Raw genomic sequence first — 135,155 nt, 5'->3', positions numbered from 1 at the left:
CATAACCACTCGGCCACGACAACTGTGCTTAATGTGAAATGCAAATAGATAAAATGGCACTTTTCTCGAATCACTAGATAGATTCCACCATGTCGGTGTTTCCGGAATCTTCTCCTGACTTTCAAATCTGACAAGATGAAAATGTAGCTAGCGTAGTCTAGATAAAAATCTAGCTAGGGTAGTCTAGATGAAAATCAAGCTAGCGTAGTCTAGATGAAAATCAAGCTAGCAAAGTCTTGATGAAAATCAAGCAAGCGTAGTCTAGATGAAAATCAAGCTAGCGTAGTCTAGATGAAAATCAAGCTGATTTCGAGACCTAGCTACGCCTACGTCTCTGTAGTGTATTAACTATAAGCTAGTTTCAACTAAATTTTAAGTACTAAAGTAAACTTCTGTTATTTGCTTAAGGGTTCATGTCCCAATTCAAAGAGATAGGCTTTTCAATGCAAAGTACATTAAATCAAGAAGCTACCAACGCAAAACTACATCATAAACCTACCCTGAATTTTGGCTTGCAACAAGACCTAGGTTATGTCTGTCTACCGTTTTAATTTGGACAAAATCCATGTACTCAGTTTTCTATAACAATTGCCTAAACTTTACAACAAGTTTTTAGCTTAACATTTTATGACAAATACTCCAAAAAAACAAAAATTCAAACCCACACAAAATTTACAACTTAGCCTAGACCTGGAACCAGCTGTCGTCAAAGCAACGACGAACTACTCCACATCGACGTCACATGCGCATTGGACCGGAAAATTTTTACTTTTTTTAATATGACGCATTGAGTGCGACACGGTCACAATCACTGTGTTGCTCAGCACAAAACTGTCGTTTTATTCGGAAGTGACCCCTTAAACGTGAAGAAATTCATAAATTTTAGTTTTACTCATGACTATATCTATATATAGATATCTATATATATTATATAAGGTAAGTGATTAGGATTAGGATTAGGTGATTAGTAGGGCAAGTTTTTGCAACTTTTGCAATATTTTTTACAGCTTCCGGCAGCTTCCGGCAGCTTCCGGCAGCTTCCGGCAGCTTCCTAAATACTCAGAATTTACGTGACGTGACGTGAGTCTGGCCTAGACGTGACGTGACCTGGTGGCCTAGACGTGATTTCTAGTCTGTCGCCTTAATTTCAGATTTCTAGTTTCAGATTTCAGATTTCAGATTTCTAGTCTGTCGCCTTAACCACTCGGCCACGACAACTTTGCTTAATGCATAGATAAAATTGTTAAAATGGCACTTTTCCGAATATCCATATGAATAGCTGGTGGCCTAGACGTGATTCTGGCCAGCTGGTGGCCTAGACGTGAGTGAGATTTCAGATTTCTAGTCTGTCGCCTTAACCACTCGGCCACGACAACTTTGCTTAATGCATAGATGAAATTGTTAAAATGGCACTTTTCCAAATATCCATATGAATAGCTGGTGGCCTAGACGTGAGTCTGGCCGGCTGGTGGCCTAGACGTGAGTCTGGCCGGCTGGTGGCCTAGACGTGAGTCTTGCCGGCTGGTGGCCTAGACGTGAGTCTGGCCGGCTGGTGGCCTAGACGTGAGTCTGGCCGGCTGGTGGCCTAGACGTGAGTCTGGCCGGCTGGTGGCCTAGACGTGAGTCTGGCCGGCTGGTGGCCTAGACGTGAGTCTGGCCGGCTGGTGGCCTAGACGTGAGTCTGGCCAGCTGGTGGCCTATACAGTCAAATGGTCATCAAACGGTTGTTGGCTCGTCGCTCTGCGGCTCGCTGGTTTGAACCTGCATCTTGTTGGTCGACGTTCTCGTGTTTTACCACTGTTCTATGGGTTCCCCCCACCCACCCTATGCTTTCTGCGCATCTTGACTTTATTCTTACAATCTCGCAAGAAAAGCAGGAGGTGGGTGGACAAGGTTTTGAACCTTCTTCTGTAACCAAACTTTCTTTGACCAGGAATCTTCCCGCTTAACGGCTAGTCAATTAGCTCTGTCTTCTTTATTCACATTTAATGGCATATCTCTTAGGTAAAAACATACGTCCTTCTGTTATCTCACCCAAACGTTACTGAACCAACACCTTATACCAGAGCGAAACACCACACCAAAACAAATTCCACACAATCATAGAATCAGCGTGGGACGCTAAACACAGTACTGATTGGGCCCTCGGGGTAACGTCACTAGAGATAGAATAAAAACATGTGGACTCATGAACAAGTAAAACACAGCAGCACGTGAACATGTACAAAGAGACAATACAACGCGGATAAATCGACGTATAAAACGTGACGGTGACAATGCGAACAACGTGATGATGTGAATAAAAACGAATAAAACGTGACGGATATAAAAACGGTGTATACAAATACTTCTCGTGACATCGCCCCCCCGTTCAGTTCTTTTTCGTCCCCGGAAAAGTTATTCAATATCCGGGTAAAAACGTGTTTGTCTTCGAGCTCGCCGTGGCGGTAGGTTTCTTTCCGTCATGGCCGAAGTGGTCTCGCTGGGAATGGGGCCGTTCTCTTCGAGGGCAGGTTGGCTTGTCTCCATTGTCTCGTTATTGCCCTCCTCTGTGATCCTGAGTTGCCCAACTGCCGAGTCTTCTGGTCCTTGCCTACTGGATAATCGCTCAGTCGCGCTCGTGTTGATTGATGTAGCCTCGGGTTCTCCGGCGGCGGTATCCGTTGAATTTAGTGGTATGAACACCAAACCTTCAAAAGGAGAATAGTGGTTAATGCAATTATCCGGAACATGATCGTACGGGTGTTGATTGTCACGCTTGTCATCACTATGAACCCTTAATTTCATTCTGTTAAAATGGACCGTTTGCTCTTTGCTGGCTTTATCTTTGATAGTATAAGTGGGATGTCGCGCGTTCACTACCGTGAAGGGGCCCTTGTAAGGAAGATGAAATTTGCGATATTCTCCCTGTGGGACCACTGGGTCTTTCAGCCATACTTCTTCCCCCACTTCAATTGGTAGCCCCCTTTGTCGTTGGTCGTAGAGGTCGGCCATCTTCGTTCGTTGTTTCCGTAGCGTTTCCCGCACCGTTTTTTCTGCAATCTTTAACCGCGTTTGTAAATCCTGAATAACCGACGTTTTCAGCACTCCACCGGTCGGTGTGCCCAATAAATCCGCAGGTAAACGAAGTGTACGACCAGTTAATAAGAAATGCGGCGATACACCTGTGCTGTCGTGGACGCTCGCGTTATAGGCCGCCACGACGGCTGACAAAGCTTGATCCCAACTACGTTGATCCTCCTGTACGTAGTTTCGTAACATGGTGATGATAGTCTTGTTGTTTCTCTCAACTCCCCCGTTCCCTTGTGGATGATAACTTGTGGTCCTTGTTTTTGAACAACCCATCAATCGTAACAGTTCTTTGAAGACCTCGCTCTCAAAGTTCCCACCCCGGTCGCTGTGGATAACATCTGGTACACCATGAACTGTGAACCATCGGTGGAACAAGATGTCCGCTGTGGTTTTTGCTGTTTGATTGCGCATGGGCCAGGCCCTTACGTACTTGGTAAATAAATCGCACGTCACCAAGATGTATTGGAAACTTGATGATGTCATAAGTAGGGGTCCCACGACGTCTATTTCTACTCTCTGCATCGCCCTATCTTCCGTGGACGGAACCAACCTCGCCCTTGGCTCGGCCGGCGGTTTCTTGTTCCTTTGACATAAATCGCAGTTTCGGCAATATTTTTCGGTGTCCTGTCTCCAACCAGGCCAATAAAATTTTTCTTCTACTTTGTGGCAAGTTTTCGTCAACCCTAAATGAGCCCCGCCGAGAACGCAATCGTGTAGTGACTGCAAAACAGACAAACGCATAGGTTCCGGGGTTATAAGTCGATAACAGTGTGTTCCCGGTAAACTGCGATTACTATTTGTCCAATAAACTGGGCCGTCAAAAGTGTGTAAATTTCCAAATTGGGCCCATAGATGCTTAGTCATTCTTGACAGGTTTTTAACCTGTTTGTACGGAGGTCTTTTCCCCGACTGTAGCCATCTCAAAGCGGGGGCAATCTCTGCGTCCTCTTCCTGTAGATTCAGTACTTCATTCGGAAGAAACCCGATGTTGCCTCTAAGATCTATGTTGTTGACTGTTTGCTTGGAATCTTCGAGGCTTGTTGCAACTTGTTGGTCATGCCATTTGTAGGGGAGGTTCACCTGTGTACTTTCGTTAGGGCGTCGACTCAACGCGTCAGCGTTTTTGTGTTTTTGTCCTGGTCGATGGAGTAGCTCAAAATTGTACTCGGCAAGGTGTTCTATCCATCGAGCGCATTGTCCATACAACTCCTTTGACTGCCATAACCAACGCAACGATGCATGGTCCGTCCTCAGCAAAAACTTTTGACCTAGTAGGTGACACCTATTCAATTTTGTTGCCCAGACGACCGCCAGAAGCTCTTTTCGAGTCGTGGAGTAGTTCTTTTCTGCTTTCCCTAGAGATCGGCTACAATACGAGATCACACGCTCTCTGTCATCTATGACTTGTGACAGAACAGCGCCAATTGCGTTATCGGATGCATCGGTGTCGAGAATAAACGGCTTGTCGTAGTTTGGGTATGCCAGCACTGGTGCGGTACACAGCAAACGCTTCAAAGTAGCAAAGGCGTCCTGATGCTCTTCGGTCCACTGAAACTTCTTGTTCTTCTCGGTGAGTTTGTGCAACGGTGAGGCAATTTTGGCATAATTTGGAATAAACTTCCTATAATATGATGTCAGACCCACAAACTGTCGAACGTGTTTCACGGTGCGAGGTATCGGCCAATTCGCGACTGCCTCTACTTTCTCGGCGTCACACATCACGCCTTCCTTAGAAATTTTATGCCCTAAAAATTTCACCGATTCTTGAAAAAGAGAGCATTTGGACGGTTTCAGTGTTAAACCGGCTTCTTCCAGTCGACTTAGAACAATGCTTAAACGAGACATGTGCTCCCCGAATGTGCGACCATACACTATTACATCGTCTAAATATGCTAAAGCGCCGCGCCACTCCAATCCATTTAGAACGATGTGCATCAATCGTTGAAATGTAGCTGCCGAATTGCTGAGACCCATCGGCATAACGTTCCATTCATATAACCCCATGTGGGTGGTAAAAGCAGTAACCTCGCGGGACCTGTGATTCATGGGTATTTGCCAATACCCTGAACGCAGATCCAGGGTAGAAAAATAAATGTTACTCGACAATTCGTCCAGGCTCTCGTCGACACGTGGGATTGGGAAACTGTTCTTTTTCATCAGGTCATTCACGCGCCTGTAATCAACACAAAACCTCAACTCGCCCGATTTTTTTCGTACAAGAACAATGGCGCTGGACCAAGGGGATGTGGATGTGCGAATCAAGCCTTGCTTCTCCATTTCCGTGAGGATTTCTTCCACCTGGCGCTTGTCTCGAGGGGGTATTCGACGATGCGGTTGTCTCACAGGGGCGCTAGTCCCAATGTCGACATGGTGTTCTATCAAGTCGGTTTTACCTAGATCGAATTGACTGGTCGAAAAACACTTCCAATGCTTCGATAATAAATTGAGTACTTCGCGACGTTCACTCTTAGACAGCTTCGTCCCTAAATCTACGCCTTCTTCAATAGCTTGCAAGTGATCACGCTGGGGTTTAAAACGATGTTCTTCTACCGACGCCACGAAGCATCTTTGGTCGGAGTTCACAATGCATCGGTTATTATTGCAGTTACACGTGGAATTTAATCTCGAAACTAAAGCGCACGTGCCGGGCTGGTAAACATCACCTCCGCCGAATACAGAGACTGGATGTAGGGTGGCGACCCTGGTTCCGTTGACTAATCTGACTTCGTCATCACTGAAATTAGCCAATCGAATGGGGACCTTTCCGTTATGAACTTGTGTGAGGTAGTTACCCGCTAGTACCCCATATTTATCATTCAATCGGAGATTACCTTCAACTAGTGCCGGAAACTCAACGTCGGGCATCTTAAGCATCGGATCCATACAAAATATGCCGAAAGTACACACCTCAGTGGAAGCGGGGACGATCAGGTCTTCTACGATATAAACCTCGTTTCGCTGTAAGGTCACTTTCCCATCGAGCAGGGGTGTCGAAGACGATCCTGCTTCTAGAATTTTGTCTTTGTAGCAGATCCGGCATTGGTGATGCTGGACAAAATCTAACCCAATGATGAAATCTTCTGTGAGTCGATAAACGACGTAGATTTCGCACTCTGTGATCAAACCGGCCACTTGCACTGATAGAGTGACAAGGCCTAACACCTGTAGGGCCGTCCCGCTAGCCGTTGTTAACTGTGTATCTAATGTGGGGCCTAGTGTAGTACCCGGATTTTCTGACGAAACTTTATCGAACAAAGTTTTAGACATGAGTGATACGCTGGCTCCCGTGTCTACCAGAGCACAAATGGGCATAGAACACAACATCACATTGACATACTTGCATAACCTTTTCCGGTATTGTTGTTGAGCGGGTGTTGCGTTGGCTGGAGCAGTCGGACGGGATCGATTCCAACTTAACTTTGATCTGTTTACATCAAATGCGTTAGTCTGAGGGTTGTGATTCGTAGCTAGGCTTTGACGGTTTGGACGATTTCGCCTAAATGAATCATATTTAGACGGATTTGTATTTGAACGTGGGTCGTTTCGGACCCCACGTGTTTTATCGGAAGGGGACTTACGGTTTCGGTATCGTTGATTTCTTCCTTCAGACGGACCCGGTGCGCGTGGTTTCCAATGGAGGCGATCCACGTCTCGTTGTAAAGTGTTCATTTGCGTTTTCACTGAAGACACAGTTTCGTCAATACTGGAAATCCGGCCTTGAATATTGTCATTAAACAACTTTATCTCGCCACTTATCTTAGCAAGTTCATTCTTCATCAAGACAGTCGCTTCGTCTTGGCGGCTTTCGTGTCCATGTGAAAGTCGAGCGACAGTGAACACGTCTGAACACGGAGTCTTTTCCGAGACGTCCAGGGCAATGGCTCGGGCGCTGGTAGTGAAGAAGTCTCTGCCGATCTCTAAGTCTGCGACTAAGGTTTCCGATATCTTGCGGTTTCTCAAACCCCGGATCAATGCCAAGTAGAGTACCTCATTTTTTACAGGTGCTTGATCTGCACTGGCATATGCCATGTCACCCTGCTTCCGCAAAGCGTAGACGAATGATCGTGTAGATTCGTCCGGTTCTTGTACCCTATCCAAAAGGCTGTTTTTCAATCTGCTGATTTCCGCCTTTGATCGCCCTGCTCCTGAGGCCCTTTCCACCAACTCGTCGAATTCTAAGTCGTAGATGGAGGTATCTTTCCCTTGAATTTCCCAGACAAAGTCCTTATCGAAACTTTCAATGAGGAGGTGTTTCTTAAAATCTTGATTTGCCCTAATGCTGGCGCAGTAAGAGTTAAAAACTTTGAGAAAGTCTTGAAAGTCTTCATTGGACTTATATCTCGGTGGAGGCAACGTCACATTAAAAGCCATACTGTTGAACAATACCTTGATACCTTTTTGACTGCGGGATCCTGGCGCGCTCGCCAATTGTAACCAAACTTTCTTTGACCAGGAATCTTCCCGCTTAACGGCTAGTCAATTAGCTCTGTCTTCTTTATTCACATTTAATGGCATATCTCTTAGGTAAAAACATACGTCCTTCTGTTATCTCACCCAAACGTTACTGAACCAACACCTTATACCAGAGCGAAACACCACACCAAAACAAATTCCACACAATCATAGAATCAGCGTGGGACGCTAAACACAGTACTGATTGGGCCCTCGGGGTAACGTCACTAGAGATAGAATAAAAACATGTGGACTCATGAACAAGTAAAACACAGCAGCACGTGAACATGTACAAAGAGACAATACAACGCGGATAAATCGACGTATAAAACGTGACGGTGACAATGCGAACAACGTGATGATGTGAATAAAAACGAATAAAACGTGACGGATATAAAAACGGTGTATACAAATACTTCTCGTGACATCAATTGTAACCAAACTTTCTTTGACCAGGAATCTTCCCGCTCTAACGGCTAGTCACTTAGCCGGTTTTGCCTTGTTAACTTTTAATGGCATTTTACCTAATAAAAACGATCATCTCTCACTGAAACCGAAACGTAACTGCCCACAACCGTCGCCCAGCCGCGCACAGTACTACACCAAACAAATTCCACGCGATGAAGGAATCAACGTGGAACGTAAAACACGATACTAATTTAGCCTTTGGGGTAACTACGTGAGACGTCACAAGAGATTTGATAAAAACAGGTGTACAAGAACAAGTAAAAGAACATAAACAAGTAAAATACGGCAGACCGTGAACATGCATAAAAACAACACAATGCAAAGAAAAGACGGTGTATAATGTGGTGTCTACAAAACAGGTGCATAAAATAATCTCGTGACATCGCCCCCCCGTTCAGTTCTTTTTCGTCCCCGGAAAAGTTATTTAATATCCGGGTAAACGACCATCGTTCGTAGCTCTAATCGTTTGGCGCTCCGTTGTTGATGAGCACCCCGCAACCCAAACCGACCGTCCAGCTTGGTGAACATCCGTCCCCTGGTGTCGCTGACGACTCCACTGCACAAAAATCACTCGATTGGCTCACTTCGTGATCGTACCGAGACAAACTTACGCCCCTAATGAGCTGCTTGCTGGCTGGAGCAGACTCAGCGGCCTGCTCTACGGGAGCGGGAGTTTCAACAGCTTGTTGTGCTGAAGCTGACTCAGCGGCCTGCTCTTCGGGAGCGGGAGTCTCGGCAGCTTCTTCGGCTGGAGCGGACTCAGCGGCCTGCTCTTCGGGAGCGGGAGTTTCGATAGCTTCTTCAGCTGGAGCAGACTCAGCAGCCTGCTCTTCGGGAGCGGGAGTTTCAATAGCTTCTACCGCACATATACGTTTTCGGACAGCGAAAGCCAATGAAGATATTGCTCTGTCGGCATCGAATTGAGTCCCCTTTAATACTCGACATTTGTTACTTTCCGTAGAACAAATGGGCGGCCTCGCTTCGGTACCTCTTTTCACCAACTCATCGTACTCCAAGTCGAAAAGCGACAAGTCTCTGCCTCGTACATCCCAGCTTAAATCTTCATCCAAGCTGTTAATTAAAAGATGTTTCCTTAAAGCGGGATTCGCTTCAATCATCGTACAAAAAGCGTCGAAGCGGTTGAAGAAGCTTAGGAAATCTTCGTTGGGCTCATATTTTGGCGGCGGAATAGCAAAGTAGATGCTGGACATCGTGAAACTTCCAAACGTTTATGGGAATAGTTTCGTTGACTGCGGGATCCTGGCGCGCTCGCCAATTGTAACCAAACTTTCTTTGACCAGGAATCTTCCCGCTCTAACGGCTAGTCACTTAGCCGGTTTTGCCTTGTTAACTTTTAATGGCATTTTACCTAATAAAAACGATCATCTCTCACTGAAACCGAAACGTAACTGCCCACAACCGTCGCCCAGCCGCGCACAGTACTACACCAAACAAATTCCACGCGATGAAGGAATCAACGTGGAACGTAAAACACGATACTAATTTAGCCTTTGGGGTAACTACGTGAGACGTCACAAGAGATTTGATAAAAACAGGTGTACAAGAACAAGTAAAAGAACATAAACAAGTAAAATACGGCAGACCGTGAACATGCATAAAAACAACACAATGCAAAGAAAAGACGGTGTATAATGTGGTGTCTACAAAACAAGTGCATAAAATAATCTCGTGACACTTCTTCTTCTTCTGGACGTGAGATTCGAACCTAAGTGGGCAGAGCCCAGCAGATTTCTAGTCTGTCGCCTTAACCACTCGGCCACGACAACTGTGCTTAATGCATAGATGAAATTGTTAAAATCGCACATTTCCGAATATCCATATGAAATTGCAAAAGTAATATCTGCGTTGTCGGCGGGATTCGAACCTACGCGGGCAGGGCCCAACAGATTTCGAGTCTGTCGCCTTAACCACTCGGCCACGACAACTGTGCTTAATGCATAGATGAAATTGTTAAAATCGCACATTTCCGAATATCCATATGAAATTGCAATAGTAATATCTGCGTTGTCGGCGGGATTCGAACCTACGCGGGCAGGGCCCAACAGATTTCGAGTCTGTCGCCTTAACCACTCGGCCACGACAACTGTGCTTAATGCATAGATGAAATAGTTAAAATCGCACATTTCCGAATATCCATATGAAATTGCAAAAGTAATATCTGCGTTGTCGGCGGGATTCGAACCTACGCGGGCAGGGCCCAACAGAATTCGAGTCTGTCGCCTTAACCACTCGGCCACGACAACTGTGCTTAATACATAGATGAAATAGATAAAATCGCACTTTTCCGAATATCCATATGAAATTGCAAAAGTAATATCGGCGTTGTCGGCAGGATTCGAACCTACGCGGGCATAGCCCAACAGATTTCAAGTCTGTCGCCTTAACCACTCGGCCACGACAACTGTGCTTAATGTGAAATGCAAATAGATAAAATGGCACTTTTCTCGAATCACTAGATAGATTCCACCATGTCGGTGTTTCCGGAATCTTCTCCTGACTTTCAAATCTGACAAGATAAAAATCTAGCTAGCGTAGTCTAGATAAAAATCTAGCTAGGGTAGTCTAGATGAAAATCAAGCTAGCGTAGTCTAGATGAAAATCAAGCAAGCGTAGTCTAGATGAAAATCAAGCTAGCGTAGTCTAGATGAAAATCAAGCTGATTTCGAGACCTAGCTACGCCTACGTCTCTGTAGTGTATTAACTATAAGCTAGTTTCAACTAAATTTTAAGTACTAAAGTAAACTTCTGTTATTTGCTTAAGGGTTCATGTCCCAATTCAAAGAGATAGGCTTTTCAATGCAAAGTACATTAAATCAAGAAGCTACCAACGCAAAACTACATCATAAACCTACCCTGAATTTTGGCTTGCAACAAGACCTAGGTTATGTCTGTCTACAGTCTTAATTTGGACAAAATCCATGTACTCAGTTTTCTATAACAATTGCCTAAACTTTACAACAAGTTTTTAGCTTAACATTTTATGACAAATACTCCAAAAAAACAAAAATTCAAACCCACACAAAATTTACAACTTAGCCTAGACCTGGAACCAGCTGTCGTCAAAGCAACGACGAACTACTCCACATCGACGTCACATGCGCATTGGACCGGAAAATTTTTACTTTTTTTAATATGACGCATTGAGTGCGACACGGTCACAATCACTGTGTTGCTCAGCACAAAATTGTCGTTTTATTCGGAAGTGACCCCTTAAACGTGAAGAAATTCATAAATTTTAGTTTTACTCATGACTATATCTATATATAGATATCTATATATATTATATAAGGTAAGTGATTAGGATTAGGATTAGGATTAGGTGATTAGTAGGGCAAGTTTTTGCAACTTTTGCAATATTTTTTACAGCTTCCGGCAGCTTCCTAAATACTCAGAATTTACGTGACGTGACGTGAGTCTGGCCTAGACGTGACGTGACCTGGTGGCCTAGACGTGAGTCTGGCCAGCTGGTGGCCTAGACGTGATTTCTAGTCTGTCGCCTTAATTTCAGATTTCTAGTTTCAGATTTCAGATTTCAGATTTCAGAGATTTCAGATTTCTAGTCTGTCGCCTTAACCACTCGGCCACGACAACTGTGCTTAATGCATAGATGAAATTGTTAAAATCGCACATTTCCGAATATCCATATGAAATTGCAAAAGTAATATCGGCGTTGTCGGCGGGATTCGAACCTACGCGGGCAGGGCCCAACAGATTTCGAGTCTGTCGCCTTAACCACTCGGCCACGACAACTGTGCTTAATGCATAGATGAAATAGTTAAAATCGCACATCTCCGAATATCCATATGAAATTGCAAAAGTAATATCTGCGTTGTCGGCGGGATTCGAACCTACGCGGGCAGGGCCCAACAGAATTCGAGTCTGTCGCCTTAACCACTCGGCCACGACAACTGTGCTTAATACATAGATGAAATAGATAAAATCGCACTTTTCCGAATATCCATATGAAATTGCAAAAGTAATATCGGCGTTGTCGGCAGGATTCGAACCTACGCGGGCATCGCCCAACAGATTTCAAGTCTGTCGCCTTAACCACTCGGCCACGACAACTGTGCTTAATGTGAAATGCAAATAGATAAAATGGCACTTTTCTCGAATCACTAGATAGATTCCACCATGTCGGTGTTTCCGGAATCTTCTCCTGACTTTCAAATCTGACAAGATGAAAATGTAGCTAGCGTAGTCTAGATAAAAATCTAGCTAGGGTAGTCTAGATGAAAATCAAGCTAGCGTAGTCTAGATGAAAATCAAGCTAGCGTAGTCTAGATGAAAATCAAGCTGATTTCGAGACCTAGCTACGCCTACGTCTCTGTAGTGTATTAACTATAAGCTAGTTTCAACTAAATTTTAAGTACTAAAGTAAACTTCTGTTATTTGCTTAAGGGTTCATGTCCCAATTCAAAGAGATAGGCTTTTCAATGCAAAGTACATTAAATCAAGAAGCCACCAACGCAAAACTACATCATAAACCTACCCTGAATTTTGGCTTGCAACAAGACCTAGGTTATGTCTGTCTACAGTCTTAATTTGGACAAAATCCATGTACTCAGTTTTCTATAACAATTGCCTAAACTTTACAACAAGTTTTTAGCTTAACATTTTATGACAAATACTCCAAAAAAACAAAAATTCAAACCCACACAAAATTTACAACTTAGCCTAGACCTGGAACCAGCTGTCGTCAAAGCAACGACGAACTACTCCACATCGACGTCACATGCGCATTGGACCGGAAAATTTTTACTTTTTTTAATATGACGCATTGAGTGCGACACGGTCACAATCACTGTGTTGCTCAGCACAAAATTGTCGTTTTATTCGGAAGTGACCCCTTAAACGTGAAGAAATTCATAAATTTTAGTTTTACTCATGACTATATCTATATATAGATATCTATATATATTATATAAGGTAAGTGATTAGGATTAGGATTAGGATTAGGTGATTAGTAGGGCAAGTTTTTGCAACTTTTGCAATATTTTTTACAGCTTCCGGCAGCTTCCTAAATACTCAGAATTTACGTGACGTGACGTGAGTCTGGCCTAGACGTGACGTGACCTGGTGGCCTAGACGTGAGTCTGGCCAGCTGGTGGCCTAGACGTGAGTCTGGCCAGCTGGTGGCCTAGACGTGATTTCTAGTCTGTCGCCTTAATTTCAGATTTCTAGTTTCAGATTTCAGATTTCAGATTTCAGAGATTTCAGATTTCTAGTCTGTCGCCTTAACCACTCGGCCACGACAACTGTGCTTAATGCATAGATAAAATTGTTAAAATGGCACTTTTCCGAATATCTATATGAACAGCTAGTGGCCTAGACGTGAGTCTGGCCAGCTGGTGGCCCTAGACGTGAGTCTGGCCAGCTGGTGGCCCTAGACGTGAGTCTGGCCAGCTGGTGGCCCTAGACGTGAGTCTGGCCAGCTGGTGGCCCTAGACGTGAGTCTGGCCAGCTGGTGGCCCTAGACGTGAGTCTGGCCAGCTGGTGGCCCTAGACGTGAGTCTGGCCAGCTGGTGGCCCTAGACGTGAGTCTGGCCAGCTGGTGGCCCTAGACGTGAGTCTGGCCAGCTGGTGGCCCTAGACGTGAGTCTGGCCAGCTGGTGGCCCTAGACGTGAGTCTGGCCAGCTGGTGGCCTATACAGTCAAATGGTCATCAAACGGTTGTTGGCTCGTCGCTCTGCGGCTCGCTGGTTTGAACCTGCAGCTTGTTTGTCGACGTTCTCCGGTTTTTCCACTGTGCAATGGATTCCCCCCACCCACCCTATGCTTACTGCGCATCTTGACTTTATTCTTACAATCTCGCAAGAAAAGCAGGAGGTGGGTGGACAAGGTTTTGAACTTTCTTCTTCTTCTGGACGTGAGATTCGAACCTAAGTGGGCAGAGCCCAGCAGATTTCTAGTCTGTCGCCTTAACCACTCGGCCACGACAACTTTGCTTAATGCATAGATGAAATTGTTAAAATGGCACATTTCCGAATATCCATATGAAATTGCAAAAGTAATATCTGCGTTGTCGGCGGGATTCGAACCTACGCGGGCAGGGCCCAACAGATTTCGAGTCTGTCGCCTTAACCACTCGGCCACGACAACTGTGCTTAATGCATAGATGAAATTGTTAAAATCGCACATTTCCGAATATCCATATGAACCGGCAAAAGTAATATCTGCGTTGTCGGCGGGATTCGAACCTACGCGGGCAGGGCCCAACAGATTTCGAGTCTGTCGCCTTTACCACTCGGCCACGACAACTGTGCTTAATGCATAGATGAAATAGTTAAAATCGCACATTTCCGAATATCCATATGAAATTGCAAAAGTAATATCTGCGTTGTCGGCGGGATTCGAACCTACGCGGGCAGGGCCCAACAGATTTCGAGTCTGTCGCCTTAACCACTCGGCCACGACAACTGTGCTTAATGCATAGATGAAATTGTTAAAATCGCACATTTCCGAATATCCATATGAAATTGCAAAAGTAATATCTGCGTTGTCGGCGGGATTCGAACCTACGCGGGCAGGGCCCAACAGATTTCGAGTCTGTCGCCTTAACCACTCGGCCACGACAACTGTGCTTAATGCATAGATGAAATAGTTAAAATCGCACATTTCCGAATATCCATATGAAATTGCAAAAGTAATATCTGCGTTGTCGGCGGGATTCGAACCTACGCGGGCAGGGCCCAACAGAATTCGAGTCTGTCGCCTTAACCACTCGGCCACGACAACTGTGCTTAATACATAGATGAAATAGATAAAATCGCACTTTTCCGAATATCCATATGAAATTGCAAAAGTAATATCGGCGTTGTCGGCAGGATTCGAACCTACGCGGGCATCGCCCAACAGATTTCAAGTCTGTCGCCTTAACCACTCGGCCACGACAACTGTGCTTAATGTGAAATGCAAATAGATAAAATGGCACTTTTCTCGAATCACTAGATAGATTCCACCATGTCGGTGTTTCCGGAATCTTCTCCTGACTTTCAAATCTGACAAGATGAAAATGTAGCTAGCGTAGTCTAGATAAAAATCTAGCTAGGGTAGTCTAGATGAAAATCAAGCTAGCGTAGTCTAGATGAAAATCAAGCTAGCGTAGTCTAGATGAAAATCAAGCAAGCGTAGTCTAGATGAAAATCAAGCTAGCGTAGTCTAGATGAAAATCAAGCTGATTTCGAGACCTAGCTACGCCTACGTCTCTGTAGTGTATTAACTATAAGCTAGTTTCAACTAAATTTTAAGTACTAAAGTAAACTTCTGTTATTTGCTTAAGGGTTCATGTCCCAATTCAAAGAGATAGGCTTTTCAATGCAAAGTACATTAAATCAAGAAGCTACCAACGCAAAACTACATCATAAACCTACCCTGAATTTTGGCTTGCAACAAGACCTAGGTTATGTCTGTCTACCGTTTTAATTTGGACAAAATCCATGTACTCAGTTTTCTATAACAATTGCCTAAACTTTACAACAAGTTTTTAGCTTAACATTTTATGACAAATACTCCAAAAAAACAAAAATTCAAACCCACACAAAATTTACAACTTAGCCTAGACCTGGAACCAGCTGTCGTCAAAGCAACGACGAACTACTCCACATCGACGTCACATGCGCATTGGACCGGAAAATTTTTACTTTTTTTAGAATGACGCATTGAGTGCGACACGGTCACAATCACTGTGTTGCTCAGCACAAAATTGTCGTTTTATTCGGAAGTGACCCCTTAAACGTGAAAAAAATTCATAAATTTTAGTTTTACTCATGACTATATCTATATATAGATATCTATATATATTATATAAGGTAAGTGATTAGGATTAGGATTAGGTGATTAGTAGGGCAAGTTTTTGCAACTTTTGCAATATTTTTTACAGCTTCCGGCAGCTTCCTAAATACTCAGAATTTACGTGACGTGACGTGAGTCTGGACTAGACGTGACGTGACCTGGTGGCCTAGACGTGAGTCTGGCCAGCTGGTGGCCTAGACGTGATTTCTAGTCTGTCGCCTTAATTTCAGATTTCTAGTTTCAGATTTCAGATTTTAGATTTCTAGTCTGTCGCCTTAACCACTCGGCCACGACAACTTTGCTTAATGCATAGATAAAATTGTTAAAATGGCACTTTTCCGAAAATCCATATGAATAGCTGGTGGCCTAGACGTGGGTCTGGCCGGCTGGTGGCCTAGACGTGGGTCTGGCCGGCTGGTGGCCTAGACGTGGGTCTGGCCGGCTGGTGGCCTAGACGTGGGTCTGGCCGGCTGGTGGCCTAGACGTGGGTCTGGCCGGCTGGTGGCCTAGACGTGGGTCTGGCCGGCTGGTGGCCTAGACGTGGGTCTGGCCGGCTGGTGGCCTAGACGTGGGTCTGGCCGGCTGGTGGCCTAGACGTGGGTCTGGCCGGCTGGTGGCCTAGACGTGGGTCTGGCCGGCTGGTGGCCTAGACGTGGGTCTGGCCGGCTGGTGGCCTAGACGTGGGTCTGGCCGGCTGGTGGCCTAGACGTGGGTCTGGCCGGCTGGTGGCCTAGACGTGGGTCTGGCCGGCTGGTGGCCTAGACGTGGGTCTGGCCGGCTGGTGGCCTAGACGTGGGTCTGGCCGGCTGGTGGCCTAGACGTGGGTCTGGCCGGCTGGTGGCCTAGACGTGGGTCTGGCCGGCTGGTGGCCTAGACGTGGGTCTGGCCGGCTGGTGGCCTAGACGTGGGTCTGGCCGGCTGGTGGCCTAGACGTGGGTCTGGCCGGCTGGTGGCCTAGACGTGGGTCTGGCCGGCTGGTGGCCTAGACGTGGGTCTGGCCGGCTGGTGGCCTAGACGTGGGTCTGGCCGGCTGGTGGCCTAGACGTGGGTCTGGCCGGCTGGTGGCCTAGACGTGGGTCTGGCCGGCTGGTGGCCTAGACGTGGGTCTGGCCGGCTGGTGGCCTAGACGTGGGTCTGGCCGGCTGGTGGCCTAGACGTGGGTCTGGCCGGCTGGTGGCCTAGACGTGGGTCTGGCCGGCTGGTGGCCTAGACGTGGGTCTGGCCGGCTGGTGGCCTAGACGTGGGTCTGGCCGGCTGGTGGCCTAGACGTGGGTCTGGCCGGCTGGTGGCCTAGACGTGGGTCTGGCCGGCTGGTGGCCTAGACGTGGGTCTGGCCGGCTGGTGGCCTAGACGTGGGTCTGGCCGGCTGGTGGCCTAGACGTGGGTCTGGCCGGCTGGTGGCCTAGACGTGGGTCTGGCCGGCTGGTGGCCTAGACGTGGGTCTGGCCGGCTGGTGGCCTAGACGTGGGTCTGGCCGGCTGGTGGCCTAGACGTGGGTCTGGCCGGCTGGTGGCCTAGACGTGGGTCTGGCCGGCTGGTGGCCTATACAGTCAAATGGTCATCAAACGGTTGTTGGCTCGTCGCTCTGCGGCTCGCTGGTTTGAACCTGCAGCTTTTTTGTCGACGTTCTCCGGTTTTTCCACTGTGCTATTTGTTCCCCCCACCCGCCCTATGATTTCTGCGCATCTTGACTTTATTCTTACAATCTCGCAAGAAAAGCACTAGGTGGGTGGACAAGGTTTTGAACCTTCTTCTTCTTCTGGACGTGAGATTCGAACCTAAGTGGGCAGAGCCCAGCAGATTTCTAGTCTGTCGCCTTAACCACTCGGCCACGACAACTTTGCTTAATGCATAGATGAAATTGTTAAAATGGCACATTTCCGAATATCCATATGAAATTGCAAAAGTAATATCTGCGTTGTCGGCGGGATTCGAACCTACGCGGGCAGGGCCCAACAGATTTCGAGTCTGTCGCCTTAACCACTCGGCCACGACAACTGTGCTTAATGCATAGATGAAATTGTTAAAATCGCACATTTCCGAATATCCATATGAAATTGCAAAAGTAATATCTGCGTTGTCGGCGGGATTCGAACCTACGCGGGCAGGGCCCAACAGATTTCGAGTCTGTCGCCTTAACCACTCGGCCACGACAACTGTGCTTAATGCATAGATGAAATAGTTAAAATCGCACATTTCCGCATATCCATATGAAATTGCAAAAGTAATATCTGCGTTGTCGGCGGGATTCGAACCTACGCGGGCAGGGCCCAACAGAATTCGAGTCTGTCGCCTTAACCACTCGGCCACGACAACTGTGCTTAATACATAGATGAAATAGATAAAATCGCACTTTTCCGAATATCCATATGAAATTGCAAAAGTAATATCGGCGTTGTCGGCAGGATTCGAACCTACGCGGGCATAGCCCAACAGATTTCAAGTCTGTCGCCTTAACCACTCGGCCACGACAACTGTGCTTAATGTGAAATGCAAATAGATAAAATGGCACTTTTCTCGAATCACTAGATAGATTCCACCATGTCGGTGTTTCCGGAATCTTCTCCTGACTTTCAAATCTGACAAGATGAAAATGTAGCTAGCGTAGTCTAGATAAAAATCTAGCTAGGGTAGTCTAGATGAAAATCAAGCTAGCGTAGTCTAGATGAAAATCAAGCTAGCGTAGTCTAGATGAAAATCAAGCAAGCGTAGTCTAGATGAAAATCAAGCTAGCGTAGTCTAGATGAAAATCAAGCTGATTTCGAGACCTAGCTACGCCTACGTCTCTGTAGTGTATTAACTATAAGCTAGTTTCAACTAAATTTTAAGTACTAAAGTAAACTTCTGTTATTTGCTTAAGGGTTCATGTCCCAATTCAAAGAGATAGGCTTTTCAATGCAAAGTACATTAAATCAAGAAGCTACCAACGCAAAACTACATCATAAACCTACCCTGAATTTTGGCTTGCAACAAGACCTAGGTTATGTCTGTCTACAGTCTTAATTTGGACAAAATCCATGTACTCAGTTTTCTATAACAATTGCCTAAACTTTACAACAAGTTTTTAGCTTAACATTTTATGACAAATACTCCAAAAAAACAAAAATTCAAACCCACACAAAATTTACAACTTAGCCTAGACCTGGAACCAGCTGTCGTCAATACAACGACGAACTACTCCACATCGACGTCACATGCGCATTGGACCGGAAAATTTTTACTTTTTTTAATATGACGCATTGAGTGCGACACGGTCACAATCACTGTGTTGCCAGCACAAAATTGTCGTTTTATTGGGAAGTGACCCCTTTATAGGCTTCACCAAAACATACAGTAAAGTACAAAACAACGCGCTAGGATATATAGAGAATAAACAAACAAAAAATCATTACTGAATGTCCAAATACCGATGAAGTATTTTTACCGAACTGTCCCGTATCGTGGATGTTTCAGTTTGCTCTGTTCGTCGGTCATCGTTGCATTCATAGTTGACTGAATTCAACGAGTCTTCGTTTAGCACTTGCATACAATGTAGATAAGACATATCTTCGAAACTTGTAGTCTGAGATCACTAGACTTCTCTCAACCTCAAATTTAACTGTTCATAGATTCCTCGATAAAAGAAAAGCGTAGTTCTCACCGAGCTCGTTGGCACCATAAACGTTGTAATGAAATGGTGGTTTATCGTTCCTTAGCCTGTAAGGACGATCACTTCAATTACAATGTTTGTCTGTAGAATTGCTTAATGTCCTCGAAGTGAAATGAGTCTCAGGTCGTTGTTTCGCTTCTCTTAATCTTAGAATCAATTGTACACCATGACAACTGTAAAAACTGGTTATATTGTTTCTTGTTTAAACGATTACATTAAATAAGACATTGTGACAGCTATACAATAAAGTCGACCACTTTCTATGGTTAACTTCGTAGACTGTAACGCATTGAACAACTATGACTAACAACACACGCAAAGCAGGCATGCACGACATTTTTGTCACGACTTAATACGATAAGCAGAGAGGAATCGATTACGTAACGCAATGCTTTGCTTTGCCGATTTCCATAAACAAGTATTCTATGCAGCATTCGATTTGCAAGCAATTTTATAATATCATCACAAATCATTTTATTTTTCGTCATTGACGCGGTGGGGACGAAAAAACAGTGCTAGTTGCTGAAAATATGCGATAATGCACGTGAACAAGTGACAGAGCCTAGAAGGCTTAAAACATGCAGGAAAATAATGGTGGGGTCAAGGTGCTGATGGCAACTAGCACGGCCACTAAACTCAATAACACAGAAAATGAAGCTAAAACTTCCATATTTAAAGCTAGGTTATCCAGGCTATAGCAGACGAACAGGTGGTGTGTTCAAACCAAAGATTGTTGATTCTTTACAACTTCAATGCTGTACTTCAGTGGATGGGAAAATAAAACCCACCGTAAAAGAAACCCCATCCCAAGCCGAAGCCTGGTTTCTTGTGGCCTTATATGGTAATAATATTGGGCGTTGATGTCGAGCCCTAGATTGTTCAGAACAATTGCACGGATGATAATCTTTGAATAAATGTGATGACGTTGCTGCTCGTTGCATGATTAAATTTTCTTTGGCATCTGTCGCTGAAACATTGACAATGACGTACCAGCAAGACATGTCATCATGTTGTCGTTAGGTGGTGTTGTTGACAGGGAAAACCTTTATGTGGAGCATGCGGATGGAACGATGTTGGTGGATCATTTTTCAGCAGAGAAACCGGATCCGGAATTAGTGCAACGACCATGATCTAATAAAATATATAAAAACACCAGTAATTACCAAAATAAATTTATTCCGAGTCTGTTTAAATTTCGCTTTTTAGAAAACGTGATCATAGCAATAAATCTCTAAATGCTAGTCAGCAAAGTAATCATACACATACTGGATGCTTAGAGGTTTATGGTTAAACTTCGACAACTACAATACAAACACAAGAAGCGAAATTAAATGGTAACTAGTAGCTACTAACTTGTACATACTTGATCATTTGTCACTAGATGGATTGCATCCCTGAGTGTGTTCCAACATCAGAAGATTGGAATGCTGTCTCCGATTCCACTGCAACCACGGTCTGCTGCTTCCTTCATGTTCAAGGCAATAAGACAGAATTCGGGTCTGTGCAGACTGGTCGGTTTCACTTGCTGTCCACTTCTTGGGCGAAGGTTCGAAAACTTTTCTGAGAATTCAACTGAAGACCATTTAGTAGGAGTCGATGCATAGTTTAGGATTAGGGGTGTACACTTTAAATGAACTTGAATGCTTTAGAACCAAATCATAATCTATTCAAGTTCAGTTTTCCTTTTTCCGATTTATGAAACCGGTTTTCCTTCAAACTTAAACGCATTCATTGCAACGCGCAGCCGAAATATTTGTTCAATTTGACTTGACATCGCGATACTAAGCAATACACGTGTCGCCATGAATTTGACTGCGTTTTGCCATTTGTCACCAAATTCTAACCACAACTAACTATGCAGAGCTATTATAAAGCGTTTTATGGGCTTCAATTTTGTAAATTTCGAACGGTTGTATAATAAATTTCGAAACTTTGGAGAGTATTTTGGTCTGTACACCCCTAAAATAATTTAATAGTTAATATGTAACTATCAAATAAGATTATTCAATAAACTAACTTTGATCTATTCAATTCAGCTGTTATAAGAGTAAGTTATACGCCATTTGATCGGCATTCATATATCAATTGAGGGAGAGATTAAAGTCTCTAGAATTGGGATGATGCGACACCTGGCGGCACTAATTAATTCAATAATTATGTGGATATACAGCGCAAAGAGATTGAAAAGTAACTCCCTATCTTTAAACACAGAGCCTGTAATTTAAATAAACTTTAAAATGTGTACAGCGTGGAGTTTAAGTTAAAATTTGATAAAGCAATCATCATTCGCCACCCGCTTCTCAAACCGCCATTACGCTTTTCGTTAAAGTAGGAACGTCCACTTTTCTAAGAGATTGGTGAGTTGTCGTTGTCCGCATGAGTGAATATCCAGAAGTGATGACGTGGCACCGTTCGATGTTATTCTTTGGGGTTGGCAAAAGGAGTAATTCTACTCTACGAAGCCTACTTGAACTTGAAAAGCGAGTATCTGACGAGTTACTTCTTCCATGCGACAGGAATTTGTCATCATATCGGTTGAGGGGGTTCTCAGGCGGCATAGGAAGCTGGTGGCAAATTCTGATGGCCAAAATGTCAGATTTTAAATCAAATTTCTTGTTATACACGTTTTCTTAAATTATTTTTATCAAAATTGTAGTTTTGAAATAAATTACAAGTATTTTAAAGATAGGAAGTTACTTTTCAGTATTGTTCTAGAATTGGAAACGATACCGTACCGTACCATACCATACCATACTATACCAATCATATAAAATATTTCTTCGCTTAAAATAGTAAACTACACAGTCTACTGTAAAAAGCATTTTGACTCAGCAGCTCTTCCAAGTCAGCCTCGTGGAGAAACACGTTGTTTGATGACTCGCATTTCTATATTCTCCTGCGTGTTTATCTTGCGATTGGTTCTCTCACGTGTTGGAGAACGATAAATGGGATTGGTCGGTTTTTCTCTCTTCTGTTTTCTCCTTATTGCGTCACGATTAACGTAAGAGCGAGGCCTCACTTCATGAAAAAATAAATCATAAAACGCGTTCAAAGCGCTCACTAAATCATAGTTTTGATAAGAACCTGATGGTGGCAAAGGAGGAACCCAATCGCGAAGATCGTGCCTCGGATTGTTTAGCACTGAGAAGTAAGCGATCACGACCACTTTCAAAGATTCAAGAATTACGACGGTTTCGATGAAAGCGCTCACGAACGAAACCAACCTGAAATTTGATCAAGTGTTAGCAGGTGTGACGTAATCTTAACTGTTTATTATTTGGTAACAATTGCTCACCAATCTCTGCAGGTTTCAAGTCCATACGTCATGCCGTACAGTACACAAATCACAGTCGACGTGACCATAACTGCTATGATATAAAACCAGGCGACGTAGATGGAAAAGTGGACAATGGCGAGAGGATCCAACGTGTTTGGGTCTATTTCCAGGATTGAGAATTCCTGCTGCGCTTCAGCAGCAGACAATGGCGGCCTGGATATAAACAATTTTATTTCACGAACAAACTGATTTCAACAAAAGCAACCAGCACTATACCTTGCCGATGGTTTGACTACTGATGACGTCAATGCTTTTGCGGGCGATGACGTTGTGGCCGCATTTTTTACAACGCGCGAAGACTTCGACATTTTCTTTTGTGAAGACGTCATAGCTTTCACCGGCGATGACGTAATGGTCGCACTTTTTTCAACGCGCGAAGACTTCGACTTTTTCTTTTGTGAAGACGTCATGACTTTCACCGGCGATGACGTAATGGCCACATTTCTTTCAACGCGCGAAGACTTCGACTTTTTCTTTTGTGAAGACGTCATGACTTTCACCGGCGATGACGTAATGGCCACATTTCTTGCAACGCGCGAAGACTTCGACTTTTTCTTTTGTGAAGACGTCATGACTTTCACCGGCGATGACGTAATGGCCACATTTCTTGCAACGCGCGAAGACTTCGACTTTTTCTTTTGTGAAGACGTCATGACTTTCACCGGCGATGACGTAATGGTCGCATTTTTTTCAACGCGCGAAGACTTCGACTTTTTCTTTTGTGAAGACGTCACAGCTTTCACCGGCGATGACGTAATGGTCGTATTTTTTTCAACGCGCGAAGACTTCGACTTTTTCTTTTGTGAAGACGTCATGACTTTCACCGCCGATGACGTAATGGCCACATTTCTTGCAACGCGCGAAGACTTCGACTTTTTCTTTTGTGACGACTTCATACCTTTTACCGGTGATGACGATGTGGCCGCATTTTCTTCAACGCGTGAAGATTTTGACTTTTTCTTTTGTGACGATGTCATACCTTTTACCGGCGATGACGTAGTGGCCACATTTTTTTCAACGCGCAAACGTTTTGACTTTTCCTTTAATGACGACGTCATACTTTTCACTGGCGGTGACAAAGCAGCCGCATTCCTTTCCACTCTCGACGGAATGTACTTTGTCCTTTTTGATGACGTCACACTTTTAGCTGGCAATGACTTACTGGGCACAACTTGTTCGACGCGCGACGAGGTAGGTTTTTTAGTCATCGACAAATCTCTTAATTTTCGGGGATTTTTCTCTCGCCTTGTCTTTTCATTTATAATTTCAAATTTTCCCGCGAAAATTGGCGGCTGTTTCATGACGAAGTTTGAGACTTCTTTTGATGTCGATGGACGATTTTTATCGTCTGGAATATGTTGACCAGCGTTTTTTCTTTCTTGGTCAACTTCCGCAGTGTTTACTTGTGACATATTTCTAGTGTTTTCTTTCATCGTGGTGCCAGTTGTTTGGACGTCATGACTACGCACAAATGATGTTTCTGCTTTATGCTGCCCTCTGGTGGGTTTTGTGGATTGTAAGTTCTTGTCAGGGTTCAGTTTTTCGTTTCCTTTTCGTCGTTGGGCGTGACGAAACAATAGGCTAATAAGAAACGGCCCGGGAAAGCACATCAAAGCGCTCTCAATACCTTTATGACAGAAAACAACGAAACTGTTAAGACTTGAGCAACCTGATTAGTTGAAAGACATAAACATCTGGTATTTTAGTGACTTTTGACTGAACTTACCGACGACAACGTGAGACCACTTGAAATAGTAGTGCCCAAATGTCAGCACATTTCCATCCACTGCATAACTGTGGCCATGAAACATCATAGATGTTAACATGACCATGAAAATGAAAAGAAAGCACGTTGCCACTCTTTCCACCCTCGTCATGACGTATTGCTGCCATGGCCTCATACCATATATGGAATACCAGAGGTGTCTGAAAATGAGAAGATTACGAGATGATTATCTGGCAAAGCGTGGTGAAATCAATAAGCAACATACCTGTCTTTAAAGTGGTTTTCACACTTTAAGAGGAACAATTTATTAGATATTTGCAGTTCCTCTAACGTGGAGGCCCGGAATGTATATTCCAGGACGTCGGTGAACCTGGTACCGCACAGAAAGAACCAACACTCGTTTGTTTCCAAATCTCGTACAATCATACGTTCCAGGTACCTGACGTATAACTTGCAATAAATAACTAATTCATGCAAGAATTTTAAGTCGGGCCAAAGCTTTCACTACACACTATACAGGCACTTTCATTACACGAATTTGCTTGCGCGTAAAGTGCCAAAATCCTCCTGCAGAACACAACTTAAAAATGAACAGTCTTAGATTAGCATTAAAAGATGAATTTGGTACATTTAATAAACTTAACTTTATGGCCTAGTTTGAGATTCATTTAACTTTTCGGGTTAAAAATACCAGGACCGTTTTCAACTCTAATTTATACAACTGCAGTTAACTTGTCACTAATTCATACCACTCAGGATTGCTCCCTCCGTCATTGCGCCACATCCTGACTGCTTTGATGTCGCCCAAGCTACGTGGTGTAGTAATAAGGAACGATTGCACGCTGCCCACGGATAAGATGTTGTCGTTTTCTCGCTAAACAAACAATCAGACATTATGACGTCGGAACCAACTATCATACATCATGGCAGACGTCATCTTTTTACTTGTATGACGTGGGCATTGCTTCTTTGCCTTTTGCCCAGCAGTCTCATGCTGACAGCCGCGGTGGTACCGGCGTTTGGACGACTACCGGTATAAATTGTAACATAATACCGGTATTGGTCGTTTGGTGAGTTGTCAGCAACTTCAATGAAGAGTCCCTTCAATATTTTTAAGATTAAAATTTGATAAATCATTTCATAAAGTTGACAATAGTTTGACAACTTTGTACTTTTTTCTCCGCATTTTTATCTTTATTTCTCGCCCATATAAGGAGAAGAGCGTAGATGACGTAAAGAGCAGATAAAACGATGATGATCACTGGATTTTGTTGGAATTGCTCCCAAAGATTCCAGGAGAGCTAAAAAAATTCAATAATTGACAATTTAAATTAAAAACGTCTACTATGTCATAAACATCTTTACTTGGTCATAATTGATCTTGTTGGGAAACACAAGAAGATGGGAAGCGTATATAATCTGAGGAATCGCCTCCTCTCCGCTCCTCCTAAACCTGTTTGTTGTGACCTGGTCTACGTCACATTCACAATTAACTGTCCCAGCGTTTTGATGGACCTGATGATAATAAAATCACTTTGCTCATAATGCTTGGAATGATTAAAAACATAAAAGTTAAATTAAGAATTAATTTAAACTCTGCAGCAAAATTCTTTCATGATACAAACATCGACATCAAATATACGACCTTGCAAGAGCCCTCGCCCCAGTCGCGCATTCGATCTTCCCAGTGCAAGCAGTTCAGTATGAATGACGTGAATGTCACGTTGATCAAACTTCCAATGCGGTAAAATCCCGCACCCATATCAACAAACACTGTGACGTTCAGTTCGACTTGTCTGTGCGGAAGCGAATTTTCGGAAATCGACCAGGTGTACAAAGACTCTGAGAATAAACGCGACAAAAAGTTGCAAAAGTGCAAAAAAATAATTAGAAAAGTGCTGATCTTTAGAAACATAAAAACCGTGACTCTTATTTTCTGTAAACAAACCCTTTTCGTGAAACTCTTTCTTTATTTTGAAAGAGCTTTGGTCCGTAGTTTCCAGGCTCATTGTACAATTTTCAATTTTCTGATCCATGTTTTCGACATGAATTGTAAGAAAGAGGTCGTTTCCATCTCGTTTGTAGAGCATCCAATCAAACAAAGCCCAACCTGCGGCTTTGCTGTGACAACCAGCCACGTCGCATTCACTCTCAACCCTCATTGTTATGTTTCCTTTACCAGGCTGTGCTGGCAAGGGGAAGCCAATTGTTTGATTCTTGGCCTCGTTGCGACTGATCGGGATCTCGTTTTGCCATCCCGTTGTCATGGAGACGGACGTGACTTGATCGACTTTGTGGGTCCTCGTGTTAAAGTTGATGGACGAATCGTAGGTGAAAACCTGGAAATCATAAAATCGTCTCATTATCACGTTAAATCGCGCAAAATAAAGCAAATTAAATATATTATGCCTCGACATTGATGACTTCATTGCTCAGTGCGTGTATATTTGGAAGTCGAAGTGAAGAGTCATTGAGTGGATCTAAAAAGTTTTTTTTCGTTATTCTACGTTTCGCTCGAATTAAGCCACTAATTAACGTCAAAGAGTTAAAATCGTTGCAAAACGCGGCCTACTGAGGAAAATAAACGACAAATAATGAAGCGAAATTGCCTAAATATTGCGAAGCCGATTCCACAAAATTTATCCTACACCAAAAACTTGCGAAATATAATTAGTTGTGTATTGTTTGAAGATTAAATAAGACAAAACATAAAAACGATAAAATTAATTAAATGATGATTATCGTCGTTATCGGGCTTTTAACGTCACGACAAAAGACAAAAATCAACCTTCTAGTTTCTTACTGTAATTTATTTTCGTTAAAAAAATAACTTTTCTAGGCATCGTCTTACAGCTTAACGCTTGTTAGAAGCGAGTCTTGCCAATAATTGCATTAGCAACTGCGTTTAAAATTCTTTTTTTAAGCCGCAGAATCGGCGTCTAAACGCAAAAACCTAAAGCGCATGTAGAGTAATAAAATTGAACGCAGCCAACGATTTCAGAAAAGATCATGAAACAAAACTCGTCGGGTGTCGCACTTGAGCTCAAAGTGGACATCGAGTTCGACATTCCTGCTCAATAAAACTTACTTATGACGTCATTGTTTAACTTGAGGAATCGTCCTTGAACGGATTTTGTTTCAAACGTCATCGTATCCTCTCCTGGTACCAATGACGTCATAAGCAGCTTGCCCAGCCGGGTCATTCGCGAATTTTCTTTGATCTTTGCAATAATTGTCATTGAAGAATTGAAGTGTTACGTCAGTATTATTATACAAGTTGTTACCTTGAAACGAATTTCGTCGGAAAATTCCATCAAATGTGACGTAACGACAACGCATGAAGCCGCAATTGACCTTATGACATCATCATCGCCCTCGCTAGAATGTTTACGAACGATGAGCTCTATTCGGTTCAAAGTTCTCACCAATTGGTACTGAAATTATAAAAAACCAATTAAGTTAGCTGTGTTTAGTTTTTAAATCTATCACATTAACTTTTCTATTTCTGCTCTTACCACGTGATGCTCATTTGCGACGCCAAAACTTTCCGTAAGGTGGCGTAGTACATCAGCTACTTGCTTGGCCGACGTCAGCGTATTTAGCGGATAATCCGCGGTCCGATCTAATATCTTCGTTATCTGTTAAACGAAAGAACAATGAAGGCACTTGAAGTGGTCCATCCATAAATAGATACTATGACGTCATAAATCTACCAGAAACGGTTTGAGAATCTTTGCTGAAGACAATGGCGGTATAACCTGCGCCGTCTTCTGCAGATTGTGGCTCGAAATCGCGTAAAATACGTCACTAGTCAGGTGTTTGTTGACGTCGGGAGTTTTCCTCAAAGTCACGGTCAAGTTTTTCTCAGTGCACGACTGACGAAGGCCGCATATTGCGATCGAAATCGTGACGTCAGAAACGAAGTCCTCTGACGGTAGTGTGAGGTCATAGAGGTTCGGATCGCAACTACTTTGCAGAAGATTATCGTGGCCTGAAAATATTTCTATATTAGATTTTAATCTATTCATAACTTCCACTCTACAAACACCGCATGAAGTGTTGTAAGTGTAAGAGTCATGTTCGTTAAAAGTTTTGCCAACCCGATGTAGCCACAGACAGTTGTATTCTTAAAAGTAAATATTAAAAATTATTATTAAATAATCGTATTATTAAGTATTGCGGTTACTAACGCGAAAACAAATCGCCATTTTTGCTTAAGCACGAAAAAAGCGCAAATTAATAAACCAGGGAAATATTTTCTCATTGTAGTCTAATACGTCACGTGCGTTATTTGATTTAAAGCGTTTTAAATCGTAAATTAGCGTTTTTTTATTAAAATCAAAGTTGTAAGCTATTTGATATTTCATATTTAATTTTATAAACTATATTGAAAAAAATTAAAAAATATGTCTAGTAAAAAAATGTCTCAAAAGATATTTTTCACTTCAAAAACTTTCTTGTTGTCGATTTCCAGGTTTTAGAGCCCGTGGAAAGTTAAGTAATAAACAAAAATATTCATATCCTTAATTACCTGAGTTTAGGTTCAGCTTACCATAGGTTAATAATTACGACATAATTTTAATCTTAGCACTTCTGCACTTGCTACAACATGAGGTTTTACCTTTTTCCTTGACAGAGAACTTGAACTTCAAAGATGCTTGGCCTTGTGCGTAGCCAGAACAGGTGACGTTAAATTTTGTGACAAAGGCGATTCCACTTCTGGGTGAAACCCTGCAACTACCTCCACTAGGTGGTGACAACGGGTTAAGGATTAGGGTTGCCGATGCCATGTCACCGTCAACATTGTATCCTGGATGTCAAGTTCAAAGTTCAATTTCATGATGGTCTACTTTTAATTTATTGATGACGTCAAATTTATATAATGGGAATTCACCTATTCCTGTGACGTTTGATGACGTGCTAATTATGTTGAGTATCGAATTATTAAGTTTACAGAATCGTCGGTTCTGGCACAAACTTAATTGTTGTCCGGATTTCACTGACAATACCCAACTGTGACGTGAACAATCGTCACAATCTAATTGAAGAATCATTGGCTTGTGTGGAGAAAACAATTTCTCGCAATTTGACCTGCACCTGAAGTTCAAAGAAAAACGTTAAATTTAAATAGAACTTGATTAAAAGAATTTCTAGGTTAAAGAATATAAATTTTAAGCTCATGGAAGTAGGAAGAAAAAAATTCTGCAAGCTCGCCTTAAAGTAACATTCGGGATTGAAGTTGATTTCATAACAATTGTCTGGTCGGCGAACGTTTCGTCATAATGCGGACCCGATACGATTAGCCTGACGTAATAACGGTCGCTTTGCACCAGTTTGTCCATGGAAATTTCCATGACGTCATCGCCAGTAACATAAAGAGTTTGCCAACCAAAGCAGGAACCTTGGAAGAAAAAAACAAAAATTCCATTTTTGACCAAAAAAATCTAAAATGAGAAAATCTTTTCAAACCTTTTCTTTGTAATTTTCCAATCTCTTTTGTCATTGGTAGATCTTCTTGTGTGACGGCACAAAACCAGTCTCGTTTGATATTTTCCTCGTGTTTGTTAAAGTCGATTGAAGACTCAAATTTTAAAATATTTGTGTTCATTCCTGTGTATAGAGATTACGCATTTCAGGATAATATTTCTTGTAACGGGAAACAGCACAACTTAAACATAGAAATCTAATATTATCGACTCACCAGCCTCGACCACATCTCCTCCCTTGATCAGAAAATTTAATTTTCTCTTGGGAATTTCTACCAAGGTGTAGTCATCGCCCTTTTCTATTACATTTAATCTTTCGTCAGAGGTGACGTTGACGTTGACCTTTATGACGTACAACCCAGGTAGCAACTTATCGGCTTTTATCACAAGTTCTGGTTCAACTGAGCTCGTGTTAAGTTGAACTTCATCGCCTATTTTTGGGATGTCTATTTTAGACGTCACTCGATACGCTCGCCATTTGTAATCAACGGTGAATAGCTCTCTAACGCATCTGAAGTTAAGGTCCACGCTTAAGACCAACTCTTCAACCACTTTCAAAGGTTCGTCGAGTCCACCGCCAATTTTCCCGTCGCGAATTCTCACGCTCTCCAAGCATGACAACGGTAAAGCTTTCGGGACATATCCAACGAAACGAAACGATTGTTTTTCGTTTCTGATAAGCACGACGACCTGCCGAGCTTCCTCGAAAAGGCTTTCGTTTTTAATTAACATGTAATGTTCGGCATCAAACGGTAGATTTGGCAAACCCACATGTTTATATTTCGTCTTTGAAATCGTCAAAGTCAAATTCTTCGCTGCATTTTCTCCGATTGTTAAATTCATTTCGTATTTTCCCACGTCACCTCTGATGAGTATAAATACCTCTCTACGAGTTTCGTATTCAAATCCCCGTGACGTAATATATACGTCGTGGATCTGTGGCAGCGCTTCAAAAGATGCGGATGACGTCAATTTAGAAATGTTATTTCTAGCTGTTGCCACAGCTTCGTAAATATCTGCTTGAGGCAATGTTGCCTCTATCGCCATCGTGTGGCAATCACGTGGGCAGAATTTAGAGCTTCTGAAGACCGACAGCATGGTTCGATTCGATATGATGTCGATTGCAAGATTTACCGGAGCTCCTGAACTAACTGTTACGCTTATGACGAAAACATTGGGTCGAAGACCGACGTATTGTTCCGTCATAACTGTAAGATTTTTAATCTTTTCGGAGAATATGACTGGTTTGGAATACGTCACAGAAGAAACATGATTCTGCAACAATAATACCACGTCATGTTTTCCCGGTCCAACCAATCGTTGCATGGTTGAGTTCAGTCCGAACTTGACCGTTTCGTTCGACAAAATTTTCTTCTTATCAAACGTTTGTGACGTCTGAAGCTCGGTTATGATGACGTCATCCAACATGAGAGCGTAGGAGATGGGAAAGTAATATTTGTGGTGGAAGATGAGTTCAGTTGAGGCTGGATATGTTTGGAAGTCGTTTTGTTGGAGAGATATTTGTAATTTTGATGCCGATAAAAAGTCTTCCACGTAAACAAACAGTTTTTGAGTTGCAAAAGGTGGTAAATTGCCCCTTCCACCGATAAGGCACTTCGCAACAACCGAGTAATTTCCCGGATACACGAATGACCGCTCAGCTGTGAGAGTTTTAGTTGAAAAATCAGTTTCGTTCTTTTCATTGTACGAAATGTCACAGTCGAGCTTCAGACCCTCTGCTCCGGTCAGTGTGGCAACGAACTGGACTTTCTGTCCGGTTTGAACGTGTGTGCTGGCGGTCATTAATCGGAAACCTTTAAAGTACATTTAAAAGGTAACTGACTTAAATTGCACCACATTAATAGAATTGATGGAGTAATCCAGGCGATGTTCTAAAAAACCTTCAAGTTAATCAAAACTTTGTTTCACAAAGTAAAACTTTTTGACGCTGAGCAGAAACGTTTCCGCTATATTTACCTTGGGTTAGCGTTAAGACTAAGTAATAATAATAATAATAATTATAACAAATAATAAATAAATAATAACGTTAGGTTGTGTAACGTTAATCGACATTGTAGATTTTACACAATGATTTTACATCTGAGTCAATTGAGCTGTTATATAATGAAATGTGAATACAATGAGATTAAATGAATCACATAAAAATTTACATTTGTATACCGAATTTTCGCCGAAGGCAAAACAAAGAAAAAATATCTGTCATTTTATTTTATTTAGATACTACGTCTGCAACTCTACTACTCTGTTTGCATGTGTAAACTTCTATGGAGCCTTTCAGCTACAAAAATCCACTACAACAAATAAACAACAATAAACGCAAAAGTCAAAACACAGAAGTCGGATAACGTTTAAGTAAAGGCCGTTTTTTCTTTGACGTAAGACATTTGTCAGAATGTGAAAATGAGGATTTATAACTTTATACGACTGGTATAAATATCCTATATGTGAAAATAGTGCTAAAAATAGTGAAGAGCTTATACGCAAAAAGGAATATACACGATAAATAACAAGATAACATCCTAAAACAGGTTTTGAACGAACTCTTGGTATTGTATTTGACATTTGTATAAAGATTAATAAAATGCACGCTAAAACCAAGTTTCACCGCGCAAACGTGAGCGTATCCACGCAGAGAGACCACCTCTTATACTTCTTACACATTTTTACTCACCAATGCGGTTGTAAACGAAAGAAATATTTGCCTCGCTGCATTTCGTTGTGATTCTTTCCATAGTAATCGTGACATTGTTTTGAAAGTAAAAGTTGGGGTAACCAGATGGTTTTTCAGTTTTGCAAATAAAATTCACCTTTCCATTTGCATTGGGTAGCTTCAATTTTGCTTTTACACAACTGCATGAAAAAAAATAAAACGAAAACTAATTTATTAACTTTACATGAACTTTTAGTTCATCATCCAAAGCAAAATGACTAAACATATATTTATAATAATGAAATTGATAACTAGATACAATGAAAACTTGTTCCATGACAATCACCGACATAATTTTGTGTGCAAACTAATGTAACATTTTTGGATGAGTCCTCAACCCTCACCTGAACAAAACTTCATCAAACTGCAAATATGCAACTTCTCCCTTTTTCAGTTGAATTTCCCACGACTTGGCACCAGCCGACAGGACGTCATTAACACACTCCTTTGTGGTTGGGAACTCAATCTTTCCACTCGCATTTGTTAAGATTACGCTGCATTCTGTAACATTAAGATATCAACTCTAAAAAGTGGTAGAATTAGTAGCGTTGATTTTTAGGAGAAAGAGATAAACAATCATGTTGGATCAGAAACAAAGTTTTATCAAAAGAGTCTTTCTACATTTGTTCTTCCTATTGTTGACGTTTGATTGGTGGCATTGTGATGCAGCGAATGACAAAGCCAGCAGATTATTGCATCAAGTTCACAAAGTTAGTGAAAGTTTAAGTCAGGAAAAGGTAAAAAGATGGAACCTACGTAATTTCCAAAATTGCAACTACAAACAACAGATGTACGCAAATGCCATAGATAGCGCAAAAACCGCTCAAGGGTTCCAAAAATGGGACAATTTTTTTAAAGGACAAACAGAACAAATATTTGGTGAGAAAATACTTTGCAAGGGATTGAAAAGAATTTCCTATGAATTTGATTTAAAATTTATCATATTTTTCGTAAACACATTTTTGCATTTTTGTTGATTTCTTGTAAACTTGTAGCAGTTTAAAAGAAATAAACATATTAAATTAATCGATATATAACATAGGAAATGTTATTCAAAAATTTGTCCACAATTTCCCTTCAGAATGCACGAGCATCTACGCAAGTGGTTCAACATCAAGTGGTATCTACCCGATATGGCTCAAGGAACGATTCCAGTTCACCTACGTCTACTGTGATATGGAGCTCGTTTCAACTAAGAAGGGCTGGACAACAATACAAAAAAGAATGAACGGGGAGGTCAACTTTAATAGGGGTTGGGATGATTACGTCAGAGGGTTCGGGAATCCCCGGGGTGAATATTGGCTCGGGTTGGAAAATATCTATCGGTTGTCGAGGCAGGTTATCTCACCTTCATCAATATTTCATTTACCAAAAGCACCGGAAGTTGGGTTCGACCTTGAAGACTGGGATGGCGTCAAAGCATTTGCTGAATATAATATACATTGGTTCGAACCAAAAGAATTTAAGTATCATTTATTTATTGTCGCACCAGCTAATGCTTCCAGTTGTTTCCGTGACTCTCCAATTTATTTCGGCGATTTCAGCACACCAGACGTTGACAACAATAAAGACGACAACCGCCATTGTGCCCAAGAATTCAAGTCGGGTTGGTGGTATTCCAGCAGATGGTGCGAAAATACAAACCTAAACCAACCATATCCAAAGTACAAGCAAGACATGACCTATTACAACATGTTCTGGGAAGGCTGGTATTGCTTTAGTGGAACAGATACCGCTTTGCGTTTTGTGTCTATGCATTTGTATCATTACCACAACGAAATAAATTAACAGGACTTTTGCTCATGCAAATTACTAAAATATTCTTGCAGCAAATCATTCTTTTTCACCGTCGCTCATATATTGTAGCTTTGCAACTTATACAACTTGTATAACAACAACTGAAATATTCGGCGTTTTTCATTCACGTCTTACTTTGTGTAAAAGCTTTGCAAGACTCAGTTTCAGGAAAATAATAAAGATTCTCGACTAACTTGTCTGACATTTTAAGTCGCGTTCAGCTCGGTAAATACAAGTCACACTCAGCATAAGTCGCATCTTCATCTTAAGTTAAATAGAAGTAGAAGCGGTAAAAGCTCGCGAACTGTTTAGTGAGATTCTATCTTCCTAGAGCTGCTGCCTCCACAACTCCTCTGTATGGAAGAAGTGGGTTTTGAAGAAAGAGAGAGAGAGAGTTATATCTTATACTTAGGCCTATAATATGTGATCATCACTGATGCTCCTTTGTCTGCTGTGAAACGCTGCGACGGTTTTTGACGAGTGAACCGTCACTTGGAAAAAGTTCATTAAAATGCAAATGAGCAACTTTGTTCTCTTTCAGTTGAATTTTCAACGGCATATTACGAGGCAATATTACGTCACTATTACACTCCTTTTCGGTTGGGAACTCAATCGTTCCACTCGCATTTCTTAAGACTACGTTGCACTTTATAACATACAGTAGCCAATGCAAATAGTGGAGGCATAAGATTTTTGAGAAAGCATTTTGACCACTATGCTCCATTATAAACGAAGTTTCATCAGTTTTTGCGTCTGACATTTGATGACGACCGAGAGAACGACCTAGCTGGGTAAGAACTGCATTGATTGCAACCCACGCATTACGTAATTTTGAAACAAACTCCTGAAAACCACTTTTGTACCCGGATATTTTTTTCAAAACAATACCTTTTTCTGCCTGTCTGTCAATCAAACTATGCTAACATTAATCCACCGAATACTTCATAGCGCTGTCAATATACAATGTTAATACATAGAAAATGTATTGGCACAAAATACCATAGAAGCTGCGCTTGAAAATTTAAGTTAATTAGTTGTAAAACATGGTGTATACAGCGGTTGCAAATTTCAGCAAATTAATTCATTAACGATAAAAATAAATTGACGCATTCTACGCCATTTTTTGAAAATTCCTTATGAATATGAAAGTAGTTTAGGCAAGCTTACCATCCAACCTCTTTATGATGTTGGTTACTACGTCATTTTCATCTACACGTGTAACCGGAATAGAACTTTCCCTAATTTCAGTGAAGTTCTGCGCCACAGTGACGTTGAATCGCGACACCAAGTCAACTTTCAATCAAGATCAATCATACTTTTGTCTTATCACCGTAACACGCCAGCACAACCCAATTAAAAACCGAACCCTCAGAGCAAACGACAAAACTCTTGCATAAAAGCGAGGTGCAGACAAGCCTACATGAAACTGCACGACCAAGCAATTAAAGATAAAACACAAACATGTAAAATGCCTAAGGTAGTGACGTAAGAACGATAAAAATGTTATGTGTTAAACAGGTGTTGAATAAATCAAAGTGACTAAATATTGTCACCAACTAATTTACGTCACCAGTGGATTTCTGTCACCTTTTTGTTTTGCATTAGACATTTAAAATGGCGTATAAACTGTAGGTCAACATATAGGTTTTAGAGAAAGGCACAACGTTGGAAAAATCTGATAACGTTAAAATATACACAGAAACCTTAAAGTACAGACTTTAGATATAGAGCTAGATCAGGGGCGGGCAACATACGGCCCGCGGACAATTTCCGGTCTCACATGATAATGTTGCCTGCGGCCACATTCTGCCGCAATCCCTGTATTGCGTCACTAAATAAGTCCAAGTTTGCCAACCTGAGAAAGATGGCCATGAATCTACTTGTTCTGTTCGGGTCTACATACATTTGTGAGCAAACATTTTCGACCATAAACATTAATAAGACAAAGCTGCGTTCCAATCTATTCAGGAATCCGGCCCGCCAAGTACTTCATTTTCTCATATCAGGCCCGCCGACCGAAGAAGTTGCCCGCCCCTGAGCTAGATAGTAGTAATAGTAGTGGCAACTATGAATTATATTATGTCTATTATACCTACTACTGTATCAATAATAACCATCCAATACTATACAGCACATACTGTAATTATAGCTTAATATACTAACTATACTTGACATAGGCCAACATAAATTGTGTGTCATTTGTACAAAAGATGAAAAAAATGTGATCAGTGATTCGCTTGTCGCTACAAACAGTCAATCTACATCATTTCCATATCGACCTTTATACTGCAAAGCTTGCTAAGCCTGCTCAAGGTGTAAGTCGGCCTGTTTGGTTTTATTTATAACCTCTTTGCTTTTGAAAAAATTGGACCAAACCTGGGCAGAATCACTACTTCAGCTTAAAGCAAACAATCGGTAGAACCTGGGACGCAAGTGTGAATTCTACAGCACCCTTGCTGTAGTCTGGATACTTTGTGATTATGTTTTGACTTTGGTGGCAAAGGCTAAGTTTTTAGTAAACTGTCAATGGCCGCCTGAAGCAGAAGAATGACAGCAGCTATAACGCTGTTGAATCGGTAAAAGAAATCAACTCCAATTATGTACGTTGATATTTTGTGTCTATTCTTATCGCTACGATTGCAAAATCGATTGTTTTGCAGTTTGCTGCTGATCGTCCTGGGTATTTGACTGTTCTTGGTATAAAGACATCAGGGTTGGGGCTCATTGGGGAGGGGGGGAGGCAGCTACTACACAAACATGACCCACCGTCGGCAGCTTACGTGTATATTGTCTATGATTGTCTATTTTTATCACTACGATTGCAAACAATATCATGGGGCTTTACAAGTCGGTAACAATTGCAACTGCCGACCATTATTGTGGCTTGTGAAACCTGCACCTGTAATTTTAAACCGCTCCCTGCTCCTGGAAGCCAACTTAATGCATCGATTTTACTTGCTGCGACCACAACCAACAGCTGCAGAACCATTATTGTGGCTTGTGAAACCTGCACCTGTAATATTTAACCGCTCCCTGCTCCTGGAAGCCAACTCCATGCAGCGATTTCACAGCGAAGAGCTGCAGAACCATTACTAGTCAGGCATATTAAGTAAGGTACATAGCACAAGCTATCTACGGTAATATATCTAGCTAGTTTTTGAAAATGATATCAGCTTTAAATGCATTTTTGTGAAGCGTTGGTTTAGTAAATGCTTACAAATGCTTTGTTAATATGAAGTAATAATTGTCTATTGTGAATAGTGATAAACCTGATTAAAAACTGATATTAATGTCATAATTCCTAAATTGTTAGCAAACAATATCGTTGTCTGAGCTAACAATCGTTGATGTATGATGTCAATTTCCGGCTTTATCTGTGTGCTGGAAATAATTGTTTCATATACCTTGCAATCGGTACCGTACCGTATCAGTATGTCATTAAACACCTTAAAATCAGTTATCTTTTGCACTTTATTGTTATGAACGCGTATATATTATAACGTCAAGTTTTACTGCGATTCATGCAAATATTTGTGGCCCAAAGAAAATGACTTGGCAGGCGATAAGTGGCCGGCGAACCAGCAGCTTGACGACACTACTATGGTTAACCAAGTCGCAATTTTCTTAATTCATAACAACAATTGATATCTACAAAGCATACCTGCGCATCCAACCATGAATGTAACAGCCAAGCTAACTTGTAAAAACCTCATGAACCACATTTTCAATTCCTGATATTTCGTTTCCGGTTGAGCCTACCGGTATTTAAATATAACAATTTAACTCTAATCTCGAGTTATATGACGTATACAACATATCAGCAATATAGGCTACTAACAAAATATTACCTGGTGATTGTATGATGTCACGTTAGACTAACCAAATATTTCTTCAGTAAAATTGCCGATAAATTTTGAATACAGCTGTAAAGTCTGTAAATTGAATATGCAAAATGGTTTACCTCATTATTTTAAGGCCATATTTAGGGTTTGACAAAAGGAGTGTATAATCGGTTGTGACGTCAAAATCGTACTTTTATTACAACATAATTATGCAACAAAGACATTATTACCGAAGATACTTGTGTGGGCCTGTAGGGAAAAGGCTATAGTCATTGGTTGTTTAATAACTCATGTTATTTCATCACACCAGTCCGGTAGGTTACCAAGATTTATGTTATTTTCTTGGCTTGTCTCAAGATTTTAATTTTTGTTCAACAGTTCTCTAATTTCTTCAAAAATAAATGGGTTATTGGTACTTCTGCACATCAGTTGCACCGATAAATGCAGTTCCTGTGGTTAGTGTGGTTTTTATGATATTTTCATACCATTGCACGAATTTAAAGCTATCCGCTATGTCCACTGAACATAAGTAAGTGTCGTTCATACCTTGCCCTTGTAAACTCTGTACCATAGTACGTAAGAGATTAAATAGTTCTTTCAAGTTTCAAGTTGCCTTTCGAATATGAACTCATCCCAAAATTTTAACACACAACATAGGATTATGTATTTATCAATGAACTACAACTACAATAACATTAACAGGAGTAGGCTATATATATCAGGGGTTAGCAACCTTTTTGAACCCGAGAGCCGCTTTGGTTGTTAAAATTTTACTGAAGAGCCAAGTCATAAGAACTTATGACGTCATATTTAGTTTATGTCGTTTAATTGTTCCATGTCTGCATTACTCAATCGAAAAATATCCCTAAATTTGGATAAATTACAACTTATCAATTATCATCAATGATGGCCTAAATAAGAAAAAGAAAAAGAGAGAAATGTTCATAAACGGTACTCTTGGTAGCCTTTACAATTTTTTTGAAATTTTACGATTCGACTAGAAGAGTCACAAAAAACATGCCGGAGATCCGCAGTTTGACCACCCCTGCCCATATATCAACCACACTGCTTCGCTACAGTTACTGGAAATTTCATAGTTCGTTTGTTGTAACAGCATAGTTACGTCATAGTGACTTCATCGGTTGACAGGATCATCGAAATAACGAGGTATCAATAATCGAGAAATCTGGCAATGAAAGTCCCACTGCACAATATAATCCAGTTGACCACTCGGTGTTGATAGAGCGCGATTGAGATGGAATTCTACACTCATGAATTAGATCTCGCCACGTCGCGATTGGAGGAGTTCGTCATGACAACGATGCATAAAGCAGACAACCATTTTTTAAGAGCTTCGTTGTCACAACCTTGGTTGATATGATGTCTATTGTAGGGTTGCCATACCGTCCGGAAAATTCCGGACATGTCCGGAATGTAGGGTTAAATTTTGCGTCCGGGAGGAATTTTAAAAAATGCTCAAATGTCCGGAATTTTATGATGGGCGTTTTGGGGGAATTAGAATTGCGGGAATAATCCTGTAAATCAGGGGTGTCCAACACGTGGCACGCGACGTGTCTGACCTAGACCCTAGCCTAGAGATCACCATAGCCTAACCCTAGCCTAGAGATCACCAGAGGTCAAATCAGAAATAGCCCAATAGCCTAGTGAATTCACGACACTATATTCAAAAATCCACTCCGGTATACAATGGATAGGCAAAGCATTGCTAGTGTGACGTCATATTGACAGACAATGTGTTCATACCTTATTTTTAAAAAACCGCTAGTGGGCACTGAAGAGTGACGTAATATTTCACTTGTTGTGACGTAATATTTTCGCCTTTTTCGCATGCGTTCAGTTTATCGAAAATAAGTTTGTTAGCGTATGGCTATACGAATTAACTAGTCTGGGAATAATCAGCAATCAGCAATTTAATGCAGTTGAATATAGCTAAGCCAAAATGCTATTACATTGACTGTTAAATGAAGTACTGTTGATGTGCCAATGTTCTGTCAATTTGTAATCGTACAACGAAGAATCAATATAACCAGTTTATACAATCAACAATTTGTGCAAACTATTGAACAGTAAAATTTAAGACAAGCTCAGTGTCAGGTCGGACAACTCTGCTTGTTGGCTTTACAAGACAATCAGCTTTTAGCTGAACAGACGAGTCTAGGATTGATTAAGCAAACAACGGCCTTGAGACTCATTATATCGAAGACAATAAACATTCAGACAATCAAAGATTGTATTGGAGTGACTGGTACAGTCAAGTTCAACAACAATAACCAATCATTCCATTACAACGTGGTGCCCCGCGAATCGGTGGAAACTTCGCTTTTCAATCCTGGAATCTCGGAATCTTGGAACGCCTTCTCATCCTCGAAGGACATCTACAAATTAGAAAACAATTGGAACGTTCTCAACGTCCCGGGACTTCAACGGACTTAAAGACATCCTCTTTCAGACAATCGGTACATGGATTTTTTATTTTTAATGTGTTGTGTACTTTCTTTCCTTTATGAATTCTAAGTATAATCTTCTTAATTCTCTTTCTGGTCCCTATCGTAAATTTCTTGGTCGAAGACGTAATTTACCGCCTTCGAATTTAAGCACAATTAGGCGTGATTTGTTTGATTCAGGATATCCTGAACATAGTGATCTTAATATGGCTGATAGCTCTAACATAAATGCTGGTAATTTGGATTTTGATACTGAAATTGAAATGGATAATTTTTCACGTCAGCGATCAATGGCTGACACTAGTGGAGGCTCTGTGCGGTTTACAAATGATAAAACCACTGCTAGTGATAACAATCCTTTTTCGATTGACATCCCTAGTTCTTCTAAACGTACTTCTAAACGTACTTCTGATAGAATCTTCTCTGCCCCTACCTTACCGCCGTTCTCAGCGCAAAATGCGAAACTGTGGTTTGGCATTGCAGAGAGTATTTTTAGACAACATCAAATAACTTCAGAATTAGAAAAATTTGATCTAGCCATCACTAGTCTTGGCCCACGTCACTTAGAGAGTGTTGAATATGTCATTTTTAATCGTCCTGAGCATAGACCTTACTCATTTCTTAAAAATGCATTGTTAAGCGAACATGAGGTTAGCGAACACGATCGCTTGAATCGTTTATTGCACCATACAACTTTAGGTGACCAGAAACCGTCTGAAATGCTTCGGGATATGAGGAAATTTATGGGCACTCAGAACAGATCTATTCCCCAAGTTGAATCACTTTTACGTAATTTGTTTCTTGACAAAATGCCTTCTGATATACGTAAAATCTTGGTTGGGTATTTAGAGGATGACTTGGACAATTTGGCTTTACGGGCGGACGAAATCATGTCCCAGTCGCGTAGACCAGAATTCAATGATCACTCCAACTTTGCTCATAACGATCGACAGGCTGTCGTCAATAGACTTTTGGAAAGTCAAATTTGCTCCCTGACTGATAAATTTAATAAGCTAGCTTCTGATGACACTGCATATGATAATAGAAACCCGAGGTCTGGATATCAATCTGCAAATTTTTCACGTCCAGAAAGCCGTGAGACTTTTAATCGGCAATTTTCAGGTCCCACAAACCGTTTTAGTCGGTCTGATTTTAGACCAAGGATACCAGAACAACGTCGACCCGCGTTCAACCATGGCTTTGACGACCGCAGACCCCGTCGCTTTGAAAGAGCCATACCAAATCGTACACAGGGCAATTATTCCAGAAGGGAAAATCATTTTGACAGTCGCCCAAGATTTTGCTATTTTCATCAGAAATTTGGTCGTGACGCCTATAAATGTGTTCCACCTTGTGCGTGGACAGGGCCACGTCCAAAAAACGCCTAGAACCAACAGTTCGTTCTAGGTTGCGAACTGTTGGTGGACTTCTATCATCACACCTATTTTTTATTACTGATAAATTGACTGGGATTAAATTCTTGGTAGACACAGGGTCCCCAGTCAGTATGATAAAAGTACGTAGTGATTACTTTTTGCATGGTTTTAAGCAAAAATTTTATAATGCTATCAATGGCTCACGTATTGTAATCAAGGGCAATGAGCCTTTGAAGGTTTCATTAAACCTCAAAAGGACATTTTTGTGGCATTTTGAAATGAGTAGTGACATAGCTTATTCTATCATTGGTTCTGATTTCTTGATACATTTTGGTCTGAATATTGATCTCACTGCTAAGCGTTTGACACTGCCACGTGCCAAAAATGACGTCACAGATTTTACCACACCCAAACGGCCTTTTTCTGCAAGGTGTTGTCCGGAAATTAAGCCTTCTTCTATTTCGCAGGCTGCAGAAGCTGACATGACGTCAGGTGGATTGCTTGCAGATTTGACTAAAACTTATCCCAATGTTTTTGATGTTTCAGCTTATTCCGAGCGGCCAATAAACAATGCTGTTCATCACATTATAACCACAGGTGAACCAATACGTTGCAGACCTTATCGGATGTCTCCTGAAAAAGAAAAGATACTCAAACAAGAGCTCAACAAATTACTTGAACTTGGTGTCATCGAAAGAAGCAACTCGCCGTTTTCGTCGCCGGTAATGTTAATACAGAAAAAAGATGCTGGTCAATATCGGATTGTTAACAACTATAAAATTTTGAACCAACAAACACAATTTGATACTTACAACCTGCCGTTAATTAGTAATTTCCCAAATGCCATGGCCGGTTCTAAAATTTATTCAGCTTTGGATTTGCTCAAAGGTTTTCACCAAATTAGAATTGCAGATCAAGACATTCCAAAAACAGCTTTTACCACCTCAAGTGGCACTTACCAATATGTCAGACTTCCCATGGGATTGTGCAACAGTTCACAAACTTTTCAACGTTGCATAGATAATGTTTTACGAGGACTGTCAGATTACACTTTTAATTATATTGATGATGTCATTGTATTTAGTTCCACACCTGAAGAACACAAGAAGCATCTTGAAACTGTTTTGCAACGCTTTCAGGAACACAACATCATTGTTAACAAGAGAAAATGTGTGTTTAATGCTACAGAAGTGAAATTTCTTGGCTTTACTGTAAATAAAGATGGAGCCAGTCCAATCAAATCCAAAGTTGACGCTGTTGAAAAATACCCACTACCTGTGACAATCAAGGAGCTTCGTCGCTTTTTAGGTATGGTGAATTTTTATAGACGGTTCTTGCCCAATGCTGCAGGAATCCAAGATCCGCTTAACAAGCTTTTAGGCACTGGTTCGGGCAGAAGACGCGTCATATGGACTCCGATTGCCAGGCAAGCATTTCAGGAAACAAAGCAGGCGCTATGCGAAGCCACACAATTGGCATTTCCGGTGCACGACGCGGAAGTCAGACTTTCTGTTGATGCTTCAGACGTCAGCTGTGCTGGAGTGTTAGAACAAGTAATAGATGGCTGTCCGCAGCCACTTGCATTTTTTTCAAAATCTTTTACCAAAGCACAACGTAAATATAGTGTGTATGATCGCGAATTACTTGGTTTATACCTTAGCATCAAATATTTTCGATATTTTTTGGATGGTCGACAATTTCGTCTGTTCACTGACCATAAAGCATTGGTCACGGGCATTCATTCTAAATTAGACAATGCCACAGCACAGCAGTTCAGATATTTGTCGTATATTGCACAGTTTTGTCCAGTAATTGAACACATTTCAGGTGAATCCAATGTAGTTTCTGATGCCCTTTCACGAATAACAGTGGCTGGTATAAATTATGACTTGCCTTCCATAGATTATTTGCAGATGGCCAGTCATCAACATACTGATCGCACGTTGGATGCAATACTCCATGGAGAAAGCTCGCTGCAATTGAAACGGGTGACGTTACCGGATCATGGCGTTAGCATTTTATGCGACATGTCAACTAAGCAAGCACGACCAGTTGTGCCAGCTTCCTTCAGAAAACAAATCTTTGACACGATTCATTCGTTAAGTCACGCAGGAATAAAGGTAACTCAAAAACTCATAGCAGAACGTTTTGTTTGGCCTAAAATGATGGTTGAAATTAGGGACATGTGCAAAACTTGCATTCCTTGTCAACAAACAAAGGTGCGTAGACATATTGTTGCACCATTGAAAACATTTAAGAAACCAGATGAGAGATTTTCGCATGTCCACGTTGACATTGTTGGACCACTTACTGTATCTAATGGTTATTCTTATCTGTTGACAGTGATTGATAGATACACAAGATATCCAGTTGCAATTCCACTAAAAGACATTACTGCAAAGACATGTGCCGACGCCTTTATATTGAATTGGGTAGCAAACTTTGGCGTCCCAAAGATCATAACTTCTGACAGAGGTCGACAGTTTACCTCTCAGCTATGGCACGAAATGGCAAAGTTCATGGGCACTAAGTTGATACACACAACATCGCATCATCCGCAAAGCGATGGAATGCTAGAACGAGCTCACAGGACCCTCAAGACAGCCTTGAAAGCTTACTCATGTAGCCACGATTGGTATTCTCATTTAGGTTGGGTCATGCTAGGCATTCGTGCAAGCGTAAAGGAGGACATTGAATGCGCCCCAAGTCAATTAGTTTTTGGTACTTCAATAAGGTTGCCCGGGGAATTTTTTGAAACACCGAACTTGGACATAATCCCACAGTCAAAATATGTAGAACAGCTGACTCAATTCATGGCCACTCTAAGATATGTTCCACCGCATGAACCGTAACCAATCAAAACATTTGTTGATCCAGAACTCAAAACTTGTTCACATGTCTTTATTAGGCATGACGGAGTTCGCACAGGTATGCAGCGACCCTATAGTGGACCATATACTGTTATTGACCGTCAAGAAAAATTTTTCACAATTGATTTGAATAGTAGAATCGATAATATCAGCATTAACCGCTTGAAAGCTGGACATATATCTGTGCCAAGTTCTGCTGAAAGTTTTTTGCCAAACACAGGCAGTCAAAATATTTCATGTAACGATGATGAAAACTTAATTTTGCAATCTGACTTACCATTTTCTGTTGCAGAAGAGGAAATTGACTCACATCCTGTGTCACAAAACATAAACGCTGACGAAGAACCTGTTCCTCAGTACACCACGAGAACTGGACGTGTCATCACAAAGCCTGCACGTTTTCGATAGAATGCGTTCTTCAAACATCTCATTGTGTATTGTAAGCATTTTTGTTTTTTCCTGCATAAGCGGAACACGGCTGCATTTAAGGCTGTGTCATGATAATATTCATACTGGAGAATATCTGATTCCCAAACCTCATAAGTGTGTGAGACAGAATGCAACACTAATTCAGAAATGCGGAGTGTCGATCTATGATCCTGTTCCAAAGAGGAAAACCATACCCATATTCAAATGTTCAGTTATTTCTACGACTCTTAAGACTACTTATTTCTTTTTTGGGGCCAAAACGTGTGATGAGAAATCACTCATTAATCCTGCACCAAGCGTGGAAGCTTGTGCAGATTGGGTCAGAACTAAACATGCCTCGGGCTATGGTCCGTTACTAAGCTCTAATGATTTCACATGGAGTACTCATAATTCTAATTCCGTCAAGTATGTCTGGCCACATGGCTATACACATACAGCTTATAACGCCATTCTGATTAAATCTACTGCACTTTATGATCATGCTACAGACCAGTTATCAAGTGCAATTGGAGCCATGACGAACTGCAAGCTTATCCAGGGAAGCTGCACTCTGTCGACGAATACCTTTGTGTGGCAGGTTTCGAAAATAAAAGCCAAGTGTCCTTACAAACGTGTAGGTCAAAAGCACGAAGAACTTTTAATGCATTATAACAAGAACCACAAGCTCATTCGTCTGGAGATAAAATCTCTAGGCATCAGCATTCATCAACGAAGTCGCTGTCCAGGTCCCGTACAAAAATGCTATGGGTCAGACGCCATTTGTACACCAGGGGGTTTGATTTTAAGACCCTACAGCTGCAATGGTTTTGATGGTATAAAATTGGGCAAAATAGCAGAGGACAATGATATACCTTTTCCTTCCTTTTCTTTCCATACCGCTGAAACATATTTTTTGAATGAAGTCAATGACATAACAAGCGATTCATTTCACTTTTTGACGTCTGATATCCATTTTCTTGAATGTCAAATACAAGAGTATCTGACAAATATGTATTTTTTAGTGGGACGATTGTTCCCAAGTGAAGTCCTAACACAACTTTTGGGTCGTCCTGCCACTGGCGTGGCATTAGGCGATTTACTGATTGAGATAGCATGCCAAAATATCTCAGCTACTCTACTGCATAATTTGAAACATGGGGAGTTTTTTGCCTCTCGACCTCTCGTAGAATTTAGTGACAATAATGGGACGAAATATATTGGCCAGGTTGGCACGAATGATGTTGTTTATAAGGGAGTTCAGTATGTAGAGAAATATACTCCTGGCAAAATCATGACTTTTCTTATTAATGATGCTTATTATGTGTTTGATAATTATACACTCTCTATGCGCCATGAGAACGTCCAGAAACTTTTACCTGCTCTAATTACTGTACAAGCACCCTACTCTGAAATAGATTTTTCTAACTTTGTTCATTTGTTTCCTAGCAGTGGTAACGACTTTGACGACTTATCAGGTATTTTACAAGCTGTCAGTCGCGCACGTTTGATGCATGATCAATTATACCATTTTATTGGAAGTAGAACGAATCCAGAAAATACAGCAGATATGTTATATGTACAGAAAAATATTGATAACACCTTAACTAATGTGTTTTTACAGATGATTTCTAGCATAACATCGCCGATACTTAGTGGCTTTTGTTTTATTCTGTTGATTTTGAGCTATATTTGGAGCATTGTTTTCACTTTCTGGTTTTTCAAGTTAACCTTGCCTATGTTGGTTTCCGTTATTCGTCATAAAATATATGCTTATCGTAATCATTCTGTCATAGTTCATGCTAGCCGATCTGACTTAAACAATGATAATCAAAATATCTCTGAAGATAGTGACTCAGCAGAAAGTGACGCTCGTTAACAATTAACCTCTGACCTTTCATAAATATCATAATTGGTTTGAATTGTTGCGCTAACTTTGCACAATGACTTAAAAGCATACATGTGAACGCCTTATTACTGATATATAACCAATATGAACTGTATTATACTTGTGTTTTAACATTTGTTGTGATTTGCTTTGTGTTAACCGCACTATATGGATTTTGTTATTATTACTTTGTGTTAATTATGGCTTATCGGGACTTGATTTCTATTTTGTTTCGAAATTGCTTTAAAATTTCATTTTAAAACAATTTCTAGGGGGGGGTTATGTGATAATATTGTGATTATAACCAAAACTAATATACAGATTATGTGAGATTTCAATTCTAGTACTTGTGTGTCGTTTTAGCTAAGAGTAACACGAGCCACAATCACTTCCTGTACCATTGTTGTGACGTAATATTTTCGCCTTTTTCGCATGCGTTCAGTTTATCGAAAATAAGTTTGTTAGCGTATGGCTATACGAATTAACTAGTCTGGGAATAATCAGCAATCAGCAATTTAATGCAGTTGAATATAGCTAAGCCAAAATGCTATTACATTGACTGTTAAATGAAGTACTGTTGATGTGCCAATGTTCTGTCAATTTGTAATCGTACAACGAAGAATCAATATAACCAGTTTATACAATCAACAATTTGTGCAAACTATTGAACAGTAAAATTTAAGACAAGCTCAGTGTCAGGTCGGACAACTCTGCTTGTTGGCTTTACAAGACAATCAGCTTTTAGCTGAACAGACGAGTCTAGGATTGATTAAGCAAACAACGGCCTTGAGACTCATTATATCGAAGACAATAAACATTCAGACAATCAAAGATTGTATTGGAGTGACTGGTACAGTCAAGTTCAACAACAATAACCAATCATTCCATTACAACTTCGTCTATAGTGACACTTCGCTTATAGTGACACTTTTTCCGCGGTCCCTTCAGGTTTCACTATAGGCGAATTCTACTGTAATTTTCACCACCAAATAATAACCAGTTGTGTTGCGCTACCTATAAATATGACAGTGTTTCCTGATTTATACCTAAATTTATATTTATATCTAAAATAAATAAATACTGTATTTAGTAGTATATAGCATCATGTTGATGAATGGTATTCTTGTGAGGTGGAAATCTATCAAGTCTTACATGAGCAAGTGACGATTGCAGACACAGCAAGGTAGCTACGTGCGAGCGGGTGCTGCAAAGCCTCAATTGTTTACCCACTTAATGTTCAGCAGCAGCCAAACATAGTGAATTTATGAGCGTCCGTGCAGCAATCCTGTCAGCCGGTGGCACTTGCAGATTGTCACGAGATTTTCCAATAAATCGTTGACTCAATCAATCGAACTCCATGTAAGTAAGTTACATGTCACAACACAGACTGCTTGTTATGTTCACAGTAGGCAGACACGGTAATTTTTTGCCAAATGACATTTAAGCGCACTCCTGGAAACTTTAGTAATAGAAGTGCGTTATATTAATTTCATACGGTTGTAGCATCATGAATGTGCTTCGACAACATTAACATTCGGTTGTTGTCATACGGTACAAAACTTTGCATTGTTAATTATCACTGTAGTTTTGAACCCAAAGGGATTGACGATTGTTTCGTCATATTTGGAAAGTTTCATTTTAATAACGATATGACATTACAATGCGTACGAAGCTTAATGAATAGAGGTCTGCCTATAAAATAGTTATATTTGTTCGATTTCTTGACTTGTTTCGGCGTTTTGATTCTTGCTGTTTTTCGTCGTTCAACACCATACGAATATATTTATTTTGGTTGCTAGTTTTTACTAACTTTTGACATTGGCCTAATTACTGGTTTCTTGCACAGAAAAAGGCAGAACTCTTTGCTTTGTACCAGCAGCTTGTGATAAACGACCTCGACACAAGCACTAGACGCTATAAATAAACAAGATTCGTCATATTTTGTTATACTTAGCCTGCTTTTCACGTTGCGTCCTAATGACTGATTTCCAGCGAACTGAAATGCGTCCGTCGACTGAGACAAGTTTGCCGGGTCTGGTATACAAGTGCACAACCACAGGATACCTTTGTATACTAGACCGCAATTACCGGTACTCAAACTGTAACGTCGTCTGGTTGTGCAGTTGTGTATTAGATCCAATTTCCCACCCCTTCTGGACAAAGCAATTGTGTGAGGTGGTTAGAGGCTAGCCAAGTCTAATACCAGGCTACAACACTGCAGTGCAACTCACTATTGCTTTATTTTTACACGTATAGCTCAATAATGGTTCTTTCACGTATCGTCACCGAAACTGCCGTGTCGCCAACGCGGCTGGCTTACTACGAAGTTAACACAAAGCCGGTAAAATGGACAAACGTAATCAGATAGATTATTTCACCGTAAGTAGGTCACGTAGCTCATAGCTAAAGATCGACGGGTAAGTTAGGAGAATGTGCACATACAAAGAATTGATTGACGCTACTTGGGGTTGAATTGAAGTTACATTTAGGTTACTAAGTTATAATATTGAAGTTATATTAACAAGAATCCATGAAAAACAGCTTTGAACGCGCGATATTTCCCGGTGATATAGTGACAGGCAGTGGTACATTACTGCACTAACGCGCCGATGGTGGTATCTGAGCACAAGAGCGATATAGTGCCTCAAATGCCACCATTTTTCAGAGTACTACTCAGAGGAAAAGTTGTTTTTGAAACGTTGATGTGAACAAGCTTATTGTAATCGTTAAAAGTTCGAAATCGTTCAGGCTATTTTGGTATTTTTTTGCCTTCTCGTTTATCCGGTACTGCTGGGACGATGAATTTTTACTTTAGATCGGTTAAGCAAAAATAACGGATATTTGTATCCAAGGACATGGAAGACGCTGTTTCCATTATCTTCCAAGTTTTGTCGTTATAATTATATTTTGCTATTTACCGCGCTATTACATAATGTCATACTTGCCATAAGTTCAATCTCAGTTCACGGTATAACTGCGAACTTATCGAAGAATAGTTGATTGACAACCAGTTCCGTAAACATGCTATCTACCTTGCACTTTTGAACTTTTTAGTACTAAGATATCACGATACTTGTCATCCTATTTTGTTAACATGTTATTTACATTGCATTATGAACTTGCCGAATTCGAAATAACCCCTATGTGATTGACAACTTAATTGGTAAAAATGTTTATCTGCACGATTGACCTCGTATTAACAGCATTGTTAACATAAAAATAGACAATTTTGATTGACATTTGTTTCCTTTCATTGAAAACTTCTAAATTGAAATTATCACCTGACTTGTAAAACTTCGAGTCTAAAAGTCCAAATCATTTCCTGTCATTGATAAACGCATTGCGCCTCAAGTTGGAATTCTGTTTCTTTATTATCTCCTTCAGTGTATAAATGTATCGTTGCATGCTACGATTTAGATCAGTTTTTCAGTATTCAGTTAGAGTTTTAAAGTTCAAGGAATGAGAAGATATAGATCGTAATAACTCTGTGAACAATTCCTTAATCAATGTGAAATGTAGAGTGATGCGCTTTGATTGCTAATTAATTCTTAAAATCCTTCTTATATAATAATAATATTATTGTAATTTTTAGTGTTCGTTTGAAGTAATAATGAAGAATATTAAAACCGATATTAATCAGATTCTCAGTGTTTAAAATTATATAAACTATTCAACTGAAGTTTAGGAGTTTCTAGACAGAATTCGCAACTGTCTAATTGTTCGTAAGAGTCGAATTGCAATATATTAATTTTCCATAGTTTGGTAGTTACTGTATAAAAAAATAGTAACCGCCACTACACAGACAGCACCGACCACGTAACAAAACGAGAAAACGCACAAAGTAGCCGAGACTGGAACATCGCAAAACATTACGGACAAACCAAAGGCAGAATTAGCTGAACAACGCAACGCTTCACTGCAAAGATTGCAAGGCAAATTGTGCAGAGCGACAAGTTGATGTAAGTTGCCTCAGCTAGCTTGAACTACAAACTACAAGTTTCCAGTATTTTGGCAACCTGGGGAATGTCGAAACTTATTCGGAAGCCAACTATCGTGCGATTTCGCGGCAACCGAAACTTGTATCTGGATTTTTTGCGAATCACTTGCAAAGTACCTGGTAAGCCGCTATGCGTGACTGTTGCACCTGTGTGGGCTGTGATTTTACTTCGAACTTCCTGAACAGATTCCAAACTAAATATAGTCAGATAGTTTTTAAGCTGCATCCCGCAGCAACTGGCAACGAATCACTTTTTATAGGAAACTAAGCCACAACGTTTTAATACCCAGACATGACCAATGTCCCCACGAATAATGATGTCGATGGCTTTGCTTTATATTTGTTGAAATTCAAGAAATGAAATTACATGAAACTTATACAGCAAAGCGAATCAATTTCCTTTAAATTCAACCGTGTAAGTGCACCTAAATGTTCAATGATAAGAGCTTTGTTATATGTCATATATCGATCTCGAGACTTATTTAAACTTGACAGGTACAAGTGCCGTGACGTAGCGTTTCCTGCAAAGGGATGAAATGGCAACTGAGACGCCAATGTTTTAGTGGCTAATCTTACATGTCTTAAATTGTTTTAAGACATTGCTGTAGCTTTCGTAGCAGTCAACGTTGCCATGGTTACAGCGGACAAGGAATCGCAAAATAAAAAAGGTGAAGACAAAAAGAAATGAAGATGAAAAACTTATGGTCCTCAAAAATCCCGATGATCACGGAATATTTCTTTAAATAAAAAGCTGTTCATAATTTCGGGTGACAACATATTCCCCATCCTCACCCTTGTTACCCCTCACTGGAAGGAAACTCCCTCAGGTTAAGAACCACTGTTTTAAACCATAAAGAAAGCAGATGTGTGCAGAGCGGCAATCCGCTATTAATAGCTTCAGTTATTTTGCAACCACGTAAACACAACTCTGCAACATTCAGGCAATGGCGAGAATTTTAAGACTTATTTGGACCTCGAAGGCAACCATCAGTGACGTATTACTTGTTTTATCTGCATTTTTCTATACATTTTAGAAGTACTGCGTGAATTCCTGACCATATAAAGCCACATATCTTGCTCGTCTACAGTTAGTGACGTATAAACTCTTTGTGATGCATTTTTTCACATTTGAAAGTTGGTTGGTAAATTCCTGACCAATTATAGGCACAAAATTTTGCTAAACCCGGTGTATAAATTCAGATTGTTTGAATTGATTTTCGCAAAATAACCAAACTAGTACAGTTTGATCAGTGATAACTACTGGTTATTGTAGTTTGTTTTTAAAGCAGTCAAGTCTTTATAGAAACCATACACATAAATTAGATGTCAAAAAACTTTATTTATAGAACAAAAAGTGCTTTTGACAGATAATCGTTTGAGCTGTTTTCATTGAGTGCTTATACGCTGTTTTCGTAATACACAGTAACTTGTATGAGGATAATACGTATTAGTGGGGCTTATAAGTTGATAAATAATCTATTTAATATGCAAAATAAAGTTTTCATTTTTGTACATTGGTGTAAAATTAACTTTATATTTCTTAGATTCAAGAAATTGTTTAAGTGGGAAATGTTTGTAAAATTTCTTTCCTCTTTATTCTTTCTGGTTTTCGTCACTTCCGTTCAAGGTCAAGGTGAACAAATTTGTTTGAACTTGCAACGTGAACCCCTGGAGCGTTCCTTGCCTGTCATCCACCAAGGACCTCCAGGCCGACGTGGACCCCAAGGTGCTATTGGACCGCAAGGAACTAGGGGAAATCCCGGTTCTCCAGGACAGTGTGTTTGTGATTTGACCGATGACGAGCAAAGACGTGTGAAACTTCTCATCAACAATCTTAACAGAGGTATGGAAACTGGTCTATGCTTGTCCATTAATTAAGGCAAAAAAACATCACAAACAACTTTATGTGTCTCTTTTTAGTTAAAGTCTGTCCACTTGGTATTAAAAGTGGAAAAGTTCAGGATGCTGATATGACGTCATCGTCTATGTGGTCGTCATCTTACGCAGCTCATCGAGGAAGATTGGATAGATCTGGAATCTGGCATGTTTCCTCTCAAAATAGTAAAAACATTTAAAATTTTTCTAAATTATTGGCAAAAAATCTCTTTTACTGCTTTTAAAGTTTCACAGACAAACGGGATTTGACGTCATGTGGTGACAAGATAAAAAATAATTTTTAATTTCGCATTTTTTTCACAGACAAACGAGGAGCCTGGATCCAGGTTGACATGAAAGTTAACACAACTCTGACTGGTGTCGTCACTCAAGGAAGACCCAGTACCAACCAATGGGTGACCAGATACAAGATATCATTCGGCAATTTCCCTGATGACTTGGAGTTTATTCAGGATGATGACGGAAATGATATGGTGAGTATTATGACGGCATTGTGTGAAGTTTATCTGATAGGATTTCCAATCAGTTTTCATATCACTTTAATTGTTTTACAGATTTTTGAAGGAAATACTGATCGAAACAGCCACGTGCTTAATTTGTTTCCCAAACCAATCACAGCAAGATACGTCAGACTTGTAGTGTGGAATTTTAGCGATTATATCACGATGCGTATAGAATACGTCACTTGTTGATCGAATTGTCCTATGACGTTTCCATTTCTCAAAGCTGAATATTGATGTACTTTTCCACTTCATTGACTTGCTGTGTATTAGCTTATTCATTGTTAGACTGCTTATAAATTCATGTTTTAATCAAAATACTTCCTTTATAAAGACGCTCAAAAATTTAAAAGTAAACGTTTGTGGAATATCGCACCCAGTGTGTAGTTTTTATTTAACCTTTCTTGGTGCAGCGCGACATCAGCCGCACAATGATTTGCGAACCTGTCACTTGTTAATAAACACTTTTCATGGCTGCACTGTAGAAGAAGCAATCTTTCAAAAAAACTCGGACAAATTTTTATATTGATATACAGATAGAGCAAAGGCAAAAATTTTGATTCACAAGTTAAATTACAAAGTTTTGTGGATATAAAACTCTTCAAGATTGTCTTCTTATCATAAGTTAGTTGTGCATTTGTATTTAAGGAAAAAGAAATGAACAAAAGCAAAGCAACTTCACAATGCGAGAAAGTGACAAAAGCACACTAGTGCACTCACTAAACAGCCTCACTAGTGACAAAACTGATGGCAAAATTCGTAACAAAAAGTGGCCTGTACTTGAGGTAGAAGCGCGGCTGTTTTTAGGCAAGTAATAATATCATAGAATATTCTGTAAAATGTACAGACTCGCTGCCAACAGCCTGGAGCAACTTAAAACCATAATTAGTCAACATTCTTTTGGTCGGAAAAGTGATTGTTAATGACGTAGGAACTGATTTCTTCTAAATTTACAAGTAGTTGGAGCAATATCGGAATAAATTTGTGCGAGTCGACAATCAGCAGCAAACAATTTCATTCAATTGCTGTGAAAATAAAATCCTTTAAAAAATGTCCAGTTTTATCGCAATTTATGACAAGATCACTACATAGTGTATCATATTTTTAGCTTCATACTTATTAAATAAAAAAATGGTTTAATATTTTTCCTAAAATGTCTTAGAAATCATTTTTAAATTCAAGCAGAATAACAAATCTGCATCAGGTTAATTTTAAGACGACAAACAACAACTCTTTGATATTCGAGAAATTTCAGAAACTTCGACTTATTCGGACTTAAAAAGCGTTTGTCAATGACGTAACAGTTATGTAAGCTGCATTTTTTCTAATCTTAAAACTCTTTCAGCAAACGCATGACCAAATTTAAACGCATACTTTGCTAAGTAGTGTCTTTATAACCAGGTGGTTTAAAAGAAATTGTTCAGATCAAAGAGAGATTACAGCTGGGCTGACCATTTTAAAGAAATCCTAAAACGATATTGAAGCAAAAATCTAGGCTAAGTTTTAAAAAGCTGCTGTTTCTAGCAAAGAGACTATTTCTAACAGATTGGCCGCATTGAGTTGTTGTTTTCATAATCGTTTATATTTTCCCTTATAATATAAAAACTTTATTGTCATAAAGGTGATATTTAGAATTTGTACATATCAGCATAGCTTTTTGTTTAGTAATTCAACTTTATAAATAGCTTAGTTAATTTGCAAAACAGACCTTTAATACAGTTGTATTTCAAAAAAAATTAACTTGATATTTTTCATGTTTAGCAAGATGGCGCTTTTTATCCGAGTTCAATCTTTTTTTATCTTTCTGGTTTTCGTCACTTCCGTTCAAGGTCAAGGTGAACAAATTTGTTTGAACTTGCAACGTGAACCCTTGGAACGTCCCTTGCCTGTCACCCACCAAGGACCTCCAGGTCGACGGGGACCGCAAGGTGCTATTGGACCGCAAGGAACTCGGGGAAATCCCGGCCCTCCAGGACAATGTGTTTGTGATCTGAGCGAAGTTGAGCAACTTCGCGAAAGGCTTAATGACGTTTCCGGTAAGTGACGTCATAATATACCACTTTCCGCTCAACAAGGGTGTGGTTTCCGTTTTCTTTTTTTCAACAATGTTGGTTCAACAAAGTTTTAATTTTAATTACTTTATAAGGTCGGTATGAAAGAGTTGAACATATAATAAGGAATGTCATGGACCATATCGGCAGAGGTAAACAACAAGTTGAATTGAGTTTTTCAGATTTAAAATTTATGAATATACCATATCATTAAGTTTATAAGATTATATAACAAACAATAAATTTAACGTCTTTGTTTGTTGAAGTTGAAGCTTGTCCTCTTGGAATCAAAAGTGGAAGAGTTCAGGATGCTGACATGACGTCATCGTCTATGTGGTCGTCTCATGCAGCTCATCGAGGACGATTGGATGGATCTGGATATTGGATTGCTTCTAATCGAAACCGTAAGAAAATCTCGAGGAAAACTTCTAATTTAAAAACAAAAACTTGGAAATTGATTATGTCGTGTCTTCACAGACAAACGAGGAGCCTGGATCCAGGTTGACATGAAAGTTACCACAACTCTGACTGGTGTCGTCACTCAAGGAAGATCCGATGCCAACCATTGGGTGACCAGATACAAGATATCATTCGGGAATTTCGCTGATGACTTGGAGTTTATTCAGGATGATGACGGAAATGATATGGTGAGTATTATGACGTCATTATGTAAAGTAGATCTGGTAGGATTTCCAATCAGTTTTCATATCACTTTTATTGTTTTACAGATTTTTGAAGGAAATACAGATAGCAATAGTCACGTGCTCAACATATTTCCTCAACCAATCACAGCAAGATACGTCAGATTTGTGGTGTGGAATTTTAGCACACTTATTTCCATGCGTATAGAATACGTTACTTGTTAAAAAGTGTGACGTGAAAATTTGAAACTATTTCTATCTGAAACGTGTGGTTACTAATCGCTTTATTTCCTGGCTGTATATTTGTTGCTAAACAAGAAAACTGGGTAAAATTACATTTATGACGAGTATTTGAAACTTACCAGCAATTGTAAACAAAAATTAATAAACTACAGCTTACATGGTGTTTTATTTGCGGAGGCAAACGCAAGATTTCAATTTAATTTACATTAAATTCTTGTGTCAATATAACTCGAAGTCTTATAAGAGTAGTCGGCAGATGGCAGGTGTCCATTTAAAAAATACAGTGCTGGAATTTAAACATCATCATAAAGGATAGATATGGGTATTCTAGTGAATATTTTCAACTAATTTCGAACTTGGACGCTTATTTTGCAATCTGAATCTCTAAATTTCTAAAACCATGTGGTTAACCAAACCATAAGTTCTGTTCAGATTATGGGAAGAGTAATCGACAATATTATTTAGTTGGTCCAATTATCGATTGTCAAGATCACGTTTAATACGCTGAGTTACTTTGTGACGTATAAATGTTTGGTTTATTAAACGAAAGTTGCGTATTTGTAAAATAAAGAACAAACAAAGATCAAAGCAACTTTACAACGTTAAAATAAAATCAGCTGGTTACTACACAGACCGTGTAACGAACAAAGTAAACGCACAAAGTAGCCGAGACAGGAACATCGCAAGACGTTACCGCAAACCAAAGGCAGAATTAGCTGACAAACGCGACGCTTCACACACATTTATGACGAGTATTTGAAACTTACCAGCAATTGTAAACAAAAATTAATCAACTACAACATACATGGTGTTTTATTTGCGGAGGCAAACGCAAGATTTCAATTTAATTTACATTAAATTCTTGTGTCAATATATCTCGAAGCCGTATAAGAGCAGTCGGCAGACGGCAGGTGTCAATTACAACAAATACAGTGCTGGAAATTAGACGCAATCATAATGAATAGATAAAGATTTTTCTGTGAACAATCTAAACTAACATCGAACTTGGACGCATACTGCCGGTATACAGCTTGGCCGGTAATAGGCCTACCTACTGTTGTTGCAGCTTTTTCCACAGTTAAGTCTTTACGGAAAGTCTATCCTTATACGAGCTGCGTAACTGGTTGCTCAAATTTATGGCGGTAGAGAACCTTACAGACAGGCTACTATAGCACAAGTATGGCAAAAATTAAACAACTCCTTCGCCACATCTTTAATTTTCCACTCTGGCGTATCTGGCAAACTTTCATAATGTACAGGCCACAAGTCCACTTGTATTTAAGTTGTGTTCGTGTAACCAGACTTTTGCTGTAGGCTACCAGACGTCCACATTCAATCAATCATTTTATTTTTCGTCATTGACGCGGTGGGGACGAAAAAACAGTGCTAGTTGCTCATAACATGCGATAATGCACGTGAACAAGTGACAGAGCCTAGATGGCTTAAAACATGCAGGAAAATAATGGTGGTGTCAAGGTGCTGATGACAACTAGCACGACAACTAAACTCAATAACACAGTAAAAAGAAGCTAAAACTTCCATATTTAAAGCCAGGTTATCCAGATTATGGCAGAAGAGCAGGTGATGTGTTCAAGCAAAAGATTGTTGATTCTTTACAACTTCAATGCTGTACATCAGTGGATGGGAAAAGAAAACCCACCGTAAAAGAAACCCCATCTCAGGCGGACGCCCGGTTTCTTGTGGCCATATATGGTAATAATATTGGGCGTTGGTGTCGAGCCCTGGATTGTTCAGAACAATTTCACACCGAGGATGATCTTTGAATAAATCTGATAACGTTGCTGCTCGGTGCATGATGAAATTTTTTTTGGCATCTGTCGTTGAGACATCGACAATGACGTACCAGCAAGACATGTCATCATGTTGCTGTTAGGTGGTGTTGTTGACAGGGAAAACCTTTATGTAGAGCAGATGGATCGAACGATGTTGGTGGATCATTTTTCAGCCGAGAAACCGGATCCGGAATTAGTGCAACGACCACGATCTAATAAAATATATAAAAACACCAGAATTATCACAATAAATTTATTCGGAGTCTGTTTTAATTTCACTTTTTAGAAAACGTGATCACAGCAATCAGTCTCTAAATGCTAATCAGGCAAAGTAATCCTGCACATGCTGGATGCTTAGAGGTTTATGGTTAAACTTCGACAACTGCAATACAAACACAAGAAACGAAGTTTAATGGTAACTAGTTGCTACTAACTTGTACATACTTGGTCATTCGTCACTAGATGGATTGCATCCCTGAGTGTGTTCCAACATCAGAAGATTGGGATGCTGCCTCCGATTCCACTGCAGCCACGATCGGCTGCTTCCTTCATGTTCGAGGCAATAAGACAGAATTTGGGTCCTCGCAGACTGGTCGGTTTCACTTGCTGTCCACTTCTTGAAAGAAGGTTTGAAAACTTTTCTGAGAATTCAACTGAAGACCATTTAGTAGGAGTCGATACGTAGTTTAGGATTAGGGGTGTACACTTTAAATGAACTTGAATGCTTTAGAACCAAGTCTTAATCCATTCAAGTTCAGTTTTTCTTTTTCCGATTTATAAAATCGGTTTTCCTTCAAACTTAAACGCATTTATTGCAACGCGCAGCCGAAATATTTGTTGAATTTGACTTCACATCGCGATACCAAGCACTACACGTGTCGCCATGAATTTGACTGCGTTTTGACATTTGTCGCTAAATTCTAACCACAAATAACTTTGCAGAGCTATTATAAAGCGTTTTATGAGCTTCAATTTTGAATTTCAACTTTAATTTTGTAAATTTTAAACCGTTTTGAAAATAAATTTCGAAACTTTGGATCCGAAATAAATTAATTTAGCGAATAATAGTAGAGTATTTTGGTCTATACACCCCTAAAATAATAGTTAGTATGTAACCATCTAAAAAGATTATTCAATTGAATAACTTTGATCTATTCAATTAAGTTATTATAAGAGTAAGTTATACGCCATTTGATCGGCATTTATATATCAATTGAGAGAGATTAAAGTCTCCAGAATTGGGATGATGCGACACTTGGCGGCACTAATTAATTCAATAATTATGTGGATATACAGCGCAAAGAGATTGAAAAGTAACTCCCTATCTTTAAACACAGAGCCTGTAATTTAAATAAACTTTAAAATGTGTACAGGGTGGAGTTTAAGTTAAAATTTGATAAAGCAATCATCATTCGCCACCCGCTTCTCAAACCACCATTTCGCTTTTCGTTAAAGTTGGAACGTCCACTTCCCTGAGAGATTGGTGAGTCGTCCGTGTCCGCATGAGTGACCAGCCAGAAGTGATGACGTGGCACAGAGGGATGTTATTCTTTGGGGTTGGCAAATGGATTAATTCTACTCTACCAAGTCTACTTGAACTTGAAAAGCGAGTATCTGACGAGTTACGTCTTCCGTGCAACGGGAATTCCTCATCATATCGGTTAAGGGGTTTCCAGGCGGCTTAGGAAGCTGGTGGCAAATGCTGATGGTCAGAATAATAGATTTTAAATCAAATTTCTTGTTATACACGTTTCCTTAAAATTATTTTTATCAAAATTGTAGCTTTGAAATAAATTACAAGTATTTTAAAGATAGGAAGTTATTTTTCAGTATTGTTGTAGAATTGGAAACGATACCGTACCGTACCATACCATACTATACCAATCATATAAAATATTTCTTCGCTTAAAATAGTAAACTACACAGTCTACTGTAAAAAGCATTTTGACTCGGCAGCTCTTCAAGTCAGCCTCATGGAGAAACACGTTGTTTGATGAGTCGCATTTCTATATTCTCCTGCGTGTTTATCTTGCGATTGGTTCTCTCACGTGTTGGAGAACGATAAATGGGATTGGTCAGTTTTTCTCTCTTCTGTTTTCTCCTTATTGCGTCACGATTAACGTAAGAGCGAGGCCTCACTTCAGGAAGAAATAAATCATAAAAACGCGTTCAAAGCGCTCACTAAATCATAGTTTTGATAAGAACCTGATGGTGGCAAAGGAGGAACCCAATCTCGAAGATCGTGTCTCGGATTGTTTAGTACTGAGAAGTAAGCAATCATGACCACTTTCAAAGATTCAAGAATTACGACTGTTTCGATGAAAGCGCTCACGAACGAAACCAACCTGAAAGTTGATCAAGTGTTAGCAGGTGTGACGTAATCTTAACGGTTCATTATTTGGTAACAATTGCTCACCAATCTCTGCAGGTTTCAAGTCCATACGTCATGCCGTACAGTACACAAATCACAGTCGACGTGACCATAACTGCTATGATATAAAACCAGGCGACGTAGATGGAAAAGTGGACAATGGCAAGAGGATCTATCGTGTTTGGATCAATTTCCAGGATTGTAAATTCTTGCTGCGCTTCAGCAGCAGACAATGGCGGCCTGGATATAAACAATTTTATTTCACGAACAAACTGATTTCAACAAAAACAACCAGCGCTATACCTCGCCGATGGCTTGACTACTGATGACGTCAGTGCTTTTGATGGCGATGACGTTGTGGCCGCATTTTTTACAACGCGCGAAGACTTCGACATTTTCTTTTGTGAAGACGTCATACCTTTCACCAGCGATGACGTAATGGCAACATTTCTTGCAACGCGCGAAGACTTCGCTTTTTTTATTTGTGAAGACGTCATGACTTTCACCGGCGATGACGTAATGGCCACATTTTTTACAACGCGCGAAGACTTCGATTTTTTCTTTTGTGAAGACGTCATACCTTTCACCGGCGATGACGTAATGGCCACATTTTTTCCAACGCGCAAACGTTTTGACTTTTCCTTTAATGACGACGTCACACTTTTCACCGGCGGTGACAAAGCAGCCGCATTCCTTTCGACGCGCGACGGAATGTATTTTGTCCTTTTTGATGACGTCACACTTTTAGCTGGCAATGACGTAGTGGGCGCAACTTGTTCGACGCGCGACGAGGTAGGTTTTTTAGTCATCGACAAATCTCTTAATTTTCGGGGATTTTTCTCTCGCCTTGTCTTTTCGTTTATAATTTCAAATTTTCCCGCGAAAATTGGCGGCTGTTTCATGACGAGGTTTGGGACTTCTTTTGATGTCGATGGACGACCATTGTCGTCTGGAATATGTTGACCAGCGTTTTTTCTTTCTTGGTCAACTTCCGCAGCGTTGACTTGTGACGTATTTCTAGTGTTTTCTTTCATCGTGGTGCCAGTAATTTGGACGTCATGACTACGCACAAATGATGTTTCTGCTTTATGCTGCCCTCTGGTGGGTTTTGTGGATTGTAAGTTCTTGTCAGGGTTCAGTTTTTCGTTTCCTTTTCGTCGTTGGGCGTGACGAAACAATAGGCTAATAAGAAACGGCCCGGGAAAGCACATCAAAGCGCTCTCAATACCTTTATGACAGAAAACAACGAAACTGTTAAGACTTGAGCAACCTGATTAGTTGAAAGACATAAACATCTGGTCTTTCAGTGACGTTTGACTGAACTTACCGACGACAATGTGAGACCACTTGAAATAGTAACGCCCAAATGTCAACACATTTCCATCCACTGCATAACTGTGGCCATGAAACATCATAGATGTTAACATGATCATGAAAATGAAAAGAAAGCACGTTGCCACTCTTTCCACCCTCGTCATGACGTATTGCTGCCAAGGCCTCATGCCATATATGGAATACCAGACGTGTCTGAAAATGATAAGATTATGAGATGATAATATGGCACAGCGTGGTGAAATCAATGAGCAACATACCTGTCTTTAAAGTGGTTTTCACACTTTAAGAGGAACAATTTATTAGATATTTGCAGTTCCTCTAACGTGGTGCCACGGAATGTATATTCCAGGACGTCGCTGAACCTGGTACCGCATAGAAAGAACCAACACTCGTTTGTTTCCAAATCTCGTACAATCATACGTTCCAGATACCTGACGTATAACTTGCAATAAATAACTAATTCATGCAAGAGTTTTAAGTCGGGCTAAGCTTTCACTACACACTGCACCACTTGCACACAACTTAAAAATGAACAGTCGAAGGTTAGCATCAAAAGATGAATTTGATTCATTTAATAAACTTAACTTTAGGGCCTAGTTTGAGATTCATATAACTTTTCGGGTTAAAAATACCAGGACCGTTTTAACTCTAATTCATACAACTGCAGTTAACTTGTCACTAATTCATACCATTCAGGACTGCTCCCTCCGTCATTGCGCCACATCCTGACTGCTTTGATGTCGCCCAAGCTACGTGGTGTGGTTATAAGGAACGATTGCACGCTACCCACGGATAGCACGTTGTCGTTTTCTCGCTAAACAAACAATCAATCATTATGACGTCGCAACCAACTATCATACATCATGGCAAACGTCATCATTGTACTTGTATGACGTGAGCATTGCTTCTTTGTCTTTTGCCCAGCAGTCTCATGCAGACAGTCGCGGTGGTACCGGCGTTTGGACGACTACCGGTATAAATTGTGACGTAATACCGGTATTGGTCGTTTGGTGAGTTGTCAGCAACTTCAATGAAGAGTCCCTTCAATATTTTTAATATTAAAATTTGATAAATCATTTCATGAAGTTGACAATAGTTTGATAACTTTGTACTTTTTTCTCCGCATTTTTATCTTTATTTCTCGCCCATATAAGGAGAAGAGCGCAGATGACGTAAAGAGCAGATAAAACGATGATGATCACTGGATTTTGTTGGAATTGTTCCCAAAGATTCCAGGAAACCTAAAAACGATTCAATAATTGACAATAAGAACTAAAAACGTCTACTATTTCATAAACATCTTTACTTGGTCATAATTGATCTTGTTGGGAAACACAAGAAGATGGGAAGCGTAGATAATCTGAGGAATTGACTCCTCTCCGCTCCTCTTAAACCTGTTTGGTGTGACCTGGTCTACATCACATTCACAATTAACTGTCCCAGCGTTTTGATGGACCTGATGATAATAAAATCACTTTGCTCATAATGCTTGGAATGATTAAAATAATAAAAGTTAAATTAAGAATTGCTTTAAATTCTGCTTCAAAAATCTTTTATGATACAAACATCGACATCAAATGTATGACCTTGCAAGAGCCCTCGCCCCAGTCGCGCATTCGATCTTCCCAGTGCAAGCAGTTCAGTATGAATGACGTGAATGTCACGTTGATCAAACTTCCAATGCGGTAAAATCCCGCACCGAGATCAACAAACACTGTGACGTTCAGTTCGACTTGTCTGTGCGGAAGCGAATTTTCGGAAATCGACCAAGTGTACAAAGACTCTGAGAATAAACGCGACAAAAAGTTGCAAAAGTGCAAAAAAATAATTAGAAAAGTGCTGATCTTTAGAAACATAAAAATCGTGACTCTTATTTTCTGTAAACGAACCCTTTTCGTGAAACTCTTTCTTTATTTTGAAAGAGCCTTGGTCGGTAGTTTCCAGGCTAATTGTACAATTTTCAATTTTCTGATCCATGTTTTCGACATGAATTGTAAGAAAGAGGTCGTTTCCATCTCGTTTGTAGAGCTTCCAATCAAACAAAGCCCAACCTGCGGCTTTGCTGTGACAACCAGCCACGTCGCATTCACTCTCAACCCTCATTGTTATGTTTCCTTTACCAGGCTGTGCTGGCAAGGGGAAGCCAATTGTTTGATTTTTGGCCTCGTTGCGACTGATCGGGATCTCGTTTTGCCATCCCGTTGTCATGGAGACGGACGTGACTTGTTCGACTTTGTGGGTTCTCGTGTTAAAGTCGATGGACGAATCGTAGGTGAAGACCTGGAAATCATGAAATCGTCTCATTATCACGTTAAATCGCTTAAAATAAAGCAAATTAAATATATTTTGCCTCGACATTGATGACTTCATTGCTCAGTGTCTGTATATTTGGAAGTCGAAGCGAAGAGTCATTGAGTGGATCTGAAAAAGGTTTTTCGTTATTCTACGTTTCGCTCGAATTAAGCCACTAATTAACGTCATAGAGTTAAAATCGTTGCAAAGCGCGGCCTACTGAGGAAAATAAACGACAAATAATGAAGCCAAATTGCCTAAATATTGCGAAGCCGATTCCACAAAACTTATCCTACAACAAAAACTTGCCAAATATAATTAGTTATGTATTGTTTGAAGATTAAATAAGACAAAACACAAAAACGATAAAATTAATTAAATGACATTTTCAACGTCATGACAATGACAAAAATCAATCTTCTAGTTTCTGAATTTATTTTTGTTAAAAAATTAACTTTTCTAGGCATCGTCTTACAGCTTAGCGCTTGTCACAAACGAGTCTGGCCAATAATTGTATTAGCAACTGCGTTTAAAATTCTATTTTTAAGCCGCAGAGTCGGCGTTTGAACGCAAAATTTAAAGCGCATGTAGAGTAATAAAATTAAACGCAGCCAACGATTTCAGAAAAGATCATGAAACAAAACTCGTCGGGTGTCGCACTCGAGCTCAAAGTGGACAGCGAGTTCGTCATTCCTGCTCAATAAAACTTACTTATGACGTCATTGTTTAACTTGAGGAATCGTCCTTGAACGGATTTTGTTTCAAACGTCATCGTATCCTCTCCTGGTACCAATGACGTCATAAGCAGCTTGCCCAGCCGGGTCATTCGCGAATTTTCTTTGATCTTTGCAATAATTGTCATTGAAGAGTTGAATTGTTACGTCAGTATTATTATACAAGTTGTTACCTTGAAACGAATTTCGTCGGAAAATTCCATCAAATGTGACGTAACGACAACGCATGAAGCCGCAATTGACCTTATGACATCATCATCGCCCTCGCTAGAATGTTTATGAACGATGAGCTCTAATCGGTTCAAAGTTCTCACCAATTGGTACTGAAATTATAAAAACCAATTAAGTTAGCTGTGTTTAGTTTTTAAGTCTATCACATTAACTTTTCTATTTCTGCTCTTACAACGTGATGTTCATTTGCAACGCCAAAACTTTCCGTAAGGTGGCGTAGTACATCAGCTACTTGCTTGGCCGAAGTCAGCGTATTTAGCGGATAATCCACGGTTCGATCTAATATCGTAGTTATCTGTTAAACGAAAGAACAATGAAGGCACTTGAAGTGGTCCATCCATAAATAGATACTATGACGTCATAAACCTACCAGAAACGGTTTGAGAATCTTTGCTGAAGACAATGGCGGTATAACCTGCGCCGTCCTCTGCAGATTGTGGCTCGAAATCGCGTAAAATACGTCACTAGTCAGGTGTTTGTTGACGTCGGGAGTTTTCCTCAAAGTCACGGTCAAGGTTTTCTCAGTGCACGAGTGACGAAGGCCGCATATTGCGATCGAAATTGTGACGTCAGAAACGAAGTCCTCTGACGACAGTGTGAGGTCATAGAGGTTCGGATCGCAACTACTTTGCAGAAGATTATCGTGGCCTGAAAATATTTCTATGTTAGATTTTAATCTATTCATAACTTCCACTCTACAAACACCGCATGACGTGTTGTAAGTGCAAGAGTCATGTTTGTTAAAAGTTTTGCCAACCTGATGTGGCCACGGACAGTTTTCTTCTTAAGAGTAAACATTAAAAAATATTATTAAATAATCTTATTATTAAGTATTGAGGTTACTAACGCGAAAACAAATCGCCATTTTTGCTTCAGCACAAAAAAGCGCAAATTAATAAACTAGGGAAATATTTCCTCATCGTTGTCTTATACATCAGGTGTGTTATTTGATTTAAAGCATTTTAAATCGTAAATTAGCGTTTTTTTTTAAATCAAAGTTGTAAGCCGTTTGATATTTGATATTTAATTTTATAAAATATATTGAAAAAGGTTTAAAAAATATGTCTGGTACAAAAATGTCTCAAAACATATTTTCACTTCAAAAACTTTCTTGTTGTCGATTGCCAGGTTTTAGAGCCCGTGGAAAGTTAAGTAATAAACAAAAATATTCACATCCTAATTTACCTGAGTTTAGGTTCAGCCTACCATGGGTTAATAACTACAACATAATTTTAATCTTAGCATTTCTGTACTTGCTACAACATGAGGTTTTACCTTTTTCCTTGACAGAGAACTTGAACTTCAAAGAGGCTTGGCCTTGTGCGTAGCCAGAACAGGTGACGTTAAATTTTGTGATAAAAGCGATTCCACTTCTGGGTGTAACCCTGCAACTACCTCCGCTAGGTGGTGACAACGGGTTAAGGATTAAGGTTGCCGATGCCATGTCACCGTCAACATTGTATCCTGGATGTCAAGTTCAAAGTTTAATTTCATGATGGTCTACTTTTAATTTATTGATGACGTCAAATTTATATAAAGGGGATTCACCTATTTCTGTGACGTTTGATGACGTGCTAATTATGTTGAGTATCGAATTATTAAGTTTACAGAATCGTCGGTTCTGGCACAAACTTAATTGTTGTCCGGATTTCAGTGACAATACCCAACTGTGACGTGTACAATCGTCACAATCTAATTGGAGAATCATTGGCTTGTGTGGAGAAAACAATTTCCCGCAATTTGACCTGCACCTGAAGTTAAAAAAAAACGTTAAATTTAAATGGAACTTGATTAAAAAGAGTTTCTAGGTTAAAGAATATAAATTTTAAGCTCATGGAAGTAGGAAGAAAAAAAATCTGCATAACTCGCCTTAAAGTAACATTCGGGATTGAAGTTGATTTCATAACAATTGTCTGGTCGGCGAACGTTTCGTCATAATGCGGACCCGATACGATTAGCCTGACGTAATAACGGTCGTTTCGCACCAGTTTGTCCATGGAAATTTCCATGACGTCATCGCCAGTAACATAAAGAGTTTGCCAATCAAAGCAGGAACCTTGGAAGTGAAAAATAAAAATTCAATTTTTGATCAAAAAAATCTAAAATGAGGAAATCTTTTCAAACCTTTTCTTTGTATTTTTCCAATCTCTTTTGTCATTGGAAGATCTTCTTGTGTGACGGCACAAAACCAGTCAAGTTAGATATTTTCCTCGTGTTTGTTAAAGTCAATTGAAGACTCAAATTTTAAAATATTTGTGTTCATTCCTGTGCAAAGAGATTAGGCATTTCAGGATAATATTTCTTGTAACGGGAAACAGCACAATTTAAACATAGAAATCTAATATTATCGACTCACCAGCCTCGACCACATCTCCTCCCTTGATTAGAAAATTTAATTTTCCCTTGGGAATTTCTACCAAGGTAAAGTCATCGCCCTTTTCTATTACGTTTAATCTTTCGTCAGAAGTGACGTTGACGTTGACCTTTATGACGTACATCCCAGGTAACAAGTCATCGACTTTTATTACAAGCTCTGGTTCAACTGAGCTCGGGTTAAGTTGAACTTCATCGCCTATTTTTGGGATGTCTATTTTTGACGTCACTCGGTACGCTCGCCATTTGTAATCAACGGAGAATAACTCTCGAACGCATCTGAAGTTAAGGTCCACGCTTAAGACCAACTCTTCAACCACTTTCAAAGGTTCGTCGAGTCCACCGCCAATTTTCCCGTCGCGAATTCTCACGCTCTCCAAGCATGACAACGGTAAAGCTTTCGGGACATATCCAACGAAACGAAACGATTGTTTTTCGTTTCTGATGAGCACGACGACCTGCCGAGCTTCGTCGAAAACGCTTTCGTTTTTAATTAACATGTAATGTTCGGCATCAAAAGGTAGATTTGGCAAACCCACATGTTTATATTTCGTCTTTGAAATCGTCAAAGTCAAATTCTTCGCTGCATTTTCGTCGATTGTTAAATTCATTTCGTACTTTCCCACGTCACCTCTGATGAGTATAAATACCTCTCTACGGGTTTCGTATTCAAATCCCCGTGACGTAATATATACGTCGTGGATCTGTGGCAGCGCTTCAAAAGATGCCGATGACGTCAATTCAGAGATATTATTTGTAGCTGTTGCCACAGCTTCGTAAATATCTGCTTGAGGCAACGTTGCCTCTATCGCCATCGTGTGGCAATCACGTGGACAGACTTTAGTACTTCTGAAGACCGACAGGCTGGTTCGATTCGATATGATGTCGATTGCAAGATTTACCGGAGCTCCTGAACTAACTGTCACGCTTATGACGAAAACATTGGGTCGAAGACCAACGTATTGTTTCGTCATAACTGTAAGATTTTTGATCTTTTCGGAGAATATGACTGGTTTGAAATACGTCACAGAAGAAACATGGTTTTGCAATAATAATACGACGTCATGTTTTCCCGGTCCAACCAATCGTTGCATGGTTGAGTTCAGTTCGAACTTGATAGTTTCGTTCGACAAAATTTTCTTCTTATCAAACGTTTGTGACGTCTGAAGCTCGGTTATGATGACGTCATCCAACATGAGAGCGTAGGAGATGGGAAAGTAATATTTGTGGTGGAAGATGAGTTCAGTTGAGTCTGGATATGTTTGGAAATTGTTTTCTTGGAGAGATATTTGTAATTTTGAAGCCGATAAAAAGTCTTCCACGTAAAGAACCAGGTCTGGAGTTGCAAAAGTTTTTAAACTGCTACTTCCACCGATACGGCACTTTGCAAAAACCAAATACTTTCCCGGATACTCGAATGACCGCTCAGCTGTGAGAGTTTTAGTTGAAAATCCAGTTTTGGAATCATTGTACGAAATCTCACAGTTGAGGTTGAACTTGCTTGCTCCGGTCAGTGTGGCAACGAACTGGACTTTCTGTCCGGTTTGAACGTGTGTGCTGGCGGTCATTAATCGGAAACCTTAAAGTGACATTTAAAATATAAATCACTTTTTTACAACATCACATAAATGTAAAAACGTAAACGTAACGTAACGTTTAATAACGTAAATCACATTTGTACAATGTTAGTACAGCTGATGCATCACTGTATTCTGCAGGCAGTGTCCTTTCAAAGAAACATTCAAGGTGAGCAGATTTTTGTTTAAAAAAGTAAAAATTTCTGAGCCCGAGCAGAAAACTTGTAGCTATAGAGTTACCTTAAGCTACACACCGATTTTACTTCTGAGTCAGGTGTGCAATTTTCTATTCTAATGCGAGAATAATGGGATAAATAATACCATAAACATTTGCAACTGTGACAAATTTTCGCGTCATTAAAAGCAAAGTAAAACATATACGAGACGTATCAAACATTAATCTTGTTAATGGCTGTCACCTTACAGTATTTATGACACAACTTGTGCTATAGCACTTCAATTAACCTGCAAATTGATTATAGTTTTACTCATTCAATCAACAAATTATTGACAGATACAAAAATTTATTTGTCATTGTCTGCAAACTTCCCGCTTTACTTAATTTAAAGCCACAGTATTGCTATTTGCAAAATGATAAGTAAATATCAAATTATTGCTGGCAGCACAACGTGTGCAAAAATAGGCATCTTTGTAACAAACTGTCTAACATGTTTCGGACTCAGTCCCTTATCAGAATAAAATGAAAGAACTGAATTGCTATGTAACACGAAGCGATGGTAAAAAACAGTTAGCTTCGTTTCAGAGGTGGGCTTCAAAACTGAATACTGGGATACTAAAAACTAAATATTACGATAATTAAACAATTTAACAATAATTAACATTTAACGATAATTTAACAAAACAAAGAAACAATTCGGTGCTCTATGTAAGGTGTCGCACGTTACCTAGACAAGAGGTATCAGCGCTACGATGCAATGAAGCAAACCATTTGAGTAACAGCTACTAAGTTAATGGGGTCATGTAAAAATTTTAGTAAAAACGATGTATGTCAGATTTAACCGTAAAGCAGTGGGCACTCAGGACTTGCTGCGTAAACGTGAGCGCATTACACAACGCGCCCATATAAGATAGTGATGTGATACCCGCGCAGTTGCTCGCCTCAGAGAGAGCAGTTTACTCACACTTCTTACACATTTTTACTCACCAATGCGGTTGTAAACGAAAGAAATATTTGCCTCGCTGCATTTCTTTGTGATTCTTTCCATAGTAATCGTAACTTTGTTTTGAAACACAAAGTTGGGATAATCATGTGGTTTTCGAGTTTTGCAAATACGTTTCACTGTTCCATTTTCTGAGATTAGCTTCAAATTTGCATTTGCACAACTGCATAAAAAAAAATAACGAAAATAAATGCATTAAGTTTACCTGGACTTTTAGCGCATCACCCGAAGCAAAATAACTAAAAATATACTTATATTAAAAAAATATTGATAATATTGATATTGCTTAAACACTACAAATACCGACGCCTTTTTTTCTGCCGACTAATGGAGTAATGATGCGTCATTTTTAGATGAGTAATCGCTCTCACCTGAACAAAACTTCATCAAATTGCAAATATGCAGCTTCTCCCTTTTTCAGTTGAATTTCCCACGACTTGGCACCGGCCGACATGACGTCATTTACACCACACTGCTTTGCGGTTGGGAACTCAATCTTTCCACTCGCATTTGTTAAGATTACGCTGCATTCTGTAACGTAAGATATCAATTGTAAAAGTGGTAGAATTACTAGCGTTAGTTTTCAGGAGAAAGAGATAATCAACCATGTTGAATTATAAACGAATTTTCTTCAGAAGATGGTTTCTACATTTGCTTTTTCTATTGGTTGCGTTCCATTGGTGCCATTGTGATGCAGTCACTGACAAAATTAGTAGATTATTGCAACGAGTTCACAAAGTTGAGGAAAGTTTAAGTCAGGAAAATCTAACAAGCTGGAAGTTATGTCATCTCCGAAATTGCCACTGCCAACAACAGATGCACGTCAACTCCATCGATAGCGCAGAAACCGCTCAAAACATTGCAAACTTAGTCGGTTTTTTAAAAGGTGACAGAGCAGATTTCAATTATGTTGTGAAGATTTGGAACGACATTTATACAAATTTGATGTATCGTTATTCAGTTTTATAGTGACTTCAAGATTTATCACATCATTTGTAGTAAAGTTGACAGCATTTAAAAAAAATGTATTACTTGAAAAATAAGGAAATATTACTTTTCTTTTACTCTTTCCCTTCAGAATGCACGAGCATCTACACAAGTGGTTCAACATCAAGCGGTATCTACCCGATATGGCTCAAGGAACGATTCCAGTTCACCTACGTCTACTGTGATATGGAGCTCGTTTCATCTAAGAAGGGCTGGACAACAATACAAAGAAGAATGAACGGGGAGGTCAACTTTAATAGGGGTTGGGACGATTACGTCAGGGGGTTCGGAAATTTCCGAGGTGAATATTGGCTTGGATTGGAAAATATTTATCGTCTGTCGAGGCAGACAGCGGAACCTACGGAAGGGGGACAGACGGTAATAACAGATCCAGCACTTGGGTTTGATCTTGAAGACTGGGACGGTTGCAAAGCATTTGTTGATTATTACATACTTTGGTTCAGTCCAAAAGAATTTAACTATCATTTAGACATTGCCCGACCTTTTAATGCTTCCGATTGTTTCAAATGGCCTCCAATTTATTTCGGCCATTTCAGCACACCAGACGTTGACAACAATAAAGAGGACAACCGCCATTGTGCCCGAGAATTAAAGTCAGGTTGGTGGTATAACCGCAGACGATGCGAAGATTCAAACCTAAACCAACCATATCCAAAGTACAAGCAGGACATGACCTATTACAACATGTTCTGGGAAGGCTGGTATTGTTTTAGTGGGACAGATACCGCTTTGCGTTTTGTGTCTATGCATTTGTATCATTACCACAACGAAATAAATTAACAGGACTTTTGCTCATGCAAATTACTAAAATGTTATTGCAGCAATTCCTTCTTTTTCAGCGTCGCTCATATATTGCAGCTGTGCAACTTGTACAACAACAACTAAAATATTCTGCGTTTTTCGTTGACGTCTTACTTTGTGTAAAAGCTTTGCAAGATTCAGTGTCAGAAAAATAATAAAGACTCTCACCAAACCTGTCTGACATTTTGAATCGCGTTCAGCTCGGCAAATACAACTCACGCTCAGCATAAGTCGCTACTTCATCTTAAGTTAAATAGAAGCGAAAGCGGTAAAAGTTCGCGAACTGTTTAGTGAGATCCAATCTTCCTAGAGCTGCTGCCTCCACAACCTCACTTTATGGATCGAAGAATAGAGTTTTGAAGAAAGAGAGATTGAGAGAGAGAGAGAGAGAGATAGAGAAAGTTATATCTTATACATATATGCAGGGTTGCCATCAGTCTCAACTCAAAAATAAGGACGACTAGAAAATGAACGAGGAATATCACCTTAAACAGTGTACAACAAAAGAAAGCAACCAATGTTCCTAAAAAAAAAAAAAAACAAGACACTATCTGCATGTTCATAACTTTGGTATCTCTTTGGTACAAAATGGTATCGTAAAGGTGACAAAATGCCCAAAATAAGGACAAAAGTGCCCACCTCCGCCCTAAAAATAAGGACGAAAGTGAAAATAAGGACATTTCTTAGAAATAAGGACAAACATATTTTCTAAGACACGGACCTTTAAAATAAGGACAAATCTTAGAAATAAGGACGGTATGGCAACCCTGCATATATGTCATGATATATACCTTGTGACGTAGCAAGGGTGGGTTGAAAGGGGCAGTCTGTCCCGGACGGTAAGTTTGAAGAGAATAAATGAAGTAATGACATTGATGACGAATAAATCCAATAAATAACTTGTTTCAAGCCATCATTGATGCTCCTTTGTCTGATGTGAAACGATGCGACAGTTTTTGACGAGTGAACCGTCACTTGGAAAAACTTCATTAAAATGCAAATGAGCAACTTCCTTCTCTTTCAGTTGAAGGTTCCACGACATGATACCAGGCAACATGACGTCATTACAGTATTACACTCCTTGGTGGTTGGAAACTCAATGTTCAACTCGCATTTCTTAAGACCACGCTGCACTCTATAACATACAGGAGCCAATGCAAATAGTGGAGGCATAAGATTTTGAGAAAGCATTTTGACCATTATGCTCCATTATAAACGAAGCTTCATCAGTTTTCGCGTCTAACATTTGATGACGACCGAGAGAACGACCAAGCTGGGTAAGAACGTCATTGATATGCAACCCATGCATTGCGTAATTTTGAAACAAACTCCTGAAAACCACTTTGTACCCGGATATTTTTTTCAAAATAATACCTTTTGCTGCCTGCCTGTCAATCAAACTATACTGTCAATCAAACTATGCTAACATTAATCCACCGAATACTTCATAGCGCTGTCAATTTATACAATGTTAATAGCTACATAGAAAATGTATTGGCACAAAAAACCATAGAAGCTGCGCTTGAAAAATTAAGTTAATTTGTTGTAAAATATGGTGTATACAGCGGTTGCAAATTTCAGTAAATTAATTCATTAACCATAGAAAGAAATTGACGCATTCTACGCCATTTTAGAATTCCTTGTAAATATGAAAGTTGTTTAGGCAAGCTTACCATCCAAATTTTTAGGATGTTGGTTACCTTGTCATTTGTCATTTACACGTGTAACGCGAATTGAACTTTCCCTAATTTCAGTCAAGTTCTGCGCCACAGTGGCGGTGAACCGCGACACTAACTCAACTTTCGTGCAAGATCCAACATGCTTTTGTCTTATCACCGCAGCACGCGAGCACAACCCAATTAAAAACTAAACCCTCAGCGTAAACAACAAAACTCTTGCATAAAAGTGAGGTGCAGACAAGCCTACATGAAACATGGACGACCAAGCAATTAAAGATAAAACACAAACATGTAAAATGCCTAAGGTAGTGACTAAGTATTGTCACCAACTAATTTACGTCACCAGTTGATTTCTGTCACCTTTTGGTTTTGCATTAGACATTTAAAATGGCGCATACAGGTCAACATATAGGTTTTAAAGAAAGGCACAACGTTGGAATAAACTGTTAAAGCTAAAATATACACAGAAACCTACTTTAAAGTACAGACTTTACATACAGATAGGACTAGATACATATAGGACTAGATAGTTGTAGGAGATGTAGCAACTAGGAACTATATTATGTTTACTATACCTACTACTGCATCAATAATAACCATCCAATACTACACAGTATACATACTGCAATTAAAGTTTAACATAGTAATTATACTTGACATAGGTAGGCTACATACTGAACAGTAGGCTACATACTGAAGTTAAGGCTTAATGTACTAACTATACTTGCCACAGGCCAACATAAGTTGTGTGTCATTTGTACAAAATATCAAAAAAAATATGTAATCAATGAAGTGCTTCGCTTGTCGCTACAAACGGTCAATCCACATCAGTTCCATATCGACCTTTATACTGCAAAGCTTGCTAAGTCTGCCCAAGGTGTAAGTCGGCCTGTTTGGTTTTATTTATAACCTCTTTGCTTTTGAAAAAGTTGGACCAAACCTGGGCAGAATCACTACTTCAGCTGAAAGCAAACAATCGATAGAACCTGGGACGCAAGTGTGAATGCTTGAGCACCCTTGCTGTAGTCTGGATACTTTGTGATTTGGGTTTGACTTTGACGGCAAAGACTAAGTTTTTAGTAAACTTTCCATGGCCGCCTGAAGCAGAAGAATGACAGTAGCTATAACGCTGTCGAATCGGTAAAAGAAATCAACTCCAATTATGTCGTTGATATTTTGTGTCTATTCTTATCGCTACGATTGCAAATTCGATTGTTTTGCAGTTTGCTGCTGAACGTCCTGGGTATTTGGCTGTTCTTGGTATGAAGACATCAGGGTTGGGGCTCATTGGGGAGGGGGAGGAGGCAGCTACTACCCAAACATGACCCACCGTCGGCAGCTTACGTGTGTATTGTCTATGATCGTCTATTTTTATCACTACGATTGCAAACAATATCATGGGACTTTGCAAGGCGTTGACAACTGCAACTGCCGACCATTATTGTGGCTTGTGAAACCTGCACCTGTAATATTTAACCGTTCCCTGCTCCTGGAAGCCAACTCCATGCAGCGATTTCACAGCGAACAGCTGCAGAACCATTACTAGTCAGGCATAATAAGTAAGGTACATAGCATAGGCTATCTACGGTAGTATATCTAGCTAGTTATTGAAAATGATATCAGCTTTAAATGCATTTTTGTGAAGCGTTGGTTTAGTAAATGCTTACAAATGCTTTGTTAATATGAAGTAATAATTGTCTATTATGAATAGTGATAAACCTAATTAAAAACTGATACTAATTTCATAATTCCTAAATTGTTAGCAAACAATATCGTTGTCTGAGCTAACAATCGTTGATGTATGGTGTCAATTTCCGGCTTTATCTGTGTGCTAGAAATAATTGTTTCATATACCTTGCAATCGGTACCGTATCAGTATGTCAATAAACTACTTAAAATCAGTTATATTTTGCACTTTAATGTTATGAACGCGTATGTATTGTTATGTCAAGTTTTGCTGCGATTCATGCAAATATTTGTGGCCCAAAGAAAATGACTTGGCAGGCGATAAGTGGCCAGCGAACCAGCAGCTGGACGACACTACTATGGTTAACCAAGTCACATTTTCTTATTTCATAACACAAGCTGATATCTACAAAGCATACCTGCGCATCCAACCATGAATGTAACAGCCAAGCCAACTTGTAAAATCCTCATGATCCACATTTTCAATCCCTGATATTTCGTTTCTGGTTGAGCCTACCGGTAATTAAATATAACAATTTAACTCTAATCTCGAGCTATGCGTCGTGTAAAACATATCAGCAATGTAGGCTACTAACAAAATATTACCTGGTGATTGTATGATGTCACGTTAGAGTAACCAAATATTTCTTCAGCAAAATTGCCGCTAAATTTTCAATACAGCTATAATGTCTGTAAACTGAATCTGCAAAATGGTTTTAGCTCATTATTTTAAGGCCATATTTAGGGTTTGACAAAACGATTGTATAATCGGTTGTGATGTCAAAATAGTACTTTTATTACAACATCATCATGCAACAAAGCGATTATTACCGAAGATACTTGTGTGGGCCTGCAGGGACAAGTCTATAGTCATTTAATGTTTAATAACTCATGTTATTTCATCAAACCAGTCCGGTAGGTTACCAAGATTTACGTCATTTTCTTGGCTTGTCTCAAGATTTTGATTTTCGTTCAACAATTATCTAATTTCTTCAAAAATAAATGGGTTAGTGGTATTTCTGCACACCAGTTGCACCTATAAATGCAGTTCCTGTAGTTAGTGTGGTTTTTATGATATTTTCATAGCATTGCACGAATTTGAAACTATAAACTATGTCCACTGAACAGAAGCAAGTGTCGTTCATATTTTGCCCTTGTAAACCTTGTACCATAGTACGTAAGAGATTAAATAGTTCTTTTAAGTTTCAAGTTGCCTTTCGAATATGAACTTATCTCAAAATTTAACACACAATATAGGATTATGTATTTATCAATGAACTACAACTACAATAACATTAGTAGGAGTAGGCTATTTATATCAACAACACTGCTTCGCTACAGTTACTGGAGATTTCATAGTTCGTTTGTTGTAACAGCATTGTTACGTCATAATAGCTTCATCGGTTGCAGGCATGATCGAATAATGGACAAATCTGGCAATGACAATCCCACTGCACAATATAAATAAGTTGACCCCTCGGTGTTGATAGAGCGCGATTGAGATGGAATTCTACACCGGATGAACCAGATCTAGCCACGTCACGTTTGGAGGAGTGCGTCATGACAACGATGCATAAAGCACGACGACCATATTAAAGAGCTTCGTTGTCACCACCTTGGTTGATATGATGTCTATTGTCTTTGATTAACTGGTTCTTTTGTCACGAGAATATCTTTACGCACTTGTTTTAAGAAGCGCTGCGTTTTAATGTTATATAATCCCATTGTTAAGGCACTAGTTTGGATTGTAGTTTGTTGTTGTGTAGTAATATTTTACCGGTGTGGCACTTGTGACCGTTATCGTTTTTAGGAAATTGTAGTTCTATTTACACGTGCACGTTTTTCTTTGTCTCCTACAGCTCTTCCCCGAAGCTTGTGACGCTACCCGCGAATCCTTTTTCCTCGTTGATCGATGATGGTGAATGGTACGATAGTTTGGTGACCAATAGTTGGGGCAGTCTACGTTTTAACTTTGTAGTGAAAAAATGGATGTTTTTACCTAAGATATGCGATTAAAAGTGAATGAGACAAAAAGAGCGAAGTGACTAGCTGTAAAGCGGGAAGGTTCCTGGTAGGGAAAAAGTTTGGTTACAGGAGTGCGTCATGACAACGATGCATAAAGCACGACGACCATATTAAACAGCTTCGTTGTCTTAACCTTGGTTGATATGATGTCTATTGTCTTTGATTAACTGGTTCTTTCACTTTTCAAGCGTCTTACCCCTTGCATTATACTGAATATAGGTCATCTGTATTTTCATTTTTGTGCAACAAATGCTAGCTTTGGTAAATTTTTATAATTGTCACCACCAAATAGTAACCAGTTGTGTTGCGCTACCTATAAATATGACGGTGTTTCCTGATTTATACCTAAATTTTTATTTATATCTAAAATAAATAAATACTGTATTTAGTTGTCATCATGTTGATGAATAGTATTCTTGTGGGTTGAAAATCTATCAAGTCCTATATGAGCAAGTGGCGATTGCAGACACAGCAAGGCAGCTACGTGCGAGCGGGTGCTGCAAAGCCTCAATTGTTTACCCATTTAATGCTCAGCAGCAGCCAAACATAGTGAATTTATGAGCGTCCGTGCAGCAATCCTGTCAGCCGGTGGCACTTGCAGATTGTCACGAGAATTTCCAATAAATCGTTGACTCAATCGATCGAACTCAATGTAAGTAAGTTACATGTCACAACTGCTAGTTATTGCTTGTTATGTTTAGGCAGGCGCGGTAATTTTTGCCTAATGTCATTTACGATCGTTTATGTCAATCAACAGTGTATAACAATCATCACGTGAAATAATCATCACGTGATAAAAAAAACATCATATACTTTAAATCCACATAAACCGAGGTTGCAAAGGTGCGTTGGGCATTGGTCGCTGTTTCGTTACGTGTTCGGTCACCTTGGGAAACACTATCTAGGAAAAGAAGCGCAGACTTTGCCTTTCAAATCACTTTGCCTTTGATGCAAATCGAGCTTTGTTGGAATGTTGTTTTATCAGTTGGCTTAGAACTTATTTATCGAGTTGACTACACCTTCCTGGAATGGCCACTCTATTTACGTTAAGTTATAATCCTAGGAATGAAACCAGGAGCGCCAGGCAATGATGAGCATACGTTTACTTTATTTACATCAGACTGATAGCCTGGGAACAAGACAGTTTAACTGCCAGGTGCCAAACAGTGATGAGTAATTCAGCGTGTCCTAAGACACATATGTCTGTTTTCCCCTTCCAGCGATTAGGGAAATGGGTGTAAGAAATAGGGAATGGTTATAGGATTGATGTAGCATATAAGAGGGAAGGTGGATTTGTATGATGAAAAATACTATTTTATTTTCATTTAGCTGTTCCCGAGAAACTGTAGGAAATCTAACAGAGATTGAAAAAGCTGAACTTGTTTGTTTTTGAAAATGTTCATTCAACGTATGTGCATTTAATAAAAATAACATATAGGCTCTAAGTTAGGCTTCAATATTAATGTAACCGTGTTATTATTACTTTCCATAAGCAGGTAATTGTAATAAAACCTTTTTATGTTTTTATATTGCAGTGATTTTTTTCGGATTCTTGCTTGCGGAGAGTGTCCGCTCTCACGGAACATTGATGGAACCTCCCAACCGCTCTTACATGTGGAGAGTCAAAGATGAGGATCCTGCCATCATACCATATAAGGATATTGTCGAAGAAAACTGGAACGACAACCAGTTGTACTGCGGAGGATTTCAGGTTCCCAAAATTAACTCACAGCGATTAAAGTATAACATAAACGTTTTGCGGAGTTAGGCTCACAACTTTGCATGATGCAGCATCAACAAAATCTTGGAGGCAAATGCGGACTTTGCGGAGATCCGTATGACGGAGTCAGGGATAATGAAGCTGGCGGAAAATACGGAAAAGGGATCATTGTTAGACAATATAGTCAGGGCAAGTAATATAACGTTATAGACCAAAGCATATGTTTTGCAAATATTTAAAAATCTGTTTCATGCCAACGAAGTTAGAAAGTTCATAAGTTTCAAAAAATTCTACATTTATTCATTTAAAAAGTCTCTACTGTAATTCCAGGCTCAATGCTGGAAGTATCTGTGAAGCTGACCGCTCATCATTTGGGCTTCTTCGAATTCCGCTTGTGCCCATGGAATAATCCCACGGTTCCAGGAACACACGATTGTCTTAATCAGTACGTTGTCGCTGTGCATATACTCCGCTGTTGTTTAAGTTGTCATACTGATAAAAACAAAATGCTGTTCGATTTCCAGTTTTGGTTTAGGTCATGACATATGGATGAAGCGTTTATGTCTGCACGGTGAATAAAAAGCAATGATTTTTTATTAAGATATTTACTGCCTCTGCTAAATGGCTCGACACAATATTTTCCACCCAAGAAAGGCGAATGGGTCTACAATTATCAACTTCAACTACCGAGAGAGGTTACTTGCGATCAGTGTATATTGCAGTGGAAGTACCACGCAGGTAATTTCTGGTGACCCCGAATTCTTCAGCTGCTTTAAACTTAGAAGCTACTCTGTTTTGAAAGCTTTGTTTTGTCTCTCAAACCACTTTTGAGTTCTTGGCCTGTTATGCAGGAAATACTTGGGCCTGTGACGAGACGGGGAAGTGCTGTTTAGGGTGCGGACCACAAGAGAAATTTTACGGATGCGCAGACATCGCAATAGGAGATGGCCCAACCCTAGCACCCCCCGGATGGGTGAGAAAATAAAAAAAAACTCCATTTATTTTTTCCCCGAAGTGTTTAGCTTTTCTTTACAACTTGCAGATTTGTAAAATCCAATAATTTTCTACAGAACGAGCCACCGGTTGTGACCACGTCATCAACCCAACCCCCTTCCACGACGACGACCGCAGCTCCAAGTACGAGCAAATCAACCACCACGGAACGGACTGAGACAAACCAACCGCCAATTCCGCCCACGACTACCCCTCCCATCGACACCGACCAACCATCTTGCGACGTAACAAAGAGTTTCTTACATTTTTTGTTGCGTATGAAATCAAAATTTTGCCTCATCCAAAACTTTAGCTTTGTTATAAGTTCTGTTTTAGTTTATGACTGAACTATAAAATATGAATATAAAGCAAGACCGAAATAATAATTGAAAACATGAAAAATAAGGCACAGTTGAAGTGCTTGTAAAAACCTCGCACCTAAATAAACAACTCTAAAATATTTCAGGGCAAACCACCTGGTCAGTACCAAGCTGATTGTGACACGTTCTACACATGCGCAAATAACGGCGCCGGTCCTTTCTTGTACAACTGCCCTCCAGGCACTGTTTATGACGAAAGCCGGAAGATATGCGACTATCCTTACACTGTACCGCCACCTTGTGGGGTAATTGTTCGAGGCAACTTTTTCATTGAGTGAGCTTTAACTTATTAAAATGCTTTTGTTTGTATGTTTAACATCTTACTTTGTCTTCGCAGACGAAACCATGATGGCGTCGAAACCACCAAAACTTTACTACCCCGATTATATGTTTATTAATTTCTTTGATTTTAATGACCAATAAACTAAAAACGATCACGAGCAACGGAAATATTTTTATAGCAACAGAACATAGGGAAAGTAGGTACTTTAATTCCTACTGTGGAAAACACCTGCCAAATTACAATAACTTGCATAATACACAACAATAACATACAATACAACACAATTGTTTTTCTCGTTGTTAACATTCGAAACTAACCCGAATTTGGAAAGTAGCCTATTCTTTAAGTGGGTTATCGCCAAATTCCACTTTTGTTGTAGCCGTCATGTAGGCCTATAGGCTGTGTGCTGGAGCCTGGAAGTGTTTCGATAAGGGCAGGTTACTAGAGATTTCTGAACAAAGATTACAGTTTAATGAGTTATAATTTTATGTTTCTAAACTGGGAACTTTTGAAACGATTTAGCGGTCATGAAACATTACTTACCAAGCAATTAATACGTCACAGAGAGAGGGGTCAATATTTCGCACTACAATTGTTCAGTTTTTCAATTCATGAAATTGTTAAAAATTCATTCCCCTCTGAACATAATCGTATATAACCCGCTTCAATTCACGAGACTCGTTATGATAATCTTGCTAATGAAGGCAGGGAGTGCAAGTAATGGTGTTATAGCACAACAAAACAAAAACATGTTCACAACTTATGCCGACAATGAACGCGGTCACAAAGCCCAGCGTAAATATTTTGTGCTGAGTCACAATACTTGCTTACTCAGCACAAATCAGCAGCATGTTTGTGTTAAGACAGCAGGGTGGTTAAAATAAATATGCTTCTTTAGGTTTTTTAGTATAGAAGTACACAACTGCCGTATATCTTTGTATACCAGACCCTGGCTACTCGAATTGTGATGTCATTTGGATGTGCACTTTTATACTACACCCATTTAAAGGTGTTTTTAGGAGTAAATAGGCACATTTAATTATACCGTTGATAAATGTTTAGATTGTGTGCATGATCGAGCAATCTTGCTGCAAATAAAATTGCTCGGAAAATAACCAACATGAGTAATAATACGATCTCGTCCAAGAATGAAGTGGCCAGATTAAGAGAAGCGCACCAACAGGCCACTGGCGAAGTTAAAAAACAAATTGACCATTGGTTTGTATCAATATAGGTTTAAAGTTATCATTTTTGCACGTTTTATTGTCTTTTTACTGCTCAAAATTTATTGAAACATTATCAAGTTGTTTGCAGGCATGCTCTTAGTAGAGCAGCTTAAATTGGGACAAATTTTGTTGTAGCTTGTGTTGGTTGATAAGTAAATGATAAAATAAGCTTATTAAGCTGATATTAGGCGGCCATGTTTAAGCTGAAATTATCAGTTACTACGCCTATGAGTTGTGTAGTGCTCATGGAATATAGATAGTTTAGAATAACTGATGATAGATTTATGGAAAATGACTTAAAACTATTGCTTGGTTTTATTTAGCTTACGTTTTGTTTTTCAGGGAAGGCATAAAATCAGATTATGAAAATCTTGCAAAACGTATTGCAACCCTGCCTGACAAAGTCAGCCATGATGTTATGGTAAAACATTATTTAAGTAATAAAAGGTTAAAATATACCATAGTGGAAGACGCAGCACACAAATGCAAGTGACTCATCAACGTACACAATAAGCCTAATTATATCATGTTCATACTGAGCTAGAGTAAATAAATATGGCAGTTTTGGTTGTTTTCATGCTAATTTGTAATCTATCCTTTGAGAAGTGTGCACACTTTGTGAATCTCAGTTTTTTATCTCTGCATCCATGATTTTTTAGGATTGAAAACTGCTGTGTACTTTCCAATCTGGTATATCCATGTTGAAACATAGCAGACTCAACCCATAAAATATTAAATGTTTGAAAGCTTTTGACATTTAATTTGTGGCGTATTCAGTCACTTGAAAACAATTTCAATGACATTTCAAACAAAAAGGTCTTAAAAATTATGTTTGCTATGTTTCTATGTTTGTAATTATGTTTACATAAATGACCAGTTGACGTTCTAAAATTCCCTGTTTTTTTTAGGTACCACTTGGAAAATTTGCGTTCATGCCAGGTAAATTGATTCACACCAACGAAGTCATGGTTCATTTAGGTGACTCATGGTTTGCCGAAGTCTCGTGTAAGCAAGTATGCTTCATTCCACACCATTGTCTATAGCTGAGTGAATGATGTTATGAGAGATTTATCTTGTTGTTTTCCGTGGTGCTTGAGGTGTTTTAAGACGTGCATTGACAAAATGTGAAATAAACATCAACGATTAATTTTTCCAAGGGTTTAAAGATAGTCGATCACCGGTTGGAGTCTGTCCATAAAAATCTTGACGACCTTGATAAAGTGATGACAAATTTGAACAAGAAAACAGAATTCGCCGAAGAACTCGATAACAACAATGGTGAAGATAAAGCGATTGAAATTAAAGAGGTTTGAAAACTTGTGTTATTTTAAACTTTTAATAAGCAAAACTTTATGTGAGTGTAATTACTATGAATCAGTTAAATGACAAAGGTTGGCATTGGCATTCCAGGTTAGGTTGATTGAATTCCTTTTTTCAAACTGATGGTTTCATTTTGATTATAAAATATTATTATTCTTGTTATACCTAAAAATGATTGAAATTAATACGGTTTTAAAAGTCTTTGCATTATTACATCATTATATCAGAAATTATCATACTATCTCAGTCTCTCAATGCATGATGGAAAGTTTTTTTTTATCTCTTTCCACAGAATATTCCAGAAGATTATCTCCATCCTAGCAGGAGGAAGAGAATTAGTCGGGTTAAGATGCAACCTCCAACTTCAAACAAATCTGATGCAAGTGAAGTTCCTCTCCCAACAGATAATCAACCAGATGTTCGGGAAGAACACCAACCTACCGTGAGCTTATTTTTTCTGAATTTTGTGCGAAAAATCTTTGGTGAAAATTTCATTCGTTAAAGCTGCTGTGTTTATCGACTACTGACACCTAGCTGATAGGTGATGAAACTTTTTCATACGTTGTAGGCTAACAATTTAGACATTTATTGTTAATATGTTTCCAGTATTTAAACAATGAAGACTTGATGCGGAGGTTGGATGAATTGGAGCGACTTGAAGAGGAAGAAGATGAGATGCTGCTCCAGTGAGTCATTTCCTTGAGTTTCCTCTCACTTTACTCACTCATCCTTAATTGAACTTCTTTTAGAGGAACTTTGGATGAAAACTCCACCCACGATAACTTTGATAAAAGCAGTCATGAAAAACCTGTTAATGAGGGACAAAGTGAAAAAGTTTTAAAGACTCCTCCAAGCAACGCCAAGAAGGTGTCGTGGAGTGGCAAACTCACAGAAGGCAGAGAAGCAAATAGTGACGACTCTGATGAATGTGAACCTGTTATCATAAAATTTAAGCACTCATCTGCTAACATTCAGGTATTTGTAATTAATATGAGATGTAAGTTATTTTTATTTTCAATTAACCTGTTTACTGCTTTCTAGAAATTTACTGTAAAAGGCCATTTTATTGCAAAAATTATTTAAATTTTTTTGCTGTTTTAGAAAAATACAATTAATGAGAAACTTAAATCTGCCTCCGTTCAGTCTCCTGCAGACATCGGTCAACATCGCGTCACTTTCAGACCAGACGGCAAAAATAATCACCAAGTACAACCCCTTAAAACAACATGCTTGTTTTTCGTTTGCACATTTGAAGTGATAATTTCCAATTCAGGAACATATTTTTCAGGTTTCAGAAGACATCAACCCTACACACTTGGAAGATATCGGTTCTACAGTAAAAGAAAAAAACATTCCCAAGTCAATTTTAAAACCAACAAATTCACCTTTCGACAGAACTGCTGCTCTTAGTAACCCTCTGGCGGACCAGCTGCCTCGCCAGGTACTACTGGAACATATTTAAGAAATAAATAAGCTTGATGTGACTTCATTGTTGTTACTTCTCACAGACAGCTGTGTCCGAAAGAGTTCTCGAACACAAGAACGTGGACGCCGCATCATCGCCAAAAGAAGAGCTTCCTAAGAAACGTGTTTCACTTTTTAAAGCTTCCAGGCGGAAATGACGTTGTGTGTGCAATATTTTTCTTAATAAAATGGTTTCGTCCGAAACTGCCATCAACTACAATTCAAAGTTTTCTTTGGTTGTTACAAGCAACAAACAAAACAGAACTAAGCTAAAGAACTCTTGCTGAGCAGAAGAGTGCACTCGTTGGTTTTGCAGAAAATACATATACAGTCAAATCCGCTTAATTCGGACACTTTGGTTCCGCTCACTTTTGGCCGAATTAAGCGGAGAAACGGCTTTGTCCGAATGCGGAAAATCAATTGTTCGTTTCATGGTAATGCATAAAGGCAAAAAACGCATTTAAAATACTGTACTGTTGCGTAATAAATGAATTGCAGCGGCGCTATACTGTAGTAACTGGCACTGATCGCATAAAACGTCTTCGTTTACTTTAGTGAGCAATTTCACTTTTTGTCCTAAACTTTTCTGTACAATTTTGTCCTACAAGATGGACGCGATTGTACCGAAGTAAAAGCGACTATGAAGCTGGCACGGCCTTATATGAGTTCATTGTCGATTGCTACTGCATGGATCGTCATTGTTTCACCATAATCGCTCATAATGCAATTGCATCTTGTCTTAAAACGAACGAAGTACTGTTTATTGTGTCATAACCTAACGATGGAATTGCGAACATGTTTCCGAATTAAGCGGAGAATTGTCCGAATTAACGGGAGTTTTTTACGTTCAATTTTTAGCTTTGTTCCGTTCCCGAGCATTTTGGCCGAATAAAGCGGTTGTCCGGGTTATCCGGTGTCCGAATTAAGCGGATTCGACTGTATTTAGATTTAGAAAAATCTTTGTACGACTTGAACCCGCGATAATAACTCGAGCCCCGGTAGCTGAGGTGGTTTTTGTGCAATTTCTTGTAGTTTTTATCGAATTTAGAAGTATTTACAAGGACCGCTAAACAGGGAAAACTGTCATTGATGTCCAGCCCAATACATTGCAACGATAGCATCCCGGCGACGGGCATCAAACCCACTTCGAAGAATACTGTTCAGTTGTTGCAAAGAAAAAATGATAGTCATTTAGAGAAGCTGCCGAACACTGGATAAAGTGATTTAGATTTTAAAAGAGCATTAGGAAAAAGTGATTTAAAACAGTAGAAGCGATTTTTGATTTACGATAAACGCCAGTTGAAGGTTGTGGGTTTCATAATTATTAATAGGCCTGTAATGAATAAAGGATTTTGTTGATATTTATGACTGCTTAACTAGAAAACTTTACCATATTATTCACAGTCCCATGTCTGGTTTATAGCGAAGTTTATTGTGTAATTGGGATGTTCGTGTTCGTTTATCATAGAAGCTAATGATGTAGCTTATAAATAAATTATTAAAACCTATCTGATATAGGCTTACCTAAAGTTGTTTTTATCACACAGTTGTTTTTTATTACACAAATGATTATAGTTGTAATTAATTATGGTTGACAAATCATTTGAGTAATTAGTATGTTTTCTATTATTTGACTCTGGCGTTCGTTCAGCGCAAAGAGATTATAAGTCAAAACACCGTTTGTTCGCGGTGAAGTGTACAAAATCGTAGAATTTCTGTATTCCCCAAAGCAGAACATAAGAATATTATTTTTTGTTACTCTTAAATTTGTTTTTTTGAACAAACGTCCCAATCGAGACTTAAAGAGATAAATTCCGAGCTCTTTGGCAAGAAACCTAGCGATCCCACTGTTCCTCTCGTACCCAAAAGGTATTTTTTGTGAATATGACTACCTCATATTTTTCAATTGTTCACAGAAGAAGTAGGTCAGTGGGTGATGTAGCTCTCAATGTTAAAGGCAGCTTGTTAGGATAGGAGAGTGGGCATATAAAAATTGATCGGGTCTAGTGCAGAAGTGCACAACCACAGGATATATTTGTATACTAGACCCCAGCTACTGAAATTGTGACGTCACTTGGTTATGTACTTTTGCATTAGACCCAAACTCAGTTTGCTAGAATTCCGCATCCAAATTTTTTCGGGAGCACCCATTTTTACAAAGCCAGGATGCCCTAGGGAATTCATCCAGAAAAATAAAGGGTATTCACTGCGTACTGATGTTGTGTGTCAAGAAATGAATGTAATGTTATAATAAGTTTAATTTCTTTGCTTAATTTTGCAGAAAATACTTAAGTTAAATATGGATTGGAGATTACTGTGTATCTTGTATATTGCATATTTTGCTGATGTAAGTTTTTGTTTGTCTAAAGTCGAAGGAAAGGTTTATTTGCCAGCAGACCAACATCTTGCAGATACAAGAGTAATTCTCGATGATGGGGAATACAGAGGTTTCATCAAGTAAGATAATAATTGTTGTTGACAATAGTGTATTGTTTCTTTTTCGTCATTAATTGTACGGAGCGAAGGTTACGATGCTAACTGTTGTAGTTATAACACAATGAAACACATGCTCACTAACAATTCACGAGCAGGAAAAAGTAGCAACGCCCAAGGCCTTAAAACATGCAAGATAGCAATAATAGAGTTGTGCTACAAGATTTTAGGTTAGCACGGCCACAAAACCCAAAAAATAATTCCTAAATTTAACGAATTTAAATTCAAAATAACACAAATAACGAAACAACTACACTGTTGCAAGATGTAGAGGACATGTTCCCTAACATTAAAAACATGCATATTAGCAGCTGAAGTAAATATATAAAGTGACATGGTTTATTTAAAATAACAATGAATGATTGATTAAAGAAAACCACACAAAAGAAACTCAATTCCAGGGACCGGAATCTCCTTTCTGTGGCCAAGAGAGGGCACAGTATTGCGGCCCACAAGTGCACTAAAAGATAGACAGTATGAATCAGATAAAGAGTATAACATTGCCATTTGGAAATCGGGCCTCCACATTCCCTTAAACTACAGTATTTGTGATAAGCTGTGGATACCCCGACTATGGCCTATACACACTAACGATTACAATAACTATGCTACAATAACAGAATACGATAGACAGTAACAGAGAAAAGCAATATCTCTAGTCAATTTTGCCCAAAATATACATACATACATCTTGAAACATATGCATATGTGTTTGAAAAAACAAACTTTGCACATTTACATACACCGTATAAAGATCGACAGCTATTTAAGACAAACATTTTGTACGTTATATTACATAATTTATAGGCTATACACCGTTATACATTTTAAATGGTGGTATATGATAAGTCTAAAGATTTTTTTGAAATTTTTGGATGCATAACTTCATAAATTTACCTGACATAAAATTATGAACTATATTCACAGGGTAGACGGGTCATTCGTTGTTCACAATGTTCCCACTGGCTCATATGTTTTGGAAGTCCTATCCCCGACTTATCTATTTGAACCCATTCGCATTGACGTGTCAGCGAAAGGAAATATTCGTGCAAGAAGGCTGAACAATTTAAAACCAAGCGCCGTTGCTCAAGTTCGATATCCACTGGAAATGAAAGCGGTTGCTCTTGCAAAGTATTTTCAGGCGAGAGAGAAGTTCAGCATTTTTGATATGCTCAAAAATCCAATGGTAAGTAAGAAGACCTGTTTCGAATCCTGGTTTTTATATTTTCGATAACCTAATTTATTTAAACAAATGTTTTGATGTGATGCAGGTTTTGATGATGGTATTACCGCTCCTCGTGTTTGCTGTCTTGCCAAAACTTGTCAATACTTCTGATCCGGAGGTTCGAAAGGAAATGGAAGAATCGATGAAGATGTTCAATCAAAATTCCTCAATGCCGGATGCAGCTGAATTCATGTCCAATTTATTTGGTTCAGGATCAAATAAACAGAAAGCTGTGACTTCATCAAAGTCTGGAAAATCAAAAGCGAAACGAAACTGACTCTTGTGCTGCGACGCAATGCTATTTATTGCAGGATGTATGACACTTTGATTATACGTATATATTTATTGTGTTAGTGCATGGTGTCATGTGCAGTGATTAAGTTTTAAGCAGATTTCTAAAATGTTCTTGCTGTTCTTTGAGTAAATGCAAAGAGTGGAAACTTGTTAACTCAAAATTTTTGAAAACCTTAAAGCAACCAACTGGTCCCTGCAGATGTTTTCAGTGTAATGACAGTCTTACCAACTTCGGGAGACCAGTTTTATCAGCTGTGAGTTAGTGCACCCTGTATGGCCGAGTGCTTTATTTTCTCAATCAACTTGTATTTATTTTTAGTCATTTTTCTATGGCTGGCTCATATTTAAGGGCTGTTGATAATCTAGAAAATACACTATGAAGTCAAAGTAATGACTAATAACTAGTAATAACTAGTTTTGTGTGTCTTGTGTCGTTTTAATTTAATAAGGATGAATACTTGCAATGCTTTAAATATTAACCGTCCGGAAATTGCCACAATTTTCAGAAGATTATAATTTGTGTTGATACAAAGTGGTTAACTTTTTACAAGTGTCACGCTGTTAATGCAGAATGAAAGAGTTTGGTTATTCTTAAGTTCAACTGAAAGATGCTAACGTTATTTCACATATACATATGCACACATAGCATTGCTTTTTTGAGGATTTTAATGACACGCGAACAAACACACGATGTATTCAAAGTTGTAAAAGTATTTAAAAAACAAGGATCGCTGTAAAGAGTTTTTCAGAAGAGCAGAAGTCCAAAGCGTTTTGGTCAGTTAAGTTACAAAATTTTTGGGCATTTATTCCAAATCATCAACATCAGTGATTGTGGCCGTGGTTACATCATCGGGTTTCTTTTGTGCAACAGTCGGTGATGTCGCCAATCGCTGAAAAAAACAGTGCATTCTCACAACCAGTCCGATTTAGGTAAGAATAGATCAATACAGGCATGAAAAAGTACCTGATTTATTGACGGCAACTTTTCAAGTAACATGGCAAAAACGGGAGGTGGTAGTGTCTGTTTCAAGACTTGTAAAAGCTGTTGAGGCTGTCCACAGACAGCGATCGCGTTGGTCAGGTGCTCAACTCCATCCTCATAGTTTCCAAGAGCAAGAAGTTCTTCTCCTCTTTGAACTTCTGCGAGGAAAAATTTTTGGACGGCTTCAACGTCCCTTAAATCTGGAAACTGAACAATAAGAAAACTTTAATTTAAGTCACAATCACAAATTGTTACAGATCTTAAAAAAATTAAGTGATCAAGGTTCTTGTGACATAAACAAGTTGGAAAATTTTTTTAGACTCTTCTCGGCTATGTTGAAGCTATTTAGCCTATTCATCTATAACGAAAAAATTTAAAAACAAAGTAACCAACAAAGTTTCCACTTACAGTAGTTCCAGAGGGTCCGACTTGTTTTGCATATTTGCTTCTCCCTTTAAAAGCAGTTTGAAATAAATAAATATATAAAATGTAGTTAAAAAGTGTTAGGAAATATGCAAGAGTGTTATAAGTTTAATAATGATCAAAATCACTGGAAAGTATGGCAGATTTTGATGAAAAGACAAGCATGCAGAAAAACAAAGTTTGATAGCATGCGTTGAAATCTTCAATTAGCGCTCAAATAATGAAATAAGCAAACATTTTTAGCTATGGGCGTGCATGTGAAAAAGTTCGCTTTTGATCTGTTGTGCGTGTATGCCACAATTTCCACAAAAGATTTAAAAATAATAAGATACAATATAAACATACTTTCTCGTAGCTTCTTTTTGAATTCAGGATCACTTCTTCGTTTCTTGTCGAAGTAAACGCAATATCCAATAAAGGCCGTTCCGCAAATACCGGCAATTGCCAAGGCAGTGTTCCTATTCAGGTCTAACATGTTTTCACGCAACATAAGCAAAAAGACTGGTGCACTAACAGACTGCCTTTAACAAACGAAAGTTAGCAGAAATAGGCACAAAAACCGTCACACTTCTAAACACACGGCAAACTTGATGATATTGCAGGACTAATAGGAATGCTAGTCTAGGTCTGCAGGTCACGTTGATTCTGGAATGATTTGCGTCACTAGGTATAACGAAGGGAAACGCTAGGGAACAAAATTAGTCTTCAAACAAGAAAATTAATACTGTTTTATCACTACTAATTTATTAAAATAGAATCTATATTCATTTTACTAGTCAATTTATTGTTTATGTTGAAATTATTTGACAAATAGCATTGATTGTTATTATATCAGACTATTTTTTAAGTGCCTCATTTGACTGAGTGCAGCTTTGGCCTAAGTATTGTTTCTCGAGCTTTATTTTTGGACTGAAGAAAAGCTTTGCACGCCTTGGAGACTTGGCGATGATTTTTCATTGTTCGAGCCTCGGTTACCGAAGTTGTCTTGTGAAGTTCCACTTAATACTCATTTTTATTTGTTTTTGTTGATTTTTTCTTGTATTACCCCAATTTAAAACTCTTCATAAAAGCAACTTGTAATGAAATGATTGTTTATCGTTCCTTAGCCTGTAAGGACGATCACTTCAATTACAATGTTTGTCTGTAGAATTGCTTAATGTCCTCGAAGTGAAATGGGTCTCAGGTCGTTGTTTCGCTTCTCTTAATCTTAGAATCAATTGTATACCATGACAACTGTATAAACTGGTTATATTGTTTCTTGTTTAAACGATTACATTAAATAAGACATTGTGACAGCTACATAATAAAGTCGACCACTTTCTATGGTTAACTTCGTAGACTGTGACGCATTGAACAACTATGAATAACAACACACGCAAAGCAGGCATGCACGACATTTTTGTCACGACTTAATACGATAAGCAGAGAGGAATCGATTACGTAACGCAATGCTTTGCTTTGCCGATTTCCGTAAACAAGTATTCTATGCAGCATTCGATTTGCAAGCAATTTTATAATATCATCACAAACTAAATCGTAAAAACGTTTTTATTACCTTGTTTGACAGTAGCGCAGCTGGGAATAGAATTTGGTATACATGGACTCAGACATGTTTAAGTTGAAGTTAAACTCTCCACCACCTAGCCGCACAAGGTTTATTGTTTTTGCTAGCAAAATCGTTTTTTTCCAAATACATTTTACAATTCATAGCATTAATACAACAAAATTTTATTTTTGGATTTGCATTAAAGAAGGTTTTTGATAGTTAGCTGTGTAAAAAACCAAAGAGAAATAGCTAACATCGCCAGTAAATTTTGTCAAAAGTATTTTGGCAACACTAGCGTCACTCTGCGAAGTCAGTTGCCACTTGTCATGCTGAAGAGGGCACGTGTGTTACTGATGATTAAGGCAAATAAGAAATTGCTATAGGTTTGCTGGTTTTGTAGAATCTTAAGGCCAAAATTTAGCTAGTAGCAGCTTACCGGCAATGAGCCAAACTATTGTCGTATCATAGGTTAGTCCAAATTCTTGATTTAGTTATTGTGCTGAGAAATAATGATTTTTAACATAGTCCTACTCCTACGATCTATGGCAGGGGTGGGCAAACTTTTTGTACTGAGGGCCACATTTGAAAAAATGTTTCAGTTGGGGGGCCGCACACTCTCATTACAAAGTAGGAAAATTTACCCGGTGTGTAAATAAACGCATATTAATATTAAACACAATTTTTGTATTTCACACTCAGTTACGTTTAAAGCTATGCAATCATCATCACAAAAGTTAATGAGACTTGTGCATCTGTTCACAGTTTTTCACAATTGTGGCAGCTGCACACACAAGGTTTATCAATGTTCACCCTAAACGTTTTCATTTTCACGCCAATTTAAGAAAATTAAACAAAGAAAAGCTAGTTGTTTGAACACTAATTTAAAATAAACAAACAAGTATATAAATTAGCCTTCAGTGCACGCATGGTTTCTCATCAAACAAGACCTATCGATTACGTACCATAACGAAAAGTGTGACACTTGCACACATGAGATTCAACAATGTAATTGCCAAAGTATTTTATCTTCTTGGCGATTTATAATAAATAAACAAATAATTGAGGCTTCAATGCGTGCACGATTTCTCATCAAAGGCTGCTGTACTTTCCAGTCGGGAGTAGTATCGGCTATCAAAAAACTGATATCTTGATAAAAGACATTTAAAATCAGACTTCTTTGTCAAACAGTTGATGATCTGGGATTTAAGCTCCGTGAGTTACCAAATTAGCAATTCTAAACTTTTGCTGAAACTGATAAAGTTTATATTTTTCGACTTGAGTTGTTTGCAAATCCCTTATCATCGTTTTTTAGTTCCTATCTATGAGTCTTCAATCTACAACCTGCTTATTTACACACGTTTTGTCATTACTAACCTCAAACGTTATTCAAATATAAAAAATTTTAAATTCATCAGTCATGTAAAACTTTTCGTTACTGTTTTGACCTGAGGAAAATTGGTTAAAATTGACTATTAAAATCATATAAATTTGATCATAGCCCAATGCCTGCTCAAATACTGAATCATTCACCTCCGAGTTTGGCTTTCATCCAATACCATGATAAATACAGCTGCTACAATATTTGCGTTTCCAGGCACTTCACACGCCATTTCCAGCTACATTAAATTTCACAGCGACATCATAATAAACTTTGTCATTTAAGTGGTGTATGTTAGTTAATAAAGTTATTTATGACTTTTTTAACCGACTTTATAGCTGTCCTGTTTTCAGAAGTGGGCAGTTGGTATTTTGAAATTACCATCGATACCGGTACTTTGCAAAAAATGTACCGACGGTTCCGGTATTCGGTACTATTTAAAAAAAGTAGTTCAGTACTTTTTGTGTAAAAGATGCTGCTGCAAATGCAATGTTAGCTACAATTATGTCCCCGGTAAATGTTACTCCTGGTCAAAACATATGTAGCGTTAATCGCTTGCAATTTTACTTGACATTTCCATATTAAAAAAATCAACAAATTCTAAAATTAGTATCAAGGATTAATAAACATGTATTTTTGAAAACATACTTGTTAAACTTTTATAATAATCACGTGAAAAGTACCGAGTACTGGGATCGATTAAAATTTTTTGAACACATCAATCCGGTCCTTTTTTTGAAAAGTAACAACAGTATCGATGCCGGTACAATAATTCGGTACTGTGCCTGTTACACAAGCTTGATGCAGCTTCGTACGTAATGTGTGAACTGTTGTTAATTTTATTGCAATCAATATGCTGTTAGAACTTTTAAAAGTATACTGTATATTGATCAGCCTGCGGTAAAAATTGCAAATCTATTTCTTGTAAATTTTTCTATTGCATTTTCTATTACATCTGATAGTCTGGTAGTTGCTGCTGACAGTAACAATGTCAATAAATACCAACTGCTGCTCTTCATTTGGAAGCAATGACAGTTTAGCGGTCTGCTCTACCGATGGCGTCCTGCACATCTGGGATGTTAGAAGCGGGCAGGAAAAGCAGCAATACACGCCGGCGAGTCATCTTGCTGCATCGTTCACTTGCCTCTCTTGGAAGATTCCGCATCACAGAGATAAGCAGGTAAAAAGTGGTAATTTAAGAAATCCTGGTTCGAACCACGATGAAAAATGTTGTCAGTGTATGACAAGCTGTGCGCACATTGATGCTATGATTGAACCTTTCTATGCTTTACATTTCACAGCAACGTTTTAGTTGATGTATACCTGTGGATATATTTCTTAGTTGGACATTCGCTTACATGTCTATTTTGTTTTTTGTTACCTTTTTGCAGGAGTTGAACAATCCAAAAAAGAAGAAAAAGAAATTAAAACAAAAAGAGTCACAAGAAGACAAGTTGGAGTTCATTGCTCTCGGAACTGCAGTCGGCGATATTTTATTATATAATTGTCTCAATGGGGAACTTGTGTTTAAATATGTAAGTTTTTACGAAACAATGCTCGATTATTACGCAACAATTGCAGTGAATATTTTTATTAAAAAACATTATATATGGGAATAGGCTATTAACTGTCAATTTTTGTATTCTCAGAGCGGAGGTCACAGTGACAAAGTGAACTCCATTGCATGGCTGAATGAGTCGACCTTTTATTCCTGTTCTGATGACCAAAACATCGTGGAATGGGATGTAACCGCACAAAACCATATTTGGTTCGTTGTTCTCCATCATTTTAGCAGCATTTGTTGAACTAAACTTCTTGCAATTACTTCCAATGATTTTATTAATTACTGTTAATTTTTCCAGCAAATGGAAAGCAGAAAAACGCGAGGTTTACAGCATCTGCATCGGGCCTCACTCTAAGACCATCCTGTCAGCCGGCAAAGCAATTAAACTGTGGGATTTAAAAACAAAAGAACTTTTAAGGGTACAATTTTTTGTCACTGTATCAAGGAGACCTTTGAGACTTAATTTTTCAGACAATTTACAAAAATTTGTTGCAGTTCACGCGACAATGTGCTGCTATAAGCAAATACATGAAATGTTTGAATTATTGATCCGAGTAATATCTGCTAATTGCAAACTTCATCATCATCACAGAGATATGCCGGTCATTCTACTCCGGTTATTTCCCTCTCTACTGTTTCTCTTCCCTCACTCTCTCCACGACAAGACGCATCTGTTCTGGAAGCTTTGGATGGATTGTATTTCCTCTCAGCAGCATCAGAAGATCGAGTGCTTAGTGCTTGGTCAGTAGTTAATCATCTTCTATTTATTTATATCGCATTTTAGTCGACTGCATTTCTATCTCTGGTGATTGTGGCTTCTTAACTCAATTGTGACTCATCAGGCAAGTTCGGAATACGAAGCACAAGAAGATCGCTCTCTGCTCGTTCCTCCTTCCATCAGAGCCTGTGACTTTTGACATCCTTGCACCTAACATTCCCGATTGTCCAACTTATCTTCTGTCCCTGACACAAGATGGCGAAGTTGCCATATTTTGTCATGCACTAAATGGGTGAATACACGTTAGCAATTTGGTTTCGGATTATTTATTTATTGGTATATACGTGGTTTCAGAGTTGTATCTTATCGGAATAATATTTGTGGTTGTTTGTGCATTATGTAGACCTTTGAAGAAGCCTTTAAGCCCAACAAGGACGATCAAAGTAGTGACAGAAGATGCCGTTCTTTTAAACATCATAAGCGCCACGTTTGATAAGAAGAAAGATGGGGACAGCCCAGTGGTCATCGTTGCATACGGCTCCGATTACAACGTTGCATTTGAACAAATTGTGAGCGTTTTAAGTGGAATTGTTTTTATAATAATTTGTGGAAGCGTTGACATACGATGAGGTTTACCACTGGCTTTTTACTTGATTTTTGTGTCAGAATCTCGCCGACCATGAACTACAAGATATTGTTATCATTCGTAAAGACCCGACCAAAAGCGAGATCTTTATGGAAGAAGACAAAATGAAGGTGATGTTTAAACAATCTGTAATTAGGTTTGAATCGTGTCGACGGAAGAAAAATCAGTAAACATAATCGTATTTAGATAATCTGCCATTGGTAAAATTGTCACAACTTACACATTCTCAATGTTCTTGGAACAAACTGCACACTTGCAATTTTTGAATGACACGTGTCAGTTGGTTTTTTATGCTATCCACTGTCAACTTGTATTCGTGTGCTAGTCTCTTGCATGTCGACACTTTAATGCTGACTTACTCTTCAACATCTTGTAGCTACGTGAACCGATAAAAAATAAATATGCTTCATCGATCGCACCCGGCGTGCCTGGACATTCTGTCGGTGGGATTTCTGGTAAAAAGAGAAAGAAACTTCCATCAGTTGGGGAATCTCAGGTAATTAACTAATGGTAGCTAGGTCCCAGATAACTAACTTATGGTATCCAGGTCCCTGGTAACTAACAGCTGGTTTTGTGACAGCTGCGTTCAGTTTCATTTCTGCACTTTAGCTCAGAATTGTCAAAGACAACTTTCAAAACACTAAACACTTTAAAAAACTGAACTAAAAATAATTTGTGTGTTTTTGAAATTCTTTCCAGTTAACAATGGAGGAGCGTTTGAGTGCACTCAGCGTGGAGCCACCCCCTGTCGTGAAGGAAACTACTTTGGCTCCGACCGCTGATTCCTTCTCTGTCCTGCTTTCACAAGGACTTCAAAGCAACGACCGGGACGTACTCAATGTAAGAACGAAACTTTAACTCAAACGATTTGAGCATTGTCCATCGTGGCTGATCCCTGTTAACCCATTACAGTGTATAGTAAATTGAAAATGCAAGATATAAAATGGCACTGTAGGGTTAACGCTTATTTTTAAATTCTCTACACAAGCTTTCACAAGCATAAGCTTGCTTCATTAGGTGAACTAAAAGGAACTTGAACTTTGTCGTGATTGTTAACTGCATTGGTCATGCACAAATAATGAAAATACGCACAGAACCCGTATCGCACGTTAACGGTAGTTTACCGAGCATTATTTTCCATCTTGCAGCAAGTTCTTCAACACGGGAATGAAACTTTAATTCGAAACACCGTGAGGCAACTTCCAATTCATTACATCATCCCCCTGGTCAAGGAACTCACTGGGAGACTGCAAGGAAGTCCGGAGAAGTGAGGATTGGTTCCAGTCGCATGTTAACTATGTGTTCATGTGCTTCCTTTAAATGATGCATGTCCAACCCTTTTTTTTTCAGGTGTCTTACTTTTGTGAAATGGTTAAGAGCTGTCCTAAGCTGCCACACTTCGTACCTAATGACAGTGAGTTTTTGTTATACACGGGTCATGCTTCTGTTATCCATGTGCTATCACACAGCCACAGTCATTGCATTCTAATGTGTTTATAGAAACATTCTCAAAAAAACTATTTCAATAAATTACATTATCCCTCAAAAATTTTGAATTTATGATCACTATGATGTTGATGCGATTGTTGATCTGTGACCAAGTGTTGTTTGTTTGTTAAAACTCTAGTTTCCTGATGTTGTCCCTCTGTTGAGTCGTCTCTATCAGCTGATGAATGTCCGGACGAAGACCCACGGAAGATTGTCGCGGCTGGAAGGCAAACTGGACTTGGTGATGAGCCAGATCGCATCACGGAAGGACGATGAGGAAGAGCAAAAGCCGCTCGCCATCTTTGAAGAAGGTTCGTCTTTGCTTTATTTGTCATCGCCTTCAATTAACTCTATTTCTGTTTCCTGTGTATTCTGCCCATCTCTTGTATTTGCTGTTTTCCTTGATATTTGGTAGTTGAAGTAATCAGTAGTATTTAGTGTGGTAAATACTAGTTCAGATATTGCATTATCTGGACCTTGCTTCCTATTGTACGTGAGTTCAATTCCAACATCTCATCAACAGATTCGTCAGATGGTTATGAGGACATGATGATTGACGGGGTCACCATCGACCACTCAATGTCATCTGACGTAAGTCATATTTGATGTTGTTAAATTGCATAAAATAAAATCTTTCGAAGATGTTCACTGTTTTTGAGATTTTACTTTCTAGTAAAAACCTGCAAAGACCTTGCATAAATCTTTCAGTGTTATTTTGTGCAAGTTAGCAAGTCTCATGAACCTTAAGTTGTTTTTGTGTATTTGAATAAAGTCTAACAACGGTATCATCAAACGTCGATCTTCCGTTTTAGGACTGGGATGATTTTAGCGATGCAGACAACCACGTGGACGAGATCGATGGAGGAAAGCTCAATGAAGCTGATGAGGATCTTTTAATGGATGAAGACGGATGATAAATTTATGATTATCAACAGATTTTAAGCAGCATGAATAGAAGTTCTGCCTTCTAACGGGAGAGGAAATTGTGGTTTTATTTCATTCAATTCATATTACAGCGCAAAATAATGTCCTGGATAAAATGGTGACCCTAACTTTGCCCTAATACTGCCATTTCTTGATAAACACTGAAGTTTTAAAAGGTGACACCTCCCTCCAAATCACGTTGTTGTTGTTGTCAGCTCATTTTAATCTTTTAAGTGGTAACCTCATGCAATGAGTAGAACTTTTATCTGCAATTTCCTTACTTGGTGCTTCTACGTTTTAATGCGCTGCCATTGTTCCTTGCTGTAGCGCTCGCCAATATATTTGCGACTGTGTGTGCCAACCATGATCAGTAAAATATGTTGCTGCTGACAATGTGATGTTGATGTTATTGGAAGGGATGAATCTGCGGTGCAGAAATGTATCTTTGACAATTATCCGAAAACGAGTGACCATTATTCTAAAATAACCGCAGACAATGTTCGATAAATCTTTTATTGTTAAGAACAGCAGTCTAGGTGAAAGAAAGATAAGTGATAGTTAGAAAGAAATTCAAGTGTAATAGTCGAATGCCTCCTTCTCGTCCTGCGCAATCACCCGCAACGCTTTCTCAATCGCTTTCTTCACCACCTGCGCCGCACGTATCTCCATGGCAACCTCTGTGAGGTCATTATCCTCGCAAAATTGCGCGACTCTCATCCAGTCCGAGATGACGTCGTCGGCTACTTCGCTGTCTGTTTCATCATAAACGATCCGATGAAGGGATGTGACGTCACCAGACCTTATGACATATCCGTCTTCGTTTTCTAAAAAACCATCGGTGTACACGTCATCTAAGAAGCGAGCGGCGATATCTGTTGCATTGACGTCATCAGCGTTGATGAGCGCACAAATCGCCTGGTCGAATCTGAACACAGAGATGAGATCATAACTAGGTAAGGTATCATCCAGGTTTCAGGAGTCCACCCATTAAAATACAAGACAATATTGCAATGCAAACCCTAGTTAACCCGCAGATGTTGACTGGGTCGAATCCATCAGCAACCGGTTTATGGTCCAAGCACAGCAGAACCAATAAAAACTTTTGTGTTTCCAAATGAAAACAGTAACAAGAGGAGGCAGAACTTGCCTTGTTAAGTCGCTATGGCAATCAACCAATCACGAGAGAGCCCTCATACCTGATGGGCAGGGCAGTGGCTTGGTAGAGCGACATCATCGGGTGGTCTACTTGTTCAAGGTCAGGCGTGAGCTCATTAGACGGTCGACACAAATTCCAGGCAAGACGTCCACTGGGACAACATCTTATGAGCTGAAGGTACTGATCTGCGTTATGTGATGAGTGTCCATGACAAGAATCATCAAAGCAAGAATAATTTAAACAGCTCTAGAGTTCAACGGGTTTTATTATTTACTTGTAGTGAACTTTGCAACATTCTTTGAATAATCCAGCAGGGAGCTAAGTTGGTTGAGTTGATAAAAAGTTTTGCAAACTTCCATGTGATTCTGTACTTCCACGAACACTTCATGAGCGATCGCAAGACACAGGTCTTCGTACTGTGGGTGCTTTTGACTGCGAAAAACCACCGAAAAATCTTGAAATATTGGATAAGGCAAAACGTATTTGCTCTAAGAAATCTCGTGGCTTGTCACAGGTCCACGTTTAGTTCTCACCTGTATTCCACCAGACTTGAGCCCAATTCGTCACTTACAGTGATGCAAGGCTGAGAAATCCAATGCTCGATCAATTCTGGACGATTTTCATCCAATGCACACCTGTAAATGTTTGTCGAACAAAAAATGTGTTCATTCTAGAAACGAAACATTTTTTTAACACGAGATGTTAAAAAGTTTTACAAGCGTTAAAGGGCATTGATTAACCTTGAGCATATTAACGACATCTCCTCGTCAACAACATGCTCTTGTGCTGCAGATGAATGCATGAGTGCTTCGGAATACACCAGCAGCGGAGAGGGTAAGCTTTTGCAATCACGTGATACATCACAAAACCTGGATAATGTTTAATGGCAGCACGATGATTTGCGAAAGCACATGATCCACATGATTTACTCATGATGATCCACATGATTTACTGCTCATCACTTACGTACCACCATCATCGTAATTTTTGCTTCTCACAGTTAATGACGAAATAATTGACAATACATTATAGGAACGAATAGTTTATGAGTTATTATAAACCTCTTAAGAGTCTCCATGGTTCGAAGAACACCTCGAGGACTGTTTGCAGCATGTACGGCCGCTTTCTCGTACTCTTCGTCAAGGAAGAAGTCATTGAATTTATCTATGTACTCCAGGATCAATTCTGCCTCTTTCTCCTTGGATGGGTCATCCTCTTCAAAAGATGCCTGATAAAGCAGAAAGAACCTCTGTTTAAGCGCAACTCTAAAAGCAAATAGGGAACTGTGAAAGCTTCATAGTTATATTAGCCTTAGGTGACTATAGACACATGTTGATGCAATGTCAGTGACAAAATGAGCTTCTTGTTTTCGAAATCATATGCACGGCGGTAAAAGCAAAATTTTTATGTATTACTAAAAAAGTGTCGGTGTGCCAGGTCATCAACTCTAATTTGTTAATCAAATCTATTAAATAAAATAAAGAATGATAGAAATATCAAATGTCATTTCGTGAATCTCTAATGAAACAAGTTTCATGGAACCATGTCATTCTCATTGACGTTATTAAATTAATATTTTTGCTAAACTTACATTTTCCCCATCATCCATCCACGACAACTGACGTTGCAACGTACGATTTCCTCGCAACACTTTTATCATGTATTCACCAAGATCTGAAACGCATAGCAGCCCAGTGTGCTAACTCCATCGAATAAATTAATTTGAACGTCACATCTAATCAGTAAAATCTAAATGAAGCGTTGTCGTTAAGATGCGACATCACATTATTTATAAAAACCTTCTTTAAAGTCTCTGTTTTCTTCTTTCTTCTGCTTATAAGTTTTCAACGCGTCAAGAGCAGCTTTGATTTTTACATTTTTCTTCCGGAGTTCTAGTCCTCTGCTTAAAGTATCATCACGAGCTTTGATTCGCTGTTGCAGCAGGGCTTCCGTCTGAAAAATTTTCCACAATATGATTGCGACTAATCTAGAACTAAACAAAAAAATGTACTTTCAAGAGAAACGTAAGTGATTGTAAAATGTTTTACAAAACCTCAATTTTCTTGCTGATAGGGACATATGCGCTCTTCTGTTGTTTCAGAATTTCCTGCATCGCTCTGTCAAGTCGACTTACTGACTCCTGGAGAATGGTTTCATCCGTCCACTGTGCCACTGTTAATCCTTAAAATCGACCAGAATATCTTAAAATCGTCAAACGTTATAACCAGTGCCAGAATTTATGACAAGTTCACAAGCAGAAATTTCACTAAAACTTCATTTTAGTGATTTTGACTAGAATGTTAGAGAAATAGAGATTGTAAAACATACAACTTTTAAACAGCCTTTAGAAGTGAAATGATTGCTGAAGTATTAAAACCTGGAATCGGACGTTTCTCCTCAAACTCCTCAGGAGTTTCCCCTCTTCCCTGTTTTTCTTCGGAGACTTCTGATTGGTCGTCTCTTATCTTTAAAGTATCCAGATGGGTTTGTAACCTTTCATTGTCTGCTGTTAAAATGGCCAACCTGAAGGATAATCAAATCATAATTTCGAAGAATTCAACCTTAAATCAAAACAAGTGCACAGACAAATGAACTGATAAAAGATAAACATGATGTTGTATTACATGCATTATTACATTACATACATAAGTAATATATATATTTGTACAACAACAAATCAATTCAAATAAAAATTGTATGAACGTTGATGCAATGAATTGGCCACCATTTGAGATTAAACAGAATGTGTGCAAAATTAAAACATAAACTTACTTTTCTTCCAGATCTATTTTTCGTCTTTGATATCCAGCAATGGCTGAAGGAAGACTCGCCAAAGCTTTTATTTTATTCCTAATAAACAAAGTATCTCTCTGCCCATTTTGCAATGCGTTGATGCATTCTTCATACTCTCTTTTTATGTCGGCCAAAATATCTTTATAAACTGTCACATGGTTCACTACTAGATTGAAAGCCTCGCTGCAAACATGTAAAATATCTTTATTGGTATATTAGTTAATAAAATTAACAATGTAAACTAACAAAAAGTTATAATTTTTTAGCTTCTTCTATGGTGAATCTTTTGTGTCATTTAACACAGAGAAAGTGTTATACTGGTTAAAATCTTAATCTGTAGAATTGGATAAGCATGTGTTAACTAAACCTGGTACAGTTTAACAATTAAAGTTAAGGTTTTATTGCTTCAAAGTGATTACACATCAAGTCGTTCGTTTATTGACAAGTTGTTAAATTAAGGCTGTTTAAAACTAATTGTAACATAATTTCCAATCTTCAAGGAAGTTTTTCAAGTAATATAGGCCTATAATAATGCAGGTTTATAAAATCCAAACAACAATTTTAATAACCTGTAAATTGCAAAACGTTGTGAACTCTGATCATCTTCATTAAATCTTGTTTTCTGTTTTTCTTCTTCAATAAACAAGTGTACTTTGGCTAGAAAATGTTTGTCTTTGTCGCACAAAATGGGCGGCAAAACCGACTTTTGTGAAGAAAATCTGCTTGCTTGCGTTGGACGTAATGCTTCCGGAGTTATAGAATCCAAGTTGTCCATCCTAGTTCAAATAATTATTGTGGTCACCGCATTTTTTCCAAAACAGCTCTTTTACAATAATTTAACTAACAGCTACATTTTACACAAAGCTTTAACCAGAACCCTGACGACCACTAGCTCTTTAGTCTTGGCGCCCCCCGGCGTCAGGATGACGTCATAAATTTTTAACATGGGCACGAGATTTTCGAAACCATACCTTTTCTACTTGTTGCGTAGTGCGTGTGGTCGAGAAAATGGTTCAGAGACTTACCTATCGTAGAAGATTGTCTTACAACACTTCTTCCAACCGAAGAAGGATCTCAAAAACACCAGGTAAGCGTGGAGAATTGTTTTTAAATTCTGATGTGGTTAATTTGTGTTTTTCTGCTTTGACTTAGAGTAGGCTGTGACTCTAATTAGCCAGTGACGTGTTTGCCATCAGATGCATCATTGTCTGCTGTAAGATTGTGCTTAATTTAATCTGTTATTTGGTGTTAATTTGCGCAAGATTACATTTATAATAACCTGTATTCTGGAAAGAAAGGCAGTTTTCGTGAAATCTTGCATGTAGAAACAGACATTTTGCCATTATTACGTGCGTTGAAGCAAAGATGCCTTTTTTATATTAAGTCAGCATAACGATAAAGACATTTGGGGTCCAATATACATGTGCACAACCAGATGACTTGATAATTTGAGTAGCTAGCGTCTAGTATGCAAAGGCATCCTGTTGTGCACTTCTGAACTAAACTCAAAGTTGGCCCATTAATAATTCCCATGAGGTCGACTGGAAAGTATGACAGTTTCAACGAAGATTCATGCATGTAAAGATTAAAATTATAGTGCAATAACATGCACCAAAGCCTTTATTTGTTATACTCTTTATTTGTTATAAATCAGCAGTCAATCAGTCAAGTAACTTTGCCTGGTTTGTTTATTAGAAATTTGTGTGAATGTGGAAAAGTTTAGTGTGCATGTTAATGGATCTTGTGCGGGCAAGTGCTGCACTTTACATTATGACTGTGGTAACAACTAGGGATGTGCCGCGTGGAAGATTATTCGGGTTCATCCAAACCCGAATTTTATGAAGGTCGACACGAACGAATCCCGAATCTATTCGTATTAGAACCAAACAATAAAATTTCATCCAAAAGTTGTCAAGTCTTGCTTTAAAATGACGTAATCGATAAACAAATCGCTTTCTTTCGAAAAATAGTGTTTAAAAAACGATTGAAAAATCAAAATCGTTTGGAAAACGACCTTCATTGTAAGTACTGCTGACTCTATTTTAGCTTTGTCGGGAAACTAGATCATCATTTTTAACAAAAGTCGGTAAATTTATAAGTAATATTGTATTCGGGTTCGCCATTGTTGGTATTCGTGCTGGCCCGAATCTTCCATAAAGGCGATATTCGGCGAATCTATTCGGGTTTGGGTTCATATCGGCCCATCCCTAATATTGTGCGAGCATGTGCTGCACTTTACATTATGGCTGTGATAGCAACCACTTTCACGATAGATAATAACTTGACTGCTGAGTTTTGACTTGAACGTAAAAAGTTCGGATTGCATGTTGATGATGGATCAAAGGATCTGAGGACAGTAATCGCAGTTAAAATTATTCCTCCCACACTAAATGCTATCGAAAATTTGTCTGGACACCTGGTTTTTCATCAAAAATTCCCATACCTTCCAATCTGCCATTGTGGAAAGTATGACAACTGTAGCGTCGGAATTTTTGAAAACTGTGCTTGGTCCATGCTAATGTCTCCTTTTTTATTGCCCCAAAAGAGGGCCTACAGGGCTTGTGTTTGGTTTTGCAATTAACACAGGAATCCACATATTACACCATTTTGCACCCCACTTTTACCTGTCCTGCACCCCAAGATTTTCATCGTAAAGTGCCATGCTTTCCAGCATACCCAACCTGGAACTGAGACCCGCAAAACTAATATAGAGAAAGTGAATATTTACGTAGCACCGTTAGTGGTTAACACTGATTTACGCAATATTTATTTCAACAAAACAATTAGAACTTACAAATATTTTTTGCCGGGGTAATGCATTTTTTCTTTCATAAACTTGCTGAGGATATCAATTTACCACATCATGAAAGAAGTCTAATATTTTAATTGTTAAGCATGCATAGTTGGCAGGATATAATGTTACTTTGTTTCGTGTAAATACTAAACTCGGCACCTCTTACTCGAATACAGTATATATGGCCATTGTATTGTTTATGTAGTTGCTGACAAAAGCAATCAGAACTATTTCATAACTTTAGTTGTTACGGTCTAAATGTCATTTAATTTGTTCAATATTGCTGAGGGAAAATATATTTGAATATTTGTGGTTGCATTTCTACACACGATTGTCACTCAACAATAAATGAATTGTGAAATTGTGGCGCAATTGAGTTTTTTCACAATTCAAAGAAGCAGAATTTTATGATTAGGTTCTGCAACACACAATTTAGGAACCACTGTCTTATCAGAAATAAGTCGCATTTGCCAATTTATTAACATGTGTATTATATTCAGGTGGTCGGCTGGTGTATTTGCACACCAAGAAATTCGGATCCATCCCAAAATGTGGCGACACCAAACGAAAGTTATTTGGAATTAAACCCGCTCGCCCTAAGCAGTTGATGTCTATGTGCAAGAGGAAGAAGCACGTGACGAGGGCGTACGGTGGTTGCCTGAGCGCTTCGGCAGTTCGAGACAGAATAGTGAGAGCTTTTCTTGTCGAGGAACAGAAGATTGTTGTCCGTGTATTGAAGGCGCAAAGTCGCAAATAAATTTCTCGCTGAGAAACAATAAATTTCAAACCATAAAATGTTGCATTATGGAGGATTTGTCAATCGTCTTCAGAATTTTCAGGCCAGTCTAAGAAAGTTATAAACCTCAAAATTTGGCGAAATCTGAAGAATATGCGATTGTCTGTTACCCACTTTAAAACCTACTGCGAGCATTCGGCGTCATGGATATGATACCAGCATGAATTTGGTTGCCAGTTATTTGAGCAATATAACCAATTTGTAACCAGGAAACTCCATAACAATTTAATTGTTTCTCTCAGCAGTCCAGAATAAAACAGTTTTCAAGTACGTCATATCGAGGGCATTAAGTCCAACCCAGTGTTGTTGAGGCAACGGTTTTGCTGGCTGACTGCATCTCTCATACCAGAGTCAGTGAGTTTGTGCGCAAGTCCAGGGCTTATATATTAACTGTAAAACCAACCATGTTTGATCTTATGCGATTGTTGCCGAGATGATCCTTGCCTGTCACCAGCTAGTTTTGACTTTTGACCAAACAAAGATGCAGCTGCCTATGCTTGGAGGAGTTATACAAAGCTATTTCTTTACAAAGTTACTTCTCCCGTGTAGTTGTAGTGGCATGTGAGATGCTATTCAACACTTTCTATGTTGCAAGGAGGAAGCACAACCAATGGTGTAGATTCCCTCCATTTCAGGCAAATAATGGTGTCATGGAAGACTGCTAGCATCCTTTCATGATCAATGCTAAGAGTGAACAACAAATGTTCATTTCAACTCGTCCATCATGACTGCAGGGGATATATGCAAAATTGTGTTTACGTCATGTGCACTACATCTGTCAACGTGAGCTCAAATCTTCAGGAGTACTGTAGACAACTTTCGTAATCAGTTTTTTCCCAAAAATTCTCCACAAACGGTAAAAAGCTAATCATGGTCGACATTCTGCAATAGATTCAAGAAATACTTCAAATGCTCGAAATGAATTTATTCTGAAAAGGGATGTGTAACAACTGACAAACGTAGAAACAAAAGGCGAAATAAGCAATGAGTATATAAATGACAAACACCTTACACAAAAAGCCCATAATATATATGACAGACACCTTACACATTATCCAAGTGCAAAACCGACACAGTGATTTCATGGATTTATTGATAAGAAAATTATCTTCTAGCTCTACCCAGCCAGGATATCATACTTCTTGTCTCATTGTAATATACATCAGGCACCAATCCAATTGATGACTGAACCATTGACACTGATTTTGCACCACGAGTTTTCTTCTCAAATTCAATGAGCTGTCGCCAAAAACCAACATTTGGTCGGATAATTGATCGTCGACTGCGTACATGATTATGAGCTTCTCTTAAAGACATCCTGCAAAAAAATACCAAGATAAGAAACATAAACTTCTCACTTGCAAAGGTAACATGATGAAATGCCCTGATTTTTGTATTACAGTCTAAGTATTAGCACAGACTGCCAAATTAATGCTCTCTCTGTTTTAGCAACAGAGAATCAGAGGTAACTACTCCGTACTTACCTGCAGTATTTAATCAAATAAGCTATGCACAATGAAGCTGATCGTGACACACCAGCAACACAATGAACCAGGCATTTTTGCCCAAGCTTAGCTCTATCATTGATTAAGTCCGCAACTTTGTCAAAGTAGGGTTCTAAGTGAGCATGTGGAACATCATTAACAGGTATTCGCACCTAAAAGGAAAGACATACAACAATAAATTACACAGTTATATACCGTCGAAATTTAATTAATGATTAATCAGCCATATTAATGTGAGTGTAATTTCAGTTAAAATCATCAAAGTAGCAAGTGATTACTTTAAACTAAAATTGAATAAACTTTGCAATGTTCTCCTTAGAAACTACGTTCAGCTTGTTGGCTGCATCAGTTTTAACATTCAAAAATAAAAAATTATATGAAGGTACTTCATCTGTTCACCTATCGCACCAGCTATTCTACTAAACAGGTAACTTTTGACAGAAAGATCTTTCATGCAATTGGGTTAAATTGACTTTCAGCATTCAACCTTTGAAGTGATTGTCATGCAACATGGTCGAAAAAATATTTATAAAAATAATCATTTATTTAACACACTCACCACGTCTATACGAGTGTTCCATGACCTATTTGGTAGGTCAAGAGTTGCGTTAATTATAAGGCTTATATTCCTTGACAAAACTGCTTCCTTGTTGGTAACTGCAGTCCCACTGCATAAATAAAGGTTTGGGGTAATTTCATGGATAGTATTCCACATTTCTTACGGAGGAAGACAGTTTGTAAAAAGAATATTGTGCACAGTTCAGTCAATTTAGCAATGACTTAATTGCCAGTAAGTGCCTAAGTTTTTGTTGCCTGAATAGCAAAATGATAATAAATCTATCTATCACATTAACTTTATTACAATGGGTGCCTCTAATTTATGTTTCTTAGGCATTATGTTGTTTACAGGTCCGATGTACATTAAATATGAACCATGTACCCTGAAGTTCTCGAATAGCCTTGTTTGTACCGTACACATATTTTCAATGTATTTCCATTTGATTTTAAATGAATAAGTATCAAACCAGGCAATCTAATAAACACAGGCAATTCATGGAACCTATTAGAACAATCGGTCATTACTAGCAATGCGGAATACAAAACGATTACACGGTAAATCTTCACTGTCCACGTTGCACAGCAAATTAATTTAAAAAGGTCCAAATGTGCACTGCCATATTACTCAGATTGACAGGACGATCAGGATGGCAGAGTAACTGCTACTCAACTGCACATAAACACTTAAGAGCGAAGGGTCTGAGTCGAGAAACCTCCTTAGGGGAAAGCGCTCAAGCATGACGAAAATGACGTCAAAATAAGTTTCCAGGCTAATATCATCATCTTTTTTGGTTCGCAATAAAAAATAATTAATCGATCGTTTATGTCTGTTATTTAAAAAGCATGACTTCGGTTTTTCTAAAATAGCCTACGCGGGTTACACATGGTGGTATGGTATCACAACAATCTGCATCCTCGGCCTGAGGAAAATCTTTGCAATTGATTCGACGATGATTGACGTTCGAACCTCGGTTACCGAGGTGTTTTTTGTGCAAGTTCCGTTGAATATACATTTTATTTGTTTATTTGGGATATTGCCCGAGTTTGGAACTGTTCACCAGGACCACTGAGCTGAAGCAAGTGTCGCTCATACTTTGTTGCTGTTATTAGGTTAAAGGTTAGCGCCATTCTCTTCGCTCCCCACAGTCAGTGACAAAAAACGATAAGATTTTTTGCTCAAGGGTGTTGTATTACAGCGGTAACGCAACTGGGAACCTGGCTCGTATAGGCCTATTTACGAGCCAGGAATGCTAACTGCTCCTCCATCGAGCTGATTTCCAATGTTTCCATGACACCACCATACAAATGTATATATTATATTGGAAGCACGTTTAAAATTTTAATAAAATTATTTTGTATTCCATTAAAAACGTTTCAATTTGTCGAAGAGAGAATTGCTCCCCAAGTTTAACACAGCAGGTGGCCATTGAAAGTTTATTAAATTACCTTTTCAAGTTTATGCAATTGTTTGAATTGTTTTAAGTCTTTAATTTAGAATTATTGAATTGCTGTGGAAGTGTATTCATTTCATACATATTTCTTTTATTCTGATCTAGTGCAGAAGTGCACAACCAAATGGCGTCACAATTTGTGTAGCTGGGGTATAGTACATACAAATGTATCCTGTGGTTGTGCACTTTTGCGCTAGACCCTTTTATTCTCATATAAAAGTATAAATAGCCTTCAAACTGTGTGACGGACCATTTTTACTGTTTTGCCTGTTTGTGGCATGTCATGCAGGATATGCAATTTTCCTGAATATGCAGGATTCCAGTTCCTGGGATGGAGTTTCTATTGTGTGGTTTTCTTTAATCATCCATTTGTTGTGCACTTAAGATATTCATTGTCATTTTAATCAAACCATGTAAATTCATATATTTTATATTGGTTGGTAATATCAGTGTAGTTAATTTTCGGGAACATCTACATCTTCCAATTTGTGTAGTTGTTTCGTTGTTTGTTTGGTGGCCCAGTCTAATTTGTGGAAATTATTATCTTAACTACTAATAATATGTTTGCAACCACCTGGGTCAGCACAATTTTTCGTCCCCCACATTGAAGGCGAAAAATAAAATGAATGAAAAAAAGTATTTTGTGGGTTTGGTGGCCATGCTAACCTACCGTCTTATAGCACATTTCTATTATTGCTATCTTGCATGTTTACAACCCTTGGGCTTTGCCACTTTTTCCTGCTCATGAATTGTTAGTGAGCATAGGTTCAACGGTTAGCATCGTAACTTTCTCTCCGCACAGTTAATGACGAAAAATAAACAGTACAACCAATGTTCCCTCTAATTTTTCACGAGTCTGAGCAAACACCTTAACTCCCTGAGCGGTCCCTTGGACAGTTGGACCACTGTGAGCAACATCAGACGTGCCACATGCGCACTGTGGCCATTATTATGCGCTTATTTTATTTTCAATTCAGGTTGGATTTTTTTCTTGCGCGTAGCACAGATTTTCTGTGCGCGGAGACCGTGTCAGCAGTGCACATTTGTGCACGCGCGCAGCTTAGAGGGAACATTGAGTACAACGGTTTAAGCTAGGAATAAGACTAAAAACAACTTTCAAGCAAAAAAGAGCGATTGTGTTGTCATCGTCATTGTATCATTATATTGACTTTAAAACAGAATTTTTTAACAATTAATTTTGATGGTTAGCATCGTAAATTTTGCTCCTCACAATTAATGGCAAAAAATAAACTAATACAATACTATACTCGCACATTAAATTGGACTCGTCTACTTTCACAATAAACACATGTGCACTCATGTATGACCTTATGTGTATAAGAATGCATAATTGGTACCTATATATTAAGCTATGTGGTCAGAAGTTGCTATATTTGTATACATCTACTGTATATATACCATGTAGTCAATTGGGGAATATTGTATGTGTTCTTGAAAACCTGAATATGTCAAATAGGTTTAGTGAATTATATACTTTTTAAATGGCTACCACTATTTTATTGGAAAATAAACAGTTAAAAGTAATTTTTGACAATTTCTTGTTAACCTAACTTAAATGTTACAAACCGGTAACCTAAATCTACCTTCTAATCTAACTCCAATAAAATCTTAAATAGCTGAAATCAACTTTGTGCATACCCATTCTCCTAACCTAACCGCCTATCTTCAACAACAGGCTGTGTGACCCTCATATAGTGAAATAGTCACTTTGTTTCTAAATACATGGACCTTAGTTATTGATTTGTTAACATACTTGCACATTTCTATAATTTGGTGTCTAGTGTAGAAGTGCTCGTCCACACAACTAATGCATTTGTGCAATCTAATGCATTTGTGCATTAGACCCTGCTACCCAAGTTGTGACGCCATTCAATTGTGCTTCTGCAGAGTTACATTTTTGTTGGTAATTATTAAGATATCAAAGTAGAAAGTTTTCTTATTGCGCATGAATATAAACTCCACATGAGTGCAAATTTTAGAAACTGTGATACAGGCTATGTAACATATTTATCATATATGCGATTTGTAATTACATGTATATATCATCACTACCACCCTAAATATTGCAAAGAGAAATCTTACCATGTCGCACTCATTTTAAAGCAATTCATATAAAATCAGTTTTTGTTTCCAGCAGTTGTTCTTTCTTCAGAGTAGTGCTTACAGTTTATTGACATTTGCACTAATTGACAATAATGGGTGATAACAAAAGCAGTATTTGGAAGGACTTCATTGCTGGTGGTTTTGGTGGAATATGTGCTGTGGTCAGTGGACATCCACTGGACACAATAAAGGTGCATTGTTAAAATAACATGGACCCCGAATCCTTTTTAAATGTGTTATTGTAAAAAAAGCGTTAATAAATTCTAATCGACTTATTCACTGGAATATTCACATTTCAGGTTCGTCTTCAAACTATGCCAACACCTGCTCCAGGTCAAGCACCATTGTTTACAGGAACATGGGACTGTTTTACAAAAACTATAAAACATGAGGTCAGAAATTTGTATTTTCCACAAATTATTTGTAGCAACTTTTCTTATAGCAAGTTATTTGAGTCTCAGCAAACTCTGCTTGCTGCTACTTCAGGGTTTCCGTGGATTATACAAAGGAATGGCTGCACCAGTCACTGGGGTATCCCCGATATTTGCACTAAGCTTTTTCGGATTTGCAGTCGGAAAAGACATGGTTGGATGGGCGAAAGGAAATTCTGGGAAGCAGTTGTCGTACGTCGTTACTGGTCAATTGTTAAACTTACCAGTACTTCGGAATTTTAAAAATCAAACTTAATTTTCTTAGATTAGTCGAACTTTTTGCCGCCGGCGGTTTCTCGGGAATTCTCACAACCGTTATCATGGCGCCTGGGGAAAGAATCAAATGTTTGCTTCAGATACAGAAGAGTGCAGGGGAGAAGAAGTATAACGGACCAGTTGATTGCGCAAAGAAGCTCTACGCAGAGGGAGGGATTCGAAGCATATACAGGGGAACAATCCTGACACTTTGCAGAGGTGAGAAAACAAAATCTTTGTCATGTTTGATTTTGTTTTAAAATAAAAATCTTTTCTAGATATCCCAGCTAGTGGAATGTATTTTGCTGGTTACGAAGGAATTAAAAGAGCTCTTACTCCACCTGGGCAAGAGTAAGAGCTTGTTTAGAGCAGATTTCTCTCACAGATTTGTCTAAAAATAGCCATTTTTGATATAAGTTATTGCAAGCGCTAATCAAATATAATAATTTTTTTAGTCCATCCAAGTTGAGCATTGGGAGTGTTTTATTTGCTGGGGGCATGGCTGGAATATTCAACTGGGTCATCGCAATCGCCCCGGATGTCTTAAAATCGAGATTGCAAACAGGTTAAAGTACATTTTATTATAACATCATCGTAACTACAAATGTTCGCGTCATGCATTGTTATTTCTTCAATATAACAGCACCAGAAGGAACCTACAGGGGCTCGAGGGATGTGCTTGCCGACGTGATGCGAACAGATGGCATCAGGGGCATGTATAAAGGAATCGTTCCTGTCATGCTCAGAGCTTTCCCGGCTAATGCAGTGAGTAAAGTTATAGCAAGAGTGTTTCAATGAGGCCATTAATGACAATTTATTCATGTTTAGTGAATCACGTCAAGTTATTTGTAGTTTGATGTCTGTATTTACATGGAAACTTCCTTGCGATGATGCCTGAAAACATTGTTTGTTTTTGCAGTGTTGCTTCCTTGGATATGAAGCTGCTATCAAGGGTTTGAATTACATCAGTCCTCCTTCATGAAGATTGAAAATAGTTTATAAATAGATAATTTAATTTTTGGTATTAATTAATACCTCGTTTATAGGAAATTTATATGCAATGAAAACTAGCATGCCCAGTCACCATGTAACATACTGCGCTTATGCTTTGCCGGAAATATGATACTTCCTATTTTACATTGCAGGAAAGGGCAATGTTGGCTTGTTAGTTGTTACTAAGAGTTTTTATGTTGGAATAAAACAATAAATATTTCAGAACACAGACATTTCCAATTTTGCATCCATCAGAAAAAGGTCAATGATTTTATTAAAAAATTTATCAAGAAAAGGGCTTGAGTCGGCAGTAATGTCTTTGATTCAAAACGAATATGCGGAGGTTAAATAATGTAAGCGTCCTCATCATCTTCAAGATCTTTGGCAGGAGGGTTTTCGCCCTTTGCAGCTTCCTCATCCGGAAGTGAACTTTCCCAAAGATTGCTCATGTCAAAGTCATCGATAAATTCTGCTGAGTCATCCTTTTGGTCTGAGAAAAGGGTAAGTCCCTGTTTTGAAACTTGCTCATATATTTCTTCCATGGTGGGTGTGTTCTTGGTCAAATCATCGAATTTTGGACCCAGAAGCCAGAGTTTCTCAAGCTGGTATCTAGCACAGAGTTGTGGTGTCAGCAAATTGTTTCAATTTTTATTCAATTCAAATCGATAAATTTTTACTTTTCTCGAACATCCTCGAGCATAAAATGAACGACGGAATTTCCGAAATCGATGCACTGCCAGTCGTTGCATGAACCTTTGCCTTCGATGAGAGTGAATGGGTCAGAAGGTTGTTTCATTTGTTTGTAAAATCGATTCAGAGATTCAGCCATATGCTGGAAGACAGGAATAGATAAACGAACTAAATTACTTCTAATTTGTTGAGACACGATCACCATTGAAGACAAGGAATTGTAAAAAAGATATTCATACCACGAGATGTCTCGTAGAATTTGCAGTGACCAAAACGAAATATTTGACATAGTTTATGGTTTCTGCCAGTTCTATAACAACAATATCACGACCATTCTCATCAACTATGTGCCGGTGAATCTCATCCAGTGACAAGATACCTGCGAGTAATTTCGATCAATAACTTTATCCCTGTACAAGCCTGTAAGAATTTGAACAAACCTTCTTTGAAGCGGGAATTGTTTAATTGCTTGTCTGAATGTGCTTCGGTTTTTTCATCAATTTCACTTGTCAGTTTTGGATGAGCTGTGCTTACCGTTCTGAAGAAAAAATCGAAATTCCTTTTGTGAATTCCTGGATAACGTGTGACACCAGGAGTAGATTTATGACACAAATTCAATGAAGTGCCTGAACACAATCTTCTGTGTGGCAACAACGATCTGCAAGATTAAAGCACACGTTAATTGCGAAATGACAGTAAATATGTGTGAAAACAATGTGTATTCAAGATTTCTACGAAGCTTTTATGATGTCAAATCTTGGGACATTTGACTTTAACCTTTTTTCTCTTACCTGATCAAATGAAAACTTCTACGCATCTTCCTTTACTTCAAGATTCGATGGATCAAACTGGTCAATTGTGTCAATCACAAGAGCCAACAATTCAAATAATGAGTTTACAGACACGCGCAGTATACGAGCTTCAGTAGCTTGCCACTCTCTGCAAAAAATATTTCACTTTTCTTCCCGCCATGAATGAATCAAAATTCTTATTAAAAAACATGCTATATACATGAGTGCGTCATTTTATATTTGTGCATTAATTTGATCCCTTTGGACTTAAATTTGCATTCCCACAAGAAAACCTGAATGGGAGAGAACGACAGATGAGATAACAGAAAAACTCCGATAATTTGCGGTAGCATATGTAATGTTTAATAAGCAAGTAAGTCTATTGTCTTAAAAAAACGATTAGTTAATAATAGAAACTTGTATAAACATGGGACACCATCACACTAAACTACAAACCCAATTGAATGCTGATCTTTTATAAAAACACATCATACTTTTTAAGACGAAAAAACAACGATTGTTAAGCTTTTCATTCTCATACACTTGAATTAAAACGTGAAACTTTATGACAACTTACACACATAGAATATTGCCGCGGAGGCTAAAATTTCGAGTGATTCCCGATTTTCTGGGTTCTTTATCCACTTTTAAAGATTTGTAAGCGATTGTTGCTTGTCTTTCTGTTAAAAAAGGAATTTCCACAGAAAATTTCCAGTCGTTGTTGGCCATAGACAAATTTTACTTGAGAAGCTCTAACAATTTACTGTTAGACGAAAAATGTTATTTCTGCACTAGGAAGTAGTAAGCCAGCTAAAACGCAAATTTACCCTAAAACGACATTTTTTCAAACAAACTCATAAATTCACCGGATTGCTGTACAGTACGGGTCACTCTATTTTCCATGCGTGTGTAGGAATGTTTGCATAAGACTATGTGCTCATGTGCGGTACAGTCGTACACAATTACCTCGTCATACCGGCGCACGCATAAAATAGAAGAACCCCTGCGGCTATCCCTATCCCCGCACAGTAAACAAGGCCAACGGTGGAAAAAGTTGCACAAGAATAACTAGAATCAACCTAGCGCACAGAATTTTTAGCGGCAAAATGAACAACTTCCGTCCCACCTAAAACAAGGTCCTTGGCTTGGGTACTTGTTGTTTGCCGATGAAATGACTCAAGTTAGCCTCAGTCGTCTTGTGAATCAGAAAAAGCTCAACAGTACGTATATACGTAACGTAATGTCATCTTGTTGGCCCTAAATATCTTGGTGACCGAGGTAAGATTGAATCGCAGCTTTTGATTGGACTCAGGAATAAAGTCAACTCAGCAACCGTTCAGTTCATTCCCCGATTACTTATCATAAAATCGTTTAACTTATATGTCTTTGTATTTTATAGAAACCGATTACATTATCTATAGTCCTAATTAATAAAATTGCGGAAATTAAATCTTTCTTGATGTTTGGATTCGGAGGGAATGTATAAACGAGTAGACAGGCAGCTTAGAAGAAAAGACCTTTCATTAAATGTGTACAGGAAATGGTGCAAGAATTCAAATACATTCAAGTCTCTGGAGTAGATTTCAGTAGCTCGGTTTTCGTAGTTTTGCTAATTACATCACACTTTTCGCTATTTTTATTTTTTGATCGAGTGCAACCTGCATATACAAACGCTCAAGCCTGCTGGTGAAGATTTTAGTTAAAGAAAAAGGGAAGCCGAATGTAATTGATTCTCATGCCTACCTGCAGTCTCATGGGTGCCCAACCACAATTTCGTGCTCTCGGTGGGCGTTAATCGACTATTTCTCGGACAACTATTATTTAATGTATGGCTTAGAGGCCGCGCTAACCATTATTAGTTGTTGCCATTTGGTTACATTTGGTGTGATAATCTTTATTCTCGGACTGAGGAGAGTCTTACCACGACTTAAAACGCTGTGATGATTTTTCATTGCTAAAGCTGAAGTTACCGAGCTGGGCTTTTTGCAAGTGCGGATCGTAACAGAATTTTTATTTGTTTTTTTTATTTTTCGTTTAAGACTGTTCACCAGGAGTGGTATTATGAACTTTTGCTTGTTTGCAGTGGGGTTTTGCTCGCTAAAATTATATTTCTACCGAAACTGTAACAAGTCGATTAACCACAAGGAGAAATGGTATTTCGATGGAATCTCGCGGTACTTGCTTTTGCTTAAGGCTTAAGCAGTCGCGGTACTCCACTACTCGCGGACCCCGTGTAAGATCCTACCGTGTTTTATCACATTTGCAAAGAAATCATTTCAAGTCTTATGGTTTTCAATGCAAGAAAAAGCGCAAGTTGGTGCACTGAAAAGAAATAAAGAACGCGGTACAGTGAATCACTAATGTTTGTTTCCACGGTTTTTTAAAAACTTTTTTTTGTATGAAAACTTGAATTTTTGTGATTTAATTGCTTAATCTTTATCTACTTTAGATTTATCTTTATAAGCTTTATAGCTTTATAAAGCTCTTCGGCGATCAGGGACTGGTACAGCTTTAACGGTTTTTACCGTGATCAATTACGACAGGGACGGCGTCGTATGAATTTAAACGTGATAAACCAGAATAAACAATAAATTATGCCGTTAAGCATAGGCCTACAGATTATGAAAAAGCTAGCCTGTAAACAAAGTTTGGGTTAACAAAATACACCAGGATAGTATGGCCAACAGCTTATAGAGAACATGCCTAGGCCTAATACAGAGTGATGGGTGATAGTAAAGTACCGTTATATGGCTGTTTACGACAAGAAATCATTCGTACGAAGACGAAAACTTTGGCGTGATGTCTTGCGTTAAAGCCTCAAAGGTTTGTTTATTTATTGAAAATAAGCATAGGGATAATAAAGTTTGTTGTGCTTCTTGATAAATCTCATGCGTGCAGGTGCTTATATATATGGCCAAACTAGCACCGAGTCTACACCACTCAGCAGTGTATAACACTCAAAAGCTCTTAAAACCCAAAGAGTACATGTTATTCGTGGTTAGCAGGCGATCCCTATCACACTGCATTGTTTTAGGTGAAAATGTTTTTTCATCGATTTCAACCATGGCCCGAATGTTCCGGACGACTGTTTATTTACCACTTATTGAATTATCTAGTAGTAGTCATTACTGGGCATACATTACAGCAAATATTCGTAACTGGGCCACTTACTAGCCACTGTTCAGTTATAGCTCGTGTATATAGAGGAAGCCCTGTACCGTTTACTTAAGGTGAAATGATTTAAGACAGGCAGTTTAAAAACAAGAGAGTAGTTAAGTGTTTTCATGATTCACATTTTTATGTGTGGGCAATTGAAAAATGTTCACTTTCTCAAACTGCAGATAGATCCCTTAAAAAAGTTCTGTTATCCCACACAATGTTTGCATAAAAATTGTCAAGATTGCAGAATCATCTCTTGCAATATTAGCAGTGCTGGTCTGCATTTTTGTAATCTTTTGTTTAAACCATGCAAACTATAAACCTTCCTGTTGGACCATTTGTTTAACCTGTACAAAGCTAATGCTCAATCTTTTTAGCCTAGTTTTATCATTGCTGGCCTGGTACCAAGCTAGATTGATTATTCTCATTATAAAAGTGATAATAAATTAAACCATGAATAGAAGCTCCGACAACAGGTTTGTGGTCAGGCTTCGGGGTCTCCCCTATTCCGCAACCGACGACCAAATCATGGAATTCCTCTGCTGTGAGGTGGTTGGGTGTGCAGATGGGATAAGGAGGTGGGTTATTTGGTTGAGACGGTTTTTGTCGCTATGAAAACATGATCATTGCATTAAGCTGCCGATTGTAACCAGTCATATTTATGCAATATACTTTAAATGTTTGTTGTTATAAATGATCCACAATACTATGCTGTTGTTGTGTATTGTCCTTGCTAACTTACTACTGTAAATGAGTGTTGTTTAAATTTTTCTAGAACTTTCACAAAAGAAGGTCGACCAAGTGGCGAAGCTTACGTTGAAGTGACTTGTCAAGAAGATGCCAACGCTTGTCTCGATAAAGATCATTGTTCAATGGGAAAGCGCTACATTGAAGGTAGGAATAACAGCCCACTGCGCTCAAATAGAAACATGTTCTTTTTGTGCCGTAATCAGCTTCGCACAGTTCGCAGTGATATAGAAACAATATGATACGATCTAAACTAAGCTAAGCTTTAAACTAAGCATTTTCTAAACATAACATTAACATAACAACAATAACATTTATAAAATTGTTGAAGTATATTGTCCCGTTATAGTCACTGTTGTTGCCCACAGTTGATTATTGCTGAACTTCTGTTACATATCTTGGTTATACGTCTGATTATTTGTTGTTACTGCTGATGCTCATGTGAATATGAACTGAAAATACTTGACATAGTATCAAATAATGACGTCTTCTAAATTTTTCTCAGTGTTTTCGTCGAGTGTTAACGAAATGGAATATGTGTTGAACCGAAGCGGGGATGGCCAGTATGAAACCAGTCATGTAGGAGGGTTCATTATTCGCATGAGGGGACTTCCCTATCAGTGCACAAAAGAAGAAATAGCTCAATTCTTTTCAGGTTGGTGTTAGGTTGCAAACTTACAATCTTATCTGCTTACATAAAATCAGTGCAATTCCAGTGTGTTCTTGAGATAAGCTGTTGATTTTGGTGAAACAAAGCTACTTGTTTAATAATAATAGGGCTTTGTTTAATCTAATTCACTGTGTTACAAAATTAGTAACACTGGTTCCTGGTAGAAATATAACAAAATGATTTGACCTAAGCTTGTGGATTGTTGTGTCGTAATCACTAATTCTTTGTTTAAATGTCGCTAATTGGGTGGTGGTCATCGTGCGTCTCTCATCTCTGGTGGACAAAATTTCAACCAAAGTAAACAGGAAACTCAAATTAATGTTTAAATCTGATTTTGTTTTGTGGACAGCCGTAGATAGTTATCGACCATAATGTACAGTGGACTGGAAGTTCTATTTTCAGGGGGTTTATGTGTCTATGGTGAAAAGAGTCGTTGAAGCTTGTTCCTGTTTATTGTTTAAGGTCTTCAGAGCTAAACATGTTCTGCTTTTCAGGGGTATTTTATCAGGGTTGGGTTCCGGTGGTGGGCTGGGGAGTCAGCTCGTGTTGAATTGAACATTGATTTTGGGCAATGTGCTTTACCACTGCTCTTATTGCAGTGAATAAAAACTAAAAAAATTAAGCATTTGACACCTTGGAATTGTTTTTTGAACACTTCTGAATTAAGTGGTCCAATTTGTAAATGAATTTTAACAACAGCATTGTTTTTTATTAACTGAATTGTAAAGTTGGTTGTGAAATAGCAAAGGGCAGTGGCCATAGTCAATGTTCAACTGTTGAAGGTATGGAGATTATTCCTAATGGTATCGTTTTACCTCTTGATGATAACGGGAGAAGCACGGGGGAGGCGTACGTTGAGTTTTCAACGCAGCATTGTGCGGAGGGGGCTCTCGCAAAACACAAGCAGAAGATCGGGCACAGGTTGGTTGGGGGGTGGGCCATGCGGGCCGTTAAGCTGGGAGGTTTGTGCTTGAAATAATGCACTTGGCTTATTTTTAGCTGGGTAGATAGAACGTAGCCTGTTTGGATGATGCTAACTCTCATAAAATTCTTTGTAATATCTTTTATTGGAAACTTTTAATATCTGTATAATGATATTTGTAATGACTCAACTTTTGTAATTATGAAGCAAACAGGTCGTATTTGTCTATCTATCTAAAGAAGTGATGTGTATTTGTGGATTAGTTGTATCAATATGGGAAACCTTACTCTAACAGTGGCTGGTATTGGCTTAAGTTTATGGAGAAATAATGTTAGCAACATGAAGTTTAGTGCTATGGGGAACTGGGAGATCTGTGTTATGCAGACTGTTGTTCATGAAGTAGACACGTGTGAGCTTTAAAGTCACTTTTTGGCAATTAGACTTACACTCGATCTATAATTTCAGATACATTGAAATATTCAAAAGTAACCGACGTGAATTAAACCAAGCTTTGGGTGAATACGATCGCTCGTTTGGACGAGGAGGACGTCCAAGTCCTTATGATCGCCCTCGAATGGCAAGAGGCATTAGGGGCGGACGATTTGGTGCCCGGGGAGGAAGGATGGGATATGGTGGGGGTAAGTCTACATTGTGTCTTTACATGTGCACTTCTGCCAGAAGTTATGTTAAGTTAAGTTATGCGTTTCTGACATAACACTTACTGACTCTTTATGAATTTTTTATGACTTGTTGCAAGAAGATTGTCAAGAAGGTAAAGGTCAAGTTAAGCTATTTTCAGTGAATTTTTGCATCAAGTCCAACAGAAATACTTAGCGTTAGTTACTACTACTACTAGTTATGTTACTAAACATTTGAATTTTGTGTCGTATCACTCATTGAATTCAAGTTATCATTAATGTGAACTCCACGACTTTATCACCATCATATGGTCTACTTATGACGTTATTTGCTGTAGGAGGCGGTTACGGAGGCGGTGATTACTATGAAGACGATTATGAGGAGGAAGATTACTCATGGAATGATCCCGGTTACGGAACAGCAAGATACCGAGGTCGAGGCAGAGGAGGAATGAAGGTGAGGAGCTCATTAACATCCGGACTTAATTGATAAATAATCCCAAGATTTATGTATTTATTTTGGCACGAAGTTAGTGCTTCGTTATTTTCTTTGCATGCTTGTGGTACATTCCAAATCACACGCAGATTAAGAAGGAGTTCAACTATTTGTATAAACATCGACATTGAAATCGGATTAATGTTTCTGTGGTCACAACAATTAGTATCATATGTATGTCAAGTGGGAGTTCAACTGGTCGTTTACAATGTGATTATTTTCTCCAACCGTTCTCTTCTTGATTTTTTTCATTTTGTTGTTTTTCTCTCTGAACGTCATGCAAGCAGCACAGGACAAAGGGAACTTAATTTACGACAAATCTTTTCAACACTTCTTTATATCTTAGCAGTCTTATGGAGGTGGTGGAAGAAACTATGGCGGTGATTACAACGACCACTACGATGAGTACGCGGAGGACGAAGAATATTACGAGGATCACGGAGGATTGGGATCCCAGTATGTCATCCACCTTCGTGGTTTGCCATTCAAAGCGAGTGATGACGACATAAGCAATGTGAGTGGATCACCTCTGGTATATCGTCGCCTATTTTGTCGTGTGTTCGAAACAGCTATAAAATCGTGATCACAGTATCAATATCTTCCAGTTTTTCTCACCGATAGTCCCGGTGCGCATCCACCGCGAATACGGGCGCGACGGAAGAGTCTCGGGGGAAGCGGACGTGGAGTTTGCGTCCCACCAAGATGCGCAGGCCGCCATGCAGAAGGACGGAGCAACTATGAGTAAGTATCAAAGATCATCTCGCTCTGTATCAATCAGTAGCGAGAACTAATCACCCGGATGTTGCAGCCCACCGCTACATCGAACTCTTCATGCGAGGACCCGGCAACGGTGGTGGAGCACCGCCCAGGAATATGCGAGGAGGAGGAGGAGGACGCAGACGTGAGTTCACGCTTCTCTGTGTTGGATTTGTCTATCACTGTTGTAATTTGGTTGTTATTCTATTTCCAAAAGATGAAGAAGTATCATAATTCATAACAAGTGAACATGCAATTTTACCAATGAATATGCTTTGCCAATATAACTGTAGTAACCACACTTCGTAACCTACAGTTCTTGGCTCTACAAGTCATCGCTTATTTCACCTTCAGCAACTTAATTCTATAAACATTCACCAGGTGGCGGTAGAGGTCGAGGCGGGGGTCGCGGTTACATGGGAATAAAACAAGAGAGATACTGACGTCATAATTGACCGCGATGGGAAGAACTGCTGGATACCAGTCGATTATTGTTTGCGCTGTTATTAGCTTGGACATGTTTATAAAGTTTTGCCACATCTTTACCGGAATGACTTCTGCAGCTGCCAATGCGTCCGTTCAAGCTTCGATGCCGCACCTTGCAGAGAACGTCTTTCTGTTAACACAACTTTTATAAACTAGCTGCATTATCTTGTAAACGTCTTGAAATAAAACGCCTTCATGCGTCACAAAGCCAATTATTGCGTTGAACGGGACAGTTGTCGCTCTAAGTCACGTGGCTGCAATATTTTTTACGTTTTTCATTGTGATCATTTTTACGTCACAGTTTCTGTGCCATGACGATTAGCATACGGATTATGACGTCACAAAAGCCAAGCGAATATTCGTCATTGGCGCGTTATTTGACGCATCGAGTTGAGTGATTATAAAACGGAGATTTCCTCTTGATCGGTCAGTTTAAGTCGAAATTGACTCCGAGCTTTTGAGGAAGATTCGGAGGTTGAGATGCGACAGGATAGCGATTCTCTTTACCATAGCAACGTCCACGCGATCATCGCGCGCGTCCACAACCTCGCCACCACGGTGAGGAGGAGGAGTGAGTCTCTCCAGCGAGATGTTCTGGCGATCCGTGGAAGACTTGATACCGCGGCGGAACGTTTGGAATCTGCTAGGAGGCAGGGAGAGGAAATTGATGCAGAACTCGCGCAGTTGAGGAGGAATATGGACGCTCTTAGGCGAAGGAGAAGACTCCCAGAAGTCAGCTCCGAGTAGGAGGCTGGAATTATCTTCAGATGCCGTTTGAAATCCTCCGGCTGATGGCAAGCTTCCATTCTTTCATCTTGGGAGAGGATTTTCGTTGAAGTATTTTAAAAGAAATGATGCTCATTTGTTTATGCTGAATAATTGAATAAATACATGGTTTAAATTTTGTTTAAAAAACATAAACCACACAATGCATTGTTTGCGCCGTATTATGTCTTGTGTGGACCAATATTTAAGGAAAACAATTTCTTAGCTTTTGGCTCCATCGTCATAACATGTTGATCAAGAACTGACCGTGACAGCTTCTTGCTAAATTCAGACAAATTTCTGCTTCATTTAGCATTGATATCACCACTTTTCTTACAAGCTTCATGCTTTTGATGCAAATAAAGAACTGCTTGTGACATCACAATTGATAGTATTTTGCAGAACAGGAAACAGTTGTAAATTACAGCGGTTGTCGTATGTTCACATCACCAAGCTTAAATTACGTCTTATTGACTTAAGCCAGACATGTGCAACCAGTGGCCCGCGGGCCGCAGTGTGGCCCGCCAGGTTGTTCCAAGCGGCCCGCGTGGTGCTCAGCAAAATGTTAGAAGTTCATACTAGCCATCACTATTTGATGCAGTTTACATCAAAGCAATGGAAATTTTCGTGTCGTGGACTACATTAAATCTATTTCTTAACTATATAAACTGCATAGGAAAGTCGTTTTATGATACTAATTTTTTCTGAAAAAATCATGTGGCCCGCGTTGTCATTCAAAATTTTGTATTTGGCCCTCCAGTGAAAAAGGTTGAACGTGCCTGACTTAAGCGAATGTAAGACAAGACAAATTAAACGGATTTGTTTTTGCCTGTTCCGTCATAATTACATTTTCCGGTTGTCACTAGAACGCTTGTCCACATTGGTGGTTCGTCATACTGTACAGGCCGATGCGATTGCACTGGACTCCACGCTGCTCAGCACCAAAACAAAAATAACAATTTTACTTACATTTTACGCGAATCACAAAGTTTTTTTCTCAGTTTGTTCTCGAAAGAGAATGTTTTGGTGAAAATACGTCACGAAATAGAGTTTTGATTGGAGCTGATTAACAAAAAGTTTATATTTGGTTTACGTTGTTATTATTATTTTTAAATTAAGTTATTGTATTTAAAATCGGCAAAGGGCCCACCATCAGTGCGCGGGATAATTTATCCTCTCCATCGTTGCTTAGCCTACTCTATGTAGGCCTACGGTGCTGCAGTTATTATAGTTTGGCAGATTTCCGCACGATCGTTTGATACAAGGATGTGATAATTATATTGGTGGTTGCCATGCATTGTTCTGTAATAATAATATGAACATCGTGGATTAGAGCGCGTGTTTTGTAACGAAAAATCCATTAACTTATTCTTTATAGTGTTATCTGTTTAATCTTTTTCAAATTCAAATCGTTCCATGTCATGATAATAACCTTGTCAATGACGTCATATAAAAGTAAAGGGTCAATGTGAGTTCACGTTCGCAGTCATTTTACAAATACTGGTTTTATTTACAAGTCTTTTAGCATGTCTACGATCAAAAAGAAAGTCCAAGTGGGCGTCAGGTTAGTTACAAGTAAGTCAACTTACAGTAACTTGGACCTAAACAAACAATTGCCAAATCAAATTAAACAAATTAATCTTCCAAACGCCACAAAATTCACAGCAAATTCGCTTTAAAATTACAAGATGCGCAAAACTCATCCGAGTCCAATAATTCTGGCTCGGCAACAGTTTGTCAGTTATTTAAAACTCGCAATCGGTTTGAAACATTACCTCTAAGCTTATTGTTTTCAAGACAAGCGTTTTGTATCAAACTATGTACGTAATAATTGGTAAAAATTTTCGTTATTGTGACTATAAATACAAAACAAACATTTTGACTTGTGAAACATTTGAATTGATTAAATACATTATACATTGAAACAAAACCAATACTAAGCCACTTACTTTTTTCAGCTGAACAAATTCTTTAAAACAAACTAAGATGAAGCTGAATACGATTTTAAGAATTAAATTTGTACAATGAGACAGAACATAGAAAAAGAAACAATTTCGGTAGTTGATAAAACTCAGCTAAGCGCTGGATTTGGGTTTCTTTCAGCACAAACTGTTTCCAGAAAATGTTTGAATTTATTTAAGCTCTTTCCGCCTCTTCACACGTACTCAGTGTTGCGGGCAGCAGGCTTGCCAGCTGCTGGTGGCTTGTAGTTGTACTTGTAACCTCCCATGTCGTCAGAATCATCCGAGCCGCCACACGTGCAACATGCCATGAGGGCGCCAGCGATTAAAGCCACACCCTGTCGATAGAAGCATTATATCATAAAGCTTGATTTCTGAATCTCGTTTTGCTTGATAAGATATCTATGTTGCTGTGTCAATACATCGAATTCAAGCGCTAAGAAGCAAATCGTAGAAAACAAAAAACATCTCAAGGATTCTTTCCATGAAGTACAGGTTTAATTTGATTGGATTTCTGCTTTTTTGATGGTCAGGGAAACACTGATGTGTAACTTTCATCATATAGCCTACTCTTTATACGAGACTTTTCGTTAAGCAACAATTGTTTGTAAATATATTTACGGAAGCTTGATTAAAAGCAACCGTCATCCGCTGACTATTATGACATTTGTTTTGTTAATAAGTCTCCTTTGTGTCGTAAGACGTCCACATAAGCATGCAAAAATTAAACAGTGTTGATGATAAAACAAAAGGTAACGCCACGTCACACGAATTGAAAGCCAGAGATTGGACAACCCTTGACTTACGCCAGACACCCAGCCTATGTATAAGGCCGAACCGAACTCATACACATATGGCGAGTTGGTAGCCTGCTGCTGCTGAAACTCACGAACAACATCAGAAGCGTACCACGATACTGAGGCAATGGTCAACACTCCTGTCAAAGAAAATCATAATAGGTGATTATTACATCATAATGCCTTACCGATGAAACCCAGCCGACGTATAAAGCAGCTCCAAACTCGTATTGGAAGGTGGTGGATTCGAGCCCGTTTTTTAGCCAAAAATCGCGCACTACGTCGACAGCGTACCACGTGACCGAGGCAAAACAAAGCGTTCCTGCGTGCAAGTAGAAAATTATCATCACACTGATTGGCAACGCAGCACACAGCTCACAAATTATAGCTGCATCAATTACCATTTGGTAGAAGGTTACTATCATAAAACAAAGTAAATTATTTAGTGTCTTAGATCGTTATCCAACATGTGAATACTTTAGAAGAAAACACGTTCAATTGTAAACTCGTTAAAACATGACTGCGTCTGCAGAAATTAAAAGCTGAAGCGATTGACGAGATTTCTGATAACACATGCACATTAAAATGAAGACAATCAATTACAAGTTTCATCACACAAGTTGAACAGAACAATTAAAACAGTCTGGTAGGAATGACATGATTTTAAGACAGCTTCAAATAGTCATTGTCTCGCAAGAACCGCAATCTTGACAATTATATCTTCGTTATCAGCTTAAAACCAGCATGAGTGGATGCCATGATGCAATAATCACATAATATTGCGCAATAAAAGTTTTCGAAATTAATTGAAAAATTACATTAAAATGTAATGATAGAATTAAAATGGAACAACCATTAATAACAACAGATTAAATAAGATGAACAAACAGGCTGAGATTTGCCTCAGTCGTGACCAAGTCACTTCAAAATGATGCGACGTCATGAATAGTTTACGTCATTTTGTATTTGCAATGAGTATGACAGATGAAAATGGTTCTTCCGATTCTTGGCTGGAGCAAATTTGTTTCCAATCACCGTTAGATGTCAGTGTAGCGTTTAATTCAACTTAATAACCAATACGTTTTACGTCATAGCCTTTATTACGTCACGGTTCTACCTCCAAACAGCATTAAAAAACCGCCTCCCCGTCCGGTCCAAACTTTTGACTTTCTGGAATTTTCCATGACCCTTATACAGTGGAGGCCCAGGGCACCGGCGATGAGACCGAACACGGCACAGATTGTGGCGAGACACATCATGATTCGCTGACCGGTCAGACCCGCTGTTTGTTCAATTGTCCATTGTGACGCAGCAAAAAAGAACAAAGAAAACCGCAATTAATTGTCTGATTTAGCCCGGTTTTATTTTGCGCCGTTTTTGGCGCAAAAGTTCATTTCTTCCTTTTGCTGGTCGTCTTCGTATCCATGGCAACCTAAAACCTGCAAAAAAAAGGGGGGGGCGACGACGTCCAGCGATGAGGGGGGTACCTGCTAGCAACAGCATGAGCCCGGCAATGCGCAAGGTGAGAACCTTCTTCTTTTCATTGAGGGTGTTGTTGCACGGGAGACCGATGATGGACGTGATCGTTCCAAGCAGTGAGAGGATACCGGCCAAGCACATCATGGTACGAAGGCCCTGGATCGCAGCTGGGAAATTGAGAAAAGAAAACGGTTGAAAGCTATTTTTGAAACAGAATGCAAGTTCCTACCCGCGTAAAATTCCGAATTGACGTCAGAAATATTATTCATACTATGACGTCACTGACTATGGCAAGCATGTCGCGAACGTCGTTGTCATATTCATCCGCGGTGGAAAGATGTTCCCAATCAAACGCGGTTACTGAAACCTGCCGCCCACCATTTATTCAAGTGGAATAACGTTACGAGAAGGCCTCCGATTGGTTGGTTGTGTCACGTTATCAAGCGTTTAAAGTGGAAATGAGGAAACGCGTTAAACCTCTCCCGCCATAGAAATCCTATTAATTATTAACTCGAGGTCGGATTGTAGCTGAGAGAAAGGTCGAAAATATCTCGTATGGGCGCAGATTTTGCGTAAACATTATTTCCTCTGCTCATCTGTTCAAGCTATTGAACAAAAAGCTCGACTTGGTGGAACATTAAATGGCGATTTAAGCCACAGAAACCACAAAGCACACCATTAAGCCCCGGTATTCCATTTCTAACTCAGAAATGAATGTTAAAACACCGACGACCTTCTAGAAAAGTCTTAATTTGCTAAAAATAAAATGGTTACAGTCATTTAGTTGGTTACGTCATTTTATTTTTGTCAGACTGGCCTGGTTTTCGTCAGAGAAGGGGTCAGGAGACATTACTGTGGGAGCGGGAAGATTTACTAGAGACATCGGACTGTTCTGGACCACGACTTTCAATTAAATTCATAATCATATTCATTTTAGTTAAAAGTTTAAAGTTTTCGAAATAAACTACACAACAACAAAAAAGCGATCAGATGAAACAAAAAGCACAAAATTCTGTCTCACCTTGTAGTCCGATGATGGCGACGTCATACATGTCACAGTTGTACTGTCCGGGCTGAGGGGATGTACATCTCAGCCAGAGACCTTCGGCCGAGTAGACCTGAATAAAGTTCGACTGGGACGACTGGACACTATTCCTCTTCCACTCAGGGAACGCGGTTGTGAAGATGATGCCTGTCACCGCCAGGAAGGAGAGAAAGCATCCCACGTAAGCTATTCCACCTGACGCCATTGTTCGCTCTTTCACTTTTCAAACTTTTAGAGACTTCTTTTTAATTGTGATGAAAGCACCTAAGATTATTCTGTTAAAATTTTTAAGTCAATGTTTTTTTCCTTTTCGGTGGAATATTCTCCAATAAACTAATATTTCACGTCGCTCTTTGACGAAAAGTTATGACAGCGGACATTGAAATAACCTTTCAAACGCAATATTTCCAATCTCGAAAGTCGGTCCCTGAAGCAACATCGCTTAAATCTCAAAGTTTTTGTTCCTGTGAACTTCCTACGTCGCCGCTCAGCCTACCATCGTCCGCCCCACGTTCGACATTGATAAGAAAATTAAGCTGTCTATTGGTTGAAGTAACCCAGATGTAGTCTTACAGCATTTCGTTAGAAGCGCTTGTACAAAACAACGACTTGCTGTCAACAGCAACAACTATATCGAGACGTGCGCAAATTTGTCGGCACTTTTCATTTAACAGCGAACGAAATATCCGAGTCAGTGATTTTATGATTTGAAAGGATTTCCTAAATTTCAATTTTTCTTGAAAGGTTTTTGTGCTCGGGAATAAAAGAAATTTTTTCTCAAAAAATGGAGAACAAACGTATCACCCACATCGGTAAATAGACCTAATTGTATCCTGGACGCAAAAGCAAACAAAAGTCGCCCAGAAAAAACCAGCCATGGCGCAATTTTTAAAAGAATATGAAGTAATGTCAACATTGTCGACCCACGCAAAAAATATTCTGCAGGTTTTTACATAATGGCCCCACGTAGGCAAACGCGTGACGTAATAGTTCAAATATGACAAAATAATACGAATCATTATTCGCAGATATTGGTCCTAAGATTGAGACGTTTTCGCATATCTAAAAAATCAAAGCTTCTACAACTGTATAATGATTAGTAAATTATGCCGAAAACTTCAACTATCGAAGATTTACGTTTCTTGGTTCAGTTAAAAGTATGACGTCACATACAGCGATCAGTTTTTCAACCGTCGCTAAGCAACGGCCTGATTGATTTATCTTCGAAAACGAACGAAAGGAAAGAACAAATAGGAAAGATTCTTAGATAACCGCTTTAAATGTCGTTTATTGCCCGCTCTGATGACTGAATAACGACTGGCTTGATTTACACAAAGATCAAACAACCATTATCGACATGTTCTTGGACGATTATTCTAGATTCTAGAACATTGCTGGAATGACTTCTCATTGATGACGCGTTAATGATGATTATTCTTATGCAGAGTATGACGTCATCATTCCGACTGACCTAAAGTCCCATGACCTATACCCATTCTCACAATGCCAGCACTTAACAATGCTTACTTTGTGACGGTATAATAGCTTGTAATAAAAAGTGCTAGTACCACCAACACCTACATACATAGGTCTCCTATGACCTTATAAGGAAAAGCAAATGAACATCGTAACAGATTTTAGGGTGTTTTGAAACGGCGACATTGTGCGCTGAGTTTCTCCATACTAATGTATGACATCACAATCATACCATGTTTTTTCACTTCATTCTGTTTTCGAACTTAGATGTGTGTATCATCAACAAGCACCTGCCAGTGAGCAACTGACTGCAAGTGCTAAACAATAAAGAAGCTCAAATTAACTCAAGAAACTTAACGTGTGTGTGCGGGGAAATATTTTTACGACTACAATCTGACGTGAGAGCAAGCTCGATGGCGCCGAATAAGAAACAAATTTCACCAAAGTTGCAAATTAACCAAGTAGCTCACACAATCTCCGTTGGGAAATTGACAATAACTTTGACCAAACAATTGCTCTTCTGAGAAACAACTGAACTAGTGCTGAGCCTATTTGAAAGCTTATATTGTTATTAAAGCTACGTCCAGCCTTTGCACTGAGTTGCTACAAATCATGGAAACATACAGGAACTTGTTGGTTTTGAAATTTGAATTTTGTTTTTTTTAAGTCAAAGAAAGTAATGCCAAGAAAATAAACTATCCAATAACTGTTGAAAATTATTGCTCAGAAATAAATGTTGAGAACAACATCAATTGTTGTAAAATGCAATTTGTTTGATCGTTTAGTTGCCTTGATCAAACCGTTCTAACAAGCAGAAGAAATAAAAGCGGAAAATTGCTAGATGGACTCTAGTATTGTTAAATAATATTTACTAAATTTATACTGTAGACTTTAGTTATGTAATTACAATTTATACCGCAATCAATACCACATACAATATTTTACTAAAATAAAATAATGGATTCTTAAAAATAAAAATAAAAATAAAACTAATTCAAGTTAATATATGTGCAACAAATCAATTTAAGGTAAGTATAAATAATGTATATTATGAATACAATTTAGGCATAATTATACTACTATTTTATTTTAATAAATATTTAAATTATTAAGACTGTAAACAAAACTTAAAATTTAAATCAAACGAAAAAAGAAACGAACTTCTTAAAAATAGATTTGGTTAGAAATATGTTTATAATATTTGATATGAGTAAAGTGTATTGTACCGTACGATATGAAAAGATTAAATTAATTCTGTAGACTTTAGTTATGTAATTACAATTTATACCACATACAATATTTTAATAAAATAAAATAATGGATTATAATATTTTATTTTATAAATAATTAAATTATTAAAATTAAAGACCAAATTTAAAATTTAAATCAAACGAAAATATAAACGAAATTCTTAAAAATAGGTTTGGTTAGAAAAATGTTAATAATATTTAACATGAATTACAGTAAGTGTATTGTACTGTACGATATGAAAAGATTTCAAAAAAGGCGTAAAATCAACCAGCAAGTAATCATGCAATATCATCAAACATCTCAGACAGAAACTCAATAAACTAACTAATGCAGAATTAACTAACAAATTTTGAAAGCCTAGAAGTGTACTCACTCTGTATTCCGAGAATGGACGTGTCATAGGTGTCACATTGGAAGGTTCCGGGAACAGGACTTGTACAACGGACCCACAACCCCTCGTAGGAATGGACCCCGTACATGTTGGATTGCGAGGCTACTTGGGAATTCTGTTTCCAGCTTTTCGAAGCCAACGTGTAGAGGATTCCAACCGTAGCAACAAATCCGAGGAAAAAACCGACATTAGGACACATGTTCGCCATTTTTGTTGGATTTTCTTCTTGTAAAAATGATATATTAATAAAAGTTCTCTAAACTGCAGAAAAAAGTTGTGTTTTAAAAATAAATCCCGGCTACGTATTTCAGCCTATGTACACAAGAAATATCTTTAGCCTCATAATTAGAAAAATCTAACCTAAAATATGGGAATCTGTCAGCTTTCTAAAGGTTATTTCAAAATTTTATGCTTTGAAATTATTTTTAAGCCTAAACGTGGATTGCGCTTTTTTCACAACCTTCAAGACAAAAGAGCACTTTAGAAGGAAGATCAAAAGTTTCTCAACCTTCGTTGCCAGCATTGCTGATGCGTGTTGGAGGCTTGGACCACACCTTAAACTGAACTCAGCTTTGGTCCCATCTTGCACTACACAGATGTCTTCTGCGATTACTTCAGTTTCAATTCAACTGAAGCACAGAATAAAATACTTTTATGCTTTGAACACGATATCATTTAAGCTCTCTTACAGCATCGGACCGATACTTCCTCTTTCAGATACTTCCAAATCACTCCACTAAATAAGTTGTAACAATATCAATCTCTTGCGTTATTGGTCGGCCCTTGTTCGCGACAAACAGGTTGGAGCGGTTTTATACTTAACTCGTATATTAGATGCCCAGGTTATTCATTAATATGTGACGCAAACTGTTTGCAGAGTGGAAGACAAATATAATGACTGTGATAAGAAAGAGCGGGATTATTACGTCACATTGTATAAAAGTTAGGAGAAGTGCCGTGGTTGTTCGATGTTGCCACATTTGCAACAAAGGAACCGAAATTGACTTCGATACGATATGGCAAGAGAATCCACAACGAGTTCAGCACATCGTTCTAAGTTGTAAAATCGTCCTCAGCTGTAAATTTATTTCCGACCTCTCAACATGACGTTTTCTCCATTCTGCCATTGACAATGACGTCACATTCACCTCTTCCAACGATGATTACAACTTCCATCAAGTTATTTTTAGCAAAGTGCGGTGTTTGAGTTTCGTCTTAGTTTTGAGACGAGGAAAACGCGTCGCTTGTATCGATCTTTTAATATTTAACCAAGTAAATCGTCAAATAAGCTTTCTGGGTCTGTTTTATTTTCACTTGTGTGGCCTATCTACTCCTGGTTAATTGTGCCAGTGTACCAGTTTTCCCCTTAATTAGCGCCACTCACCACGAAGTCGTTGTCATTGCTTTCTATGCCACTATAGCACTTTTCTGCTCTGGAAGGGAAAGTGTTCGATAGATTATGAGGCAATATTGTTCTAAAGTATCCAAAATTACTGATTATGATCGTTACTAACAGCAAAGGAGCAGAACAGACAAGAGGGTTTGGTTGGTGCTTGCAGGGTGAACGGACAACTCATTTTCCCATTTCACTTCATCAAATCCATCACCGTTATTTCATTTCCCGACCTGAAAGTTGTTTCGTTTCTCTGACCACGGGTTTGCTGCCCTCACTTCAGCGTTACCATCGTGCGGAGTCTTTTGCTAAATATCTGCTCCACTGCGTCTTTTAACGGATAAAATTGGGCTAACAAATCACCGACAAGGGGCGACAAAGAAAAATTGTTAACATTTTTCACGCAGTAGCTATAAGAATTTTCATGATAATTACCAAACCCGGGACTATGGCTAAATCACGCTGCCGTTCAAGCAAACATTTTCATTGCACCTCAGTCCATCTGCTCCATGATGCAATTAATCTAAAGCGAGCGAGTACACTTTCATTTGTGAGGGTTGCGTTTTGAACGGAAAAAGAAAGTTAGCAACTCGAAACAACAAAATCTGAGTTGAATAGGATTGAAAGCTTAAGTTAACGTAGAACTTAATTGTTGGTCTTTTGTTTGTTTTTACTTAAAAAGAACTTAGTGTGAAGATTTTTCATGTTGGATTCATGTTCATTGTTTTGCTTAACGTTTGCGAGTTGCTTTCGCCCTCTAACGGTTGGTGTTGGACCATTTACCAGCTTTAGAAGTTTTTTAATTTTTGTTCCAGATTAGAAAAACTAATGAAATACCAAGTACGACCTTTTTGTTTCCTTCCCAGTTTTGTTGTGACGTGAAGTTTTTACCTTTCATTTGAGAACCAATAAACAGCAAACAATCAAGTGTTTTATGACGTCTATTCCAAGTATTTTGTGACAATCCCAATGTTATCGCAGCCACAGATTTTCATCGTCGTCATCATCGAGTATATTTTAAGACAAACTCGAAATTGATTTACAGACTGTGAAGCCAGGAATTACCATCAGGCATCTGGTGTTTACGCTCGCTACCGACTTCCATTGTTTTACTTTTCCAACTTATCCCTATCGAGGTTTTTGTGAATCAACCGAAAAGAAATGAATCACAGACCGAGCAGAATTATACTTGTTCGAACAATTTTTAAATCTCAGACTGGGAGTTGAGCAGATGCTGATAACAGCCCTGTATCTGCACCTGCTGACCCCAATGACGTATCGTGCCAAGGGAAGTTCTATTAACATTGTTATTATCGACTTGCTGTAAACACGGTGTCTTAATGCGGAAAATCGGAAAATAGCCAAATATTTAAGGGCTTCATGCAGTTTTAAGTGTCTTTGAAAACCTGGTAACAGCAAGGCATGTCCGCCTGTTCAGACGCCACCTGTTTTACGTAAAGTCGGTCTGAAAACTCAGCAACCTTATCAGCTGTCTGGCAAGTCTTATCACAAACAACTGTTGGTTG

General features: G+C 38.9%; 20 protein-coding genes, 1 long non-coding RNA gene and 14 other non-coding genes across 41 annotated transcripts in view; 10 read left to right on the top strand and 25 right to left on the bottom strand.

Moving 5' to 3' along the window:
- The window catches only part of Trnas-uga (transfer RNA serine (anticodon UGA)), an 82-nt gene extending 59 nt beyond the window's left edge, over positions 1–23 (bottom strand). Inside the window, exon 1 of the tRNA in view lies at positions 1–23. This exon is cut by the window's left edge and continues 59 nt beyond it. This is a non-coding gene — a tRNA (tRNA-Ser).
- Positions 1–24,716, bottom strand: part of LOC143444829 (uncharacterized) — a 32,142-nt gene extending 7,426 nt beyond the window's left edge. Inside the window, exons 1-6 of one of the 2 annotated variants that reach the window (XM_076943606.1) lie at positions 24,520–24,716; positions 23,010–24,420; positions 22,752–22,946; positions 22,541–22,680; positions 20,820–22,474; positions 18,857–20,587 (exon numbers count right to left, since the gene is read on the bottom strand). In XM_076943606.1, the coding sequence (XP_076799721.1) occupies positions 22,302–22,474; positions 22,541–22,680; positions 22,752–22,946; positions 23,010–24,420; positions 24,520–24,694 (2,094 nt within the window). In that variant the 5' untranslated portion in view covers positions 24,695–24,716 and the 3' untranslated portion in view covers positions 18,857–20,587; positions 20,820–22,301. Of the gene's footprint in view, positions 1–18,856; positions 20,588–20,819; positions 22,475–22,540; positions 22,681–22,751; positions 22,947–23,009; positions 24,421–24,519 lie in introns of those variants that run through there. The other variant, XM_076943607.1, reaches the window with a different exon arrangement.
- On the bottom strand, positions 1,946–6,540 carry LOC143444842 (uncharacterized). Its single transcript, XM_076943620.1, has 2 exons — positions 5,980–6,540; positions 1,946–2,690 (listed from the first exon to the last, which is right to left on the bottom strand). Exons 1-2 carry the CDS (start codon positions 6,394–6,396, stop codon positions 2,670–2,672), a joined length of 438 nt encoding a protein of 145 aa, XP_076799735.1. The 5' UTR covers positions 6,397–6,540; the 3' UTR covers positions 1,946–2,669.
- Positions 6,273–7,946, bottom strand: LOC143444832 (uncharacterized). The gene is made up of 2 exons (XM_076943610.1): positions 6,651–7,946; positions 6,273–6,496 (listed from the first exon to the last, which is right to left on the bottom strand). Exons 1-2 carry the CDS (start codon positions 7,441–7,443, stop codon positions 6,486–6,488), a joined length of 804 nt encoding a protein of 267 aa, XP_076799725.1. The 5' UTR covers positions 7,444–7,946; the 3' UTR covers positions 6,273–6,485.
- Trnas-cga (transfer RNA serine (anticodon CGA)) lies at positions 9,857–9,938 on the bottom strand. Its single transcript has one exon. It is a non-coding gene; the product is annotated as a tRNA-Ser (tRNA).
- Positions 10,016–10,097, bottom strand: Trnas-cga (transfer RNA serine (anticodon CGA)). The gene has a single exon. It is a non-coding gene; the product is annotated as a tRNA-Ser (tRNA).
- On the bottom strand, positions 10,334–10,415 carry Trnas-uga (transfer RNA serine (anticodon UGA)). The gene has a single exon. It is a non-coding gene; the product is annotated as a tRNA-Ser (tRNA).
- Positions 11,682–11,763, bottom strand: Trnas-cga (transfer RNA serine (anticodon CGA)). The gene has a single exon. It is a non-coding gene; the product is annotated as a tRNA-Ser (tRNA).
- Trnas-uga (transfer RNA serine (anticodon UGA)) lies at positions 12,000–12,081 on the bottom strand. Its single transcript has one exon. It is a non-coding gene; the product is annotated as a tRNA-Ser (tRNA).
- Trnas-cga (transfer RNA serine (anticodon CGA)) lies at positions 14,034–14,115 on the bottom strand. Its single transcript has one exon. It is a non-coding gene; the product is annotated as a tRNA-Ser (tRNA).
- Trnas-cga (transfer RNA serine (anticodon CGA)) lies at positions 14,193–14,274 on the bottom strand. The gene has a single exon. It is a non-coding gene; the product is annotated as a tRNA-Ser (tRNA).
- On the bottom strand, positions 14,352–14,433 carry Trnas-cga (transfer RNA serine (anticodon CGA)). The gene has a single exon. It is a non-coding gene; the product is annotated as a tRNA-Ser (tRNA).
- On the bottom strand, positions 14,511–14,592 carry Trnas-cga (transfer RNA serine (anticodon CGA)). The gene has a single exon. It is a non-coding gene; the product is annotated as a tRNA-Ser (tRNA).
- Positions 14,829–14,910, bottom strand: Trnas-uga (transfer RNA serine (anticodon UGA)). Its single transcript has one exon. It is a non-coding gene; the product is annotated as a tRNA-Ser (tRNA).
- On the bottom strand, positions 17,724–17,805 carry Trnas-cga (transfer RNA serine (anticodon CGA)). The gene has a single exon. It is a non-coding gene; the product is annotated as a tRNA-Ser (tRNA).
- On the bottom strand, positions 17,883–17,964 carry Trnas-cga (transfer RNA serine (anticodon CGA)). Its single transcript has one exon. It is a non-coding gene; the product is annotated as a tRNA-Ser (tRNA).
- On the bottom strand, positions 18,201–18,282 carry Trnas-uga (transfer RNA serine (anticodon UGA)). The gene has a single exon. It is a non-coding gene; the product is annotated as a tRNA-Ser (tRNA).
- A 37-nt stretch (positions 24,717–24,753) lies between the features above and the next one.
- On the bottom strand, positions 24,754–38,339 carry LOC143444827 (polycystin family receptor for egg jelly-like). Its single transcript, XM_076943603.1, has 20 exons — positions 38,195–38,339; positions 33,081–33,237; positions 32,698–32,876; positions 30,221–31,819; positions 29,989–30,129; positions 29,734–29,920; positions 29,414–29,616; positions 29,141–29,329; positions 28,233–28,510; positions 28,035–28,157; positions 27,804–27,953; positions 27,608–27,740; positions 26,929–26,999; positions 26,468–26,858; positions 26,165–26,361; positions 25,885–26,034; positions 25,692–25,820; positions 25,465–25,620; positions 25,269–25,393; positions 24,754–24,958 (listed from the first exon to the last, which is right to left on the bottom strand). Exons 1-20 carry the CDS (start codon positions 38,253–38,255, stop codon positions 24,769–24,771), a joined length of 4,809 nt encoding a protein of 1,602 aa, XP_076799718.1. The 5' UTR covers positions 38,256–38,339; the 3' UTR covers positions 24,754–24,768.
- A 14,585-nt stretch (positions 38,340–52,924) lies between these two features.
- On the top strand, positions 52,925–54,250 carry LOC143444840 (retinoschisin-like). Its single transcript, XM_076943618.1, has 4 exons — positions 52,925–53,219; positions 53,297–53,437; positions 53,576–53,745; positions 53,827–54,250. Exons 1-4 carry the CDS (start codon positions 52,946–52,948, stop codon positions 53,962–53,964), a joined length of 723 nt encoding a protein of 240 aa, XP_076799733.1. The 5' UTR covers positions 52,925–52,945; the 3' UTR covers positions 53,965–54,250.
- A 1,287-nt stretch (positions 54,251–55,537) lies between these two features.
- On the top strand, positions 55,538–56,876 carry LOC143444975 (retinoschisin-like). Its single transcript, XM_076943766.1, has 5 exons — positions 55,538–55,808; positions 55,919–55,975; positions 56,090–56,227; positions 56,301–56,470; positions 56,552–56,876. Exons 1-5 carry the CDS (start codon positions 55,538–55,540, stop codon positions 56,687–56,689), a joined length of 774 nt encoding a protein of 257 aa, XP_076799881.1. The 3' UTR covers positions 56,690–56,876.
- Positions 56,877–58,038: 1,162 nt separating this feature from the next.
- Positions 58,039–59,515, bottom strand: LOC143446444 (uncharacterized). The gene is made up of 2 exons (XR_013113933.1): positions 58,945–59,515; positions 58,039–58,712 (listed from the first exon to the last, which is right to left on the bottom strand). It is a non-coding gene; the product is annotated as an uncharacterized LOC143446444 (long non-coding RNA).
- Positions 59,516–60,258: 743 nt separating this feature from the next.
- On the bottom strand, positions 60,259–67,952 carry LOC143444828 (polycystin family receptor for egg jelly-like). The gene is made up of 22 exons (XM_076943604.1): positions 67,820–67,952; positions 67,588–67,728; positions 67,333–67,519; positions 67,012–67,214; positions 66,739–66,927; positions 65,834–66,111; positions 65,636–65,758; positions 65,406–65,555; positions 65,210–65,342; positions 64,557–64,627; positions 64,096–64,486; positions 63,793–63,989; positions 63,513–63,662; positions 63,319–63,447; positions 63,092–63,247; positions 62,896–63,020; positions 62,464–62,637; positions 62,199–62,398; positions 61,175–62,099; positions 60,917–61,111; positions 60,706–60,845; positions 60,259–60,638 (listed from the first exon to the last, which is right to left on the bottom strand). The coding sequence occupies exons 2-22, from the start codon at positions 67,619–67,621 to the stop codon at positions 60,472–60,474; spliced, it is 4,317 nt and encodes a 1,438-aa protein (XP_076799719.1). The 5' UTR covers positions 67,622–67,728; positions 67,820–67,952; the 3' UTR covers positions 60,259–60,471.
- A 3,138-nt stretch (positions 67,953–71,090) lies between these two features.
- LOC143444830 (fibrinogen-like protein 1) lies at positions 71,091–72,559 on the top strand. Its single transcript, XM_076943608.1, has 2 exons — positions 71,091–71,480; positions 71,673–72,559. Exons 1-2 carry the CDS (start codon positions 71,201–71,203, stop codon positions 72,380–72,382), a joined length of 990 nt encoding a protein of 329 aa, XP_076799723.1. The 5' UTR covers positions 71,091–71,200; the 3' UTR covers positions 72,383–72,559.
- A 6,517-nt stretch (positions 72,560–79,076) lies between these two features.
- LOC143446325 (uncharacterized) lies at positions 79,077–81,326 on the top strand. Its single transcript, XM_076945917.1, has 9 exons — positions 79,077–79,201; positions 79,329–79,504; positions 79,585–79,702; positions 79,844–79,958; positions 80,115–80,251; positions 80,365–80,486; positions 80,584–80,751; positions 80,973–81,131; positions 81,224–81,326. Exons 1-9 carry the CDS (start codon positions 79,189–79,191, stop codon positions 81,233–81,235), a joined length of 1,020 nt encoding a protein of 339 aa, XP_076802032.1. The 5' UTR covers positions 79,077–79,188; the 3' UTR covers positions 81,236–81,326.
- A 731-nt stretch (positions 81,327–82,057) lies between these two features.
- Positions 82,058–85,499, top strand: LOC143447279 (uncharacterized). Its single transcript, XM_076947300.1, has 10 exons — positions 82,058–82,387; positions 82,738–82,816; positions 83,304–83,408; positions 83,553–83,702; positions 84,008–84,157; positions 84,322–84,401; positions 84,465–84,690; positions 84,817–84,921; positions 85,004–85,156; positions 85,224–85,499. The coding sequence occupies exons 1-10, from the start codon at positions 82,290–82,292 to the stop codon at positions 85,335–85,337; spliced, it is 1,260 nt and encodes a 419-aa protein (XP_076803415.1). The 5' UTR covers positions 82,058–82,289; the 3' UTR covers positions 85,338–85,499.
- A 1,942-nt stretch (positions 85,500–87,441) lies between these two features.
- Positions 87,442–89,584, top strand: LOC143446884 (endoplasmic reticulum membrane protein complex subunit 7-like). Its single transcript, XM_076946737.1, has 3 exons — positions 87,442–87,636; positions 88,600–88,858; positions 88,944–89,584. The coding sequence occupies exons 1-3, from the start codon at positions 87,479–87,481 to the stop codon at positions 89,172–89,174; spliced, it is 648 nt and encodes a 215-aa protein (XP_076802852.1). The 5' UTR covers positions 87,442–87,478; the 3' UTR covers positions 89,175–89,584.
- A 255-nt stretch (positions 89,585–89,839) lies between these two features.
- On the bottom strand, positions 89,840–91,219 carry LOC143446885 (mitochondrial import receptor subunit TOM20 homolog). Its single transcript, XM_076946738.1, has 4 exons — positions 90,942–91,219; positions 90,582–90,625; positions 90,156–90,380; positions 89,840–90,081 (listed from the first exon to the last, which is right to left on the bottom strand). Exons 1-4 carry the CDS (start codon positions 91,084–91,086, stop codon positions 89,995–89,997), a joined length of 501 nt encoding a protein of 166 aa, XP_076802853.1. The 5' UTR covers positions 91,087–91,219; the 3' UTR covers positions 89,840–89,994.
- A 3,243-nt stretch (positions 91,220–94,462) lies between these two features.
- Positions 94,463–99,253, top strand: LOC143445022 (WD repeat-containing protein 43-like). Its single transcript, XM_076943814.1, has 15 exons — positions 94,463–94,700; positions 94,912–95,055; positions 95,170–95,288; positions 95,383–95,503; positions 95,677–95,825; positions 95,927–96,094; positions 96,206–96,371; positions 96,469–96,558; positions 96,825–96,944; positions 97,148–97,288; positions 97,597–97,715; positions 97,799–97,862; positions 98,076–98,247; positions 98,460–98,527; positions 98,749–99,253. The coding sequence occupies exons 1-15, from the start codon at positions 94,509–94,511 to the stop codon at positions 98,848–98,850; spliced, it is 1,935 nt and encodes a 644-aa protein (XP_076799929.1). The 5' UTR covers positions 94,463–94,508; the 3' UTR covers positions 98,851–99,253.
- Positions 99,254–99,359: 106 nt separating this feature from the next.
- On the bottom strand, positions 99,360–103,686 carry LOC143445021 (clathrin heavy chain linker domain-containing protein 1-like). The gene is made up of 12 exons (XM_076943813.1): positions 103,379–103,686; positions 102,789–102,992; positions 102,394–102,539; positions 102,070–102,197; positions 101,816–101,969; positions 101,608–101,690; positions 101,078–101,244; positions 100,757–100,885; positions 100,550–100,651; positions 100,291–100,448; positions 100,057–100,201; positions 99,360–99,785 (listed from the first exon to the last, which is right to left on the bottom strand). The coding sequence occupies exons 1-12, from the start codon at positions 103,582–103,584 to the stop codon at positions 99,431–99,433; spliced, it is 1,977 nt and encodes a 658-aa protein (XP_076799928.1). The 5' UTR covers positions 103,585–103,686; the 3' UTR covers positions 99,360–99,430.
- Positions 103,687–103,740: 54 nt separating this feature from the next.
- On the top strand, positions 103,741–106,402 carry LOC143445027 (large ribosomal subunit protein eL34-like). The gene is made up of 2 exons (XM_076943819.1): positions 103,741–103,896; positions 106,104–106,402. Exons 1-2 carry the CDS (start codon positions 103,818–103,820, stop codon positions 106,358–106,360), a joined length of 336 nt encoding a protein of 111 aa, XP_076799934.1. The 5' UTR covers positions 103,741–103,817; the 3' UTR covers positions 106,361–106,402.
- Positions 106,403–107,309: 907 nt separating this feature from the next.
- On the bottom strand, positions 107,310–108,879 carry LOC143445026 (dual specificity protein phosphatase 14-like). Of its 2 annotated transcripts, XR_013113784.1 has the most exons (4): positions 108,464–108,879; positions 107,884–108,056; positions 107,443–107,717; positions 107,310–107,406 (listed from the first exon to the last, which is right to left on the bottom strand). XR_013113784.1 is itself a non-coding variant. In XM_076943818.1 (3 exons), exons 1-3 carry the CDS (start codon positions 108,617–108,619, stop codon positions 107,504–107,506), a joined length of 543 nt encoding a protein of 180 aa, XP_076799933.1. In that variant the 5' UTR covers positions 108,620–108,879; the 3' UTR covers positions 107,310–107,503. The 2 variants fall into 2 exon arrangements, 1 of the variants encoding a protein (XP_076799933.1); XM_076943818.1 differs by having other exon boundaries at positions 107,310–107,717.
- A 3,189-nt stretch (positions 108,880–112,068) lies between these two features.
- Positions 112,069–113,947, top strand: LOC143445023 (mitochondrial carnitine/acylcarnitine carrier protein-like). Its single transcript, XM_076943815.1, has 8 exons — positions 112,069–112,228; positions 112,337–112,429; positions 112,524–112,660; positions 112,734–112,942; positions 113,002–113,074; positions 113,179–113,288; positions 113,367–113,488; positions 113,643–113,947. Exons 1-8 carry the CDS (start codon positions 112,130–112,132, stop codon positions 113,703–113,705), a joined length of 906 nt encoding a protein of 301 aa, XP_076799930.1. The 5' UTR covers positions 112,069–112,129; the 3' UTR covers positions 113,706–113,947.
- Positions 113,948–113,972: 25 nt separating this feature from the next.
- On the bottom strand, positions 113,973–115,917 carry LOC143445024 (uncharacterized). 2 transcript variants are annotated; one of them, XM_076943816.1, is made up of 6 exons: positions 115,775–115,917; positions 115,198–115,345; positions 114,847–115,064; positions 114,646–114,785; positions 114,394–114,548; positions 113,973–114,325 (listed from the first exon to the last, which is right to left on the bottom strand). In XM_076943816.1, the coding sequence occupies exons 2-6, from the start codon at positions 115,221–115,223 to the stop codon at positions 114,061–114,063; spliced, it is 804 nt and encodes a 267-aa protein (XP_076799931.1). In that variant the 5' UTR covers positions 115,224–115,345; positions 115,775–115,917; the 3' UTR covers positions 113,973–114,060. The 2 variants fall into 2 exon arrangements, with proteins under 2 accessions (XP_076799931.1, XP_076799932.1); XM_076943817.1 differs by having other exon boundaries at positions 115,779–115,916.
- A 2,820-nt stretch (positions 115,918–118,737) lies between these two features.
- Positions 118,738–123,283, top strand: LOC143445335 (heterogeneous nuclear ribonucleoprotein H2-like). Of its 2 annotated transcripts, none has more exons than XM_076944368.1 (10): positions 118,738–118,934; positions 119,132–119,250; positions 119,609–119,758; positions 120,556–120,694; positions 121,161–121,333; positions 121,672–121,790; positions 122,179–122,343; positions 122,435–122,570; positions 122,638–122,730; positions 122,967–123,283. In XM_076944368.1, exons 1-10 carry the CDS (start codon positions 118,810–118,812, stop codon positions 123,026–123,028), a joined length of 1,281 nt encoding a protein of 426 aa, XP_076800483.1. In that variant the 5' UTR covers positions 118,738–118,809; the 3' UTR covers positions 123,029–123,283. The 2 variants fall into 2 exon arrangements, with proteins under 2 accessions (XP_076800483.1, XP_076800482.1); XM_076944367.1 differs by having other exon boundaries at positions 122,176–122,343.
- A 2,039-nt stretch (positions 123,284–125,322) lies between these two features.
- LOC143445333 (claudin-4-like) lies at positions 125,323–132,514 on the bottom strand. Of its 3 annotated transcripts, none has more exons than XM_076944364.1 (4): positions 132,219–132,514; positions 127,712–127,876; positions 126,783–126,916; positions 125,323–126,135 (listed from the first exon to the last, which is right to left on the bottom strand). In XM_076944364.1, exons 1-4 carry the CDS (start codon positions 132,442–132,444, stop codon positions 125,992–125,994), a joined length of 669 nt encoding a protein of 222 aa, XP_076800479.1. In that variant the 5' UTR covers positions 132,445–132,514; the 3' UTR covers positions 125,323–125,991. The 3 variants fall into 3 exon arrangements, with proteins under 3 accessions (XP_076800479.1, XP_076800480.1, XP_076800481.1); XM_076944365.1 differs by lacking the exon at positions 126,783–126,916 and adding an exon at positions 126,604–126,734; XM_076944366.1 differs by lacking the exons at positions 127,712–127,876; positions 132,219–132,514 and adding exons at positions 128,082–128,240; positions 129,095–131,569.
- Between the last annotated feature and the right edge of the window lie 2,641 nt (positions 132,515–135,155).

Source organism: Clavelina lepadiformis, chromosome 2 (assembly GCF_947623445.1).
Source record: "Clavelina lepadiformis chromosome 2, kaClaLepa1.1, whole genome shotgun sequence".
Lineage (NCBI taxonomy): Eukaryota > Metazoa > Chordata > Ascidiacea > Aplousobranchia > Clavelinidae > Clavelina > Clavelina lepadiformis.
Note: the sequence above shows the minus strand (reverse complement) of the source record. Positions and strands in the feature narration are given on the sequence as shown.

What these genes read in the sequence shown, in the direction of transcription:
- LOC143444842 (XM_076943620.1), bottom strand. Translation starts at nt 6,396, where the DNA reads ATGTTGTGTTCTATGCCCATTTGTGCTCTGGTAGACACGGGAGCCAGC. An exon ending in TCGTCCCCGCTTCCACTGAG is followed by an intron (nt 2,691 to 5,979) that starts GTGTGTACTTTC and finishes CTCCTTTTGAAG; the next exon opens with GTTTGGTGTTCATACCACTA.
- LOC143444832 (XM_076943610.1), bottom strand. Translation starts at nt 7,443, where the DNA reads ATGGCTTTTAATGTGACGTTGCCTCCACCGAGATATAAGTCCAATGAA.
- LOC143444827 (XM_076943603.1), bottom strand. Translation starts at nt 38,255, where the DNA reads ATGTGGTTCATGAGGTTTTTACAAGTTAGCTTGGCTGTTACATTCATG. An exon ending in ATCAAACGTCACAGGAATAG is followed by an intron (nt 29,330 to 29,413) that starts GTGAATTCCCAT and finishes CTTGACATCCAG; the next exon opens with GATACAATGTTGACGGTGAC. An exon ending in ATAAAAATGCGGAGAAAAAA is followed by an intron (nt 25,621 to 25,691) that starts GTACAAAGTTGT and finishes AAAATATTGAAG; the next exon opens with GGACTCTTCATTGAAGTTGC.
- LOC143444840 (XM_076943618.1), top strand. Translation starts at nt 52,946, where the DNA reads ATGTTTGTAAAATTTCTTTCCTCTTTATTCTTTCTGGTTTTCGTCACT. An exon ending in GCATGTTTCCTCTCAAAATA is followed by an intron (nt 53,438 to 53,575) that starts GTAAAAACATTT and finishes TTTTTTTCACAG; the next exon opens with ACAAACGAGGAGCCTGGATC. An exon ending in ATGATGACGGAAATGATATG is followed by an intron (nt 53,746 to 53,826) that starts GTGAGTATTATG and finishes ATTGTTTTACAG; the next exon opens with ATTTTTGAAGGAAATACTGA.
- LOC143444975 (XM_076943766.1), top strand. Translation starts at nt 55,538, where the DNA reads ATGGCGCTTTTTATCCGAGTTCAATCTTTTTTTATCTTTCTGGTTTTC. An exon ending in CATGGACCATATCGGCAGAG is followed by an intron (nt 55,976 to 56,089) that starts GTAAACAACAAG and finishes TGTTTGTTGAAG; the next exon opens with TTGAAGCTTGTCCTCTTGGA. An exon ending in GATTGCTTCTAATCGAAACC is followed by an intron (nt 56,228 to 56,300) that starts GTAAGAAAATCT and finishes GTGTCTTCACAG; the next exon opens with ACAAACGAGGAGCCTGGATC.
- LOC143444828 (XM_076943604.1), bottom strand. Translation starts at nt 67,621, where the DNA reads ATGACAAAAGAGATTGGAAAAATACAAAGAAAAG. An exon ending in GGGGCGAGGGCTCTTGCAAG is followed by an intron (nt 63,663 to 63,792) that starts GTCATACATTTG and finishes TATTATCATCAG; the next exon opens with GTCCATCAAAACGCTGGGAC. An exon ending in GTGGTCTCACATTGTCGTCG is followed by an intron (nt 62,100 to 62,198) that starts GTAAGTTCAGTC and finishes TCTGTCATAAAG; the next exon opens with GTATTGAGAGCGCTTTGATG.
- LOC143444830 (XM_076943608.1), top strand. Translation starts at nt 71,201, where the DNA reads ATGTTGAATTATAAACGAATTTTCTTCAGAAGATGGTTTCTACATTTG. An exon ending in CTTAGTCGGTTTTTTAAAAG is followed by an intron (nt 71,481 to 71,672) that starts GTGACAGAGCAG and finishes CTTTCCCTTCAG; the next exon opens with AATGCACGAGCATCTACACA.
- LOC143446325 (XM_076945917.1), top strand. An exon ending in TGTTAGACAATATAGTCAGG is followed by an intron (nt 79,703 to 79,843) that starts GCAAGTAATATA and finishes CTGTAATTCCAG; the next exon opens with GCTCAATGCTGGAAGTATCT. An exon ending in CCGACCAACCATCTTGCGAC is followed by an intron (nt 80,752 to 80,972) that starts GTAACAAAGAGT and finishes AAAATATTTCAG; the next exon opens with GGCAAACCACCTGGTCAGTA.
- LOC143447279 (XM_076947300.1), top strand. Translation starts at nt 82,290, where the DNA reads ATGAGTAATAATACGATCTCGTCCAAGAATGAAGTGGCCAGATTAAGA. An exon ending in GAAGATGAGATGCTGCTCCA is followed by an intron (nt 84,402 to 84,464) that starts GTGAGTCATTTC and finishes AACTTCTTTTAG; the next exon opens with AGGAACTTTGGATGAAAACT. An exon ending in CGGACCAGCTGCCTCGCCAG is followed by an intron (nt 85,157 to 85,223) that starts GTACTACTGGAA and finishes TACTTCTCACAG; the next exon opens with ACAGCTGTGTCCGAAAGAGT.
- LOC143446884 (XM_076946737.1), top strand. Translation starts at nt 87,479, where the DNA reads ATGGATTGGAGATTACTGTGTATCTTGTATATTGCATATTTTGCTGAT. An exon ending in GAATACAGAGGTTTCATCAA is followed by an intron (nt 87,637 to 88,599) that starts GTAAGATAATAA and finishes CTATATTCACAG; the next exon opens with GGTAGACGGGTCATTCGTTG. An exon ending in ATATGCTCAAAAATCCAATG is followed by an intron (nt 88,859 to 88,943) that starts GTAAGTAAGAAG and finishes GATGTGATGCAG; the next exon opens with GTTTTGATGATGGTATTACC.
- LOC143446885 (XM_076946738.1), bottom strand. Translation starts at nt 91,086, where the DNA reads ATGTTGCGTGAAAACATGTTAGACCTGAATAGGAACACTGCCTTGGCA. An exon ending in CAAAAAGAAGCTACGAGAAA is followed by an intron (nt 90,626 to 90,941) that starts GTATGTTTATAT and finishes CTGCTTTTAAAG; the next exon opens with GGAGAAGCAAATATGCAAAA. An exon ending in AGTTGCCGTCAATAAATCAG is followed by an intron (nt 90,082 to 90,155) that starts GTACTTTTTCAT and finishes TGTTTTTTTCAG; the next exon opens with CGATTGGCGACATCACCGAC.
- LOC143445022 (XM_076943814.1), top strand. Translation starts at nt 94,509, where the DNA reads ATGTCAATAAATACCAACTGCTGCTCTTCATTTGGAAGCAATGACAGT. An exon ending in AAACAAAAGAACTTTTAAGG is followed by an intron (nt 95,504 to 95,676) that starts GTACAATTTTTT and finishes TCATCATCACAG; the next exon opens with AGATATGCCGGTCATTCTAC. An exon ending in ACGACCGGGACGTACTCAAT is followed by an intron (nt 97,289 to 97,596) that starts GTAAGAACGAAA and finishes TCCATCTTGCAG; the next exon opens with CAAGTTCTTCAACACGGGAA.
- LOC143445021 (XM_076943813.1), bottom strand. Translation starts at nt 103,584, where the DNA reads ATGGACAACTTGGATTCTATAACTCCGGAAGCATTACGTCCAACGCAA. An exon ending in TCAAGTCTGGTGGAATACAG is followed by an intron (nt 100,449 to 100,549) that starts GTGAGAACTAAA and finishes GGTTTTTCGCAG; the next exon opens with TCAAAAGCACCCACAGTACG. An exon ending in TGTTGCAAAGTTCACTACAA is followed by an intron (nt 100,202 to 100,290) that starts GTAAATAATAAA and finishes CACATAACGCAG; the next exon opens with ATCAGTACCTTCAGCTCATA.
- LOC143445027 (XM_076943819.1), top strand. Translation starts at nt 103,818, where the DNA reads ATGGTTCAGAGACTTACCTATCGTAGAAGATTGTCTTACAACACTTCT. An exon ending in AAGGATCTCAAAAACACCAG is followed by an intron (nt 103,897 to 106,103) that starts GTAAGCGTGGAG and finishes TATTATATTCAG; the next exon opens with GTGGTCGGCTGGTGTATTTG.
- LOC143445026 (XM_076943818.1), bottom strand. Translation starts at nt 108,619, where the DNA reads ATGTGGAATACTATCCATGAAATTACCCCAAACCTTTATTTATGCAGT. An exon ending in GGAACACTCGTATAGACGTG is followed by an intron (nt 108,057 to 108,463) that starts GTGAGTGTGTTA and finishes CTTTCCTTTTAG; the next exon opens with GTGCGAATACCTGTTAATGA. An exon ending in TATTTGATTAAATACTGCAG is followed by an intron (nt 107,718 to 107,883) that starts GTAAGTACGGAG and finishes ATTTTTTTGCAG; the next exon opens with GATGTCTTTAAGAGAAGCTC.
- LOC143445023 (XM_076943815.1), top strand. Translation starts at nt 112,130, where the DNA reads ATGGGTGATAACAAAAGCAGTATTTGGAAGGACTTCATTGCTGGTGGT. An exon ending in ATCCACTGGACACAATAAAG is followed by an intron (nt 112,229 to 112,336) that starts GTGCATTGTTAA and finishes TTCACATTTCAG; the next exon opens with GTTCGTCTTCAAACTATGCC. An exon ending in AATTCTGGGAAGCAGTTGTC is followed by an intron (nt 112,661 to 112,733) that starts GTACGTCGTTAC and finishes TAATTTTCTTAG; the next exon opens with ATTAGTCGAACTTTTTGCCG.
- LOC143445024 (XM_076943816.1), bottom strand. Translation starts at nt 115,223, where the DNA reads ATGCGTAGAAGTTTTCATTTGATCAG. An exon ending in AGAAGTTTTCATTTGATCAG is followed by an intron (nt 115,065 to 115,197) that starts GTAAGAGAAAAA and finishes TTAATCTTGCAG; the next exon opens with ATCGTTGTTGCCACACAGAA. An exon ending in ATTCTACGAGACATCTCGTG is followed by an intron (nt 114,549 to 114,645) that starts GTATGAATATCT and finishes CCTGTCTTCCAG; the next exon opens with CATATGGCTGAATCTCTGAA.
- LOC143445335 (XM_076944367.1), top strand. Translation starts at nt 118,810, where the DNA reads ATGAATAGAAGCTCCGACAACAGGTTTGTGGTCAGGCTTCGGGGTCTC. An exon ending in GTGATGACGACATAAGCAAT is followed by an intron (nt 122,344 to 122,434) that starts GTGAGTGGATCA and finishes AATATCTTCCAG; the next exon opens with TTTTTCTCACCGATAGTCCC. An exon ending in GAAGGACGGAGCAACTATGA is followed by an intron (nt 122,571 to 122,637) that starts GTAAGTATCAAA and finishes CGGATGTTGCAG; the next exon opens with CCCACCGCTACATCGAACTC.
- LOC143445333 (XM_076944364.1), bottom strand. Translation starts at nt 132,444, where the DNA reads ATGGCGAACATGTGTCCTAATGTCGGTTTTTTCCTCGGATTTGTTGCT. An exon ending in GTCCATTCTCGGAATACAGA is followed by an intron (nt 127,877 to 132,218) that starts GTGAGTACACTT and finishes TTGAACAAACAG; the next exon opens with CGGGTCTGACCGGTCAGCGA. An exon ending in ACGTCGGCTGGGTTTCATCG is followed by an intron (nt 126,136 to 126,782) that starts GTAAGGCATTAT and finishes TTCTATCGACAG; the next exon opens with GGTGTGGCTTTAATCGCTGG.